Consider the following 144,179-nt stretch of genomic DNA (forward strand, 5'->3'; position numbering starts at 1 on the left):
CATTAACATCATTACTAACCCGTTGTCCCTGGCACGTGCTGGCAACTGGCAAAGCCCACGTTTCAAGACGTGCTTGATGCATTACTGCACAGCGGATCAGGAGACAGACATTTTAGCGTGCGTCAGACACCACATTTCTCCATCCTTGAAACTGATCCTGCCGGAGTGTGCTCTCTGCAGAGCCAGGACTCTAACCCGAGAGCGCAGCTGCATTTTTAAGTATCATGTTAATAGTGTCGTGGTGGGGATTTTGTTCAAGGGAGGATTGCTCTGCTCTGACCTTTGGCTCCAGAGGCACGCTTTAAAATTAAAACCTTGCTTCTTGTGTGACCCAGAACTCATTTCTCTCCATTCATACAACAGTGTGATTTTAAGAACCGCTCACATTCTCATCTGCTAGCGTGCATGGCACTCTGTACATACCAGTAGAGGCCAAGAGAAGAGCAGTACGTACTCTAGTATTTTTAACCCAAGAATTCTTTTATAGATGTGTTAACTCAGAAAACAGAGAAAGACCTTGGTATTGTCCATCTGGCCTGGTGGTGCCCCAGCTCTGAGCTTGGATTCAGAGCCACAGCTCAAGAAATTACATTAAGCCAACAGTAGAGCCAAGCCAAAAGGCTCCTTTGGGACCTGGGACTGATGAGGAGGGAGCAAGGAGGATGGTAGCCAGGAAAGGCGGGAGCAGCACCTGGAGCCCTGCTCTGCTTCCACTGCCACACGCTCCCGCTTGACTGTGGCAAGTCCTCTCCATGCCGTGAGCTCGCTTCTGCTCCTGCACTGCGCGATCCATCAGGCAGCAGATAGCCTGGAGACACTGTGTGTCCACGGGGTCTGAAGAGGTCTGACCATCTCTGCTGTGCATCCTCCAGCACAGCCAGTCCACTTCAAGAAATGAGACTTCCTTATGCTTTTAATTGTGCTACCCTCTAGTGGCCAACCCCATTCCCTTGAAGCTCAGATCGTTGCTCCTAGCAGAAGGAGAGGCATTGGACTGCAAATCTTCTAGACCTGAAACCAGCTTGGTGCTGTGCAAGAGTGATTTGCACATCTAAAAGGAGGCAGAGACCTGGCAAAGTCAAGTGCTAGCCCAGGCATGGTGTGCTCCATCACCCTGTCTTTGGGCCTCTCTCAGAGCTTTGGGCCTTAGGAACGGGAAGATCCCCCTGCTTAGGCTGAGAGGTCTTGGCAAGAGCAAGGTGAATCCAGCTCAATATCAGGTGCTTGCAACACAAAAACTAACACCAAATTCGGGCTCTTGGTAGGCTTTCCAAGAAAACACTTTCCTTCCTCCTCCCTGCTCACTTCCCCCTCTGTTATACCAGGCACTCCAGCAACTTAGATGCAGAGCAGAAACACTCATCATGTCAATAAAAATGGGTTAGAATTCAAGGAACGTCCTTGCAATTACCAGGATAATTGCTACATTTCAGAACCAAACATTACTTAATGGCACTCAATTATCTTGTGGCAGGGCCTGCAATGGCAGCAACTAATTGCTTAACTAAAGACTTTCTTCTTTCCACCCTGTGTCAACATGCACGCATGCAATTAGGCCATCAGTGCAGGGAGGAGAGGAGATACCTGTTGTGAAAAGAAGGGTTAAGTAGCAGCCACAGCCATGTTTCAAAGCTCAGGTGTCTTGCCTCAGATGTTATAAGGATGTGAAGCAGAACTGGAAAAGCCCAGGAGGGAACATGGATAGTTTTTTTGTTTCCTGTCTCTGAACAGGTAACTCAAATGACTACACAATGTGACTAGTGCCACTCTTACAACTTTATATGCCCCCCAGACTCAGCTGCAGGTCAGTAGCCTTTTTGCAGTTTATCACTCTGGAAAGTTCATGGATACTAGCCAGAAAAAAAAAAAAGCGCAACTGCCTTACTGACTTATGAGATATACAAGACTTTTCTTCTTTTCCTTTCAAGCTTGTTGAAAATCTACTTGTTCACCTCTTCACTGAATGTCTGTCTCATATGAAAGAAAAGCAAAGGGAAAACAGATGTACTTTCTTTGTTATTTGCCATTTCATCACCTGTTCACAATCCTCTTTACTATCTCAGTAACTCTCATAAGCAGTCTTTCACACTGCTTTGACACAGAACTACTCCCTGTCTTCCAAGCCCCTGTCTATTCTTCCTGGCTTTTTCAGCCTCTCTGCTATCTGAAGGGGGAAACACAAGAAGCCAGATCAGGCCATTACCCTTGTGAAAACACCAGGTCTTGGATTCTACCCCTCACTGCTCATGTTTGGTCTGTTTCTCTGACCAGAAGACCAGACAGTGCTCACCACAGAGCCGGCCCCAGGCCTTGTCTCCTGAACATCAAGTACCATGGATCCAAGGGCTGTGCCTGTTCAGCTCTGCTCATCCTTTCCAGACTCACAGTTCTCAGTCATTTATTCCCAAGGCTGTTTTGTTATTCAATTACCAGCTCAACTGCCTCCTTTTGAAACCCCTCTTTACTACTCTTAGTGACTTTTTTTTCTACAAGTCATCATAGTTTCCACAGCATTAGTAAACAAACCAGGGTTGACTGTCCAGCTCAGAAACCTCCTTGGGGACCTTCAGCTTTATGGAAAACTGTTCTCATCCTGGTTTTGAAGGTTTGACAGTTTCAAATCATAGCAATGCTTTACTCTCGTCCTTCAAGGTACTGAATGGCCCTGTAAAGATTTGAGACAAAGGCTTCAAGACCCACAAATTGTACCTTTCAAATCTCGTTTTTCCTCTTTGCTACATTAACAGCTTTCACAGACTAAAAAGCATAGTTTCCTCTCCAGTTTTCCCTCATTTCTCTCCATCATTTAAGTCCTGTGTATGTTCTTTGGACTCATATTTCAGCTACAAGTCTAGGAAGAGTACAGGAGACAGTGGGATACTAACATTTTGTGGACTCAAACTGGTCACTTAGAAGAATCATAACTCAGCAAGGGAATAGCTTACATTCCCCATAAAATTGAGGGCAGTTTTACAGCAAACACTTCAGATTGGTAGCAATGCACCCTCTCCGTTTTCACACACACGCACACAGGCTAATTGTTTCACAGTAGTAACCTCACCTGCAATTAGCTACTGTTTCAAGTCTTTGATCTTCATAACTCTTCAGAGGACAGCAAGATTCCCACATAAAAGCCTTTTATTATTTTATTCCACATGTGGGAGTGACCCTATGCTCCCACATTTATTGAAAAAAAAAGTCCTTACCTGATCCGAGATTCCCATTGAGCTGAGTGAGGCTGTGGCAAGGGGGAAATCTCCCTTTGGGGGCTGGCCCTCACGAGTGCTAAGAATAAGTGATCACACCTCAACTTGATGGCCTTCACCTGCTCCCTGAGAAGGCTGCTGCTCTGCTGGCATCTCAAGCCTCAAGCCCAACCTGGAGATGGACTTCTTGGGGATGTGCCTTGTCTTGCTGATTAATTTCCTAAGGTTATTTTTATTTGTTTGGGCTATCGTACAATTCACAGTTAAGGATCAGTACACATTGTCCCTTTCCAGGGAGCTTACCACAGCCAATGCAGCTCAAATATGTGCCGTGGAAAAGACATCTACATCTTCTCCCCTAGCACACCTAAGGCAGGAGGGTGCATGAGACTCCTGAAGAGCTGGTAGCTGAATTTTGCCTGGCTGTTTTTTCAGAGAAAGGGTTGGGGCAGAGCAGGTAGCTCAGAAGCCCAAGCCATAGGTCTGGTCCCAAAGAAAACAAAACGTCAGGGCCTCAAGGCTCTTAATTAACTCTATTAGAGTAATAATCATGGCCTGCCCAACCCCAGGGGAATGGAAAAAACCCTCCAGTGTGAGACATGCATGAAAGTACTGGACTGAAACATGAATATTTTTACCCATTGTCAGTGGTTAGAAGGCAGTGTGGGATGGGGGGAAGGGTAGAAGGAAAGATCCTCAGCTCAAGGAGCTTACGGTTTAGCACCGACACATAGGAAGTAACCTAGAAATCAGGGACTTCTGTGAAGTGCTTTTGCTTTTTGCAGGACTGCTTTCGAAACATCTGAAAATTTAGATTCTATAACCTTTACAGTTCATTAGTGCACAGTAAAATATGCCTGTACCCACTTCCTTTTTGTCTTTTTTTTAAATTATTATTAGATTTGGCTTAAAAATAAATCTCTTCTTCATTTCCTTGCAAAGAAGATGATGGGACGGTGCTTTAGGAGAGCTAGCATTGCTTCTGTGCCTCTGTGCAAGAGTTGGGCTCCAGTGATCATGCTCTTTTCATCTCACAGGGATGTGCTTCCAGAGACTGGTCCGAGGGAATGGGAGAGGTGCCTGGTTCCCACAGCTACCAGAGTCTGACCAGTCACTAGTACAGCTGCGACACCTTCCAGAAAATTCTCCTAGATATAGCCGGCTGGTGGAGCTGATTTGGCACTGGGGAAGTAAAGCCATGCTGTCCTACATTGCTTCCTGCTAAAGGAATGAGCAGATGGGTTTTGTGTGGTTCTGCATAGCAAAGAGTTTCGTGGGTCTAATAAGCCCTTCTCCTGGTGGAAGATGCAGTTCTGTCCCATGGGTATGTCCTTCTCACTCTCTGGATGTGAAGAGACTTTACAACAGCCAGGGTGAAGCCATCCCACGTGAGGAGCACTCTGGAGCCAATGTGAAAATACACAACCTCTGGTAGGTGGTAGGAGGCAGGAGCTACTCACATCACTCAAACTGTGTGAGTTTGGGGTTTCAGAGGTAGTGCTGATGAACATGCACAACTAGAGCACCCCAGAAGCTGCTTTAAATTATGAAATCAGCTTAATTTGTCTGTGGCCTCTGGAAGGAAGTGAAAACTTTCCATCACCTTTCTCTGTCTGAGTCTACAGGCAAGAAATGCTGTCCTGTGCCTTTCAGTAGGATCAGCACAGTATTTTCCCCTGCCATTTGCAATTGTATATCTCCAGCACACCCTGATAGAGGATGTTTCAGAAGACAACCTGAAATGCTGTACTGTCAGGGTACAGGGCCTGGTGGGCTCCCCTGGCTCTGCATTTGGTAACAGCTTCTCCTGCAAGCTGTCCACCAGCGCAGTGCTCTTATGTTTAAGCACGTGGCTCATGAGTGTCACCAAATTAAAAAATCCCTCACTCACTAAGCACCCAGCTCAACCCAGGGTCTCAGCCCTGAGACGTCTCTCTCATCTTCTTTGGTTGTAAAACCTACAGCATTAGCTCATAATTTATAAAATGCCTCATATCACAAAGTCTCTCTGGACTACAGTTTGCTCCAATTATAAAAAAAGTAAATCAAAGAATCACAAATGGTGTGTACTCAGAATCATCAGTCAAAGGTTTCCTTTGCTTTCTGGTTTCTTCACTTTCAGGCAACATGCTTCACCTTTTCAAATTTTCCTTCGCTAATCTGGGAACTAGAAATTCACTTTGATCTTAATGAACACCGAGATGGGGGCAGAGAAGTGCAAGACTGACTGGCCCCAGCTTAATGCATAAGCTGAACCTAGCTGAACCACAGGCTCACCACTCTCCCACCCTGACCATGACAGCTCAATTCAGCTGGTGGTGCAACTACTCTGCACCAGAGGAAGAACGTTACTCTGAGAGCCTGCACCCTCTGATGTGCTTCTGGGGCTGGCATGCTGTCAGGAGAAAAAAGGAAAGGGCAAGTAACATGAATTTCCCAATTGAAAATCACTGAACAGTGACAGTGGAACTCAAAGTCAGGCTTTATTTTAGCTTTAACCCCCAAAAGCTGCTTGGATGCAAGCTCTTCCGAGTTGTTGCTGGGGTTACTGCATCTCACAGAGGGCAGACCTTGTCAGACATTTCATCGGCTCTCTCCTTTCATCTTGAAGGCCCCTTACCTTCACACAGGACTGGAAAAAGACTGTATCAGCCAGAAATCGTGGTCTATGCTGCCCTGGTATCTGCAGGTAGCATTCAATAACAGGTGCTGCAAGCACAGGGCTGCTCTTGCCCTGACCCTCATGCCAGAAGCCTGTCATGCAGTTGCTCTGTCTAAACTGTACCCTACTTAACAGAGCACAGTGCCTGCCTTTTTTTCCTTCTCCTCCTCTGGGAGCTCATATTTCTCACCTCCCACTGTAACACTTATTGCAAAGTATATCCTTCACCTCTAGCCTCAGTGTCCCCTTCCCCAGTGTGGAAAGTCACTGATGATGGGGGTGGAGGGTGGCAGCTTGTTCTCAGCTCATCAATCTATCACAAACCTCTGCAGCAGGCTAGCTGGCTCCAACCCTCATTTATTTTCAAGTGCGGAGTATGTTTGTGTTTGATCGGATGTGCTGGATAAATGATTTCAAGCCGTGGATTTAATTTCATCACTAATCACAAACAGGAGTTGAAATCCTGTTCATGGAGTCAGGGGCTAAACTTCCATTGACCTTGCTGGCAAGGTGGGACACTGATTATCCTGAGATGAATAATAATGTAAATTAAAACAAAGGGGGCCACAGGAAGGGCATATGCAAGAAGACATCATTCCTATCATCCTTAACTTTACTCCTGGTCTGTGGAAGGGATACTTGCTTTCCTGTGGTATTAGTAGCTGTGAAACAGACACACTCATTAGGGAGTCTCACAATCCCAGCTAAGATAAATCCCAGAAGCTTCTGAAGAAACCCCAAGATGCTTTTATAACATCAGTCAGACCTTTCAGCTTAGCCAATAGCTTTTATATCCCTACGGATAAGGGATGCCTCTCCTCTGGGAGCAGAGAAGTCTCTGCCTGCATCCTGCAGAAAGCCTTCCCCTGAGGCTCCCACCATCCCGCTGGAAGTGGTGCTGCAGGGCTCAGGGCTTGTGGCACAGCTTTCTACCTTCAGCATCGTTCACTTCCCTTTTCACTCCATGCCAGCAGAGGAGTTACCTAGACTCCCTTTCCAAGGACGTGAAGGGCTTCCCCTCCAAACTGGTAAATCATTCAGGTGCTCAACATGGAGCTCCTCCCAGGAATCAGGCAAAGCAACAAAGCAATTTAATTTCTTACTCTTTTTTTCTTAAAGCTACTGATTGTGCAATAGGATCTGTATATGAATGTTTGGCTCTTTTTTCACAGAGACCCCAACCCCCAAAATTTAACCACGGAAATCAGTTATTAAAGCATCTCTCTGCACCCCTACTGTGCCCAAGTAGGCTAGACTGACAGTTGTTCAGTGTCCTGTATGAAATGAGCTGGTGAGTTCTCAGCCCAGCCCTGCAATATAGCATTCTCTTTGAACAACATCATGTATATTGATATCATGTATAACATCACAAAGGTGAGACGGAGGGGAAAAAGAAAATCATGGAATCATGAAGGTTAGAAAAGACCTTTGAGATCATGGGTGACAGGAGGAATAGAGAAGACAGCACACAAAGCAAGATCATGACCTGTGCTTGTTGCTAGTGAGGCAATACACATCTGCATTTCACAGCTTGTAGTCTGTGCCCTGGAGCTGCTTTAAAGGCCCTCTCCTGCTGCTGTGCCATGATGTGCCATGTCCTTCCCCGTGCACAATGGGGCCAGGAGGGAGCTTTTAGGGAAAAGCTGCTCAGCATTGACAATAATGCCTGTGCTCAGCAGGGCAGTGTGGGCATCACATCCCTGTCTTAATAAGAAATAGCCTCAGCATTGTAACCTCCCCAAAAATGCACTTGCCCACATCATTTCATGGCACCTCACTGGCCTCCAGAGCCTAATTCCTGAAATTAGTTACTAGGGCAGAGGTTTTTGGTTTCCAAAACAGACAATGTGCTGGAGAGTGGCCAGAGGCTGTGGGTACAGTGAGCAAGGGTGGGGTAATTTGGGGGGAAGCTTTCTGCCTTCAGGGAGAGCAGGATGCGTGAGAGCAGGTCTACAGCACTCAGCTGGAGCAAAATTGCTAGCAGATCATCAGCTTGATAGCAGGATTTAGCGCAGGGAGGGCTAGGCAAGGTGAGTCACCGCACTGCTTCTGCCAGTCACTGGCGCTGCTGATGGCTGTGATATCCCAGTAAGTGCGGAGTGGGGACCAGCAGGGAGATTGCCAGGTTAGTTATGGAGCCGGGCACTCTTGAATGTTGGCAGTTGCTGCCTGTGTCTATGCCAATTCACAGCACCAGATACTGGGTACGACAGAGCACCAGTGCCCAAGACCTGCAAGCTTTTCCCACTTGTTATTCACGTGGGCTGTGCCCTGTGCACGGCGCAGTCATTCCTCCCCCAGCAATTGGGTGAGGAAGCAGGTTTTGCTCCACCGCGAGCTCCTCCTCCGGGGTGCATATGAGGAGCCGAACTGTGCCCAACCCCAGTATGGCAACAGCTGAACTTTGCTCACTGAGCTGTGGTTGAGCACCGGGCACTCGAGCCTGTGGCCAAGCTTGGGCTTGCCCAGACCAAGAATCTAAAAGAACTAAAGCAGAGGGGGGAAAAAAGTACCCCAAAACCAGCTCAAAACAAGAAACAGTCACTCTGATCATCTTCAAGAGCACCAGGCCCTGGTGGGACAGATGGGTCTGGACTCTGCTGTCTTCAGCTCAATCACTTGCCACAGCAGATGAAAGAGCTCAGAGTATTGCTCGTTACTTCGGCATATCCAGCACACCTTGCATACCCAGCACATCTTGCATACTCAGCACCCTGCTCACCCTAGCAGGTACTGCCACATCAACTATAATTTTTATACAGCGATATCTTACCCTTTCTCTGTGCAGGTCTAAATAGCACTAGGATGGGCTCCCAAACAGTCAAGCTCAGTCTGTTAACCAGGGATCACGTCGCACCGGAGGTTGTGGAGAGGCCCTTGACACCAAAATGTTTTGACAATCAAACACACATCCCCAGGTGACTCTAGGCATAGAGCACAGCTGATGCACGGGTAACCAAAGCAGCTTTGAACTGCCTAGCCATGCAGCCACATAACAGAGAGCTCAGCAAATCCTTCCTGAGAAGCTGGGTGAGCTCTTGGGTTACTGGTACACATGAAGCCAGCTGTCCTGTCTGCACATCCAGTGCTACCTGTGCTGGCTAGTCTGGTGGTAGCTCCAGTCTGTGCGAGCTGAAACCCTGGTGACACCAGCACTTGCACCTGCATGGTTTTAAAGAATCAATCTACCCTATATAGTACAGTAAAGCATGCCCTTCCACATGGCCAGTTCTGCACCCACCAGACCTTCCCCACAGCAAAGAGAAACACAGATTGCAGATACATGCTGCTGAACAGTGTCTGCAAACGTGAGGCTCCACAGACTCACCACTGTAACCAGTAAGGGATTCTCTGGCTAACACTACTGCAACTCCTGTTTAAGAGCAGAGATAGTTACTTCCCTTGCTTTGCAATCAGGGTCTCTGCCTCATGGATGCAAACTAAGCCCAAAGACATCATCCACCTACTGCTGGGGCTCTCCCCTTTCCTTTGCTCCAGGTGGAGGTGGTGACTGGATGTGATGAGGAGCTACTTGGCCTGAAAAATCGTTAGATGTTGCAATTCGGTGCTCAGGGGCTGCAGCTGGACTAGATTAGGTTAGACTGGGATAACCAGAGGGATTTTTGCCGGCTTTCTCCAGCATCGTGTTAACCACAAATCATGAAGCAGCAAGAAGACTTAAGAAAATGTTCAAATCTGAAATGCTTTCTCACAGAGCAGGTCTGAAAAATAAAAAGTCCCATGAGGTCAAAGGAGAAATGAAAAGTAATTGTCGGGGTCTGAGGTTCTACAACGCAGAGTATTGAAATGACTCACCCTGCCATAGTTGAGCTACCAGATTTCCTGTTTACTCTGCCCCAATCTTTGGGTGCTTTTCAGCGACTGGAACTATGAATTAAACTCCTACACTAGAAAACAGCTAGTAGCAATAGAGGTGAGGTAATTTCATAAGACAACTGTGACACACCAATATGAGAAGGCTTATAATCCAGTTTTGGTTTAAATTTGGAGACTAAAATTCACCTCAGTCTTTATTTTGTCCAAATGGCTTATTCAGCTCAAGAACATCTTTCGCATCCCTGTTTCCCCTGCTGCATGATGGAATATGATGCCATGCACTCTGCTTGTCGTAGCTCAGATCCTGTCTTACATTTCTCTAATGCCTTGCATGCTGGAGAGTCTTGGCATGTTTCACAAGCTGCTGTATACGTAGCCAGAATCAGACATGTGGCTACTTCTGGGATGGAAGACGGTAATAACTGCATGTGCTGCACTAGGAGGAATAAGATTCTGTCCCGGAAGAGATACTTTTGCATAACATGCCATTAATGTCAATCTCTGAACACCCAGCAAGCTGCTAGCTACAAGTTTAGCTGCATCTGAAGGACTGGAAATATTACCGCTGGGATGTGAACCTGTAGTTCCAGGCAAGTGATTTATGTTTAACCTGCTAGGCTGTTGGTAGCTGCTTGCATCACTTAGATACACTATAGACCAGTAATAGATAAACATCAATGTAGATCACAACCTCCTATGCCTTCTGGGAGGGGCAATACCTTCTTAAAGGATGCCTTTGAGAAAGGATCCAACACCAGGTGGGAAAGCAGTCAAATTGCCAGAAAAAAGTCATCTCCCCCCCATGTCTCTCTTCTCCTCACTGCCCCAAAATGTGGGTCTGCAGCTGGCGGAAGAGGCAGCAATACAAGAAGGAGGTGAGTCCTACAGGTGGGGAGGGAAAAGGCAGAGCTGCAAGGAGGCAGGTTGTGGTCTGGGCTGTGATTCTGAAGGAGTTGCATTAGCTGTAGAGACTGACATGAGTGCATGGCATTAAGGTTGTGACACAGGCTCTGTCCTCCCAGTGCCTTCTGCAGCCCTCAGGGTCCTGCACATCCATCCCCCATTGAAAAGATAGCAGTGTGACAACTCAGTCGACTATCACAATGCAAGTTTGGTGTCTGGAGATAGCATGTCCCCATTGAACACACTCTTCAATGCAGGATCCCAATCCTACTCCTGCGCCAGATGCCAGACTCTAGGCATCCTGCAGCTTCTGTAACACCTACCTGGAGCCATTTGCCACAGCCTGCCTGCTCATCTCCATCCTCTCTCCCAAAAGCTTGAGTGCCAAAACCATGCCCTTCTGGGGGTCTGAGGCAGATGTTCCAGCAAAGCTCTTGTTGAGGTATCTGCTAGTTGCCCTGCAGCACTTGGGATGGTGCCAGTGAAAAGGAAGGTGATGCCTAGCGGACAGGAAGTTGACCAAGGGCACCTGTGACCTGGTCACAATGCTGCTACCAGATCCTTCCTCAATTGAGTTTTAGTTTCCTTGCTATTCTGTTTTTTGACAGACCTACATACTGTCTCTTCTTAGGGAAGGAGAAAGAGAGGGGAAAAAAAAAACCTTTCTCCATGCCAGCCTTACTTAATGTCATCCTGGAGCTAAACAGGGGAGAGTGATGCCCCTTTCTCCCACACCATGAGAAGGTACAGAGCAGTATTTGTGGCCCTGAGCACTGCCTGGGGCAGTGGCTGGCAGCTGAAGACGACCTGGCTTCCAGCCGCACACCAGGCTGCTGTGGTGTGCATTCCACCTCAGCCTGAATCACAGCTGCTGGCGGGAGTGAACACCCAGGTTTGCAGGGGAATGCTGCCTGCAGCTGCACCCAGCCCTTTGCGTTCAGGAAACCACAGCCCTGGTTTAGTGGTGTTGCTGTAATGTGCGTGAGCATCTTTAAGCACACTCACAGTGGGCAGACTACAGCTATTTTTTAGAAGTCATTTGCATTTTGATGAAGAAAAGGATACGAAGTGATTGCCTGAAAAACAGAGTCTAGCATACTGAAAAAAATGATTGCTGCTGACACACAGTAGCCCTGAGCCAGTAAATCAATCCCTGGATCCCAATGGCCATGTAGCCACAACAGCCTCCCAAAGCAATCAACGAAATGTTCTGCATGCAAAGCTGCAGGGTGCTGGGTACCACACAACATCTGAAGTCTGCTGGAATGTTAACTTTGATTTCTGGAGCATCTATGCAGAAAGAAAAGGCTGCTTAAAGAGAGCAGAGCCTCTGAATACCCCCTTACAGGTGAGATGGACAATTTGAACTCATTGCTCTGCATGCAGAGCAACTCTGTACCACACACCCAGAGCAGGGGAGACTAGGCATCCTGCATGCCCACCAGCATCTGTATATACATCCGTATAGCAGGGAATTTTGACCAAGTCTGTTCATCCAGCCACTGTGCAAGGCCTCCTGAAGACACAGAAAGTGTGTTGTACCAATCAACATTGGTCAGCAGCAAGCACCCATTTTACTAGGCATTGGCTACTTAAAAGCTCTTCCTATTTCTCTCCAACCCTAAATCATAGTCATACTCATTGCTCTACTTAGGTAAAGACTTTTGTCTTTACACTAGAGCAAGGTTTGCACTGACATAGGAGTGAGAGGTCCACTGGTGAGCCTATGTACCAGCCCATTTTGTAGGATGCTGTGGCTGAACAGGACTGAGACCTCACCTCCACTGAAGCTGATGTATGGATACTGAGCTTGAAATAATCAGAAAAACAGAAGAAAATCAGACCCGTTCCTGGCTCTTCCTTTCTTTGCCACCATGTGCCATCCTGGATGCTTCCTGCTCCTCAACAGTATCTTCCACTTTGTAACACTTGCAGTATTTTACTTCATCTTAAAAAGCAGTATGTGGGGCAGAGAGACAGCAAAGCTGTGGCCCGATGTCTCACAGCCGTGTCTCTGCCTTGAGTATATTGCGCAGCACCAAAAAACAACAGGGAGGGCAGCCCTGGGATAGCCCCTGTCTTCAGCCCTGCCTCTTCTCCCTGACCATGTGCAAACCAGGTGCTGATTCAGGCCAGGATGTCTGTATCACCTCCAACAATATCATTTCTTCCATCATCTGGACCTGTTGTTTTCAAACGAGCAAAGGTCCAAGGAATATATTTGGTGTGTATATTGGTTACTACCAGGACTGGCAGTTTTAAGGATTTTCCATGTATCTCGTGTCCCTCCAAGTTACAGTGTACTCACCCAGACACAACATTGACAGCTGCAGGGTAAATAAATAAAAACAGAGTATTTTGATCTTGGAGGAGGAGGTGGTTTGGAGGGGAAGGGAGGGGGAGGGGGGTGGCAGGGTGTCAGCCAGACAGAACAGGGTGGCCACAGCTGTGATGGGAACAGATGCGGCTCAGGGAGCGGGAGCAGGGAATAAAGTTCTGCAAATGTAAGCAATGCTGGAAAGTCTTGGAGAATGGCATGCATATTTGGGACAGGTGGGAAGTGTTTACATTGAAATAAGAAGGACGATGGCCTGACAGAACACTGGTCACATTACCTGTGACCCAAACTGACCGACTGCAGCTCTCATGGTCCCAGAACATCTGAGACCACCATTTCTCTGTCACAGCAGAGCCCACACTGAATGCATGTAGGGTCCTGCCCAGTGTCATGGGTGTCCAGTACTCATAGGCGTTTTATCCTTCTCACGAGCAAGCTGACATTGGCTCTAAGGCAGGCTTTATCCAGTCTAGCTTGTAGCATGTTGCTATAGTACCCTTGTGCAAACCTTGGACCTGGTGGCTACGAGGCAGTACCGAGACCAGGCTCACCTGAGCCAGCAAACCTGCCAGTGTGGTTTCCAGCACAGCTGGAGAACAGCTTGCAGTGCCCAAGGACACCCATCTGGCTGACCCCAAACAGCAGCCCTGCCGTGGCTGGATCCCAAGCAGAGTACAGTGGTTTGGTGGGTTTGGGTTTGTTTTTCAGTTTGTTTGGTTTTTTGTTTTTGTTTGGTTTGGTTTTGGTTTTTTTAAGTCTAGCAGAAGCTATTTCTCAACTGATGTTTAAATGATGAAACAGCTAAAGCTGCACACTTTTTTTAATTCTCGGAAGCCGTCCTGCTGCAGGAGGAGATCAGCAGGGCTCATGCGGGGCAGGTAACCTGCTGCTAGCTGACCAAACTGGCATTTTGGTACAAAACAGTTGTTCTGTGTTCTTTCGCTGCTGATGGTCATTAAAGGTAAGAGGTTGTGGGACTTGTTGCAGGGGATCTTTGCAATGCTTCAGTGAATTGCATCCATTCTAACTACTCATCACAACTAATGACATGAACAAAATCCTTCTTTTCTCCTGGCACATTATACCCTTTCCATAAAACATTAAGGGCTGGATTTTTAAAGAACCCTAGAGGCAGCTGTGTCCCCATTTAAAATTAATGGAGGGTTAGGAACTCATCTCCCTAAAGTGTTATTGGAATGGCAGCTAAATGAGTTGAGCTGAGCCCAGCAAATGTATACAGTGTGGGTCTGGTATAACTGCAGGATGAATGCCTGTGTCATACCTACGTTACCCAAGAGTGGTGAGGAGACTTGTCCAAGGTCTTTTCATGCAGCAGTGGTGCACTGAAGAATAGAGACTAGGGGCTCCATCTCCTAAGCCTCCGGTCTGCCTCCAAGCTTCCCTTTGGCTCCCAGCTGATGGCTGCCTCGTGTGACCCATGGGAAAAGAAACCTGTCTTAACTGCAACTGTTTCACCAGAGGATGCTCAAAGGCAGCTTGCAAGAAAGTCTGAGCATTTCTAATCATGTCGAAGGAAGGCTCACAAACACAAAGTCATGTTGAGAGACATTCTCTGCATTTATTCACACCCTAGCCCCTAGATAAAAATAGCTTTATATGTTAAGTTTAGGACCACAGAAAGCCCAGAGGATAGCAAAGGATTATCACAAAAGGGCAGTAAGACAGTCAAAAAGAGCCTGAGGGACATCTCGTACAATTTCCATGAAGGGAGTAATTAATTCAAACCATATACAGACAGCTCTGGGAGTGTCCACTCTGGAGATGTTCAAAGAGTCCTTTGCTGCTTTGGGCTCACTTTAAATCGAGTGTCCTAAAAAAACACTTCAGCTATGCATTTAATTTCAGTTATACAGGGTGTTTAAATGCCAAGGGATCAGGGAAAACTTTGTTATTAAAGAGCTGCAAGACTTTAACAAGGTACACAGTCATTAGAAAGTTGTTGAGTCATGAAAATATTCTCAATAATTTGAAATTAATGTTTAGTGTATGCCTTACCATGAAATGCTTAGATGTTGTGGCCATGGATACTAACGAAAAGCCTTAAGGCCATGACTACACGAGCAAGTTACCGCAAGGTAAGCTAGGGTGTAATTTTAGAGCACACCACTTACATTAAGGTAACTTCCCTTTTGCCAGCTCCTGTCCTAGGACCAGGGGAGGCAGCTAAGTGCTTGCTGAACATAGCACAGGCTGCCATTTGAGGGCTGCTGGCTGAGGGCATGCACGTGGCTGGGCACAGCAGAACAGATAAGGTGCAGTAAATCTGTGCAATAACTGATCTTTTAGTAACTTTGCTTTCCAGCATAGATGTGAGGATGTACGGGCTATGTGTAGCAGCCAGTACCATAGAAGTGGACACAATCAGATAATCAAGAAGATAAATTGAAAGGGCTAGAACCTAATGTGGGGATTCTGTTTTGTGATAAGAATAAATACATATGTTAATAAATGCTTGCAAATAATCAACAGGGCTTTAGCTTCCCTACACCAGTGGCTCTAGTGAAGAGGTCAGAAAAAAATGACAAACTACAAATGACAAAAGTTTCCCTGTCTCCTCTCTTTTCCAGAGAAACACAAATATTTGAATTCAGAATGCTTCTGGTGATCTGCCCTTTCTTTTCCATCTCTCGATCCCGCCAAGCAGAATTCATCAAGTTCCACTTATGACTTTAATAAAACCAGAATTTCTTGTTCTTGTGGAGTATGTTCCTTGATAAATCATTTAAAACCAGAGCAACATGGCTCCTATCCCAAATCAAGGATTCATCCCTGAGCCTGTCCAATGCTAGGTGGAAAATCCCTGTCTTTCTAACCCCAGTGGTTAGGGCATCCTGGAGCCTGGAGATTTTTCTTTTCAACCCAATAATGAACATTGCAGAACTTTTCTTTCTTTCCTCCCACTACTTATTGTAATGAAGGAAGAGCTGTAATTGTATTTCCTTTACAAATTTTGGAAACTGCTTATACTTCCTGTGGTAAAAAAGGGAATGGAGCTTCACTAAGAGAGTCCTGCTACTGCTCGGGTGAGCAGGAAGAAGCTCCCGAGTCCTCCAGAGCAATCCTCTGGGGCAGGTTAACAATGCTGATATTCAGACCATTTCTACAGTCTTTTCCACCCAGACAGATGTTATTAACTTTTGGGGAGTGAAAGAAAGAAACTACGAAGGAAACCATGATTCCAGTGAGCACAGCAATCAACTTTCATTGCCTCCCACAAGGTTAAGACTTCATCGGATGAGAGTGCACATTCCTTCGGAAAGGTGCGTTATACTCAGCAATGACACCTATTCATTTTGCACATCCCTCTTGTTTCAGGTTAAGAACTAATGATCCCAGAATCCAGGCTTGACTCCTTGTGGGCTGGCCTGTAGATCAGGGCTGTAGGACTCTCACTGGTTCATGAGCACCTTACAGAAAGCAAAACTACACATATAACCTGCTTATATCCCAAAACCCAAGACAGAACTAGAGTACCTTTGCAAAGGCTGGCCTATGCAACCTAATTTTGCAGGCGCTGCGCAACACTTTGTTCTTTCTAGATGGGGAAAGTGGGAGATGAATGAGAAAAGGAAGAAAAGTGCTTTTTTCCCCACAGAAAAAGACTGTTTTCTTTCCTCATACTCCTACAACACATTCTCCTGCCCCTCAACTTTTCTGACCAAGGGAAGAAGGATGTATCTTGGAGTTGTCACACCTTGTGCTGCAGAGGAGCATATCGTGGTGGGTGCTGCCCAGCGTTTCTCATACTCCTTGTGGAAGCAAGGGGCAGGATGTAAATCCCAGCCAGCACATAGCCTGAAATTACATAGAAATGAAGCATAAATTATGATTGTCTTGCTAGCAAAGAGTAACCCGCATTTCTACTGTTGCCCAGCTCTACAATGAAGAAATATCTTTCTGATGGAGCACAAAATACTCCAACTGTCCGTCACTGCTGTAGCTGTTTATAGGCATCTGTTTTCTTTAGGTACTCACTAGATCAGTGTCTCAAGAGTTAAACTACCTGGAAGAAGGGGATTTTAGTAGAAGATCCAGAGCGGCAAACATTACCAGCAGTGTTAATCTGTCACATCTTTCCTGGACTGTACATACCACGCTCCATCACTCTGGCATGTCATGGCCTGCATTGTTACAAGATGTACTGAAGCTGTAGCCAGCCATAGTTTGGCATCCCAGTGAACCCTCTGATCCAAGAAAATACGGGAAGGAAAAAATAATAATGACATTAAAAAAAAAACAAAAAACAAACGAAAAACAACACAACAAAAACCCTGCACAAACCAACCAACCTCTATAAAAAGTAACCAAAACTAACACCAAAACTTCTAAACAAGTACTAAAATAGAATTTTATAAAATACAACTATAGAACAAATCTGTTTGAATTAAAGGTGAGCTAGACCCTTATTCAAGCACATCACTAAGGGATGCCAGATGGCTCAAAACCTAGAGTTTTTCTTTGTCATGTTTCTCTCATATTCAGAGACATACAAAGAAAAAAAATTAAAAACGTTTGTTTTCCTGGTTCTGGCAAGAACCTATCCAGCAGCCAGGATGGCCTGAAAACATCCCGTGTTATCTGAGCTCGGAAATGCAGGAGACTCAAGCTGGACCAGTCCTTGGAGTTGACACCAGTGGAGCGCCCAGAGCCCACACCCTGGAGCAGACATTGGACTGCAGACACCAGAGGAGAGGGAAGGCTCTTGGCTCTATTGTTGTTGTTGAGCTCCTGGAAAGGAGCTAGGGAGAGGAAAAATGTTCTGGATAGGATAAAAAAGCCTCAAAGGAATGGATGATCTCACTTGTCCACACACACACACCCAGATGTACAAATATATATAATTAACTGGAAAATACTGTGTGGTACAAAGGTTTCTTCAGCTTGGGTTCATCACAGTTGGGCTAGTTGGTACAGCCATAACAAAGAGTACTTCCCACACATCTCCTGCTAAGAGCCCTTCAACCACATCATAGTGTTTTAGTATGCATTTATATCTGTTGATAAGTACCTCTATGCTTTTCACACACGGAAAACTAGACATGTGATACCATTATTAAATGTGTATGTAATAGCCTATATAGTCTTCAATAGGCTATATGGGCTTTATGTACCCACATGTTCTTGTACAGGCAGTTTGTTGAACCCTTTAAACTGTCACAAGGGTGTATAAGGGGCAGGAGATGAAAGGACTATCCCATTTAATACCATAAAGAAGACAACTCAAAAGAAAGAATAAACCCAAAAGCTACTGAAGGCAGCCTCTCCGTCTGTTTTTGCCCCTGTGCATGGCATCTGTGGGACAGGGAGAGCCATTGTAGTAGTTGGTACTATGGGATTTGGGAGTTTCTTAAGCAGCCCCATGACAACTTGGACAAAGTTGCAAGCAGCAGCCCAACTTAAAGCCACACATTACCAGTTTCAAAGCAGTCAAAACATCTTCTGTATCCCTTTCCCCATTTCCTAGATAGTGCCTCCTAAGGGACACACCAGAGAAAGTGCTCCTCAGATCACAGCTTAGACCCTTACCAGCACACTGAAGCAGCAAAATAATTTCCAGGCATTGCTGTGATGCTATATTGCATGACAAAGAAGTCCTTGCTCTATTCTGTTCCAAGAGAGATTTTATCTGGGCTTGTTTGTTTCAGATGAAGCCTCTATTTGTTTTGGGGTTTCTTTTGTTTTCTCGGGGCAGGGGGTGGGGCAGTTGGGGGGATGTTGGTTTATTTTAGGAAATGCTATTAAGCATTCCCACATACTTTCCGCTCACCCTGCTGATGACATTGTGTCCCTAAATACAGCTGGTGGTGCCCATCGTTTCCATCCTGGAGGTGCACAGGTTCCCACATGGACATCCTCAGCTCTGACCAGGGCATACTTAATCCCTAATAACTGTGGTCTGAGAGCAAACCCAAAACTTTTCCTTGCAAGAAGCCCCCACACCAGCTCCTACAATTTTGCAAGAGCAAGAACTGTCTTAATAAAACCAAGGAATGAGAAGGAGTGAGAAAGAGGATCTGTGCTACTTCTGCTTAGATACCCCCAGAAGCTACTACATGCTTGTAGCATTAAATGGAAATAGATCACTACTTCCACTGTCCCACTAGAGTACAAGCTGGTATGTTGTTTGTCTTGCACTGAAGAAGTAGGCCAGTGTTTCTCAACAGGAAGGCCTGTCTGGATTCCAGACAAAGAGGGCTCAGGAGCACCAGCCCTCAAATAACCTAACCACTCGCTCATCCCTACCCTTTACACATCAAGAAAACTCACCACCACAGCTGCAGATTTGCATCCAGCTCTCCCGCAAAACAGTTAACTTAATCCCTGAGCAGAGATACTAATGAGAGAAGCCAAAAATGGTTATTTTTTAGGTAACAAGAATGCCCCAAACTTTATTTGCCTTACATGACTTTTAGCTTCTTGTTCCAAGCTCCAAGCTACTGAAAAGCTTGTCTGTTTTTTAAGACTCCAGGTCATTCCTTTCTCTGTGTCCAGGCTGTTCTTCCAATATCTTTTTAAATCGTGTGCTTGTTTCCAGTGAGTGGACTCCAAGAGACAGGAAAAACTCTGTAAGAGAGATTGTCTTTTTGCATATAAATCTTACTTTGAAAGGAGACGGTATTTTTGGAATTCAAGGGCTGGGTTTTTTTCCCCTGAATATTTTTTGTTCTGCCACTTACTGGAACCCTGTGTCTCTAGAAGGAAGATGCTTGTTCAACTCTAACCTGAAACAAGGGACGCAATGTAAAAATCTCTGTTCCTAAACAAATTTTCTAGATGAAGGAGTTATTTTCTTTTAGTTTGTTCAGGTCTTTCTTCACTTGTCTACATCCAGGAGTGCAGGATTTCTGGTAAGGAATATGTCATCCCCCTAAATACAATACAGCACAAATTTTTATTTTTTGTCTCACTTTAAGATGCTCTGTGCCACATTTCCCCTAATCATAAATGAGGAGCAATGGTACTCACGGTACAGACAACTCAGAGATGCTTGGAGGTTCAGCTACACATTTTAAGAGCCTTGACCAAAACATTATTTATTACTGGTTACTCAACAACAGCAGCAGGAACAACAACAACAACAACACATGTAAGCTTGCAAGAATGAGTTAGGAGTGTCAAAAGAAGAAAAGTTCTGCCCCAAAGGCTTATGTTTTATACAAACATGACAGCCAGAAAGAGTACAACACAATGAAGAGAAGCCTAGAAAACGGCTTAACATTACAGGCAGCGAACAGGTTTCAGATGTGTGCAACCATACTCACCAGGGCCAGATCCTCACCGTTGATGACTTCTTGCATCTGTGCCCTGGTCTATGCACCACTGCTCTGAAGGACTGGCTGGTAGAGCCTCTGCTGAATGCTCGTGTATGTCACCGGGGTCTGGAAGCGGCACAGAGATGTAGGATAACTAGCAGGCCCCTGGCCACACACAAAAATCCCCCTCTGTGACTGAAGACTGGTACTGTGGGCTTTTCTTCACCATGGGACCCAACATCCCCCCAGCACAATATGCTGTAGCATGGTCTCATACTCGGGCAAAGGAGATACCAAGAGATTTGGGGACTTCGTGTGTAACTCTTAGTAGAGTCTGACATCCTAGAAAGAAGGAAGACGATCATTACTCAGCATTGTGCCCAGCTGGTTGCACTAACCATTAAGGCACACCTCCAGGTGTCTAGTTCGTTATAAGGCAAAGAGGGGGATATAAAAATTCAAGATGGGGCATTGGCTAATATCTGGCTGTTCCTTTCTCATTCCAGAGACAGCAGAAGACCTGGAAGACATGGACAAGGGCAGAATAAGTCAGCTTACATGGCCACAGTCAACAAGAACAAGAAGAGGGATTGAGCTTGCTTACAGCGCAGATATCTCCACCCAACCTGAGCACTCTGGGCTCATGTCATAGCTGCTGGAGAAAAATAGATATATTTTTAGGGGAGATTAGGCAGGTTTGTTTGGGCTGCCAGGTTAAGGTGACTCAGCCTCTAGACACTCCTCTTGCTCTCTGCTTGTTAGAAGTGATGTCTAGACAGCTCAGGTGTAGGTGTTGCTGTGTCCACATTCAGTGGGATGAATCCCACTTGGAGAACCACACGCTGTGCCAAGGAGGCCCTCTGACACCACCTCAGTAAACAGGGCAGAGTGCTACAAACAGGGAAGGAAGATCTATACTCCTACGGGAATTTAGTGGCCTCACTCCTGGCTGACTTGCAGAGTCATGCATGGGCTGCGTGCAAAAACCAGTACCCAAGCCCCAGCACTCCTCTGCTCCCGGTGTGTTTTGGTAACTCTGCTGCTCCCCTCTTGGAGCTCTGCAGAGACAGCAAGGAGACACACAGCAACAGGGGCAGGTGCTGATGAAGTTCCCAATTAACCTGCCTGATGGATGGGTTTCTTCAAGCAAGTCTCAGCATCTGGATGCAAACAGGCATGCCGCCCTTGCTGTCCCATGGTCTCCAGGGCAACATCCATGGGTGTGTACACAACAGGACCTTCAGGCAGCTGCTTGTGTGCCACCAAACATCATCATAACCTTTTGTTCCTGGCACAAGACACAGAGAGATGAATGAGGCTGATATGAAAAACTGCTATAATGTATCTAAATCGCCAGTGTCATTTTGAAAAGCTGACTATGTGTCTACGTACATATATACAGACACACAAACACACCTCGCTGCCCTTTGTCACAATACCACTCAGTTGTACCAGCACTGCTTGCCTTAAAAGGAGCTAAGAAAGCCCCAAATCCATATCTAACACATTCCAAGACACCATAATCTCTCTTTTAATTTTTTTTTCCCGATTTATTTTCATAATCACATCCCAGTGATGTCAATCTGTAGCAAAGGGTAGCAATCATCTTGTTTGTCTTTGGGAGTGACAAAGCTCAAATAGGTAAGTGAATAGCTTTCATAAAAATGTCTAAACACAAACAGAAATTCGGAGTCCAGTCCTGTTCCATTTGCAGTCAATTCCTTGAGCAGACAGGTCCCAGATACCTCCAGTGAGAGAACAAGTGAGGATTGGGAGATCCTGCAGGCAAGTTGCCTATCCTGAACACAAAAAAAGACTCCAGAGGGAGGATTTAATGAATGAGATTTACTGCCTCGCACAGCAGGCATTCACACAAAGAACTCTACTTTGTATGAACCAGGTACAGTGATTTCACTGAGTGCCCTGATGCTCTTGTCTGATAGCCTGTAGGTTTCCAGTTCTCCAAATCTTTGGAAGACAGCTTATTTTACTCTTGTTACGTATACCAAAGTTCAAATAGCTGCACATCTTTTGGTAACTGGGCCTGTGATGATGACTGTGAACTTAATCAAAGGACTTTTCAACCACTAGGAGCCTTCCCAGAGGCATGAAGATAGAGCAGCCCTGGAAGTCCAGGGACAATGAATGCACTGACAAGTAGGTAGACAGGGATTTGTGCAGAAATATCTGCACGTGCATGTGTGAGGGGAAGAGACAAGATGAACTAATCCCTTTCCTTAAGGCTATATCTTTACTCTTTCAGACTGGCACGTGTCTCCTTTGTTTTCAATAATAGAGGTAATTATATCTGAAATGTTAAACTGTAAATCCATCATGCAATTAAGGGAACTCAAAGAGCACAGAACTACGGGAATATTTAAGGATGGATTATCGACAGAGATTCTGAAAAGTCACACTCCGTGTTTTCCATGTCTTGACTCAAAGACTCAGGGAGTTTACTGCTCTCCCCAGGGACTGTGTGTCTTCCCACCACAAGATAAGAGAACCACACACTTATTCCAGTGAGAATCACTAGTGTACTTTGATGGAACAAAAAAGCATTCAGAGAGGGGTTTATGGTTTGGGTTTCCTTTATTTTTTTTTTGACCTTTCTTATCACTAAACAAAAGCTTGTGGTCTTTCCTAGATAATCAACAATTAAACTCTTACAAAATCGCATATTCATATAAAGCTAGTCTTATGCTACTTGGATGAAGCTTTTTTTCACACTGTAATAATTACTGAAGAAATCTATCATTATATTTTACAGGGGAGCCTAAAATGCAAAGTACATAGTTAAAAATACAGACGAACAAGTGTGTTTCCAAGTCCTCCCACCCACTACCACCTATATTTGAAAACAAGAAAAGAAAAAAAAAAAAAAAAAAGAGTACTGAAAAAGGAGACTCAGTGTTTCCTCATAGGATCGCCAGTGATACTCACCTTTCATGGGCTGTGAAGGAGGGAGTACCTGGTCTTACCTTGCAGTTTTGTCTGTGTGGAAGTCTCTCCAGTTTAATGCCACCTAATGGCACTAGTGAAAGCACTGATCCAAGGGCGGGCTTAAATACAGGGTCTGGTGTCCTTCATACCTGTCCATATTGGTGGCTGCTGGCCACGCTCAGGCCTAAGGCACTGGACCTTGTTTAGAAAGAGCAAGCTTGGACTTTCTGCTGCTAGGAAAGTGCACAGCTGTGCACAGCTGGCCTGAGCTGCCAGGCCAAATGAGGGGAAGACACCATGTCTTCCCCCTTGGGAAGGGGGCTGCTTTTTCAATGAGAAAGGAAGGAGAAGGTGATTTGAGTACAGCCTCAGATGTGGGCTTCACCAGCAAAACAAACGCAGAGATCAGGAACTAGAGATTGCTCAGATCCTACTAGGTCTACTTGGTTCTTGGTGCGCAGGTGAGATGTATCTGACATTAGAAGCAGAGAGAAGAGTCATTTGCACCTTTCTTCCTAGCAGTTCTTTCCCAATGTGAACAGAGAGTGATTTTTTGGGGTGATCTTTGGGTAAGGAATGCCATTACTTACACCATAGTCATCTGAGTTAATATTTATTACCGATAGCCTTTTGCTGGGCAAGCTCAAGCAAGAAAGATCAAATCTTTGCTTCAGGGTATCCATTGACTTATAACTGCAGAAATGCCAACAACAAAAAAAAAGTCAAATGCAAAATGGAACATGAGTGTACATGGATTGACTCAGAAACCATAAGGTTTGGTGAGGTTTTTTTGGTTTATTTTACTTTGGGGTGTACTTGGGTCACATTCCATGTAAGTGTAAGAGCTAGAAACACAGTTTGGGTTTGGTGGGGGGTTTTTTGGTTTTTTTTTGAGAACTGAATTTCTTAGATAATAACAGATTATTTTTTCCAAAAGCATCACACTGCAAAATTCGGGATAAAATTATGAGAACTGGCTACAGAGTAACCACTACTCCCACTTCTGCATGTAGCATTGCAAAAATGTTGATTAAAACCTAGACAACTTTCTTCCAGTCACCACATTTGGATTATTAAACAACCCAAATATCTTCATATTTCCAGTACCATCCAATACTACTTGAAACCTTTTGACTGGCCTGGGTTTGTTTCTTTGCTGGAATGAGTAGGACAAGTACTCCACCCCTCCTTTTAAATAGACTTGAGCTGTATCATTTAAGTTACTTGGAACAGGGTGCAGGGACCATCAGGAAAGGATTAACTGTAACAAAATCTTTGTGAGGTTAAAAAATGGACAAGCTGGCCATTTAAACTCTGCGATGGGCCATTTGCCTCTAGCAAACCAACCTTCCAAAAAACAACCTAATTACATGTGTCTGCCTTAAAAGTGACGCATGAGGGTTTCTGTTGTTACTGGAAGATGCCCCGATGGAAATGTCTCCATAAAGCTTTTAAGAAGCCACCAATGTGGACAGAACAGACAAGTGGACTATAGACTAGGATTTAATTAGTGAGAGGCGTGAAAAGCCAGCAATCCGGCCCAGCATTCCCTGGATTTCGTCTCTGGCACAGGAAGGGTTTGCATGCTTCCCGCTTGTGGTTTCTATTTTAGCTTGTATTCATTGCTGAGATGTTTTGACACAGCTGTGCTGGTTTCATTAACTGCTCAGCATGTCACTCAGACCAAGCAAATGGCTTTGGGGTAGTGTTTTCCAATGATTTGAGGGAAGGGTAGACCTCTGCAAGGAAAGGAAGGTGTTGGTTTAGGACATAATTGAGAATCTCATGAGATACATTAAAAATTAAGACCAGGGACAAAGATTCAAGCAGGAGCAAGGGAGCTTCCCACAGCAAAAAAAGGCTGAAACTCAAGTGGAGATTTCAGGAACAGTCCTCAGCCATTGAAACCCTACTGAGGCACCAGTGACCAACAAACCAAGGTGTCACTTTGTGTTATAGCTAATGTCTCTAGTAGAGAGCTCACCACTCCTGAGGCTTTCCCTGTCGTCTCAGAAGTGAACACTTTGTGGACGCTAAGCAGACACCAAGAATGAGGGAAATGGATCCATGGTATCCCCACCCTCTTCTGCTCATTGCATCCTGTTCTCAGGCGAGAGCCATTTGCAAAATTAGAGCATGCTCAAGCCTTGCCCTTGAATGCTTCAGTTAGGAAGGTGCCCTGCCCTATTCCAGAAGCTGTGTCAGAGACGTGCTGAGCCGTGCAGCTGCTAGTTGGATTCTGTTTCCAAAGAAACAGGGTCCATATTGTGCCACAGGTGACTCATGCTGAGATCATCCCACTCAGGAAGAGACAGAAGGAGTGGTTCCACCTCTTCCTCCAGGGAGGGTGCACAGCATGGAGGAGCAAAGCAGGTGCTGCAAGGAGAGGGGTTTGGGGCTTCCCACTGCCTTGCTCCTTGGATCCCTATTTTGTGCACAGGAGAGGGAGACAGGCCTTGAGGAACATGCTGACTGCCAGCCCACGCTGTGACATCCACCACAGTGACAGCCCTTGGCCACAGGCAGCCTGGGAGGGTTACTCCCAGCAGTACATGGCCCCAGCATGCTGATATGCCTCCACTCCTCTCCCCAAGCCTTGCTGTAACCTCTGCTACAACCCACCATAGCCCGGTCTCCTTGCTGCTGCCTCACCACGTACAACTCCCTGTAACTGCTCACTTCATCCTTCATGTGCATAGTCTCTGGAAAACCACTATGGACCCAGGTAGAGTAAGGGACTGTGGATACTTGGCTTTAAAGGCGGGAGATAAGGAAATCCACACGGCACCATGACAAGCATGAAGCCTCCATGATTACTGCCATGCTGGTAACTAACACTATCTCAATAATCAGCTCTGGGATCACTCATCCAAAACGTTTCCCAAAGCACATAAAACTAGTTGAGAAAACACTGGTTTTATTCTAAAAATCTGATTCAGGCTCAGGAAGCTCCGCAAGAAGTGATCCCAGCAGCCCTAGAACTGTCAGTCCAGTCCCCTATTGTGGCATAGCATTGCTCAACATGAACCATTGCCAGGTCTGTCATTTATACGCTCACATCTATATCGCTGCTTAAGGAAATAAGGGCTCTGTAGTGTTATTTCCCAATCCATCTTGGTCTGCTTGTCACTGGGTTGTTCTAGCCTTTGACCTGTGCCATTGCATTTCTTCCCAAAAGGGTTGCCCTGGTAGTCACTGCCCATTCCCATGCACTTACACATGTCTGCACCACACAAGATGCTTACGCCTGCTCTTCCAGGCAGTCATTGCTGCTCAAGTCACCATCAGAAACCCAGCTTGGCCCACAACCTGAAGAGACTGACAAAAACACATTCTGCTGCTCTTCCTGCAAAACTCTTGAACTCCTGAAAGTTGAACAGATGAAAGCAATCTGAGGTTAGCATGTAATACACAAACCACATAAAAGAGGTAATTTAGCATTAGACACATGTTACCAGAAGCAGGTTGAAACGAATACAGGTTTTGCATTCAGGTCATAAAATAAAGCACTTACATCGTCTTGTGAGGCGTCGCTACTTAGTGTGTCTTGATGGAGGAATAACTACAAGTGCTCCGATGTCAATACAAGCTGAACACAAAAAAGACCCTTCTCTTTCACCCTTTTCCCTTCCCCATGAAAGAGATGCTCACATCTACAGGACAGTCTCTGAATGGTGACAGAAAATTCAGGTGAAAGACAGGCCAAAACAAATTTATTGTTTCCTGTTCCCATTCCAAACCTACTGAAAGGCCACACCAACAAGCTGAATCCAAGCACTTTGGTCACCCTATAACACTATTTCTTAGCATTGCCATAATGTGCCTCAAAAACCTGATGCCAGTGATCCAGCTGGAGCACTAGTAGGGAGAGTACATGGTCCCTAACACTGCCCACTGACTGTGCCTTTGGTGTGGAGGGATGAGCACAGAGATCAGCCTCCAAGCAATATTAAGGAACATGTGTGAGATCTCTCTTCTGATCCTGGGGGAAGCCACGCACAAACTAACATTAGCAACTTCTGTCCATGGTTGACTCCTGTTACCACTATTTTTACAGATCCCAAAGCCCAGCCTCTCACTTTAAGACAGAAAAAACCAACACACTCAACGTATTTCAAATAAGATGGAGTTTTGAAAATAGAGCTGTATTGCACCTTTAAAAAGTGTTTTGGCAGAGAAACTGGGTTTACTTTGAAAGTTAGTTCGGTATGAAAGAGCTACACAGCAAAATGCTAAATACCTTTAGAGAACAGAATGAAATAAAAGCAGATATTTCTTTTCTTAACACCTTGTCAGCAAAATTCTCCTTCCTGGGCAATATTTTTTTTCTTTTGCAAAATTATTGTGCTAGTTTGCCAACGATGCTTTTCTAAGAACAACCACCTAAGCAATGTAGCTGCTTTCTCATCCTGCCTCTCCCAACTCTTCAACACTCCCTCCTGCAGCCTGAGCAGAAAATTCTTTGCCTTGGGGCCTGCAACGAAACTCGTACAAGTTATTGGGAGAAAATGCTGTAATGGTGTAGAACCCACTTCCCTCTTTCCTCTGTCCCCGTGTTTTTTTCTCTTAGGTTCCTGATTCTGACTTTCAACTACTGCTCCAGTTAGAGTCTGAGAAAAATTAATTTAAGGTATTTCTACTGATGTGCTTTAGACTTAACCAAATCTATCCAGGGGCATGAAATATATGAAGATTTATCAACTCAGAATTAGACTGAAAAAAATTCCAGTGCTATCAGTGGCCTAACTTCCCTTCTATTCCTAATGATGTGCTGGCAAACAAAACAATTCAACTGATTTTTGTGGTCTGCATTCAACTTGGTCTTTTAAAGAAAAGCCTGGATGGAAATGTGAATATTAAGTAAAACACACTATCAATGAGAATGTTTATAGGACCTTCCTGTAAACTGGGCTATCATCAAAGACTACAGGAGAGGAGAGTCTATGTCCTATTTTTAACTTTTTATTCACCAGCCAAGAATAGCTGAAAGAATAGCAAAGATATCACCCACTGACCTTAATTAAGAAGGTGATTCACCCTTTGCTCTCTGAACACAAACAGAACAGCCTGGAGCTGGAAGGCTTACATGCAGAGAGAGTTTGGGTGAAGAGGTAAAAATCACCATCCAGGGCCTCTTTTGAGGAAGAATACAGGGTTCCTGAAAGACAAATTATCCCAGATAACAATCACAAACATTCATCTGTTTTTTCTAGAAACCTAGAGAAATATAAGTATGGAAGACAACGGGTTTTGAAAGTCTGGAAATCCCAACTTAACACATAACTTTGCTGTGGTCCTTATAAAAACAAGGCCTTCATCAATCGAATGATACAGTATATTTATTTTACAAAAAAAAATAATAAATACAACATCCAGAAAACAGAAACAATCTTTTTTTTTATTCTTCCTCACCTCATTTTCTTGTTTCAGGTGAAATGCCTTTCCAGAATATCTCCCAAAAGAATGTTTGCCTTGTAAGATTTAGCACAATATATTTTAGTATTATTTTTGTTTTGATTGGATCCTCACAAATTTAATTTTAACAACAATCTTTTCTTGACTAAAGAGACCCAATATTGACAGTATATCAGAAAAAGGAAAATTTCTTTCCAGTTTTATCACTGAGCTGTTCCAGAGGTTTCTAACTGATCCAAACCAAAGGTACTTCTTTAAAGAACAGGAGAGATCTTAAAAGGTACAATTAATAGTATTTCTACCATTTCTCCACAAATGTATTAAAAGCAATCATTGCACAATCTATCTTGAATATCTATAAACTGTTGATACCTAAAATATTTATAATAGTTCACAGTCATGATAGTAAATGCCTTCAGATGAATTAGGGAACTACATCTCTGTCTACCACGTTCATACAGCAGCTTAGGTTAGTAAAGAGCATTCCTTATCACATTGCAAAGCTCCTGGATTTTGACTTTAAAATAGATTTCAAACCAAAAAGGGAATGGAAGAGGACATAGATAATTTAGTGTACAGCACAGCTTTTGCAATCCAAGAGCAAATGATCTTACAATGCTGTTACAGCAGTGGCATGGACGGCTGGCAGTGGGCTAGAGGACTTAGCACAAGCACAGAAAACTGCAAAACCAAGTTCACAGCTGAATCCCTCCAAAATTTTTGCACAGCACCTGCCCTGGACAGCTTCCTCATCAGTCTGGAGTACTGGTTTGGACTAATTTGTATCAAGAGAGAATGCAGCATTTACAGCTGACCAATACTTACACTCATCAGGGATGAAAATCCTATGAAAAAATGTGCTCAGAGAATGAATTCAACCCTGACCAGAGAGCCAGCAAAGACAGCTCACCACTGTTGTTGTATGGATGCTTCCCAATACAGCCACAGGCATGACATCTGTGATGAAAAGACTGTGTCCTACCTTGAAAAGGGGTGTATTCCCTTCTTAAGCATTCAGAAAAATTGTACTGTATTTGGGATTTAAAGAGAAAAAATGAACAAGAAGTATACCTTAGAAGGGGATTTCTTTGGTTCATGACACCCCAGCGACAACACCTTTCTGTAGAAGGAAACAAAGTGGCCTCTCTTTAGTAAATTCAAGGCTCAGAAATCAAAGCAACCCATTAGGGAAGTGGGGAAAGCCACAGATCTGGTTTGACTCGAAGACTTTTAAGTGATCCTAGAGAAGCATACCAGAAAGTAGTGTTTCTAAAATGGAAAGAACCCAAATCCAAGTTTCAGACATCCTCCAAACCTGAGGTTTGATCACACTCAAAGAATATTTGGATTCAATCCCAACTCAGTGAGCACCGAGATCTGCCATGTCCATTTCAGGCACTCTGCCTTCTCGCAGGGCATGCACAGTATGGACAGCAGAAAGGCAGCTTTCCTCACTGTGCCATTGCCAATGTGCTTTTTTGCTGCTCCTTAGAGATGAAAGCAGAATAATGGCCAAGGGCACAGGTCACTGCACAGACTGGCTGGAAGTTGAAACTGCAAATTCAGGCTTTGTTAGAGGGAACATCAGGTGTAGGACCTGGCACCAGACACATGTTTCTTCTCTTTCCTGCTCTCCTGGGTCCATTTCACAAATGTTGGTGGATCCTTCTGCCAGAGTATGACTTCAAGCTCTTGATAAAAGGAGCCTGACTCTTAACTGTTCATTCAAACCTTCCTGCCCTGCCCCCTGCCAAAGGCTGTGTGCTGGTATGAGAATAGGAAACATGGAGAAATGATTTCGAAATTAACATCTAGTCACTAAGGTTTTCATATGATCAAACAAAATCTAACATACAAATATTTCCACAAATTCTTGCTTTTCCTATACAGTCCTACATTGAAGCTGGAGAATGGAGTTTAGGATCCAGATTAGACAGCAGAATTTGTATCTGAAGGATGTTGTGCATCTAAATTTTGAACAATTTGGATGTAGAACTCTGATTTAAATTAACAAAGTCAGAGAACAGCCATGGTCAGCTAGGTTTAACTTCTGAAAGGATGCCAGCAACAAGGCTGCTCTGAATGAATGCCCTGAATGAACCAGTGTAACTGATGGAAAAAGCATCCAATGACAGAATAAATCACAGCTCCGGCTTTTGCTCCAAGAATGGTTTCCGCTGTTAAAAGTTGAAGACACGCACAGTATGAACTCATCCAGCTTCCGACTACCAATTCTTGTTATAAGATTGCCCAAAGGAACTTCTGTTTCTGAATTTCTCTTTCTCATATAGTATACTTGAAAAACAGACTTGAGCTTTTCTTGACTTGCTGCTTGGTAAGTTAAGGAGATGGGTTCCACTGTAAAGCATGTTTTCCAATCCTTCAGTCATTCTTGTGGCTCTTCTCTGAAACACCTCCAGTTTTTCAACATCCTTCTTTAATTGTGGGTATCACAGCTGGATGGAGTGTTCCTGAAGCAGTTGCACCAATGCCAAACACAGCAGTAAAGTGATCCCTGGGTACATAAGCAGGGAATATCAAGTAGGTGCTAGAAAGGATCCAAGGATTCGTTTAGACCCTTTGGCCACAGCACTGGAGCAAGAGATGACATTCAGCCAATTATCCATTCAAACCCTCAATCATTTTCCACATTCCTGTTTCTCAACACAGTCTGTTCCATCTGGTACATAAATCTCAGAGTTTTAATTTCCTTTACCTGTAGCATCCTGAAAAGAAAAATTATTTTCTATTTCCGTTCTATCAAGGGATCCAAACTATGCTAAACCAGCCTTTCTGTCATCTGCTAACATCAGCAGTGTGCACTTAACCTCTCCTTCCAGTCACACAATTAGGTAACTCACAGGCAACAACTGGATCCCACTAGGAACACAGATATTTGATGTGTTTATACTTCAAATCCCGTTTTGAGATCTGTAACTGAAACAGTCGGAATCCATGCACCATTTCCTATCTGATACAGTACCATTTGAGCTTATGAATGAACATGTACGGGAGCAAGTTGAAGGCTTATAGGAAGTTCTTACGTCAACATTAGCATAATAATCAACAAGGTATCTTTTTTTTTTAGTCCAACTGAAGTTAACAAAGTTATTTTCCAAAAATCAATACTAGATGCCTCTTCATTAGTTACATTGCTTTAGTATGTCAGTCATTGTATGATTATCCTTTAATTTCCTTGAATTAATTAACATTAATATTAATTATTAGTGATCATAGCAGTCTATTTAAGGTATTGATCTAAAATTAGATTTCTTCTGTCTCTAGAACTTCCCCAGTGTTGTAGGGCTTATTAGAAATCAAAATAAAAGAGGGAGGTCTTCAGATTTGTAACTCTAGGATTTGGAGTTAGAAAACCCCAGTGATTTGTGTATGTAACTTTAGAACCTAATTGTTAACATACTCCCAAGTTCCAATGAAATGAAAATTACTCCATTATCCAGAGGAAACATTCATTCTCTGTTTATCCACAAGTCACAAAGAAGGCTCTTTTTGTGCCACTACTGCCAATTCTAGTACAACCAGTCAACCCATTAAACTCCTATGGAGTATTTAGTTTAAAATTTATTAAATATTTTCTTTATTTATTTGATTTTCCAGGTGACAGTGCCCTAATCAGACTTTCTGTGGGGCATCAAAACTGAACTCTAATTGGGCATTCATGGGCAAAGGAGCAGAGGCAGTTTTCACGCTTATGAAAGCAAGGAATCCAAGCATCCTGAGAGGATCTGCACAGCATTTTTTCAGGCCACAATCCTTCTGTGCATGTTCCCATATTTCCTTACACTCTAAAAAGCTGTAGGTTACCTTCTGCGTCGCTGATGGCAGACTTGGTCCGCACTGGTTTGACTGCTGTCTCCCTGAAAACATAGACTTCAGATCAGCAGCAGCTAGCTGCCAAGGGAGATGCTGTTTCAGAATTGTTAAGTTTGCAATCTTACTGAAGGTCACTTTCTCCCCATCTGCAGGCGAGCACAGCCCAACTGGCTGGTGCATTAGAATAAACAGATGCTATCAGCACCAGCAACAAATTATCTTCTAAGGCTTTGTAATTTCTAGAGAGTAGCAGGTTGTGGCAAGTTGATTTACACTTGGGATGGAGAGGGAGTGAAACAGGTTATATCGGCATTAACAAGTAATTCAGCACGAGGGAAAGGGAACAGTAGATTAAAGCTGGACAACTACACTGTGAAAGAAGTCATTATTCTGTGCACCCATATCACTCCTAGTGAGGCACACAGCAAAGCAGATGTGGACATACTGAGGTTTCGCATCTGAAAAGAATTCATGTTTTATGCTCAAGTGGTGAAAACCCAGAGAGAACATGTGCATATGCATGTAAATGCTCAGGGAGCTGTAACCGTTCACATGAAACACTTCATTGCACCAGGACTTGGGGGTGTGCTGCAGTTGACAGCTGAAGGGGAGAACCCACTGTTTGCTTGCTGTTTCCAGTATAGCACTTTTCTGCGGCTGAGATTGCAGTCACAAAACTAGGGTGATGGCACAACTGAATTCAGGAATCCTTTCACTGCTTCTCTGCAATTGTAGGAGAGCACACCTCCCTATATATTTTCAGGTGCACAAATAGTTTAGCCTATAGTATTATGCATATGTACCTGCACATAAACTGGCAGAATCAACTGAAAGCCATGGAAGAACTTTATGGCAAAATGAGGAATGGAGCACCATGTTCCTAAAACCCAGCCTGGGGTCCCAGTGAGCAAGACTTGCTCTGCTTCCTTGACCCAGGATGTCTCTCTGCTACATTATGAGACAGTTGCACATGTGCACAGAACTGCAAAATAAGCCTTTATTTCTGGAGTTTATGTAGTATATCCAGGTAAGGTACCCATTAAAGTCTTTTAGCCATTGTATCTCTCCACCCATTTCACATTGGTACACAGAGTTTGCACTGCTTTTTCATAACATTTCCCTCAGTGCTTTAAGAAGAATTCATATTTCTGATTGGGACTATTTCAACATTCCTGTGTCAGGGTGGAAAGACAAAGCTTCCGCACATCTCCATGCAGGTGTCTGTTCCTGCCTCTGGACCCAACATGCTCTGGGGTCTACCTTCCTTCCCACATGGACTGGCAAAAATATTTATCCCAGCACCCTAGAACTTTAGTTATGTTGTTTTCTACTGCTGTCAAGAAAATATCTGCAGATATTGATGAATCTTGATGTTTCACTTGCATCAATCCAAAGCTGCCTGCATAATCTGGCACTAATTTTCATTTCCCCAGCCCAAAAAGCAAGCTCATCTTACCAGTCCTGAAAGACTTCAGTACAAATGAGTGTGGGTAAGCCCCACATGCAACTCAAAGATATAGAAATTCCTTTAACTTTTCTATAACATCAGGTATCTATTTTTATTTAGGAGGAATACACAAGAGTTAGTCATCAGCGACTTTTGCAGGCTGTGTTAGAGGCAAAATTTTTTTAAAAACCAGCCACTTGCATAGCATTTCAAATATCACTCTGTGTTCCCTGTCAGTTCTTGTCTTTTCTTGACATTACTTTTGATCATTGTCACATGACAGCAAGGTTCACAAGGAAGTTGTCTCAGTTGGTCTTTCTATCATGAAACACAAGAAATTTTACACAAGGCAGTTCAGCAATTCAGATTCAAGACAGGACCATCATCCTTTAGAGATACCTATGGGTTTCACCTGCTGTTCCAATTCATCATTTCACTTACCTGCCAGAGCATGCTGAAACTTCCCCTGCAATTATTTGCCTGATGTTCAGTGAACATCTCACAGGGGACATCTGTAGACCAACAGTGTCAATGGAGCAGGACCAAGCCTCCCTTCAAACTATTCAAGGGATTTCTCATGCCTTCTCCTTTCTCTTACTAAATAACCAATCTAGAACAAAGAAATATATTCAGTACAATGGCTCAAAACTACAAGTTCTCGACCATTTCAAGTCAGTAGCCTTTCAAACTCTAGGGCAGCTGTTCACATACAGATGAAAGCAATGGGTACAAATTGTTTGATGCTTCCTTTTCAAACTGCTGGGTGAACTGTAGTATAAGTAAAATCAGGCTGGTGATTCTATCATTTAAGAGCAACATTAGAAATCAAGGAATGCAGTCTCCTGTCTCATTTACATGCCTTTGGCCTGCTATCAAACCTGGGGTACAGCATCTCCTCTTTCTAGCATAATGTTTACAATATTCTGCTATTCCTCTCTCAAACACTACTGAGGTTCCTTGATTTTCAGTTCAGTTCAAAACAGTGACTACTTTTTCTTTCTCTGCCCTAATATCTGTTTATACTTTAGGGAAATCCAGGTGAAATGGCCTGTAATTAGCTTTCAAGCAGCAGATCTATAAATTTCACTATAGGCAAATCACTACATCGCCCAACATTTTAAATGATGCTGAAAAAAAAAAAATCTCACCAGAAGAAGTCGTCCAAATATTCTCCCAAGAAAGCTGGGCTAGCACAGTTACAGCACAAAAGTTTCCATAGCCAAAAACACTCACATCTGGATGCTTTTAACATTGTCAGCATGGCCAGACACCCACTTGTATCTGGTGTTGTGCAATTCCAGCATGAAACTCAAACTCACACCACGAATCCAGAAGAAGCAGACTAATACTCTGCCATCACACCCTTTCTTGTAAATCTTCAGTCCTAGAGAACTTCTTCCAGGTCTAGGGTTTGGAATAACTCGTCTTCAGACCAAAACTGTCTTCTCCAAACCAAGTCCTGTATCCTGGCTGAGTTAGCTGGAGTTAAATCAGCATAAAACTAAAATAGCACAATGGAAAGTCAGGCCTACTGTTAAATCATGCTTCTATTTTTATCTGGAAAAGCACTTAAACATGTGTTTGAGATCCACAGAACTTAAGCATATGCTTAAAGTTAGTCCTGTGTTTACATGCATTGTTAAGTCAAGGCTTATAAATCAACTGATTTTGTGAATCTGGCTGAAATTTTGTGAATTTTTAAAAGAAAACACACAGTGCTGATCTCCACATATGAAAGGGATCCACAGGCTCAGGATGCAGAAACTTGCTCATCAAGCAGGAAAAGCTGAGTACTTGCAATTGGTCCAAAACTCAAACAAACCTAGAGAAAGTAAAAGGACTATTTCAGAGAGAACTACGAGATGGCACAAAGCAGGAAACAAAATCTGGACTTAAGTAGGTTCAACCTCAGTAGAAAAGGGCTACAAAAATGGTGGTGCAGACAAAGCCAAGCTTTATCTAGCCCAGCAGTTTACCTATAACACTGTCCGAAAGCAGATGCTTAACAGACAGATGATGCAGGCCATGCACAGAATGGTCAGTCTTCCAGTTTCTGGCTGTCAGCAAATTAGGAACTTGAGGCAACCTCCAAACCCACACAGCCCGTTGTGTTTAGTAGACTCTGATGAATGGATCCTACAAGGTTTTGGATGATCCTATCTTAAATTTATTTCATTTTGCCATTTTCAGTAACCATCATCACTTCCACAATATAATACTAAAAAAGTACTCCTTTTATTCTATACTACTATCCTTTTAGTTTCTTTAAGACCTCTAGTTCTTGTATTACAAGGAGGAGGGAATAACCAGTTCCCGTTCACCTCTTCCATATCACTCATGATTTTATGAGCCTCTGTCCAATGCTTCTTCAGTTTTCAAGGGTGAGCAGCACTATTTATTTAGACTTCTCCATTAAAAAAGAGAGATTTCACAACTCTAGCTACTCTCACTGTTATTTGCTATGTCTTTTCTACTTCTAATACATCTTTTTTGAAATTGAGTGAGCAGTCCTGCATGCATCAGCCAAGATGCAGGAACACTACAGGAAGATCCACATCTCTGTCTCTCTCCTGTATACACTGCAGCGGCATAAGTGGTTTGCTTTGTTCTCAGTTATTCCAAATAACTTCAAAAATTTCTCTTTGTCTTTATAGGACTTCTAGTACTGGTCTGATATTTTTGGAAAATACAGCAACAATGTATTAATCACTTTCCTGAATATAGAAAACATACCTACTTAGAGGCACGAATGGTCAAAATTGTTTTCCCCTGTATTATTCATGTATATTGACATTGACTTTCATCTGCCACTGTACTGCCCAGTCTCTCAAGAGCCTTCTGCAAAGGACTAAAAAGTTTTAGTTACCACTGTCATAGTGATTTTTTGGCGTGAACAAACCTCCTCCCCTCCCTATTAATTCTTTTTTTCAGGTAGGACTGTTGAAGAACGCAGCTCCCACTGCCCCCAAAACTCTGCAAGGACTGCCCCCCAAAGCAATCACTGTAAGGAACATAAAGATTTTCTATTGTGAAAATTGGTTAACTATAGCTATCCTTTTCTTCATACCTTGGTGAGACCTCTTCAAAATCCATTCAAAACCCCAAGTACGCTATATTAAGTGTCACATGCTTCTGCAGATGCTTATTCATTCCTTCAAAGAACTCCAGGGTTTGCCATGCATGCCTTTGATTTACAAAGGCCATGTTAACACATATGTAATATATTGTATTCATGTATGCTGCCACCAGATCTGTTATAATTTCCTCTCAATTATTCCTGGTAGTTGAGTAGTCTGTAGGGTTTTTTTAATCCCTGCTGGAACCCTTTTTAAGATTTGTGTCACATTATTTACCTCCTCTGGGATCAAGTCTGACTGAACCCAAAAAATTTCGTACCAGAGTAATTTAGAACATTCGAGTGAATATAATTTGTCCTGGTGATTTGTTATTGTTAATTTCATTGATCTGTTTTGAAAACTCTTCTATTAACAATTCAACTAGAAGTCATTCCTTGGGCTCAAACCTTGGAGGACTTCCTGTTTGCTATGCAGCCAGTGACTTCTGCTATCTGCTATACAGTGGTCTTGCTGACCTTGATTGCTCCTTTCACACCTTGGTCATTTTCTGAACCCACCATTTGCAGGCAGGCTGCCAGCTCCTGTTGTATTTGGAAGACCTTTTTTTATTAGTTTTCATGTCTTCTGTGAGTCACTCTTCAATATTTTAGTTTGTGTTGTTATAGTTTTACATTTAACTGGTAAAAAATTATGTTCCTTTCTGTTGTCTTTGTTTAGGCATAATTGACACTTTTTAAAGGACACATTTATTTCTAATAGTTCCCCTTACTCCACTGTTTAATTGCAGTAACTTTTTTTGGGTTAGGTTTATTTTGGGAACTGATGAGAGATGTTTTCTCTGATTTACAGGGATGCTACTTACACTCTTAGCTCATTCACCTGCTCCTTTAATGTTATTTAAACTGCTTCTTAAAGAAAAATATTGTCATGGTCTTTGGGGTTCTCAATGTAATTATTCCTACAAAAGTATTGAATTTGACCATGTAATGGTCATTACTGTCAAGAAACTCTTCAGTGCAACAGCTGCAGTTTAAACAAGGTCTTAGTCAAGAGTGTCTTTCCCTTTCATTGGTCTGTTTAAAAATGTTGACTAAAATTTGCTTTTTATATTCTAACTAGGACAAATCTTCTCAAGTCTCTTTTCTTGTATACGATCTTTCCATTGCCTCTGATCTTTCTTAATATTTCATGGATGTTGCCAGTGTTATGATCAGCTGTTTAAAAGGGTAAGCTTATTATAATGTTTTTCTTGATTTGGCATAGCAACTTTCAATCCATAGAGAGTGGGTGGTAAATGATGATAAAGATAACTGATTTATCTTATTGGACTCTGATTTCCAACAGACTGAGTCACCTTTCCAACGGCAAAATCTATTCTTGTAATTTCTACATAATAAGTATCCTGATAGTACAGTTTTGTACTGATTAACTTCATTCAGTAAGATTTCTGGGAAGCCAGGACATTAAAACTCACCTATCTTTACTTTATATACATTTAGTATTTCTAGAAAAGCACAGATACTTTTGGTCTTGGTCTAGCTGCCTATCTGTGCCTTGTTTAACTGTGGATTTGCTTAGACTGCTCTATATTTACAACCTGAATGTTATTGGTGGCTGTCCTATCCTGCTGTGAGGGCACAGAAGTTTTCATGCTGGGGAGCTTGTCATCAAGATGAGTGTGGTCTTCTCCAGGTCCTCATGTTAAATAATTTTAAGGACTCCCCTAGTGTTTGTTTTCATTCCCAGTGTCACTAGCCCAGTTGCCCCCATTTTGGAAGAGACCATCCCTCCCACTCATTCTTAGCATCTCTCCTGTTTCTAAGAAGTCTGAATAATCCTTTCTTCCCACACCACTTCCTTAAACACACATTGCATCTCTGCTTATCTGGGACAAGCATTTCTTGAATGCTGTAACAGAGTTCCTGGTCTTTACCAACTTCTCCTATCAAAATGTTATTTTTCACCTCCTGGAGCTCTCCCTTATATTTTCTTGGTGCTCATACTAACCTGACCAGACATGATGCACGAGGAAGGTCACCGGCTCTTTTCCAGCATCCTCTCAAAGGCTGCCCAAACACCACAAGATACAATGCCTCCAGGTCTCCAGCAAACCACCACATGCTCCTCCCTGGCCTCATAATCCCAGTTATCAGTCCCACACAGCACCACAGCCTGCCTCATCCTACCCAGCAGGACTGTTGTCCTTTCATCACATGTCTTCCTTAAGCTGATACATAAAGTCACCTTCTGGCAACAGAGAGGGGTCACATGGACCATATCTTTTGCACACATATTTACTCATGCAGTCTGAAACACATTTTTATTATTTGCCTTATTGTCTCCTAATTCAAACAGCAACAGCAAATCAAGCCAATTCTCCCAACCAAATATCTTCTAAATGTTCATTGTATATTCAGCACTCAGAAAACAGAAATCTTCTTTTAGTGCACATCTAAAACCAGCACAAAAACAGGTGAACATGTGTTTTCCAGAAAGAGAATTTGGTGCTTATATTTCCTATCACCACAGTCCTCACTCTCCTGTATTTAGGAAAGTTTTCTTCTATTGAGAAGCCAATCTTTTGGGGAAAGCAATTGTGGTTTTCACATTTATTTTATTTTCTAAAGACTGATCCTGGGTTTAGTTTGCAGAGCCCATATGGTATAGAACAGATCAGGGAGTTTGGCACAGAAACAGGAGGTACCTTCACCCCTTGGACAACTAAATATGAAATGTAAAACCTGGCAAGTCTTGCATTTAATCCTCTTTGCACCCCTTAGCCCCCTGCCAAAGATAAGAAATCCTTCTCCTCTTAAAAAGAATAGAAGATTTCAGAACCCATCATCAAGTCCTCCTTTCAGCCCTCAATACTGACAGTTTTATCTCTATACAAAAAGCTTCTCCCCCTTTCTCCAGCTTGGCAACGAAACCCAAGCTCAATGAATACTTTATACGTGTGTGGTTAATGGAGCATTCTGGCTCCTGTCCATTAGGAACCTTACACAACGGTGTATTAACTGCTTCTCAATGTAACATTTTGAGCCTGTCCAAAAGGGATGTGTGTTTGCCAGTTGAGCCAACACACTATTATTATCTTGTCAGCCTAGTTCCTGTCTTTAGTTCAAGAGCACGGTCCCCTGCCACAGCAATTTGCCACCATTGTGCTCCCAGCAGCAACCCAAGATGATTAGCCCAGCTCCAAGCTCTATTCTTCCCTATATATTTTGAGGTCTGTATCTCATGTGGGGTGGGGAATGCCTGCAGTCTTTCTCCTTCAAAGACATGCATACACCCAGGGATCCCAAAGACATTCCATACACAGGGATAAGCAATAACATCACAAATTAACACAAGGGTAAATATAAAGCAGTTAAGATGAGATCTTTAATTTTGATGGAAACCAGGCCTCCATATTCTTTCATCAGCTCTGAAATTTTGGCCTTAAAATCCAACTGATCGATTGAAAAATTGATAGCAGAATGACAACATAGGACAAAGTATTTATCACCTTCTCAGTTTAAAAACTTCCTCTGTTCCTCAGGGTCATCAGGAGCAAAATACCATCTCCATCAAAACCAGCACAAAGTCATCTCAACAGACAGACTACTCCCTTACAACAAAGGATTGTATAGTTCTACCCTGCACATAGACAACATCCGTGGCAAATGGTAAAAAGAAGATAGCTGCTGGATTTCTCAGATAAAGACCCATGTGAGAGTTAGGGCTCTAGCTTCGAACGCTCACCTACGCGTCCCCAACAGTTTGAGGAGAGCACAGGAGCTTCCAAAGTGTGAATCATCCTAACCTAAGGCAGATGTCTAGAATGGGTAAGATGAATGGCATGGGCTGTTTATCACTCCTCACCAACCAAAGAGAGAGCCTAGATGACAATCTTAGACTTTATGTCTAAGTTTTAGATAACTAAAATCAGGTGAGACGATTCCCAGCCCCAAGGTTTGCAGACTTATTTCCAGACGAGCCGCAGACCCTGACAGACTTAGGGCAGAAAACAACAAGATAAAGAAAAGTGCTGATGTGGAAGGACTGATCTCATTCCTTCCCTGCCTGAAAGCAGAAAGATCCTATGTTTCAGATGGCAAAGCCCATCTTTTGCTCTCACGTCATCACTGAAGCACAGTGGAAGAAAGGGAACACTGTTGTTTCAGTTTGCAGGTCCCCATAGTGTTTTCTACAACATCTACATGTTGTAGTCACTGTCCAGGAGGTTCTTGGGTATTACAGGCCAGTAAGCAAGGCCCAGAGGCTACAAAACAGACGAGATGAAGGCTTTCGATAGGCAGAGATCACCCCTGGACAAATGGTGCCTCCTCATCCAGTCGTGGCTGCACGTCCATGACTTACTTACCCAAATGAGCAGTGGTGGCAGGACCTGGGGCTGAAGGATGTGGGGAATGGGCTCAAAGACCCATGGTTAAGGGAAGCTCTGTGCAAACTTTGAACAAGTTTCCCATTGCAAGGATTTGGAAGGGAAAGCAATAGTTTCCCCAAGAACACTGACAGGATCACCGTGTCTCATATCATGCTTGAGAAAGGGCAGGCACTCCTCAAATACAATCAAAAGCCATAAATCCAACTGACCAGAAGTTTGGCTGCTCTGAATACAGCTCTGAAGTCAGGGTTTTTCTTTCTCCTAGAGGCACATGCAGCAAATCAGTCATTCTACCAGTAGATAATCCAGTTACCAGCCCACTTTCTTCTCCCTCCCAGATCCCTCAGCTCCTCTCAACTTCCCCTCCCCCCACCCCCATTCAGAGCTATCATCAATGGAAAGTTTTGAGAATTAGTCGAAAACAACCAAAGCACTTAATTGACTGACGAAGGGAAATGGCAACTTCCATCATCTCAAAAAGCTGCACCTTTCTCCTACTCTCTCAAAGATGAATAAAGGAATTAAAAACATAGCCTGGGGCAGCCAGCAGAGATTTACAAGAAGCAGCCATTAGTTCTCACTCTAAAGGCTGGGTGTGTGCATGTAAGCCAGAAGGAGCAAACACAGAGAAAGGGAGCAGAAACATAGTCTTTGCATTTAAAGAGGAGGAAGGAGAAGGAAAAAAAAAAAAAAAATCAACAGCCTTTAAACCCTTCCTAATAAAACAAAGATCATCCTGGCAACATGAAATGCTACCCTACTTTGTTTATTTACCGACACAAAGAAAGAAGCATGTTGGCACCTCAGAGGGTATTAAATGCAGGGTTTTTTTGCTGACTGAATGACCTCAGCCGAAATATTTTCCATGACAAGAGCCCAGAAGACGCTGGCACAGTGTCAGACAATAAGATTTTCAGAGTGTATTTACATTCTATCCATGGCCCGGGGCAGTTCCAAACCCATAGGCAGGTGCTGCCTTTATCTGTTCTTTGCTCACCTGGCTCCCTAGCAAAATGTTCTGAGGCCTGTGGCTCAGCTGCCTTAACTGTTTGCTGTCTGGTGCTTAGAAAGCTTCAGAGACATCTGGAATCCTGAGAAATGGAGACGGTGACTCCGGATGACCCTCAAAGCTGACCAGTAAGTGGCACGTAAGGAGTTTTTCCAACACGTAGAGAGAAAACGGTGATGATGCAATGGTAAAAGACAACTAAAACCTAGATGAATTCATATTGAGAAAAGATACTTTTAAAAAGAGAGAGGGAGAAGGTAGTTCTTTCAGGGATGTGCTGCATTCTCCATCACTTGGGATCTTTAAGCTAGGTCTGGATATCTCTCTAAGAAGAAACACTCAAGATCCTGCAGAAGACCAGAGGAGAGTCACGATTACAACTTCTAGCCTTGAAACCTGTGCAGGAGAATATGCCACTGTCAAGCAGGGGAAGCTCCCCAACTCTCATCCCTACAGCAGTAGACAAAAGGGAGGGAGACAGGCTAAGCCACAAAGAACCATAGGGTTATGTCTTTCAGACATAACCTTTTTTTTTCAGACATAACATGTCTGGCACAAATATCTTGTATCACAGGCTTCCAGATACATATTCTCCCACAGACCAGCTCCTGACTTGGTCTTCAGCAAAACAATCTGTTCCATCCCTGCGGTGAAAATAGCCTCCTCTTTGCTCAGTTTAATTTGGCTTCTAGTGCACAACTCCTCTCTCTTGAGTAATAAGCCTCCAGGAGATGCTGCGAGAGGATACGCCCTTAATACCACGCAACCAGGAAGAATGATAATTGCACCTTTAACAGCACTATGTACAAGTCAGCCACCAAAGCAGAGGAAGCATGAATTAAAGCAGGATAAAAAGGAGGGGCTTTACCATCTACCTAATAAGGTATTATTCATGCTTTTGGAAAGCTTTCTTGCAGAGAGATAAAGAGAGACATAATGGGTAGTCAGAAGCAACTGCTTCTGGAAAAGGAAAGGCCTGCCTGCCATCTCACAGCTCCATTGTCATGCTGGACTCAGCTTCTACCTTCCCAGCCTTCAGCTCCCCTCCCTTTCCTACCTTCTTGCCATGTATCCCTGTTTAACCCATTTCATACCCAAGTCAGCTCCTCCCTGCCCACGTGCATGGCTCAGGTCTGACCCACTCACATACACCCTCACACCAGTTCCCTCTAGTCCTATTACCTTCATCCGGTGAAGGAAAATGTCTTTTTTCATTTCCTCTTCCCTTTCTCTCATTCCTGTCTTCCCTGCAAAGTTCTGCAACTCAATTTCACTCCAAGCCTCCTGTGTGCAAAGCATGTCACATTTCACATCCCTCTTCCAGCCCACACCTCTCAGCTTACTAATGCCACCCCACATCAAATAGGATGCACATATCTGACAATTGCGTTTGTAACTGTATTTATATATTTGTCTGACCTCACTTTTCACCCAGGAAAGAGAAATGTGACCTTACGCTCCAACAAATTTGTCATCATAAACTTTCACTCATGAGCCCAAAATGATGCTGAGTTTTAAACATCTTCCCAAAAGTAAATTAACCACAGCTCACTTGCATAATCTGTCACTATCCTTTCCAATCTTGCCCAATTGGTTACAATAATTTATAAGCATCTTGCAGCCTCTGCCATTTCTGAAGTTGTTTCTATGTGTGCTCGACGATGGAGCTGTGCAGGATTTGCCATGCTGGGAAGTGCTCCGGGAAGCCTTTCCTACCATGAAGAAAAATGAACAAATAAAAAAATATTTATCCACACAGATCATATTTTGTAAGGCTATTAGGTGCATGGCAGACGGACGCCTAGTGGGAATTTAAAAGAATCCTGATAAAGTTAGACAGTTCAGTCCCATCAAAATCACAGCAATTTGGTATCCAATGAGCAAAGGTGCTGTGAAAGCTCTGTATGCATCTTCAGGAACTAAAAATGCCTTGGAAATTGAACCAGGGGTTAAATGTTTAACCAGGTCTGCGGGCAGCTCTTTAGTGCCTATCCCTGGATAAGATCAGATGCATACATGTGCTAAGTAAGATCACCACAGAAGTAGAACAGAGATACATACAGAGAACACCTTTTCAAAGCTGTCCCTTCCCTGGCTCTGCACTCCCAACCTGATATCATTACAGACTGGTTTAAAACAAAACAAAACAAAACAAAACACAACACAAACAAAACCAAAAACACACAACAAAACAAACACCAACAACACACTCAATCAATCAGTAGTTCTTCTGGGATGAAATAAATATGCTATGAAGAGCTCCTCTCAGCTGAAACAGTGAGAGTAAAAATGAAAGAAAACATGCGACTAACCAAGTACTTTACACGGTATCTGCCACCTCCCACTCCCAGCAGGAACTCTGAGTAATGCCTGCACACAGTGTTGCTGCTACTGTCCAACCCAAGGACATCTTTTAAACAATGCCTCACTGATAATCCTATAAGGATTTTCAACTCTGTCCTGTATAACATTTTAATTATTTGCACTGTTTTAGGAGCTCAGTTATTTAATGGAAGGTATTTTCATCCCACTAATTGTAGGTTTCACAGAGGACTCGGTACAGTATTTCATGTCCTCAGTGCTATTAAATGCATTAGGAAAGCATCCAGACTTCCAGAAGTTAAATTTTTTGTGTGCATACGGTTCTGGGGAGGAACAGAGCAGATCAAGGAAAGGAAGATTTTTAGGCCTTAAACAAAAAAGAAATTCTGGCTGTCAACTTTCAGGAAAAAAAAAAAATAATCAAAAAGACAGTATTTCAGATAATGTTATAATGGCTTTATCTAAGTCAGCACCAGGTCTGAAATATACTGTTTCTAATGCTAATAGCATGCAGCTATACTCCCTACACTGGGAAAAGCAAATTCATTAGTTAGCAGCTAAAGGTTATATCTCTATCACTAATGGCATCCACCCTAGAGAGCGATTCCCAGGACAGGTAGTACAGAACATCTCATGCCGACACCGCCCAGGGCTAGCTTGGCTCTAGAGCAGACTGGCCATGCCCATAATGTGTGGCGCTTGGCCTTGTGGCCATAAGACATAATGGTTGCTTGTGTGTATGCTTGAAGTCAACATGCCTAAAATAATTTGAGAGTTGTGTTGCAGCCCGTGGAGGCAATGTTTTGACAGCCTGACGCTGAAGTTCTCTGTTGCATGCCCTGCAGAAGGGGGTGGTGGTGGTAGGTTACAGCCAAGAGCACAAGGTCTGAGATGGCATGGAAGAACTGCAAGGGGCAGGGGGAAGCCAAACCAGGCACAGTGCTGTGCTGCCTGCTGGGAGCAGTCCTGCAGGTCTTCTCTTGGTGGGGTCTAGCTGGTTCACCCCAACACCAGGTATAAAAATAGGCTGGAAGGCTGAGATGTCTGGCAGTGTAGGTTCATTTACTGCAGGCTGTCACCTCTCTGAGCAGGCAAACCCTTAGACAGTCAGAGACCCACAGCATCCAAATGCATTAACTGAGCCATATATTTTGAAGGAAGGAAAGAACTGAGATTTCCAAGTGTATCTGTATAGCATATCTGAAAAGCAATAATTGTGTGCTACGGCATTCCCTGGAGTGGTGGTAACATCATCCCTTCCCTCCATGCCAAGGAAATCTAGATGCAGCCCAAGGGAAAAACTGCAATTCTAGTGGAAAAAAGGCAGAGACCTGCCAAGTCCCTGGAGCTCACAGCAGTGGGAGGGGGGTGAAGATATAGCAGGTGGGGGTCTGTAGCCCAAAGGAGAGCCCCTTTTTCCAGCTCCTTCCTATTACAAAGTGCTCTAAAGTAAAGATAATGTTCAGCCTTTTTTCCCATGATTCTGTAATGGTGGAAAAGGCTCACAAGTGCTGTCCCACAGATGAAGACACTTGTACATTAGCTAAGTAATGGTGACCCTCCATATAAATGCTCCTAGTTATGTGAAAGGTAGGTTTGGCACCTTGGCTTCTAATGGGCTGTGAGCTGATCAGCAATAAATTATTAGGTAGCTGTACCTCAACTGTGACCTTGAGCCTTCAGGAAAAATACCTTCATAATTCTGATCTTTGGACTATTGTGGTGTGCAGATCCCAGGAGGCAAGTCTGCTTTACTCTGGCTTTTAGTGAATGAGAATCTGCACCACAAACCCCATTATCGCAGTTGGCATTAACCAGCAAGTATCTTGCTAATTACATCTGCAAAAATACCCGATTGAAATGGCACAGGCAAGCCAGAAGACCCCTACCTGCATGAGAAATGTCCATGCTAATGTGAATTGGCCTCTCACAACATGAGAACATGTAGCAGCTCTGCCAGTGCTTGAAGACACTTCCTCCAGCAGCTCCTTTTGTAGCTCATTTATAAATGTTTTTCGATGACAGTTAAAGGTGATGGATCTTAGCACTGCCTGGGAATTAAATTGAATGGAGCACCACTAAGCAAAAATTAAAAAAAAAAAAAAAAAAAAAAAAAAGAACGAAAATCCATTAGGAACTTCTTTGGACTTTAGGTGTGTTTCCACTCAAAAAGATGAAATGGATTGCAAGGACAGGACCACTAAACAGATTATCTGAAACAGTGACCTGTGGGTCCTGTCCTGACAGCAATTCTGAGAATTCTCTTGCACTGCCTGCAACCCAGTACCCTGGCACTCTCACCTGGCATATCTGACTGGGGTGGACCAAGAAATATTCCAAAAATGGAACTTTCACACTGCCCCACAGGAGCACAAAGCACAGAGCAAATGGCATGACTCAGATAGTGCCTGGAACATATAATGAGGATATTAAACTAGATCGTCATTTTATAGCTTACTTTATTTTTAATTGAAAAAAAAAAAAAAGAAAACACAGAAGCCAACCAACCTACATATTTGGCCTTCAGATGAATTTTTGGTTTTACGTGACAGCTTTTTCCCCTACTTAAAAATTTGCATAAATACTGTCAAGACAGGACACGTATGGTAAAGAATATGCAAAAGCCAGAGCTAAGCCCAGCTGCCTGCCTCTCCCACTGTGCTCTGCCAGGACAGCAGAGATCAGCCGGAGCTGGTACTGGGACCTGTGCCCCCCTTCTGCATGTCACTAGGTCAGGGACTTGGTCCTGCTGGCACACAGCCTTCCCTTTAGTGAGCCCTTGACAGACCCTAAATGGAGAGCCTAGTTTCAGTTCGCTCAGCCCTTTTCCTGCACAGTCACTGACAGTAGAGAGGGGTGGTTGCTTATTTTCCTGTGGGAACTGAGAAAAATAAGCTTTGATGTGACCTCCCCGCCAGGAAGCTGCTGCCATTCCCCTGCCAAGAGGGGAGAGCAGGAGAAGCGTGGCAGGGAAAGATGAGGACACTGGAAGGAAGGCGTCAGTGTGAGGTTGTGTTTACCCACACAAGGGCACTCTGTGTGATTTCCCACAGATTTAATTCAGCTGGTGTAAACTCCCATGCAGACACTTACTTGGGGTTCAGGGAGGTTTACTTCTGCTAACAGGATTAGGAAGGGTTTAAGCTAAATCAAAAGAGAAGAATGCACACAAGCACTTTCACAGCTTAGAAAATAAACAAATACAGAGCAAACCTGACTTTAGACATCGCCACAGCAAACAGAGCTCCCTTCCCAGCAGCCCTCCTCACAGGGAGCATTTTATCTAATGCCATCCTCCTTGCTGCTTTTCCTGCTGCAACCCTACCTTACCACCCACTCAGTCCAGAAAATTGCTGCACTCTACACCTACATACTGCTAAATAACCTAGATCACTCCTGAATTTGGCCCAAGTAGCCGCACTGGCATAGGAAGAAGTGTACAAAATGGCTAAACAAATGGTTTTTGTCCCTCTAAGATGTCAGTGGGCAGCAGAGTGTGCTTGTGCTGTGAAAGCATGGCAATGTGCTGCAGCAGGAAGAGCCAAAGGCAAATTGGAGGGAGGCTCTAGCCACTATGCCACATTCAGCACAAGGAGGCTGTTGCTCAAACCAGGTCTCGCCAAGGCTTCCAAAATCCCTACTGGTGGGAAAACACCTCCCATTTATACAGTCCCTTTCCAGTGAGGACACTTGCACAAGCTAATTGAAAGGGTATTTGCTGCCTGCCCTAGTAATACTGCTACCATCTGTACTGAGCTCTGCAGCGGTTCAGCTGGAAGTGCAACATGACCAAGCAGTGAAAGCAAAGTTTACTGCATCCTCCTAAAAGGGCAGGGTGGATCTCCATCTGCAGGGTGTGGTTGCCTTGAGATGGAATTTGGTTGGGACTCGGGGGATAATAGCAGGAGTCCCGTGATGTTCAGTTTTGAGAGGTGAGGATGGTGGTTTTACATTTTTTCCAAAAGGTTAGGAATTGTGGTGAGCCTAATCATTCTGGCATGTCAGCCTGTGCTATCTAGGGGGAAGAGCACCACCTTCTGAATTACCAAGTCAAATTGACTGTAGCAATCAACTTTTCCTTCTAAGTCCCCATCCAAAACCAAACAGGCCCAACCCTGCTTAACTTATGAGATCATAGCCCAAGGCACTGTAGCTCTCTGGGGCATCACCGCCTCACCCATCATCTACAAACATCAGTTGTGCAGGGATGACACGAATCTCTCCCAAATTTTACATACACAAAGATCTCTGACCAATGACATAAGCCCACTAGGAAGTGCCTGCAGCACCTCTCCAAGGTGGTAGGTAACCAGCAGAGCCATGGAAATAAGGACATAGCACTGGAGTCGTGAGGAACATGTACTGTGCAGAGCTCTAACCTCTCCTGGCTGGCTCCCAGTGAAAACCTCTTGCCCAAGCTGGTGCTTGTCATTCAAAGGCTACCTTTTGTGAACCCTGAATGCTTTGCTGCTGCTCTTCTCCACCCCAAGTAGCATATTCATCTTCCCATCATCACTCCAGAACCTATTTGCATTGTTAAATCACTAAGAGAAATTGGTTTTCCCTTGATATCTTCAAATCAAAGCTGCCTGAGCTAGAGGTCTTTCTTTTGGTAAAGCATGTTACTACCCTTAATGGGTTTCTCAAATGCATAATCCATACCTTACTCTTCAGAAGTCATAAAGTCTTATTGTCCTACAATTCAGGACTGGCCTAACACCTCCTGAAACAAGAGCAAAAAGTTCTTATTTACTTTTTCTTGGATCTGCCCTTTTCATAACATTGTCTCTCTGACTTCAATGCAGAAACCTTCACCACTGTTTAAAGAAGCAATTTTATTCATCTACACTTTACATGTGACAAAGCAGAGGTGTGACAAGTTGCAGAAGTTCATCAAAGGTCAGACTGTGACTCCAACTGAGCTGAGATCAAGAGGTCTGAACTCTGGACCCAAGATAGCTCTTCAACCACTACCTATCATTTTCCATTAGGTGCTTTGCAACACAAGGAACCATGAAACACAAAGAAAAGAAGAAAAATAGCTATTAATACTCTCCTAGCTAGGGTAAAAATGCTGCTGCCTGAAGCATGTAACTGGTACATCTGATGACCATTTCATTAGTATCATCATCTTGGGTGTTCTGCTTGACAGTCTTATGCCTGGGAATTATTTCTGTTCAACAGTTTCACCAAAAAAAAAAAAAAAATCAAATTAAATAACTGAGAATATGTAAACTATTTCTGCCGGCAACAAAGCTAGGAAGAGCTGACATTTAAACAGCAGAGGATCAGAAGTCAAAATGATCTCGATGATCTGGAAAAATTGGAGAGGGAAGATTTAATTCAGTAAAAAGCAGTGCAAGATACTATGGTTGTAGAAGCATCCTTCCCCTCACTCAACGTAAGTAAGGTCTTGACTGGTGGATTGCCTCTAGCCTTAGACTCACCCTTCAAGAAAGATGTGGACAGACCACAGAGTCCAGAGACAAGCAGAAGGCTGGGAAACACAATCTCCAGCAACAACATGAGCTTGGGTGTTTAGGGAAGGGGAGAGCTGGGTAAGAGAGAGCAAGAGGGACATCTTCAACTGTGCAGAAGGCTGTGCAAGAAACAGGCTGGACATCAGGGCTTCCAAACAGCCCTCCTTCAGTGGCTGTATGATAATTTCACTTTTGATTCCTGGTGGCATTTCTATAATAATTATATGCTTTATGGCTAAGAAAGAAGCTTGAAATATAATTTAAGGGCAATCTAAAGGTTAAAAAAGTTGAAGTTAAAAAAAAAATCTTGAAAAAAGTTTGCCTTATGTCATGATTTGGCTCCTGTTGGATGAGAAGATCCAAGATTTTTGATCACCATTTGGCAATGCTTACTTGCTTCCCTAAAGGGTTTTAAAATGGCACCAACATTATATCAACCGTATTACCTCCTCCTATTGTCTATGTTTTTACTGAAGTGGGTATCTTGAGCCTGACGCAGCTTTCCAAAGTACACAGACTGCACAGGGGCATGGAGCCCCTCTCTCTATTATATTGCAACTTAGCACCAAGTTATCCTTTATTTTTTTCAGAACTTTCTAAATCTCAATGGGATATTCTCTGCTCTGACCTATGTAGGTCTTGCAGCACTCTTCACCTTCCAAATTTCACTCTGTGTGCCCAGTAAGCATTAACATTCAGAGTAAGTTTTCCCTCCAGGTATAAGCTTGGCTTTTTTTCAGAGCAGTCTCATTTTCCTACCTTCATGCACACTTGTATTTCCTTAAAGAACTTGAACTCCCATTAACTAGGAGAGTCTAAATGACAAGAGTTAACATAATTTTTTCAACCTATTCTCATTCAGCAGGCGCCCTACTTCCCTGCAGACTGGGCACCATCTCCAGCCTACTCAAAAAGCTGTGCCCTCACCGACACCAGCATCTCATTTTTATCCTGATTTTCAGTTCCTTGTCTACAACAGAAAAAATAGCAACTTATGTGGATCACATCTAAAACCACGTGCATAAGTTCAAAGATAATTAGCCTTTTAGTTGCTAAATGCTGTGCAAAGCACACATTTAACAGCTAAAACTGATTTTAATCTTTGCTTAATTCTTTTGCCAGAGAGTCCCATTCACAGTGAGGCAGCTGTCTAAATATCTCGGCCCCTTGGGGCGAGGAGACATGGAAGCCTCTTGCAATGCTCTTGAGTGACCCCAGCTGGCTAGTCCCCCAGCAGCACCCAAGAGACGCTTCCAACTTCTTTGGGGCAGAGGATGCCAGTGGGGCTAGACCCTCAAAAAGACTATTTATCTGTGAAGTACAAAAATTCTTTCTTTCCTCAATTCAGGTATTCCTTCTTAAAATTGTGACAGAATGTTGGGTAGCAAGAGTGGTAAGATTAATGTGAAGTAATGGCCTTAGTGAGGAAGTACATGGATTTACATCCCCCAGCCTTCGCACTGGCTAGGCATGAAATCATCAGTCGCTGTATCCTTTGCACCATTTGACAATTAACAGAGTCTCCCCCTTGGGTCAAAAGGGCCCTGAACAGCCAGAGGGCAATGACAAACACTGGGACAGTCGCATGATTGTTGTACCCAGAACTACAAGACTGATATTTTTTTCTTTCATAACACTTTGTCTGAGCTTTGCCATGCTATAGCCACCTGCTTGTAATCATACTCCTTAAAAACAAGTAAATAGGGTTTTTTTTTTTTTTTTTTTAGTAATCTCAAACGGCCTTCTGCAGAATGTGATTAGACATTAGTGCTTTCTACAGCCAGGCAATGTACACACATCCACAGAAAGAGATGATGTGAGGACATAACACAAAACAACAAAAAATTAACGAATCTGCTTTCTGCAACAAGCGGTAGCCTACACCAAGGTTTATTTACATCAGTGTCTTAATATTCTCCAATATTTAGGGAACCAAGACATTACTGTGTAACCAGATGTTTACCCCTGCATTCAGGGTATGATAACGCACCAAGGAGGGAAAGAGCTGAGCTAAGGAATATGCCTATGCCTATGGTGTGATGAGTAAATAAGCTTTTCTCCTCTCAGAAAGGCTGGTACTCTCCTTAGCTGCAGACCAAGGCTGACTATCATTTTAGTATCAAAACACTCATTCCAGTTTTTTATTTTTGCTTGACTGGTTTATCTCTTATTGGCTCTTAGGTTTTAAAATATAGAGAATGGCATAAAAATTGCACTATTTTCAATACATTCCTGGCATTTAATCAGGCAAGGCTTTCAGTTACAACGACTTGCTAGTCCTTTCCTCCCTCAGACCCTAGGAGCCCAATGTCTTGTGCAAGGAACTGAGATGAGAGCCAGGAAGCAAAGCTGGGAGAGGAGAGGATACAGATTGAAAGAGTAACAACAGACAGCCACCACAAGACAACATTTTACTTTCAGGTCGATGTTCAGAGAGTTTAAATTGTCAATCAGTCATTCTGCCAAGTATTTCCTGTTAGGTGGCTCTCCGTGGCTCCCTGCTCAGCACCATCCTTTGGTCCCAGGAATGACACCTCAGAGACATGGTGCTGATCAGGAGTACAAAGGGCTTAGAAGGAGTCCAAATGCCCTCCAAATGGTAGGGAGTTTTATTTACCTACTCATTTACCTAAGCTGTACAGTTAGCTAATAGCTTGCACAGCACTTTGAAGCAAGAAACCTGGAGACAGAGGAGCGTTAGAATGAGTCACATGAAAGCTATCATGAAGAAAAGGCTTTTTTTATTTTTCACCGGGTTCCCTATAAACCAAATATCTCCAGGTCTAAGGGACTATTAGCTCACACAAGAATGATAAAAGCCTGGTCTTGAATAAAGAGCCAGCAGGGCTTAGAAATCACACCTAAGAAATGATAGAAAGTCTTGCCGAGAAACTGAGATTTAAAAAATAACAACAAATACTTTAGGATCCTTCAGACTTGCCTGTGAGCCTTGCAGTCACCTTCATAAGAGTTCTCACCCACACTACAATTATACAAGCCCTCTTCTCTTGCAAAGTCAAGCAGAAAACAGTCTACCATGAGACAGGTAATAAAAACATGAGATTGACAGTTTTACCCTCAACATTGCTACTATTCCAAATTTGAGATACCTTTTCCCAGCTTTATCATCAAGGAAATTCTACCCTTTCCTTCTTGTGTGAGGTTCATGGTTGCTGAGGGCCTCCTACAGCTCACCAATGAGCTCAGCACTTGCAGGATACAGCTTCAGATCAATGTTCTTGGATGGGTGGATAAAAATACAAATAAATCAAACCACAACCAAAAAAAGTCTCTGGCAACACAGAAGAAAGCTAATAGTCATTATATTCATCTGCAGGATGTGAACTTTCCCTGTCCTTACTGATTTCTCTTATTAAGCAATCATCAAGCACTGATAGGAATTTTTTTACAGGAAATGGGAGTACAATGTGTTCATAAGAAAAACACCAGTAGAGCAGGCAGCCAATATAAGCCACTTGACATTTCAGAAAATTAAGTTATACTCTGGTCCCAGCTTATAAATTCAGCAAGACCCACGAGGGAACTCTTTGGAGACCTGCTGTGCTTTCATTTCAAATGTGACAGCCACATGGGCTAATTGAGGGCAGTAGCCGCATGTGCTCTGTCACAGCCATCCTGCTGCCCTTACTCTCTCCTGGCAGCTCCTACACTGCTCAGAGCCTGCATGTCCCAGCGAGTTTTGTCCTTCAGATGCTGAGTGCGCTGTTCTGGGGGTGAGAAAAAAGAGGATTTAGAAGGTCAAAAAACCCCAGTGAAAACAATAATAGAGTTTCAGAGAAAGCCTCAGATATCTGTCAAAGAGAGCTGAATGTATTTTTTGGGATGCAAAGTTCAAAGCCCAAAGCATCTCACCCCTAGATGACAGATCACTTGGGGATTGCAGGTATTGCAAGTACAAGCTGGGGAGCCGGGGTCAAGCACTAAAGCTCAAAGCTGAACAGATTTATAGGCTGCTTTTGTCCACATCATTGCCAAGAGGACAGAAAAGAGGAGGTTGAGCAACAGCAGAATACGGGCCAGCTGTGTGCGAGATGGAGAGACAACCATCCTGAAATGAAGGGAGCAGCCACCAAGACTGGTGTTTGTTCAGCAATATTCCTGGGAGAGCTCCTACTGATAGACACAGGGACAGGGGACAGCAAGCCACCTCATACAGAAACGTCTTCTTCACCTGAGAAAATGTTGAAGCCAGTTGGGGAAGCTGTGAGCTGCCAACCATGGGCCTGTGTCCCAACAGGCTCTCATCTGCTAAGGTAGCAAGAGAAAGACAGCTATAGCAAAGACAACACACCCTTCCTTTGCAAGAAGGACAGAGAGGAGGGAGTTCTGGAAGCTCCCATGGACTGTGCCCAGGTATCACTTCTCCCTCAGGGGAGTCCCACATACTCTCTGCTGGTCAAAATTTCCTTTGAGAGACTAAAGGCTACACTGGTACAAACACAATTCAGGTCCCCAAGGCCCTTGGCTGCTTGACACGTTTTCCAACCTGAAATACTTGGACCACCTTGGAAAGCTTGCAGGATTGCAACCAGTACTGCTACTATTCCCAGTTTAAGCTACAGTTAAGGTATCACATAGGAAACTACTACTTCTTCCTCCTGTTAGGCTGGTGGGTGCTGAGGGTCTCCCTTTCACCCCACTGAAGTGATCAGTGCTTGCAGTATATGGCTTTGGACAGATTTTGGAGGGGTAGCTGCCCCACTCTGCTGCCTCACTATTAGCCTGTGCTCACAGCCTGACTAAGAAGGGCTTCAATACGCAGCTCAGCCTTCAATCTGCTGTGTGACATCGGGCAAGCAGACAAAATGGAGGCCTAAGAAGCTGAAAAGACCTGCTTGAGATTACCCAGCTGGCCAAGAGAGTATCAAGAAGCAATCAGTGCCACCCAGACCCCATTCTCCCAGCAGAGTCCTGCTCCTGAAAGAGGAACAGTCAGGAACAAATCAAACCCAGCAAACTCCAACAAATGAAGCATTATGTGACTGTAAAACAACGCAGCTACAGACCAGCCTAACCAAGGAACAGCCAAAGCCTTTTGGGGAAGGGGCATTGAGAATCCCATTCTCTTCTGTCCCCTGTAACATCTGCTCCATCATTTGCAATGGGCTCATACAGGGAAGTCGTGCGAAGGTAAAACACTTAATTAAAACACTAATACTGCAAACATTCACCTCCATGTAGGCGTGGAAACCTTCAAGTTTCCTTTTTATTATACGGATGGGATCCTGCTTTTCATTGGCACAATGGAAAATAGCCACAAAAATTCCACACACACAGCATCAGACCCCGCGACCAGCCTCGACATGCAGAGCGTCAGTAATAAAACACGCCCCTACAGGGATTTAGCACTTTGGCTTGTGCTCAGATGGGGGACTTGGGCAGGACTTTCGCTCTTCAGACATAAAAAAAATACATAATTATAATCAGCTCTGTCATTATTTCAACCTCTGCACCCCCCCCTTCCCTATCAGCAGAGAGGAAAGGAGCCATGTGCTGATGGGATTGTGGTTTTGCATGAATGAGATGGGGCCAGCTGTGTGTGTGTGTGTGTGTGTGTGTGTGTGTACCGCATCTGCCCTGGAAATCAAACAGCAGCTTTAGAAAGGGCATCCTGGGAAGGGGCCTCAGGTGCCAAAGAAAAAATTCAGGGAAATATTCTTTTATTAAAACAATTACAACAGCTGCTGCATGTACTTCCTTATGAACGCATGCAGGCACACCCCCCCCCTTCCTGTCCATCGCACACATCCCCTCTGCCACAGACATTCTTGCACAACCAGGTGACAAAGTAGTTTTCACCTTAATGCTGTATAGGAGCCACAGCCCTTCTCTTACCCATTCGCCATACATCCCTGGTGCATTTGCCTCCCTCACACCTACCATTCCGAATGAATGTCCTGCCCTGTCCTGTCCCACCAGAAGAAAGCGAGTCTCCAAAGTGCTCACACGGGCAAGGTTTTGTGCTAGTATTACAACAGGCACCGCAGTCAAGAGGGCAGCCTAGAGAGTGCAAAGGGTCTGAAATGGCCAGCCAAAGCAAGGACTTCCCAGGGATTCCTGAAATTGTCTCCTTTCCTATAGACTGCCTTTTCCTAACTTTTCAACTGTCTTTTCCCATGAACTGAAGTGGCGTTGTCCTGCAGCACACTCTAATCAATGTTTAAGTGAGGGGTGACACACCAAATTTTGAGACTTAGCTCCTTCCTAAACACCTCTGTGCTCATTCATACGCATGGAAAATAAATCCACAAAAACATCCAACTCCCCATAAAAATTTGCAAAGCCATTTCCACAATACCTGGAAACCTTCTCCTCTAGGGTCCTGGTTAGACTAGTAGCAAGATGCAATTCCTGATTTTCTACTACGCCCTTCCATTGCATTGTCACTTTCCCCTTTCAGCTCTAGTCCACCCCCGTGCCTGAGCTATCCTGCTTTGGTCTTTTATCTGGTATCTAGTCTTGGAGCTTAACTGGGATGGTGTCCTTGCTAGCTCTCTGTGTAACATCTACCAACACAAGGCAGCGATTCACATCTAAAGGCTTCAAGAGGGAATCTGAGAACCCATAATACCAAAGGACATGCAACTATGCTGTCTTCCATTGAAAAGCCTGCAGAGAGGCAGAAAAACACAGATGCATTGGTGTTTCTCCTTCCACTTACACATGTTCCCCTCCTCCTCAGTTTACCTGCAATGCAAACAGAGTTTGGGAAGAGTTCGGGGCTCCAGGTAGGACCACTGAGCAGGCCAGGCCATCTCTGTACATGCTGTATGATGGCATACCTCTATGCTTCCCACAGGTTGCTGCAGGGCTTAATCTGCAAATTGATCCAGGTAGACAATTACTAGGAAAAATGAGGCTCTGAACCATGATGGAGTGAGACAGGAGGGAAGACTACAGATACACAGCGCTGGAGCCTGGTAGAAAACCCATAGCCTAAGACTGCCAGCTTCATTTTCACCTTCAGTGCTGCTGCTTACACTTTCACCTTGCACCTTGCCACAGCGGAACAGGTACCAGATGCTGCTCTTCAGGTCTGTTAGCACGACGCCTTTGCTTTGTGCAGGTGTTGGCAACCACACTTGCATACAAAGCAGGGCAAAATCCAGCCTAGGATGGAGAGCACCGCTCCAAGGCAAGCACTGGAGGCTACATTTCAGCTTGCAGGCACCACCCTGCAATGGGACACCATGATGCTACAGTGTGGAAGGGAAATGCCATGTTGCTCAAGGAAGGCACTTACTTTCTTTATCCTCTGTAGCTGGTCCGTCCATGACAACAGTCTGCTACTGCTCCAGCCAACTTTTTGTTCATTTGCGGTGCACTGGGAGAAGCAAAAAGGCATGCTCCAGGCAATTGCCACTCACCTTTGGAGAGAATGCCCTCTTCACACAGACACACTCTGTCCCTTCCAAGCAGGCTCTAGTACCAGAAACAGAGGGATATTCTGACCAAGACCTAGACTGAGTAACAAGAAATTTGGAGTTTAAGCACTTTTCTACTTAGACTTGCTTGGGACAAACCACTGCAACTCACTATGCCTCAATTTCTCCATACGGAAACTGGAGCGATATAAGACTTCTGAAGTTCCAAAAAAATCTGAAAGGGACAAGAGTTAAATGGTTGCTAATTAACCCCAGTAACTCCCCACTTGCCTCACCAGCATCTCTCCGCATGCAACTGATATCCAGCTAGATTTGGTAAAAAGACGTCAACAAGCAGACAGAAAAGATTTTGACCAGCAAGACAGCCATAACTTTGCCAGGGGAGGCTTGCAAAACACCTTTAACAGCAGCATTTCAGCTCTGAGATTTGAAGAAGGGTAAGAGCATCTGCAATGGGCTTGTAGTGAGATGCATAAAGGTCTCCCAGAAACACGATACCTAGATGGGCAAAGCATTAATGTCTGTGAAATGTTTCTGTAGGGGCAGAAAATTGGCTGATGCTGTGCAAGATCTAGCTCAGCAGCTCTGTCCATTGCCCAAAATAACAAGCTGGTGGCATCTGGGATCCTCCCCCACCAAGCCCGCCAGCAAATGCCCCAGCAATCCCAGCGTGCGTTCACCCCTGTCATCACGCTTTGCTGGACATTAGTGGTAGACAGCACCCCACCCCAAGAAAACATGGGGCATTCTTGGCACTTTGCCCTGAGGGCAAGGTCATCAGACGCAACGACAAATTCTTTGCCTGCCATATCCACAGTGGTATGCAAGGGAACAAAATCCTGCCACAAGCACGAGCCAAGTTTGATTAGGGCTGATCACTCCAAGATCCTTCCTGGATGATCTTGCAGAGAGGGAGTTACTGGCCACTCGGAACGAGCCCAGAAACAAGAACATGAAGGCTTGTGGGGAGTTTGGCGAATCCTCCCAAAGATATAAAACAGAGTGGCAGAGCCCATGAGAACAGACGCTTTTTCTGGTCGGAAGTACAGTGGAAAGTGGCACTTCTCCCAATGCCCTACACCCAGCATGCACAAGTCACCGCAAATGGACACAGCAGAGCCTTCCAGGCATCTCTTCCAACTTGGCACTGACTTGGCCCTTGGAACAGTGGAACTCTGGCCTTTTCCAAAATGATCCGCCTGACACAAGACTCAAATACTTGGCTGAGCAGAGCTGGGATCCACCCTCATTCTCCTTCGGGCACCCTCTGTGAGACCTCGAATGGGTCCTATCTTCTCTACTCTGTGCTTCAGTTCTCCATTGAGGACAACGGCCCTTTCTCACCTCAACAGAGAGCTGTGTGTAAACTCATAAACAGTAAGAGGATATTCTAGCAGCATGGTGATGGCCTCACCGCACCCCAGCTGGCTCTGGAGCACACATCTTGTGAAGATTTCCCTCCTTTTGCTCTGCAGCAGCACGGCAAGCCATCACAGATGCCTCACAGATCTACTGAGCCCCATGGCTCTGGAGGATTCAGGAGGGCAGAGCCAGGCCAATGTGCAAGACCTCCATGGTGCTTCTGTACTGCTTCCTAGGGCTGGTGGAGGGAGTCCCACCTCAGCAAAGATGCCCGCAAAATGACAGCTCAAGTCCAAATTATATTTATCTTCCCTGTGTGCAAAATGCCTCTGTCTTTTGTGTTGTCTTTCTTCTCCCTGTGATGGAAACCCACCCTGCTCCAGCCAGCGAATAACAAAGGAAACTACAGAGGCAGCAAACATTAAGAAAACCCTGTCCTAAAGCCTCCCACCACCACATTTCCCCCACTGCCATCTGTTTTGCAAATGCAACAAACTAAACTAAACCAACCCCTGGTAGCTAAATTCCTTGCATCTCAGAAAGTACATGCATCTGTGTGCCAAAATAAACAAGCTCATGGCTAGTTTAAATCAAAAAAGTGCACTAATTTCATTGTAAGCAAAGGAACTACAAATTTCTTCAAAGTCTGCCACAGTACACCCTGTGGAAACATCCCCCCAGTGAAGACGGAAGTAAAATAACCATGGTAGGACCTTCAACGCACACTCAGCCTGGCACCCTTACCTTCGAAACAGTTTAGGAAGTACAAACCTAGTCTTCCTACAGCTGTCACATAGATTACATGCCAACCAGCTTCCCACTATCGCTGCAGGTTTAGTGGTGGTGCAGTGCAAAAGGTGGCAAGGATCACTCAAGGGAGAAGGGATTACATGGCCCTGTTAGGTGGCTGTGTGGGAGAGCTGCATCAGGTGCAGGAAGCCATTGCAACACCATATGCAAGCACCCATTCACAGCAACATAACGATGCAGTGATGGAGAAAAAAAGGAGGAAAAGAGCTGTGCTTTCTTCACATGGACCTTCCTTTTTCCTTGGGTTCATGTGCAAGCACTGAATTCTGGGGTATAAGCAAGTGTCCAACAACTCTACCCAAAACTGATTCTCAGACAGTACAGACCACCAGGCTGAGAGTAGAAAGGGCTGGGAAAGGGAAAGATAAGTCTCTTATTTCCACATAAGGCTGTGAGCTGGCCTGGCTTTGGCTCTGATGATTCCTGAGCTGCAGAACCATCTCCTTCGGGAAGAGTCCTAGAGCCACAGCTTCAGCTGGAGCCTCAGGTTTAGCTGGATGCAGGCTGAGGACAACCTAACTTAAACTGGGCCAGAAATCCCACCTGGAGTTTGGCTTCAGGGACTCAGGAATTTGAGGTCCACTCTTTCAGTACCTCAGCCACTAAATTCAGCTCTTTATAAGGATATGTTTCAATGTGTCCTTAGTGAATTCAGATGAAAACCCAACCTTACTGAAGGAAGCACTCAGATAGACTTTTCCACCAGTTGAGAAACAGACTCTGGAAAAATTGCACAGGTTTAACTAAAGAAGCAGCACTGTGCAGCTTGAACTCAGTAGCTCCTGCCAGAGCCAAAAGCTGGGAGATTTATGCAGGTCACTCATTAACTGGCTCTAGTACCAACTTCTTTCAAGTCATCCATGCTCATGACATATTTCGATTACCAGGACCCATAAAAAAAGGGTTTTCGATCTAGACTATAGAGAGCTGTAATCTAAATGCATGTCCCAGAGCGTTAGCTCACCCATGTCACTGCCAGGAAGAGTACAAAAGGTGCCTCCCACAGAGCAGAAGCAGGCTGCTTGGTGGCACTACCCCCATGGATCAGTATGGTGCTTTTCAAAAGCTGCTACAAAAAAACCCAAAAAACAAAAAGCAACCAAAAAAACCCACCCTCCCTATAATCACTTCAAAACACATTGATTTGGAATCAAAATGCAGAGAACAGATTATTCTCTCATGCCCCAACTCCTGTAGAGACCCATGTAAACCCACGCGGCACCCCAGGGCTCGTGCAGAGACTTGGGAAACAGCCTGAATCCCAGGGGCCTTGCTAAGTGTCACAGACAATTCTCTTTGGTACCAGTTACAGCAAAGGAATCAGGGATGATGACACACTAAAGAAGGGCAATAGAAAAAAAATAGGGTTTTTTCCTCTCATTACACACTCCTGGAGGTGGCATACTGCAGAAAGCAACTGAGTTCAGTAAATGCATTCCAATGTTTTAGACATATTGATTATCTGATGTTCTTGTGTTAAATCAGTAGCTTTAAAAGCTCTTATGTAAAGGACAGCTGAAATAGACAGAGCTCGAGTTTGGATACAGTCTATGCTGGCATAAATCAAAAACAAGTCCATGGATAAGAACGGAATTACAGTGAATACAGTGACTACACAAAAAATACTCAAAGCAGCTTACAGTTCTAATGCATTCTGCTGATAGCAGTGGTGGGGGAGGTGTTTGTTTATTTAATCCGGAGAGTTTTGGAGCACAGAAAAACAGAAGTAGGTAAGGCTAAACCTAGATCCCGCTGCAATTTGAGATGGTTTGCCTATCAATTTCTATAGCTTGCAGCACTTGCTTCTGAAGGCAAAGTTCAAATGATTATTGCCCAGGTGGCACTGCACAGTCCCCACTTTGCTAATCTTCATGCTGGAGCAGCCAATAAATTGTCAAAACTAGTTTGGAGGGCAGTCAGGGGAGGGATGGAAGCAGCACACGGTTGCCTTGGAGTTATCCAAGGTTATCTACACATCACACTCTACGCTCCCTGCTTCTCATAATTAGAGTGTCTAGACAGGAGATGATGCTGGTGAAGCAGCAAGTAAAAAGGTTTTGCAGAGTTTTTCAGAGGAGCCCAGCTAAAACAGTGATTACAACAATGACAGACACAAGACTTGCAGAACCCAGCTGAGATTAGAGCCAATTTTGACCTGAGTAAAGGCCTTTTCATAACCCTTCACATCCCAAAAAAGCTGCTGAATCAGAGCTCTGATGGCTCAAGCACTCAGGAGGGCTCAGAGCTTTTCAACCAGTCTCAGACTGGAGGTTTCTGCAAAAGTAATTGCAGCTGTGTCTTAGCTTCATCCAGATGCTGGCATTTAGCAGCCCTAACTTGTGTAAACCAGCTTCACTCTACTGAAGTCAACAACAATTGACACCAGCTGAGAATCTGGCTCTCTGTGTGGTTTAAATATAGTCTAAAGCAAGAAAACTTACAGAAGGATTGCCCAATTCCTCATGTCCATTTCTCCCTTGGGGCAGAGCTGAATAAGATGAATTTTTTTCTTTTTAATTTAGCTCCGGTTATTTTTAACAACAGCATTATGAGCTCACATTTATTACAGCACCTTACATCCTCAAGGAGCCAGGCTGCCTTTCAGGCTTCACCAGGAATCACAGAGATAGATGGGCATAGCACTCTGCACAGCACCAGTATGGAGCCGCCTCTGGATGCAACAGAGCAGATGCTTAGCACGCACAGAAGCCTGGCCACAAACACAACAAATCATCGAGGGGACTAAAGCAATTCAGCTTCAGCATGGCAAGAGCAAGCCCCAGCCACTTGCACAAGGAAGCAATCCAAGCAGCAGTTTCAAATCCTCCCTTGAGCTGGCCAGGAGATGGACATGATATTTTTACAGCCATGCATGGTGTCACAGTCACACACTGTGGCCCTACATGCACAATATGAGGCCAGATTAGCACACATACTACTGGGGAAAGGCAAACGTGAGTGACCTTTGAGAAAGGAAGAGTAGCCGGATCACTCCTACTGTGACAAACCAGGGCTCTGTTGGCAGTCCCCCATCTCTTTAGCTCCAATGTCCCTGCAAAGCCAAGGGATGTAGCTCCGAAGCCAGTTATATGGCAATCTCCATGTGCAGCATTAGCAGGTTGTGATTCTCCAAAACTTTAGCCACACTACAGTGATTGCTAACCAAGGCAGGACAGTCATGGGTGCCAGTGGCAAGACAGAGATTTACTTCAGAGAAGCTTCAGAAAGCTCAAAGGTCTGACATCCCTGTTTGGGAGCAGGTGGGATAGTTGCCAACTCTTTTTCAATATGAGAGAGAAACCGGGAAAGTAGAACAGGAAAAAATAAGTTGCCTCATGGGCTTAGATCTGTACAGCTATGCTAGAGATAGAGTGACACCAAGTTTTGCCGACAGCAGTATGGTCCCTTTTTTCTGGGCTTAGATAGGAACCTAGGGCCCACTCAGATGCTACCACATGAGAACTGCTTGGAAATGGCATCTTCTAGACAGTTCCCCTCAAGCCACCACAAAGCAATGGAAATGCAGCAAATAAAAGCTGTGGCCGCCACCCAAATGCTCCATCAAAGACATGAACTCTGGCCTCTTCAAAAAAAAAAGAAAAAAAAAAAGAAAAAAAGAAAAGAAAGAGAGGGAAAAAGAAAACCAACACAAACAAAAAAAAAAAACAGATTCAGATCCATTAATGAAAAATAAAGCACAAGGCAAGGGGTGATGAAAACAAATAAAACTAAGGCTGTAAAATGCCTGGTATGTATGTACGATGTGTTGAAACTTGCTGTTGACAGCAGTTTGAGCAGACATTCACATGCAGCCATTCATAAGATGCACAGTAATTACCTTCTTCGGGAGGCTGTATTATGATGATTTCTTTAAGCAGAGCACAATATCTCTAGCAACAGGATATAATTACAGCAAAGGATATGCCTCTTAACCTCCTTCCACACCCCTAGCTAACTTAGGGAGAGATCTGGGAGCCAGGGGCTCTGTGGGGGAGGGTGAAAGTAGTTTACCCTGTGCTACTGCACTCATTACCTAGAGCCAAGCACGCTTTTGATGGAAGATTGCGGTGGCATTGCTCTTACAGGAACCCAACTTCTCTCCCCCTCGGCTTAGGGTGGAAACACTCCCAACACTGCAGGACTTTGACAGAGCTGGCAGCTGCCACCAGGCCACCGGAGGAGTTCGGCACAGCCAGCCTGCTCTGGGACAACACATCAGTGGTAAATAAATACCAAAAATAAACAGGCAAGTGAATGACTCAGAACTGGAACATGCTGGCAGTGCTGTGAGGTGGCAGAACTTCCCACCTCCAGAGTAAGACCTTGCTGGCCCCAAATACCCTACTGCAGAGCCCCTTTGGAGAGCTATCACACTCTAGAGAAAAAGCCAAGGCTCCCAGATAAGGACAGGTATCACACCCAGCATAGGCTGTGCTGTCTCCAGGAGATGGATGCCACCTCCTGCTGATTATCTGGCCCACCTGCAGCAGCCAAAATGACAGAGCTGGTCCTCCCAACTCAGCTCCCCAAGGCTCGCTGCTCTGCTTCACTTCCACAGCCCTCCTTCAGAGAAGCACAGGAAATCCTACTGCTGCAGCTGTTGGATTAACTCATGTAGGGTCCAGAAGTAGAGAAAGATGCAGTGATACAGTCCTCACAGCTGTGTGCTCAGCCAAGGAACCCAGTCTCTCACATCACCTCCGTCCACTCCTGGTTCTCACTTCTCCAGACTTCTCTGTGACAGTGAAGTGGCCAAAGCAGTCAATGGTGGTCAGCGAGATTTCCTGCACTGGGAAGTAGCTCAGTGTGGTGAAGTTCCATTTGCAGACCAGCAGGTAGGAGGCTGTGAGCACCATGACTTGATCCTTCTAATTATTTCAGTTATCAGTTCTAGGGGGAAAAGCAAAGGGTTAACCCTTGGCCCCCTGCCTCTCCAGCCCAAACCAAAAATGCGATGCTGCATCTGACCCTAGGTTCTGTTGTTTCTAGCCCACACACTGATTATCTGAAAATCAAAATAGCAGCTCAACCTTCCTTTTCCAAAAGCATCCGGAGTAGCAGTGCTCAGTGGCTTGGGCGGTCTGTGCCAGATATTGAGAGCAGAGAATGTGGACGTTTTCAGAGCCCTTTTTCAAGATCCAGACAGGTTTACTTCCCATTCCAGGGCAGAGGATATTTTTTGTAGATGAGAGACTGGAAAGCTTCTTTCTCTAATATGAAACAACTAAAATTAAAGAATAACCAATATTTTCCTCACTGGTCTGGAAATTGCATTACAAGTGAGAGTCAGCTTGGTGCAAGTTTGCAAGCTGCGATATCAAGAGGAGAATTTCCCTTTCCATTTACAAAAGGAAATGAATTTTGCATCCACCGGATGGCAGTGTAGGGAGAGCAATCATATTAGTCGTAGTATTATTATTTTCCGTCTAAGCCTCTCAAAAGTGATTGCAGACACAGCAATTCATTCCTTATTAAGATCTCCCTGCATTGCAAACAGGGAAAAAATCTAGGTCTCATTAATAAACCATCTTCTAGGATCCCTATAAGAAGACAGTCTCTGATTAGCCAAGATCATTCAATAAATGATTTGGCTTGTCTGACAAAAAGAAATGATTGATTGGAAGGGAATGTGCCTTAAATAATTCACTCTTTATAATAAAAACAAAGTCTTTAGATAGAAATGCAACAGTAAAAAGGCAGCATTTCTACTTCAACAGAAGATAACTTCATGTACCAGGCTGGCAGGTGTTGGCAGTATACACAAAGTTCACTTCAGAATTCAGACTCTGCAGGACCGAATTATTTTAAGCCTGAAACGGCAACATCATTTTCTGCAGTTTCTGTTGTCAAAACATTTCGATGAGCAAGAAAGCCTGTTCTACTCTCAGACACGGCAGGACATTAGTTTCTCACTGCAGAGAGCAAATTTTTGCTTCCTGCATAGCATAAAGCTCTAAATAATAAAGCCGAATGTTAAAATCCGGGTAAATAATGTTACTGAAATCCATCGTATCAACAAGCGATTGCCCCAGAGTAATAAGCAGTGGAAAATTAGCAGAAAACAAAACCTGGGGACCCAAGCCACGGGCCAGCCTATTGCCACTAGAGGGCAATAGCAAACAAGCGACAAAAAACGGGAGGCGAGGAGCTGGTTGCGGGAAACTGGTAAAGAATTGTTGCGTTTCCCGAGGCAGGAGCCGCGGGTTCCCGGTGAGCGCCGGTCCCGGGCGGCGCCGCAGCTCTCCCGGGAGCAGAGGGAGCCCCCGGCGCATCCCCAGCCGCTCCGCCGGCTCGCTCGGCCCCCGGGCAGCAGGCAGGTAGCGCTTGCCATCAGCTCCGGGTTTTGGTTCGTCTGGGTTAGTCAGTGGAAAATATTCACAGATGGGTTTGGTCTAGAAAACAGCCACAAGTAAAAGAAGTACTTTTAACGGCATGTATTTAAGCATCATCAAATAGGTGGTCAGATGCAGCTCTGAAGAGATGATTGATCCAACATAACACATCATTCAGTTCCAGATGTTGCAGAGAGCGAGAAATGGAGATGGAAAGACTTCTGCAGCCTGATCTATTTGGCTTACTGGAGGGAAGGTTTGGAGGTGATTTGATCTAAATCTATTAATATTTCTCAGTGGGGGACTGAGAGAAATGCTAAAGGACTCCAAGAATCTAACAAACAAAACTATAACTAGATCCAGAAGCTCAAAGTAAAAGCTGGATAAAATCAAACTGGAAATGAGCATTTAAAAATTAAAACTTGCAATAATGCCAGTAGTTAATCACTTAAATTATGTAGGGGAGAGTTTTATTCTCCACCCTTGGAGCTCTTAAAACAAAATGTGCTGTCTTCCCAAAATATGTGCTGTAGCTTAACAGTGAATTATTAGCCTTGATGCAGACATTACGGGTACAGGTCTCATCTGAATGAGGCAGAAGGTGAGACTATATTAGCAGCATGGTCTCTTCTCGTAATTACAGTCTACAAATATCAAGGTTCTTGTTGCAGAGAATTATCTTTCAGCTATAGGGGCGGACTCCCACCTTTGCAAACTCACTTCACAGGCTGTGTTGATGCAGCAGTGACAGCAGCTTCAAGGACTCTGCCACACAAGAAGCAGAGGTGGCCTTCGGCTAATGGGGCAGCTCCTTTGCCCTGTCATTACCCATCTCTCCGAAGAAAAAGAGCATGAGCTTAAAGAAACTGTTCTCTACACCAAACTGTCCGGGCCCAACAGCCAGGTCATTCTGTGCCCTGGCTGGAGTACTGGTTCCTGAGCTGTGGTACCAGCTGAGAAGAGACTTGGGCAGGAACTGATACGCAAGAATGATGGAGAAAACGTGTGGGCCAGTTTCAATATTTTGAGCCTCCAGAGATGTTAGTCACATAGAGGTCATGCAGCCCAGAAGTTAACATCTGCAGTGCCTACCCTTTTCCTTCCCAGTCCTGGGCCACAGGGAGATCTTTAGTGAAGGAAAAGGAATTTATAGTGGATACAGCTCCTTGGGAGTTGCATGTTGCACAGACACAGGCCAGTCACTCTAGCATCCAAAAGCATCATAGCACTGACACAGCCTCAGCCCAGCTCTTGTGCACTGCAGGACAGACAAACACCAACATAAACAACAGCTCAGCCTTTCCCGCCAGAGGCACAGAGCAGTGCTAGTCCAGCTAACCAAATGTCAGTGCTTTACAAGGCTGGACAGTTATAAACCAGACAGAATGTGGTAACAGTGCATCGGCCTTTGCAATAACTCAGGGGTATTTCTCTGTGGAAGCAGCATGGAGTGGTGCAGGAATAAGGCAGGTAGAGAGCAGGTGGAGCAGAAGCACACAGCACTCAGTGCTCCTGTTCGTCTGCGGAGGAAGGGTTGCAAATGCTTCCGAGATTTTGTCAAGGCTGAAAGGTGCTGTCAGCAAGCCGAGGGAGCTTGCTGGGAAACAGCGCAAACGCAATAGACAAGGCACGCTGCACTGGGCAGGGGATGATGGCTGCCTGTGCTAAAAGGGGAGTGCTGGCCCAGGTGACTATACCCGCCAGGCCTCCAAAGGTCTGCCTGCCTGCCATAGTGAGGGGAAGCTCAGTATGCTGGGCTGATGGCTCAGTTTTCTGAACTGGAAGAAAACCCACCACCAAATTAAAGCAAGAGGGTTTGCTGTGAAATGTTGGTCTCTTCTCCCAGGTAACTAGCGATAGCACAAGAGGAAATGGCCTCAAGTTGTGCCAGGGGAGGTTTAGATTAGACATTAGGAAAACTTCTTTACTGAAAGAGTGGTCAAACATTGGAACAGGCTGCCCAGGGAAGTGGTGTAGTCACCATCCCTGGAGGTGTTCAAAAAACGTGTAGATATAGTGCTTCGGGACACGGTTTAGTGGGCATGGTGGTGTTGGGTTGGTGGATGGACTTAATCATCTTAGAAGTCTCTTCCAACCTAATGATTCTATAATCCTATGAAAGAACAGGTTTGGATATTGTACTGTTTTGTAGGACAGGATATGCCCCAGTCCAACCTCCTTCGAGCATTCTCCCCATGACTCATCTGCAGCAAGTCTCCCCCTCTTCTTCCTCCCACTAACCCCAGTCCCATGGAAGATCCTGGAGGTGTCACTCCTGCTTTCTTCAGGCTTGAACTCTCATGTGTCTGCTCACACATGATCTCTCTCTGTGTCTGCAGCCTGCCCTTGATAAAGAAACCACATCTGAGGGTGACTCCTGCTTAGCCAAAGGGATCAGCAATCAAAACCCATCTCTCAGGATCAGCCTGCAATGCCTTTCTTCTTCTGGCATGTAACTAGAACAGTTCTACATATCAACAAGTTGCACTACTTTTCTGGGCAGGTCATCTCCAAAGCAGAAGGCCTGGAGTGACAGTGGCTCTCCCCCTTTCCAGGGCCGATGGTGTACGGGGTGCATCTTTATGCACACTTACACACATGCAAAGCAAACACCATGACCTTAAAAGTAAGTGTTGGAGCCAAGACCATGCTCCTACACTCTCCCACTCAATTTGCAGAACAGAAGAGAGGAGGTTATGGGGCAGCAAGTCTCATACAGGCAGCTGTCAGACTGACACAGCACTGGTGGATGTAGGAAAGTGAAAGCATCTAGGTGGGAGTGCACAGCCAAATTAGGGGTCGAAGGGTTAAGAGAAAAGAGCCCATTATTCATCACTACCACTGTGTTCCAGGCATAAGAAACATTTGGAGCTAATTAGAGGGAGAGCAGAACAATGCACTAGAGAAAGCAACAATGCCCTGGTTCAACCCAGCAGATGAGCTCCGTGCTCAGAGCAAATTGGTCTAAAATGAGTATTGCTCCATCTCAAAACCAGAAAGGTGTGACCTACTTCTCTGACCCTGGCATCAGCTGGCAGAAAGAGAATTGACAGAATGATTCTTCGTTCCCGTCATGTGGAGACTGAGCATATTCAGTTCCATTTCAGAAATAAAAGCCAGCAGCTTTTCCATCTGATTTGGGGTAACTAATAACACAGAACTGCACTCATTAACTAAGCTGGATGTATTGTAAAGAGCTCCAAGGTAATAACTAAACAGATTTGATATAAACAGACATGATAGTGTCTATGTGACTTAGGAGCCTTAACTCATAGCCTTACATTTTAAAATGTGAAGTATACTCAAATTTAAAATTATTTCAATGGACTTTTGTGAGAATTTTGCTCCTGAATAGTGACAGCTTTCAAAACTGAGACTAGAGCTCCTGAATGCTATGCTGTATGCAAGATCTGAGAAGCACTTGGGACCCTCTCAGGTGAATAATCCCAGAGAATGGTAAATAATTAGCTGTAGTTCTGGAAGTTATTTTCTGAAGCCACTTAGAAGTTGTGCTGTCAAGCTAGCTTGATGTTATTGTGAGCCGGTTTGGGTGTCTTTTAGTGAAGCCACTCTCAGACACTCAGCATGCTGATCACAGGGTTCATGCTCTGAAGAAGAAAAGAATACTTCAAGTTTTGATGTCCGTGGAAGGAGGAAAAATGTTGAAAGCTCAAAAGAAACTCATTTACCTGTGGACTTGTGAGCTACAAGCAGGTATTTTTAGGTAGGCTGATCCCCCGGTATTTGTCAACAAAGAAATCTTGAAAGCCTCTAGGTCCCAGAGTGTCCCAGTGAAAGCTGCATGGACACTACCTGTATTTGGTAGCCACTAGACAGGCAGCTTTAAAATCTTCTGTCTACAGGCAGAAATTAAGACATCAACATTTAACAATTACTCTTCACAAGGAATGTGCACCAAACACTTTCAAACCTTACACAAATCACCACTTCAGCTGAACTGGCTTGAAAGCCACTTTGACACATCTTCACAACACGCAACAAAGCTCAGGACCTGGAGGATGGCAGCAGGCTGTCCCAGAGAAGGGGAACTGTCACGTGAGCCAGCCTGACATCCTCAGCAATTCAGCTACACTTCACATAAAAGCATCTGCCCTATGCCACCCTCCTTTGCTAGATGAGCTATTTAAAAAAACAAAGCAAATGTGCACGTTTGACATCTTTGTTGCTGTGTTACGTTTTCGTTGGCGACATGAACAGTGACATCAAGTGCACTCTCAGCAAGTTTGCTGACAACACCAAGGTGTGCGGTGCGGCCGACACTCTGGAGGGAAGGGATGCCATCCAGAGGGACCTGGACAGGCTGGAGAGGTGGGCCTGTGTGAACCTCATGGAGTTCAACAAGGCCAAGTGCAAGGTCCTGCACCTGGGTCGGGGCAATCCCAAGCACAGATACAGGCTGGGTTATGAGTGGAATGAAAGCAGCCCTACAGAGAAAGACTTGGGGGTGTTGGTGGATGGAAAACTGAACATGAGCCAGCAATGTGCTCTCGCAGCCCAGAAAGCCAGTCACATCCTGGGCTGCATCAAGAGGATTATGGCCAGCAGGTCGAGGAAGGTGATTCTGCCCCTCTACTCTGCTTTGGTGAGACCCCACCTGCAGTGCTGTGTCAAGGTCTGGGACCCCCAGTGTAAGAAAGGCATGGACCTGCTCAAGTGGGGCCAGAGGATGCCACGAAGATGATCATGGGGCTGGAGCACCTCCCCTGTGAGCACAGGCTGGGTTGGGGTTGTTCAGCCTGGAGAAGGAAGGCTCCAGGGAGACCTCATAGCAGTCTTCCAGTACTTAAAGGGGGCCAACAGGAAAGATGGGAAGCAAAGTGATAGGATGTGGGGTAACAGCTTCAAACTGAAAAACGGGAGATTTAGATTAGCTATTAGGAAGAAGTTCTTTACTGTAAGAGTGGTGAGACACTGGAACAGGTTGCCCAGAAGCTGTGGCTGCCCCCTCCCTTGGAGTGTTCAAGGCCAGGTTGGATGGGGCAACCTGGTCTGGTGGAAGATGTCCCTGCCTATGACAGGGGGGTTGGAACTGGATGATCTTTAAGGTCTCTTCCAGCACAAACCATTCTATGATTCTATGCATGACTGCCAGGACAGACAAGTGCTAACTTGAGTATCGTTGCCAAAAGGAGGTATTAACTCCAGCAGTCCAGGAAGAATGTGGATGCGCTGAGAGCATCAAGGGATTACAGGACGATTCCCTACCCACAAGGGACCTGCACTTACTGTTGTTTCCAGCTGGCGCTTAGCCTATCATTAGGCTAAGCAGCCTGCAGTATTTGCTTGTGTAATTACACTGCCATGGCAGTCTGCATCCAGCCATTACAAGACAATCTCACTGTAGTTAGCAGGATGCTAGAGGCTTCAGAATACAGATGGTAGCCCCAGGGTTTCCACTTGCCAGACCAATCGCCATTATGACAACACAGAGTTGCCACTTGACTAATTGCATCCTTAAAGAAGTTAACATCCCCCCCCCAAAAAAACAGGGGCAAGAATTGAAAGCAGGAGGCAAAACTTAGTGACAGAGATAAAATGCCAAGCAAGAGAGCAGAAAGCTAGTCTTTGTGTTTGGAGGACTCCACAGATCCGGATTCCCATCTTCTGCCAGAAATTCCCTGCATCTCAGAGCCTATCTGGTACAGTGGTATAGATGCTAGGGAGCAGGCAGTTGAAGAGATGTCTGTCCTGAGGGTACTGTATCCCCAAAAGAAGTGGAAGAAGCCTGTTGACAGTGTATCTTCTTGCTGTCAACTGATCAAATCAGTTGTTGCAGGAATCCAGATATATTCCCTATGCTGTCCACAACTGGATAACAGCAATATTTTTGAGTGCAGATTCCTTTGTGCTCACACCAGCTTAAAACTGGCTTCAGAAAAGAATCTTCTTCATCCCTGCTTTGTTTGATCTGTTCCAACCATAAATTCTTTGGAGAAGGAACTGGCTGAGGCTCAGGTCGTGTGCAAACATCATCCAGCACTAGGAAAGGCAGGATCAGATTTGGCCTCTCGTGGCAAGACCACATAAAAGGCAGACTTGGCACCTTCAACCTGGGATTTAGCAACAAGAAGGTATTTCGGTGACATTTGGGAAGAAATCTCTCCAGCCATGTAGTAAAGGCTTGGTTGGAAGATCTTAATACTGTTTTAAGCAAGACCAGTCTCTACAAGTGGGAAAGTAATTTACTCAATCTCCTCTACTCTTTTCTGCCTTCACCTGCTCCACTAAGATCAATTGATGTTTCTTGTGTGAGGTGTGACTTCCTGCAAAAGCAGAAAGAGATTTTTGGTTATGGACTTGGCCTGAGCAGCAATCAGCTGCAAAATGGGTTGGTCTTGAGTTCAGATACAACCTTGGAAAGCATTCACTGCCACAACACTGCCATGGGAATGGGTGCCTTGCAGTAATTCTGACCTAAGCTATCTCCTCCTTTTGTCTTTTCAGGCACATTGAATAACAATAATATGAGAGTGAGAGATTATATCAATGCCAGTTCTCCATCAGTGATGCTAGCTCCTCCAGAAGCTATCCATTTTCTTACTGGTATAAATGGCCACCTACCTTCCAGCCACATTAGCCTTCACTAACTCAAGATCAGCTAGGGACTTCTTTTCAGCTCCTCTTTAGGATGGCAAACAGAAACACGACAAGTTCTTCTGAAAGTATTAAGCGGGGAAGCAGTATTTAAGCCTTGGAAAAAAAAGGCCTTCTCTCAGTGGGTGGCATTTCATAGATGGTATCTTGGGCTGATGACAGGCAGCTGTTTACCACAAAATGGCTTTCCAAAGCACCTAAACCTAATGCTGCCAGTATCTACTTCTGCACTTTTCAGATGGCTTTGGGAAACCTCAGAGTTGTCGGGAATGGCAATAGATGTTATTCTTGTCTCTGCTAAATCTGGGGTGCCACCTGCAGAGATTCTTAAGTACAGAACATTTACACTCCCAGACAAGAGTGATGTGCCACCTATTAGACTGAAGAGTTGGCATGTGCCAACTGCTAGGATTTTCTTAACTAGAAATAGGTGCTGCAGAGCAGCACCAAGTTCCAGCAAAAAGAAGATCCCTGGCATCAACCTTTATTGTTTCCTTTAAAGACATTGCTATCAGAGACCTTTAGAGTGAAATCAATAATGATTCAAATTCCCATCTCTCTTTGCCTGCTTTGAGCAAATCACAGATTCACTGATGTTGACATGGCTGTTATTGTTATCATCTTGTCTAAATGAAGAAAGTAGTAATAACTTCCAAAATGCATCCAGAACTTGTAATCAGTAGGTCTCAGAGTACTTTTCAGAAAGGACACTGTAATTATCTCAGTTTTATGGGCAATTATCTATATTTTAATAGTGGAATAACTAAGGCACAGGAAGAGGAATTAAATTGGCTCAGCTAGCCAATGAAATACCAAGGAACAGAGCCAGATATCTTAAGTCCCCATCAAATGCCCTCCAGATAACACTCTTGCTAATATAATCAATTAGAAACATTACATATCACGCATCTTCAAAGAATTGCACAAACAGTGAATAGACATCATCAATGTTAAACCATGCTGCATCTCGGTATCACATTGAACCACCTGCTTTGATCATCTTTGCTCTGTGCCTATAATTCATGTAATTAATAGTTCCCATTCTAAGAAGAGTAAGACAATTGACTTATCTAGCAATCACTTCAGAAAGAATATTACGGGAAATTGGTCTGTGTTCTAAATATACACCTACCTCCAGTTGAGCTAGGCCAAATACCAGCTCCACGTGAAGTGACGCTAGCACCAAGACCAGCACAATCCAACTGCTTGGGCATTTGTCCTGTGTCCACACACCTCACATGCACCATTGTGCTGCACCCCTACCAGCCTTCCCATGTCTTCTTGCCAACAACCCATCACTCACACCATCACCGCAGCCAGACCCCACACGTACCTTCATGACCTCTCAGTCAAAATCCAGCAGCTTGAGGAGTATTCGCCATACTTTTGATGACATGGACCTTCTACAGCTTGGTCAAATACCTCAGGCTAAAATAAGGGAACATTGCAAAAGAATAGTAAAATAAACTTGCCAATAGAAGACCACAGCTAAAATATAACTACTACTACTTCATTTCCAGATCATCAGATCAATGGCAAATGTGTAGGTGATGCCTTCATAGAAAGCCATTAACATCAGTTTGCTTTATATCCTGTGTTCCATAGTAGCCAAGTCAAAATTACTCAGCAAGCCCATCACTATCCTCTATCTGGCTTAAAAAAAAAAAAAGTCAGTGTCCCAACATGTCTCATGCAGATGGCAGCAAGGCAGCCATGACATCCTCACTGACAGTCTGTCAGGATTCATTACAAAGGAAGACCTACTAGATGTGAGCAAGTGATATCTCTGTAACCAAAAACCAAACACTGAAAACTAACAAAGAGATCTCAAAGATTTTGAGCTGTTACAACAGAAACTGAGGTGGAAGCACAGGGAGCCTCATGGGTTACTACAATCATGTATTGGTTTATGCAAGTTTCCACTATGTTTAAGTGGATTCTTTGTTGCACACATATTATTTCAGCAGCTTTCTTGAAACTACTTTGAGTTTAGAACAATGTTAAACAAAGGAGAGGGAAGGAAAAAAAAAAAAAAAAAGAAAGAAAAGAAAATCTGGGTGATTACCTATGAAGCATTAGTGCATTAGTATCAACAGCTGACACAAAAGACAAAGCTGGAGAGGAAAAAGTGTGGAGCTATTGGTGGTGTCTCCTGAGACACGAGAAGGTATAAGAACTGTGTGAAGCCCCCAGACCCCACATGTTCCTCTGCAAAGCCCACAAGCTTCAATTTGAGTGGCTTTTCATGTTGGTAGCAAAATGCAGAACCAGGAGCATTTTAGACAGTTTCAGCCTCCCTAACATTCCTCCCACACAGTTCTGATTTGACTGTATTGATCACCTTCACTCAGAGGAGATAAAGCTGCTTTCTACAGAGAAATGCAGAGCAAAAGGATTAGACAGAAAGGATTGTAATTAACAAAGCCAGATATTTTTTCTACTAGCAAGTAGGTTTCAGCACTGCAAGTTATTGTCTATACCTTTAGCCCCCAAAGCACCTTTGATCTGCCTCCCAGCACTGGATTCAAAGCCAGTAAATAATGACTTTGTCACATAATCATTACACTTGGGTTTTTAACCATCCAAATATTAACCTCTAATGTGAAGGCTCAGTTATGAGTTTGCTTATATGTTTGATTTCATAGATTCATGTTATTTGATTCATACAGGCAGAGTATTATGTGGCTGAAATCTCTAGATTAGTTTTTTGGGAGTAAGTGGCAAACCTGAATTGGCAAGATCCAAACGTAAGTGCAGGGAAGTTGCCTATTAGAGTGTTGGTGCTTACAGCACAGTGCAGGCTATGGTACAGCAACAAAGAGCCATTAATTGGACAGTAACGATCCCATGGGTTCAGCTCCATTCCTCTATACATCACATGTTCTTAACTGTCAAATTCAAGGATAATTATTTCTCCCCCACACACACCCCACCCCACCCCACCCCCCCCCGCCCTTTGTCTTTTGGGTACAATAGCTCATGGACAGCCATTAATGGCAACTTATAAATATCTCTGCAGATGAGTATGGCTCTCCTGAGATGGTGTTTTGGAACTGTAGTCTCCAAGACAGACCTACATTCACAACATGTCAAGGATTAGTGTCTTTCAATGCTACTATTTTTCCTTCCAGAAAGCCTCTCTGACAATCCCTTAGATTGATACAGAAACTAGGGACACAGCCTTGCAAGGTGCCAAGCAACTTCTGTCTCAGTGAAGGCAGCAGGAGTTTAAAGTGCTTAGTTGCAATAAATGATTGACACAATAAATGACAGTGATCGACCAAGCACACCCTGATACCATCCTTGTATGTTCCCATATTACATTTACCACCATCAAACAAGGTGTTGCAGTTGGTTACTGCAAGATAATTTCAGTCTCCTCTAATGTGCTCTGCTTCCTAAACATTAGGGAATAAAGCATCACAAATACAACAAATTAGACAGCAACATACGTTAAGAATTTGCTGCAACTCCAGCCCTCAGTGACTAGCACAGCTTCAAGTGTAAACAAACAAAAGCTTCAATTTGCACCAACTGTTTACTCCGATTTTCAGTCAGGGTTAGCTTTGCCAGTACAAATTATGCCTCCCTTTGTCTTCAAGAAAGCTGGCCATAGACTAGAGGAATTGAGACAATTTTTTTGTATTAAATGAGCTGTCTGATTAGATAGATCCCTTTTCATCAGCTTTTACTTCTCCATAAATGACCATGGATTTTACAGCATTTATTAAATCCCTTGTCTTCCACTGTTACTCAAATATAGATTTAGCCTGTATCATTGCTAGAAGTTAGGGAGACTCAGATTCATCGGCTGGTGCAAATCACAGCATGAATGCCAGTGAAAGAGACCAAATTACTGGGCACTTCTTTGCCCTCTTAATGTAAGTCATGAAACTCCAATTCAAATTTGGGGTCATTAAAGCGGAGCACTTATGATTTTCTTGGCCGTATAAAAGTTGAGTATTCCAAATGAGACTCCAGGTCCCAAACTATTCCCAGCATGGATGGACTGGTGAACAGTGAAAATAGACTGTTACTGGCTTTGCTTACCCTGGTAAAACTTCTTCATGGGATGCTGCTTTGCACAAGGGCTTGCACAGAGAGTGGGTTTGGAAGTCACAAGTGAGGGCATGGGACTCCCAATCAAGTGAGAATCTGAAGCTTTCCCATTACCATCTTTGTCATGTTTCTCTAGTAGTTGCCCCATCTGGAATTCTTGCTTGTTTTTACCATCTGACATTTCAACAGCCTAAAACCAAGCAAAACAACCCCTTTAAACAAACAAAATGTTTGATCAGATCTTTTGTATAAATGAAATGGTAGCGTATGCCAGGCGTCTGAACTTGGTAAAAATAAATGAGTGCTTCAACCCACTATTGTTCTCAAGGTCTCTGACCTTCAAAACATCATTCTATTCTATTTGTAAACAACACAGACATGACAGAACATGTGAATACCACTTCACCCTTTGGTAGCAGCATCTATCCCAAGACCTCAAAGTGTTCTGCAAATATTAGCTAAGACTCTCATGCCTCTAAAGAGCTCCTACTCTTCTACAAATATTAGCTGAATCTCACCCCATGCCGCTCAGCTCATAGGAGGTTAGTGCTATTCTCCAAGTCCAGAAAGGTTGAATGCTCCAGCTGAGGTTATTCAAGAGTTCTGTAAAAGATTCAAGCAAGAGAAATACATGTTTCTAAGACTTTTATGTATGCCTGAACCTCTGGAAGCTTATCCAGGGTACCATCCAAACCTTCCACTTTTGGCAACTCTAATAACCCCAGATCCAAATCTAAACCAATCCAGATTTAATTTATACAAGAGAAAGCAACCAGGAAAGCTAAAACACTAGTTTAAACACCCATCTTCTCTCTCCCACTTTTAAAGTCTCATAGCCATTTATCTTTTTTTGCAGACAACCAGGTAAACCAAGAAATAGGAGGCCTCAACTCGCACTTAGCAAGAAATAAGAAGCAGCATGGGGTCTGAGAGCAACACACTGCACTGTCAGAGAGAACAGTGATGAGCGTTAGTTGAACTCATCCAGGTTTCAGGCAAAGAGCAGTTTAGCACAGCTATACTGGTACAGCTGGAGTAGTTGCTAGCCACTGGTGTACGGACACAAACATAAGGTCGTGGCAACTTCTACATGGTAAACAGCCTAAACTTCTTAGGAGGGCTCATTTGAGGCAATTCATTTCCAAGGCACAGAAAACGTGCTTGGCTTTTGCTCATCTCTCTCTTTTGCATCTTTTGTAAAACTGGCAATGGGCATTTATTTAATGGAAGTTTTCGACACATCTTGTCAAAGGGCACCACTTTAAGCTCTGGCCAAAACTGCAGTTTACATTGGTTTTTTATTCCCTCTGGGCTATGCTTCCATCAGAGAGTAGGAACACCTTCTTCCCAAGTGGCCCATCTGCTTCAGGATTATCACAAGAAATAAGTCTCACAAAGCTGTAAGCTCAGAGCCTGCACGTTGCAGAGTTGAAATACAAGGCAAAGTTTCCAAATAGGCTTTTCTTGCCTGTAAATGACAGTTTATTTCCATTAGGGAATCAGTTAAGAAGAATTCTTCCTAAAGTAATGATACTACTCTATATTACCATAAAATTTTACCCAGTCTAAGGTGATAAATATGATGCCCAGTCTATAATTATAGATAACGGCTTAGGGGGTGTCGTCGTCCCCCCCCAGGATTTTGTCTTCAATCTGCATTGAACCTAAAGTGAAAGAGCTGAGTGATGTTGACACATGAGAAAGTAATGTTGATAACAGTCAGTACTAGGTTAAAGATCTCCAGGTAGTTACTGCATTGTTGGATAGAAGGGGCAAGTCCACATAGGTGTCACTTCTGACCTCCTTACAACCTACTGTTGACTCCTGTAGTGCACTGTGACCATTACACAACGCTGATAATGAGTGTTCCCAGAGCCTTCCAAGGTCCGCAGGTGCAAAAAGAGAAGGTCAATGGACAACTTCATGACAGCCTACAGGTACTATCTGGTTCCCTCAGCAGGGAAAACTATTTGTTACTACAGTGTGCTTAAAGACACAGGTGAAACACACAGCAAAAAGTGAGAGCTAGGAGCCTGAGCCAGACAGCCAAATTCAGAAGGAAAACAAAACCTGCATCATTAACTTGGGTTTGAGTGGGAAGGTCCAACATAAGTGAAGCAATGGATTGTTTCCCTGAATGTCTGCAGCTCAAGACCGGGTACCTTTCTGAAGGCAGAACAGAGGTCCCAGCTTTTGGTGGAAGGGTAGCCATGCAGATTTTGATGGTATGAGTTACGGAGTTGATCAAACTAGAACTCAGCCAGTCTCAGTCTTTGATATAGTGGTTCAAAGTGGGGAAGAAAAAAAAAGACCTCAAAAGAGGGCTGAAACCCACTTTCTTCATTCTGCGACTCAAATTTCTAGAAGGAAGAGAGAGTTCTTCAATCAACAGAAGTGATTTTTCAGTCAGCAGAACTAATGGCACAGGCCAAAAGGGTTGAGAAACACTTCTGCTCTTCTCAAGAAGCCTGCAGGACTCTCCTCAGCATAGCAGGCAGATTCCCTCTTCCAAGAGGTCTGCTGGAGGTCATGCTCTCAGACTGGTGTGTCTCGCTTCCCAGGTACTTTGGCCTGGCCTCTTAGCTATTATGTGCCCTGCTCCCATCCCCTCACCACCTCTTTCTTGAACCCAGATGTGGGTTAAACACTGTGCACCCCTCAACATGGTTACCAGTCTTTCTGCTCTTCAAAGGCTTGAAATGACTCTGAGGGAATACAGTGGGGCAGAGCCTCACAATCCTGGAGAGCTCCTTTTCTCCAGAATTAGGTTAGGAAAGTGAATCTGCCTCCTTTCTTAATAGGGTCCTCCAGTTCATGATTCCCTGGCTAAAGAGCTGCTCTCACACCTCCTCTTAGCAAGTGTAATAGAAAGTCTCCAACTCGTGCTGCCCTGCTGCAGAAAGTGTAGAAAGGTGCTCCGCTGAAATTATCCTGGCATAAGGCACAGGGAGGAGGACAGACAGCTTGGTAGTTTTAACACTCTCCCTTCGCTGCAGAGAGCCCCAAGGCTCCCCGTGTGACTCCCTAAAATGAAGAGGCTCTGCAGGCTCTAGACTTGCCAGGTGAGTCCCCCCCACCCTCCAACACACACAGGTTGCATTCAGCACTGCCAAGAGGCCCCAGTACCACGTGCAGGTTCCCGTTCTGCAGGATACTGTATAAATGTAAGCTAAGACACTCCCTACCCTGAAACGTTTTATGTTTAAGCAGAAGAGAAAAACAAAAGATAACAAAATAAAGGGGTGGCCTTAACGAGTGCACACAGTTAATCCAAGAACCTGGGCTTTTGTTGCAGAGCAATGCAACGTTTACCACTGATGATGCTGTTGATATTTCTAATAGACCAGTGGAGTCACAACACACCTGGTGTGTCTGGTGCTTCCCACAGGCTGTGCGTGCATCCGGGGAGTGCTTGGAGCTAGGCGACCTTTATCTTTGATGTTGGATGTTGGGATGAACAGAGGATGAATCTGTCTTAGAAGATGTGTCTTCATACCTATCAACTTATGCCACACCACAGACTTCTTTTGAAGCAAGAGCAGTTTCACAGCATTCTCACCCCCCATCCATTTGTCCACGAGGAGGTCACATAACTTCTTTGCTTTGCAGCTTACTCCTGTTCATTTCAAAGGAGCTGCCAGTGTTGTGCCCTTTTCATAGAACCCCAGGGAACTTCTAACCTCAAAATTAAACAAAATAAAGTCCTCTGAATATTTTCCAATTAACCTGAGATTGACACTAACATTTTTCTCTCAGTGTTCCCACTATTTGAACAATTTGATTTCTCCTGCATGTCCCAGTTGCCTGTCCTTATGCAGCATCAAAGATCTAAGTAATTCCTTTCCCAAAGATCACTCTGGTTTTAAAACACAGACACCCTTTTCTGCTAAGTTCACTTCTACATTGCTCTTCTAGGTTGTGTCATTTAGCAGCAGAGATCAGAGGAGCCTTACAGCAGCACAAATCCATGGAAGATATCAAAGAAGAGACAGCATGGTAGGTTTCTCATATGCTAGCAATGAGGGCAAATTAACACTGCTGAAAGCCTTCAGGGTTGCATTCTGCTCCCAGTCTCACAGCATAAATATCCAGAGGAATGCCTTGCTGTCATGACAGAGGGTTAGTTCTGAATGTCCAGAGCCAGCAGAGAGCTTAATTGCAATGCCATAAAAAACGTCAACATTTGTAATTCATGCAAGAGGCTGGAGGTAGCAGGCGCTGTCCCAGTCTGGTGCTTGCAGAAGCGTGCCGGCCTTCAAGAGCCTGCAGGCACCATGGCCTGTTAGCCAAACTTCGTTTGAGCTGATGGCGACGCTGGAACACAGGAACCCTCTCGCTCAGCTAAAAAGGCAGTTCTGCCAGCAAAGTCACAGGCGGCTTCTGTGCAACCCGGAATGAAGGGAGGAGAAGGCTCCCAACACGTAGTGAAATAGCAGCACTCCCTGCAGATACACAGACCACACAGCACCTAGGGAGCAGCCAGCGCACTAGAGACAACGTGTTTATACCATTTATCACCCACTGTTGCTTAGGTAAGGCACATCTAAAAGCTATTGGGCAGATTGCCAGCGTGTCCCAACTGTCGAGGTGGGGAGTTTCTGAGCACTTTCTGTCCATTAGCTTGCAAATGTCCCTCTGAAGAAGGTAAAATATTGTCACCCACGCTTTATAGATAGCAAAAGTGAGGCACCGAGAGCCAAGTATCCCAGTTCTCCCTCTCTTCTTTCTAAACCATAAACAACAATAACCCTTCCCCCAGTTACTGGAGCCAAAAGGCTTTTTCACAAAAAAGGAAGATGCCCCTTGACTGCAACTAAGTAGCCAAGAGTAGCTGGAGGTAGCAGCCTGAAGCTTATGCAGTACCTGACAGGGTTATACCCTGAGATCTTTTCCTCCAGCACATCTCTGGGGTCCTTGCTTGTACTCAGGAAAACATGCTGTGCTCTGTATGCTCAAGGAGTTCAACTTCAATAAATAATCTGAACAAAGGGAGTCAGTGCTGGCACAGTTGCACGGGTTGCTGCAGGGAGAGTTTGCAGCAATGTCAAACTCACCTTTGCTAGTGGCTGCTGCCACTTGCTGGGAAGGAATCCAGCCCCCAAAGGGGAACACTTAGGCAGATCAAGAGCCAAGAGCAATTTCACCCCCATTAGTTAATATCAAATATAAAGGACATTTTCCAGCATACAGCAAGCAGTCATTGCCTCCTTGAAGACAGTTAAGAAAGATCTGAAGTTTAGGATCCTTAAATGAGAAAACAAAAATATATAGAAACCTTTTTTTTTTTTTTCAGTTTAATTGCAGGCTAATATCGCTCAGTAAGCATCAGTAGCACCCAGATTACTGACTGGAAAAGTCCTGGGTCAGAGGCATATTGCGGACCCAATACAGAGAGCAAGCAATGAGCCCTATTGGCAGTACTGTTCAGGATGTTGGGCAAAATGTCCAACAGCATCCTTTCTTGTTTTAATAAAATGAAGTGGTACTCATCCTCCCTATCCTGGGAAAACACAGAAAGCAACAGGTGACAGGTCATTTTGAAGGAAGAACAGGATCCAGGATTAAAGAATAAAGATATGTCAAAGTGCTGCTGAAACTCCCAAAAGTAGTTAAGCAGACTCACACTATGAAGCAGGACTGTGCAGCTTTCAAGTCCAGATCCCTCGGTCTCTTGGTGTTTCTTGCAGCCCAGAACAGACTTATCAGTGTTGGGTCAATGTACTATCCTGAAGCTGGTCCAGAGGATGCTGTGTAGTCTAGAAGTGTACTACAATAGGCTTCAGCAGCAAGGGTGGTCCTTCCCAACACAGAATTTAAGAGGATGAAGGAAAAGATGCATTGACCTCATGGCCCTTGAGAGATAACTGCAGCCCTACAGAAAGGTAGCAAAAGGAGCATGAAACTTAATAAGGGTAATAAACATTGGGTAGAACAGTATTCAGCTTGTCTAGGAATGCAAGTTACCAGTCTGGCTAGGCCTGAGCTGATGGCAAAGATCAGGCTCATCCTTTGACTTCCCAGGCCCTCCACGGCCAGCAGCTGTGCTGCACCACCGGAACCAGCCCTGAGACAGCAGACAGCCTGCCTTTGCTCGGGCCAGGTTGGAAGAGAAAAGTTGGTGGAGGGCACATGTGAGGATGGTGGATGTTCACAGAGCAGGGACAAGGGACCCAGAAAATTCCTGGCTGACTTCGGTTCTCCCACAGATGCTCTTCATGGCCTTTTGCTAAACATCTGTCTTCCCTTTCTTCTCCATTCTCTCCTCTGCAAAGTCCTTTGTTTCTCTACCTGGAAAAACTCAGTACTAAAAGAACTTTCCCATTTTCCGTGAGTGATAGCAAAGCATATAACAAAATTTGTTATTGCCTAGAGGAGGAGGGAGAAGCTCTCCCTTAAGCTCTTCTCCTCGTCCCAAGCCACACACCGTCCCCCCCCTGCACGCTCTTGCTACAGTTTCTAAGTGCAAGAGCTCCTGGCAAACCTGGATCAGAAACCAACTTCATTGCTAAGTAACTGCTAGTAAAAAACAGGTAAACAGCCTCACACTCCATCATACTACCTGAAAGGCTGAGTGTGCCAGTAAATGCAGCACAGACTCTCAGAGCAGTAAACAACCAAGCAGGCAAAGCAAACAAACGTTTGAAACTCCATATGGCAGAAAACCTCTCTGGAAGGAGGGGGTGAAAACAGTTTTGTGAGAAAGGAGGAAGTTTTCTCCCCTTCCCTTCTCCCCACTTCCCCAGCCCTTCCTTCTCGTTTACTTTATTTCCCTGTTTCCAACCAAGTAAGAGAAAATCTAGTATTTGTGGAACTGAGCTCTTTCTGTTTAACTCCAGCTGTGCCCACAGCCCACATACTGGCTTGGTAAAATTTGGCCAGTCTGACAAAGTGGTTTCTCAAGCTTGAAATAAAACCATAGCGATTTTTACACTACTAAAATGACCGGCCCTTGATGGGACTAGCAATTATCTACGAATTCCAAAGAAAAAGCTTGTTGCATGGCACAAGACCATGTCTGGGGACGCAAGGGCTTTCTGTGCTTGTTGCTATAGCTCTTCAGCCTCTTTTGAAATCAGGGAGATTCACAGAAAAAAAAAAAAAAAAAAAAAAAAAATCCCACAGGAAAACAGTTCAGAGGATTTTTACCTGTCAGAGGCATGGGGTTGGAGGGACATCGTTGTTAGTCTAAGGTGAAGGAAGAAGCAGCATCCAAATTCAGAGAAAAGCTCCTGCCAGGAAGGCAACCATGAGGCTCTTTGGGGGAGGCAAGCTCCTGCTGTGGTCCCCACAACAGGGTAGCTGTACCACTTTCTTTATGGGGAATACCTGCATGCATAGACTCAGAGATGAAGAGGAAGATAGTTGATTTCCTTATGTTTAAGAGTGGCTGCTTTGGGATCTAACACCCAGCTCTTATCAGAGCAGGTCTGGGGCCTGCAACTATGTTATTTGGTATCAGAAAGTCCCCTTGGGCAGGGACTGTGGGAACAGATGCTGACCTCAGCCAGGCAGCACGAAAACAAACCTCAGCACAAAAGGGCAGGATGCCGTGAAATAAGAGTCCTTGGGAAAGGAAACCAGGAGAAACCAAAGCTGAAATCTTGATGCTTCTAGGAGACATGGAGAGGGATAACTGAACAGGATGAGACATGGCCAGCACAGGGTTGCATGAGGACAGGCTGAGGGTCTGAGCAGGGCCAGCAGCCTCAGCCAGCTGGGGAGGGAAGGAGCAGCAACACCTCTGCTGCAACCAAGGGCTGCTTCCAGGGCGGCAAGCAAAACCTGTCAGTGCCAGCCATGCTGCTGCTTTGTGTTTGTCTGCTCACTGAGGTCTGGCAGACAGACTCACCCTTCGATGTCTGCTTGGTCAGTGCCCAGCATAGCACCAAGGGCCTCTTAGTCCTGCTTGAAGGGAGAGAAGAAACCCTTGCCCAGTATAAGACAGGTATGGGGAAGGTAGGTGGCAAGACTATCTTGCTTTCATGTCTTTTCAGACTGAACATTTTGGAAGAGAAGTTTGCCTCAGACTGAGCCTCTGTCTGGGATTAATTCAGCTCAAATTTGTAGTCACCGCAGGCAGCAGGGAAGCTGCAATAGCTATTAGAGAACAAGCCAAAGAAGTAAAAACAAGCAGGGACAAAGAGTAGCCCTTGCCCTCTCCTAAAAACAGAAAGGAGGCACAGGGATCCAAATTAAAAAGCAACTACTAGTCACCAGTGCTCGCAAGTCACTGTGGGCTGGCCAGCAGCGGGACAACCGCCCCAGCCAGAGCCTGTCTGCCAGCAAAAGGCTCTGGCACAGCAAGCATGGCACACCCTCTTCAGGCGTTCAAGCCCCAGCCGAGCAGCCCAGAGGTCGACCGGGAATGCCAGCGAAGCTGGGAGTGGCCGTGAACTGTGGCAAGGGGAAGAAGGAGAGGAGTCTTGGCCCCTGCTCCCCACTTCAGCCTTGCTGCAGGGGATGGAGAAAAGAGGCCAGCTTGCTTCCTCCTGCCATTGCTGCTGGCCGGGTGCCTCCAAGATGTTGGTGTTGGTCATTTGTTGGCTGGGGGATCCAAGTGGCAGATACTCAGAAAGAACAAACTGCGAAAGTAAATGAGACCGTTGCATGGTTGAGACAGGAAAAAATGCAACAAGACAGGTCGGCACCCAGCAATATCACCCAAGACGACTGACATCCTCGCTGCCCTTGCACACGTAGGTACCACAGTCAAAGCCTCAAGGAGATGGCAATTTCCTGCCTGAAGGCTGGAGGTGTTTCCCATCTGCTCATCTTGGCTCCCTTGGCTTCGTGCAGGCACCAGGCAGCACCGGGCCCCCGTGGTCCCTCCCCTCATGCCATCGCCTGCTCGGACAGGAGGTGGCAGCAGATGGCCGCCTATAGCGCCCAGCCAGGCCCGGGAGCATCTCCCGGAGACACCCTGCTACCCGTGGGAGAAACCCTCCCTGACTTGCAGGGTCGGAGCAAGGATGGCAGGAGGTGCCCCCTGAGAGCACCCATCCTACCCGGGGTGCGCCTTCTCCCCATCCCTACCCCGCTGGCTCTGCAGCCCCCATCCGATTTCACACACACCACACCCTGGAAGCACTTTGCCACAAACAGATGTTGTAAAACCAGCCTGTATCAAGTAAACAGATGGCATCAGCTAGGAAGCTCTGATTGTTATTGATTAATACAGGATTACAGATGGCAATAGGAGATATTGGGAGCAGCAGAAATTAATGCAGACATTACCAGTGGAAGGGGAAAAAAAACCATGAAGCAAAAGCACAAGGAAGGAGAGACACATGCTGCCCAGGTCTCAACAAGCTCTCAATCAGGAATCATGCTCAGATAACATCATGAATCTGTAAATGTTTGTCCCCTGCATCGTCTGTCAACTTTCACCAGAATAAATCTTTTTCTGAAGTTTAAAAAGATAAAATTAACTGGAATTATTTTCCAGCATTTTGAAATTTCCATCTGCCAGCTTAGGAAATACCAATGGGCAATCAGACCAGCCCAGCTGAAACAAGGAGTCGAAAAAATCTGTTCCCTCTGGATCCCTAGGGCTACCTTTCTCAGACCTCTAAAGCCTGAAAAACAGCTGTATTTTGGAGTTCCTACAAGTCATGTCTCCAGAGCTGCAAAGGAAATTTGAGTGTTTGATAACTGTGTACTGAAACAACGACACAAAACAGCATGGACACCAGTAGAAGGAATGGACTGGAACACCCTGTCAACCACCCCCTACCTTTCATCCCATCTCCACAGGCTGGTGTCTGGGTCACTCTAGCCTCTGTCCCCATTGAGATGCCTGTTTCACACAGACATCCTCCGGGCAGTGCAGCACTGGATTAGTTTGCTCCTCTAGCCCCAAGACAAACTTGATCTTTCATGGAAAGCAGCTGTGATGACTGAATTCACTCCTTCAGCCATCCTTTTTTATTTCCTTGTGCCGGACCTCACCTCTCCCACACAGTGTTTGAGCTTCCAACAAGAGGTCCATGCACAGCTGTCTATCAGGTCTCATTAGACAGAAAGCAGCAAGCAGCTTTAGTATCGTCTTCCCAGAAAAAAAAACAGACCTGCTTCCTAGGAGAAACCCCTAGCAAGCATAATGGATCATAGAATGCAGTACTGAATGGCAACTCAAAAAGTCACCAACACCATCCCCAGTGTCTTAAATTGCTGTCATCTCCACTTAAACAATTCCTGGTCTGAGTTTTTTGGGAGTTGGGTTTGGAGTTTTTTGGGGAGTGAATGGGAGTCTGTGTGTACGTTTTGTTTGGTTTCTTCTAATCTCCAGCAAGGCAAATTTTATAACCTTGTTCAGGAACCCATTAAAGATTAACTCCTCTTACCCTCAGAAAATACTGTCTCATACCTAGGCTTGATCACATCTTCTGTTTCAAGGTAAGTCCAAGACTTTTGGCCCTATTCACCGGCAATGTGAATGTTTTCTCTTCACAGTATCTGTTCACATGTTTGAAGATTGTTCACAGTTCCCTGTCTCTTAACCTGCAGAAGAACCCTTCATGTAGATACAACTTGATGTAATGGCAACTCACATCTGTTCCATTTATTAACTTTCTTAGAACATTTCAAATACAACAAATAAGGGGAAGCAGAGGGACAGATCTTGAACCCAGCAGCTCTTCAATAGTAATGGAAGTCACATAATCCAAAAGTGTCATTTATTTTGTTGTTTGGTTTGGGGTTTTTTTTTAGAGAAAAAAAAACAGATTTATATCTGTTTACTAAAGACTGTATCAGACTGGAAGATTTAGACTTGCCTGCTTTACAGGTTACTATGGAGACATCCTTCCCTTCATTATTCTGTAAATAGACCATGTTACACAGAAGTGAGAAGGTCTGATATTTGGACATTCAAAAATTGTTCGTGATTAGAGTGTTTCATATCCTATGAACTAGTAAACATCTCTGGTGAATTGGTTTGTTTTATCCCAAGTTTGGCCAAGGGGAAAACAACTGACTAAGAGATGAAGGTCAAAGGAACATATTCTAAAGCCTTGCAATTCTTCTTTTGAAGTCCCATCAGAGAACCAATGGCTTCACTTGCCACTAAGTTCCCAAAAACTTTGATATCTGTCCCCAAAATAACACAGGCAAATCCCGTCAAGCATGAATAATCACGCCCCCTTCTCCTCAAGCATGTTTCTAAGGAATTATTTTAAATTACTTTGCACAGCGTCAGAGTAGGAGATCTAAGAATATCAAACTGTCCACGGATTCCCAACAGCCCTCAGGCCACGACTACTACATTTTTTCTTTTAGATCATTACAAGTAAACTAACAGGCATTTTCTGTAATCAACACCATGGCAACACCATTATCTATGATCTATGGGTCTCCAAAAACATGCCTTCAACTTTCTGCTTTTTATTTCACCAGCACTCTCCAAATGCCCAAGGTGCAGCACCTGTTAATCTTGGCCCTTAATACTGCTTCCTCTGTACCAACTTTGTGACAGCTCACTACAGTTTGCAGAAACTACAAGAATTTTCTTCTATTTCCATTGCTTATACTGCAGCTTTCTTTCTGTAAAGCTTTCTCAGAAATAGGAATAGGATAGTCAAAGCTGCAGTAAGGGTTAGGATACAAACCAAATGAGAAACAGGTAGCAGAAGAAGAAGGCCTAAGTAGAAGTGGAAAACATAACCCGTCGCAAAGGTGGGTCTGTCAGGAAACTCTTACTTGAGTCAACCAAAATTGGAGTCACACACCACGTACGCAGTGTCCCCGTTGGACAATCTCCTTTCAGAGAGATGGCCGCAAACAGTGCTCTCACATAATCAGGGGACACTCATGTCAAAGGCACACTAAGCCCAAGCACTTTTGGTCATCAGCAGTGCTAAGATCACCAAGCTGACCAGCAGAGACAGGACAGAGGAGGTCTCCATGAGACACCATGAGGGCACTATACATCTGTAAAACAGACCTCTCACTTTTCAAGGCAGGGGTAGCATTTAGAGGAGGGATCTAAGTCATCTGAAACGAACTCTGCCAGACTGAATCCACAGTCATTTGAGGGCTGAGAGCTGTAGGTATTTCCCCAGTGCAGAGTGGTATCAGTGCCAACAAAACCTTATGCAGAACCTCAAAAGCCTTGTCTGTCCTTGTCATGGGGCACCAAAGCACAGGAGAAGAGAGGACTGCAGCAAAGCTTATGGTCTCTGGTGATGGAACCTGAAGACATAGGTTAAAACCAAAGGAAACACTTCCTTAAAAAAGAATCATCCCTTCTTCCCTTTCCAGAGCTTCTGCTTGGTTATTTGCTTTGCAAAACCACAGTTATTCCAATGCTTTTATATTTTTTTTTTCTTACATGGAAATATGGATGATTACCAGAAAAACAAATAATTGGGATGGAGCCCAGTTGGATATCACTGAGGCAACTAAGTGAGTATGCCTTGTGGAGGAGGAGAAGAGAGAGTTACACAGTTAGGAACTGTCTGTTGTCACATTTAGGATAAACATGACAAGCAAGAGCCGCTTGTCCTCCCGCTACTGAGGACAAACTAACCACTCACAGTTGGGAAAAAAAAATTGACATCCAGGTTTTCTCAGAAAGAGGTTTGAGAATCTGACTTAGGAAGTTACTTGGAAATACTCCCTTTTCTACGCATATTCACAGAAGCACATAAACACACATATTTACTTTTAAATTCCATCATTTTTTTCGGAATTTAAACCTGTGCTAAAACACTTTCTTCAACTGCACTTTTATCTTCCTGGATTAAATTTGAATTAGTCACCTCCTGAGGCAGATGAAATGTTTCTTGGTCTACTCAGTTTTCATGATGGAGATTACTCTCATTTTCACTAGCCACAATAAGCAAATACTGCAGTAGCCTAAAGCTCAAAAATGAGATCCTCCCAGGTCAATCCTCACATTTTCAATTGAAGTAAAGAAGACAGAAAGATGAGGTTGGGTTGAGGCTGATACGAGCACACCTATTTTCTGTCTTCATGTAAAGTACAGAGTTTTCTCCATGTGAGCACACATGAAATATTCTGGCCATCTGGAACTCAGGAAGGTGCAAAGTTTACCTGATCTGCTTTCTGATCTAAGTCTTTCTTGTATCTACAACCATTCTCTGAGAAAAAACTTCATTAGCCAACAGCCAGCTGTTCCTGGTTTTCTCACAAACCTGCCTATAGATGTCCACGTCTAAGATTGCCACAGCATTATGATTCAGGACACTAAAATATTCACAAAGTGATATTGCAGATAGGAGAGCAAATTACAGAACCAGAATCCAAGCTAGGAAATACACAGTTTCTTAGCTCTACCAAAAAGTATGGAGGAGTGTAATAAAGAAAGAAGCAGATATATCCGACAGGTACATTATCTTAAACATAATACTGCCAGGAAGCACTTTGGAATGCTACAGTCACTCATAGGTTGAAACTTCCAGGATGGAAAAGTAGCCTTTGCTCTGCTGCCACTTTCCCCTCTTACATCTCAGGACTCGAGGCTGTTGTAATCGTACTTCTGAGCTACTGATGCTACTTCTGTCTCCAGCTCTTCTCAATAGCCAGATACAGGTTTATGTCAAAATAACTTCCACTGATAAGAAATGGTCAAAGAAGTGTCTAAGAAAAAACAGTTGTTAAGATCAAACACGCTGTATAAGTCTTTCTTACTTCTGACCTTAGCCTACAACCTTAAGTCTGGGATCCTTCACACATCAAAGGCTCAGGGCACTTAACACAAATCGGTGGTTTTGCAAGTAACAAATAGGATGAGTGTGCACAAGTAGAACAGATGCTTGTGGTCCTCAGAGTGGAATTGACCAAGGAGAGCACTATGAACAAGCCAGCACTGCGAGCTTGTGACTCAGATGGCTGTGTCCCTGCCAGGCCATGGCAATAGATTTCTTGCCTCAAACCCAATTCTCTTCAGACCGGCTTGTATCTTTTTCACTAAGACCAGATCTTTGAGCGCCTCAGGGAAGAAGACTCGAGGACATCCATCAGAGCCGACAGTGAGAAAACACTCTGAATTATTCAGAACACTCAAATAGAAAAATTAAAATTAAACTACCTTACATGACAATGGAAGATATGCTAACACTGAAGAAATTCCAGGGGTACTTTTATGTGCTGTACAAGGAGCTAAAGCTGGAATGAAATACTTAATGGCTAAAAGGCTCAACTGTTTGTTTTCTCTCTGGAAGGATGTAATTCTTGTTTTGCCTACATTTATATCAACTCTTCACATAACTGTTGGCTTCATACCCGGGGCTATCTTCCTGAATCAAAATCTCTCCCATACTGGTAGCAGAATAGACTGCTTCTAGCCTTTTAACTTGTTAATAATGAACTTGCTCTTGTCTGATTCTGCTTGTCCCCTTCTCCCTGTGCAATACCTGCTTCAAGAAGTACATGGCTTTTGCATCAGTGTTCAAGTCAGTTTTCTGTACTTGCTTAGACGGCTGTCAGGACTAGTTTTTGAGGTACAGTCTCCCTCTGATAGCTCCCTAGAGAAGCTTCACTAGAGAAGAGCCAGTTCCTGAAATATATTTCTCTCACACTTGTTTTTCAGGGTTCTCCACTCTACAAGGACTGACAGTGTGGTAACGAGAGGCACTCCAGACTGGATTTAATGCTACCATATGCTAGACAGAATGAGAATCCATACTGCAGGAGAGCAGCCGGTACATTTCCACGTTAACAGAAGCCTGATTGCAAATTGCATTTAGTCTCAACATCTCAGTTCACTGCACGCAGATGCCATGGGGGACTGTAAAGTTAGCAAGATGTGGGGGAGTATGGCTGAATTTTTAAAAAAGAGCCTTGACTGATTGGATGCCACAGACATTTGGAGCTGATGCAGTGGAAGAAAGTTGCTGCTGCATTTGTTCTGCCAGAAATAAATAATAAGAATAATGTCATGAGCTGTTAGTCAAATTACAAACTCTTACTAGGCTGGTGATTGCCTGCTAATATGAACGGCAGTATCGGCACTGTCAAATGCTGCTCTTGTAACTTGACAGCCAGCACGTAAATGAAGTCAGAGAAGAGGAATTTACTCTTTCAAAATAGGTCAGCATGAGATGAGAAGGGTTTTCAGTTGGAGTGTGCCGTGTCTCCCTGGGCTGGCTGCAAAGTGCACCTCTTAGCTCTTACAACAGACTTCACGCAACCAAAGGTACAATGAGACTAAATGACTTGGGCAGGTTTTTCACTCAGGTCATGGATCTGCTCAGAGCTGGTAGAGAACAGCTCCTCTTTGCTTACTTGCACGTGATCAACCAAATCAACTCAGTGGCCTCTGTCCAGGGCCTATGCCACAAAAATACTTGGCTCAGCTCATCCCAATGGGCCTTTTGACGAGCAGGCTGAACAGGGAGGCCAAGGACTTTTCACTCCCTGGCCTCAGCCCCTGAGGCAGTGCGCCACTGATCCAGGACAATATAAAGATGCCTGGCAATGTTTCAATGGGGTGCTACACGGGGTTTCACTATCCAAAGCTCCAAGGCCAGCACCAATGCACAGATAACTTGAGCACTTTTAAATATGAAATTGAACCATGGGTGCAGAAGTACTGCATGTAATTATAGGCCTTATGCTGCAGGATAAAAGCTCTGCTCCATGTGAATCAGGCAAGATCTCCTCCCTCCTCTGCCCTACTCATCAGAAAGCATCACACAGTTCAGCTGCTTAGATCAGTGTTGGTAAATGAAGCAATCTCTCAAGGCCCCTTTTCCAGTCTGACATCTCTATGAAGCATTCCCACATTCCTGAAGAATAAGGAAGAACTTTCCCCACCCCCACTGTACAGCCAGCCTGCAAAATTCACTGTTACTGAAGGTCACCAAGTCAAACACTGCAGCTGGGTCATTTTATAGCCATTAATAATCCCTTTAGCTCACAGAATAAAGATAAAAGTGATCTAAATCCTACTCTTTAAGACATAAACTAATCTTTCCTAGGGTCAGGAAGGAATTGCTCCTACACACACATGACATAAAGGATTGCACTGTCTGCCAGGTGCATAGGGAGGGTTCATTTCTCTCCCCTCTCTCCCACCATGTGTTGCCAGAAACCACAGGGGCAAACAGCAGAGTGCTGCGTACCGTGCTTCTGTAGTTTCACAGATGAGTGACCACCAGCCAGAAGATCCAGGGCTCTAGGTTGCTCAGACATGAAAGCATTTGCATAATTTCCTAAAGCCCCATATCAGTGAAGTGGCAATAGCTCCCATGTGCTGCAAGCTGCCTCATACAGTTCCAGGAAAAGTGCTATGGCTCAGCAGTCCCCTGTGGCATTGGCTTTACATTTCTGGGCAACAACTTCACTGCTAGGAAAAATGCATTTTTCAGACTCTCCCTCTAAACATATTCCCAGGAATCAAGCATCCAAATGAAGACAGAGAAAGAGAAGAGCCAGTTTCCCAGGAGGTCTCTTAGTAAAGCCCGAACAACAACAAAAAATTATAAAGGAGTTTGGGATTTCAGACAGTAAGAAAAAGAGAAGCACTTTCCAGCTTTGCCCCCACTACAGGCAGGGCAGGCACTACAGACCTTTTGGCAGAAGGCTTTGTGTCTAGCGAGTTAGGAGGTTTTAATGAGGAGCAAGGATGGCCTATATAGGGCTACCAAACATCAGGTTTGACCAATGAAGCCTCTTTTCTTATCCACAAAGCATCTAACATGCATTAGTCACTTGTCTAGGGACATTCAAAAGACCAGGATAAAGCTCCCACCAAGAGCTCAGGTCTCAATCCCAGACCAAAATACAGCAATAGGAACTGCTGGGAGAAGATGGCCAAGTGCCCCAAGTTGCTTGAATGGTCAGCAAAAAGTTTTATATAGAAAGCAAGCCCACTTAGGTAGGTAGCTGCTGAGTTGACTGGTAGTGAGCCATGGAGCAGACTCTCTTGGGTGTCCATGCAGCTGAGCAAATCAGCTTAGACCTGCAAAGTAGACATGAAAGTGGGATCCAGCTCCCAGCTAGAGCTTGATGCTCCCACAAAACTTATTCTGTGTTTCCAGGCATCCATGCTTCATCCCATGAAGGCAGAAAATCCCCATGTTTTTATGCAGTCCTTGGCTTTCATTTTCCACTTTTTTAGTTACTTAAATTGGTGGTTTAGGGTTTCCTTCCACTGCTTGGAGTTCTTTGTGAGGCAACTGACTCCTTTTTGCACTCCAACACGGGTGGTTGTGTTGTGTTTCTGCAGCACTCCATTTTGTGTGCTGAGCGAGCCAAGGGCTAGAATGATACAAATGCTAAGGATGTGTAATACTGAGTTTAGTGGTCAACTCTCATCACCAGCTCTTTCACTCAGTCACACCTCATTGCTCAATCTTAATCACAGCTATCAGAGCTCCAACAAGGCACCCAGAAATATCACCCTGAAGAACAGCAGCCTTTCCAAAAGCAAGACCCTATCCTGAATTCCAGAGGCATGAGGGGAAGGCAAGCAGATTCCCAAAGCTCCAAGCAAGGACGTGAAGCTGCAATGAACTCTTGGAGAGAGTGCAAGATTGACTATTTTCTTATAACTGTGAGCAGAGAAAACCAGGGCTCTGCTAGCATCTACAATACAGAGACCTCCTTTAGTTTATGCATTATCAATAAATAAAGCAGCTAAGTGTAATCCTAATCCTAGTGATAGGATCCACAATTATTTCCTGCATTGAGCCATGCTTCCTCTCCCCTGCCCCATTCATCAATCTCATCTGTATTTTTATCAATCTTCCTCAGTCTTCCGCACAGGACTTTCCTTAAGACTTTCAATTGTTCCTGTAGTTTTTATAGGTTTGGTCTGAGCAGCCAAACCAGGGAGAGGAGCCAATGACCCCAGAGACTTCCCTGTTCATACCTATACCAGCAGCATAACTCTTGTTCCTGTCAGAACAGGAGCCTACAGAAGGACTTTCCTTAGACTTAGGGAAGATGTGTCTAACATGATCATATAAGGGTGGTTTTCTGGTAATGCATCTACTAGAAAGATGAGAACTGTGTAGCCCATATTCAGTTTTTCAAATCAAGATGCTAAGATATGCATTTTCCACACTTTGGAAAAAGGCTCTGAAATCTAACTCAAGTACTGTGGTTGAGAATATCTGCCAGGTCCTAGCCATGTCCATCTGATTGATGCTTCCAATTTCCTAGAACTTGGCCCTGCAATAACCCCCTTCAGCTGGGAGAAACACCAAAGACAAACCTGCTCAGCCTCATCCGTATTCCCACCCCAGCAGAGGGAATATCAGGAGCATTTGTTGGCAGACCCTGAACACACTGAAACTGCTTCCTGCCACCCTCCCGCCCCTTTTCCGTTTTTTTTTTTGAGAGAAGAGACGTATAATTTGGCAATACATGGCTTCCCATAGACATGTCATGCAAGGCACCTCCTTAAGACCATGGGGACCCCATGAACCCTTTGTCCTCTAAAGCCCAAGGTCCTGCTCTAAAACATGGAACTTGAAGAGAACAATTAAGCTTTTTTCTGTTAGGAAACAATTTCCAGTCTTGTTGTCCAAAACAGCCGAACCACTTTAACTGGAACTTTCCAAAACACAAAGAAAGAAAACAAAACCAAGACCAAAATCAAAAAGAATGACTTTTTGCACAGTAGGCCTCAGCTGAAGCAGTTAAACTCTGCAACCCATGAGTTCCTGAAAACAGTAGCTTCTGATGGAAAAGTATTAACCTTGTTGGTGTTCCTAACACCTGTACCTGTAATGCACGTGCTGCAATGACTGGCACTGGTCTCTGCTGAATCGCCTGCACAACAGGGAAGAATTACATACTCCCGCTGCATAAAGGAAAAGTCTTGAGCACACCAGCATTCAATAGTTTTCTTGGTTGAAGATAAAAGGTTTGAGTCAAACGAGAGCAATTCTGCTTCTGCCCTGGACAAGGTATTGCAGCTTTTCTGCTGCACTGTCACATCACCCCATTTCACACTGCACAGAGAAAAGTCACCGTAAAGACTACAGTATGACAGATCTGGGTGCCAGCCAAGCTTCTTCAGCAGAAGACAATTTTTTTCCAGAGTTAAATCAACAAATGGAAAACAGAAGCGCTGTGGTTGCTGCCACTGTAGAAGTCATCTCCTCATAACTCTATTACTGACCACGCAGCATACAAAAGCCATGCTTCAACTAGCTCTCCTGAGCATTTGTGTGGTCTCTTCACCTGGTCTTTAAAACTTCTTTAAATTTCTTGGATATCAAAACTTTCCCTCTGAGTTGTACTCAAGCTCTGAAGGAAAAAAAAAAAAAAAAAAAAGCATAGCAAACACTAGGCACCACCTACAAAGCTCTTACACCATCCAAAAACCAAAGGCAGTCTGCTTTGAGCTCTTGCTGTTTGATACCTATAGACAGCAGCTGTTTCTCCCTCTGCCTCCTTCCCTCCACCCCCAGACATACTGGTTGGTCACAGTTACAAAAAACAGAGCACAAATGATGAATGACAAATTGTACCTGGATAGCCAGCAGAGATCTACTCAAACTGATCTTTTCCATGACTGAAGGGTGATGTGCCTGCCATGCTTCAACAGGACAGCTCCTTGACTTCCATTCTGGGAGGTTTTTCAATACCAGGGATGCTGAAGAGAGAAAACAAATAAAAACCCCACAATGCAGAAGTCATTTCATATTGTATTGATTTAGGGACTGAACAACATAGTCCATGAGAGGTTTTAGTTCAGGCTTATCTACCACTAGTAAATCACTTGCTGTTCAACCTCCCCTTGGTGAGTGTTGTGACTTGGGACTTGTAGCTTACTGCAGGCTGAGCAGGCTACTAGGTACCAGCCTATCTTTCTGGGAGCACCAGGAACCAGTTTCCTGCAGAAAATAGATAATTCCTATTGCTCTGTGAGCGATTCCCTGGTGCAGGTTCTCCCTTGTCATTTCTCTGATGTCTTATAATGAGCAAGCGTTTCAGTCTTTTCTCTTTTTTTGGGCTACTCAGTGTTTCTTTTGTCTCTGGCAACCACTCTCTTTGAGAACTTGCAGGAATGTAATACCTCTATTGAAGATTCAAGAGTTTTGCGATATGGGACTAGGAACGTGTTCTATCCCTCCTTCCCTTCGTATCAATTACAAGTGACCCCCACAAACACATGCTTTCCAAGGTCCAGGCTGTCTGATCATGCTCCATCTCCAAAGCCCCCTGCACCTCTGTACAGAGAGTCATGTGCCATCCTAACAAAAAGCGTAGAGCTTGTATCTCTTATGTGGGCTAATCTCACCTGGGGGTGGCAGAGGACATTCATCCTGGGACAGTCTCTGGCAATACACCAAGAAGACAGACCTATGCCGGCCTTCGCTGCTCTGTGGATTCATTGCAAGCTGTAGACATAAAAGCAGCTAGCTAGAAATTCAATGAACAACTAAAGGTTAATCTGCACTTGTTTGATTGTCAAGCACCTGAGATATGACGACAACACATTGGCACACTGTAATTGCAACATATCTTTAAGTACCTTCTGTCCACAAAGGCTAAGACACTTAAAAAAAAAATAATAAAGCTAATGCACATAATAGCCTGTGTCTTGTTATTTAAGAAACCTCTTCCCGGCATCGGACGTTGACAGTACGTGCACTTTCTCCAATAACTATGCACAGTTTGTTGGAGTGCCAGAAAGCACAATGACTGTTCTATCTTAGCAATGTACAGAAGATGACATGTTCCCTTTAGAACTAATTGCTTTATTCAAAAAAAGCCATTTACTAAATCCTAGTCTGGTCTCTTCCCTTGATGAGCAATTTCAGACTCCACATCAGAGCTTTTGTTTGTTGTTAAAAGACAGGGACAGAAAAGTGTTTTGTTAAGTCATTTTAATTTTCATATTTAATGGAAAAGAGTTCAGAAGGGTATTTTTCATTATATTATTTGAACATTTGCATTATATATTCTGCTGGGCCTTCCCTTATCTGACTCAAGACTGACAAGTTCAGGCTGTCAAACACAACTCTCTGCATCAAATAAATTACCCTACACCAAGATCCAGTTATAACTATTGACACAGACCAAGCTATGCATCTGAAAGCCAGAAAATACTCTTAACCTGGTTGTTATCCTTGTTCTGCATTCTCACATGCATAACATGAAAGCACTTTCAGAACTGCTTCCAAAACTCACTGCATTCTTATTATCAGACTGCTCCCCACCCCCCTGCATTAAAAAAAAAAAAAAAAAAAGAGGAATTCCTCCTCTTGTGCCTTCAAGAAAGAAACAGCTGTAATGACTTCACAAGGCAAATCAATGCCCTTTCCAACAGAATTATTTCCTTTTTTTTCTCCCTACTTCAAAAATTAGAACAATTTCACAATGAGCCCTAGGGAAGAAGCTCATGAAAATGCACAGAGCAGCCAGCATGAGGAAAAGTCTTTGGTTACATATTTCAGGAGGCAGCAAATGGGCCTATCTGCTGCTCTGTGAGCAGTGAGAATAATTATGTATGCATTGCTGCATCCCATAATCATCATCATCATGGAGATGTCATTTCATAGCTTTAGCAGGGGGGTTGGACTAGATGATCTCCAGAGGTCCCTTCCAACCCCTACCATTCTGTGATTCTGTGATCTGCCTTTCCCAAAATTATTTTTTGTTTAGAAGGAGAAATTATTCTAAATAATGTCTGGGGAGAATAGATAGGGGAAAGTATAGATTTGAGTCAGTCACTCTAGAGTCATAATCTTATCACTAGCTTTCTAAATAGTTACATTATATCGTGAAGTTAGCTCCACATTTGTAAAATGGTCTATGGCAGAGTCTCAGGCTACCGGGACTTTCCGTGAGATATTGTAAACTGGTACATTAATGTGAACTAGACTGTGTCTGCATGGAGGAACTTCTGCGGGCCTTGCAAAACCTTGGCCAGATTTGAAGGGTGAAGGGGACTCTCTTCATTGTTTTGTCCCCATGGAAGTGCTCCAGGACCCAAGTTATTGCCTTGCCATAGAATGACAAGCACTAAGGACAGGAAGAATTGTGTTTATTAGGTGCAACCTCTGCTTTCCTCACATCAACCCAGAAGGAAAGAGCTCATCTCTTAGTTCAGTGATGAAGGACAGGGCAAGAGGAAGAAGAACCAACCTGAGGCATAGTGGGCTCAGTGAACATCCCTGCCCCAGAGCTATTTCCACCCGTTGGCTCATGGCCAGCACTGCCAGAGATGTACCAAAGCCCTGTTATCAAGATCCAAACCAAAGGGAGGACTGTCCTAGGTTACAGAGTAAGATGTGCCCAAAAAAAAAGTATTCTATTAACATTTTCAGGAGCTGTTAAGACCAGGTGGGGTGCTGCTCCCTGCCTTCCCCCCTCTGGACTATCTTCTGTTAATGGGCACGACAATGCCTTATCGCATGACCCATCGATAACTCCCTTCTGGACTATCTCCTGTTAATGGCCCATCAAGGAACTGCCTCACGACTCGCCATCCCATTGTGAGATGCTCCGCCCGGGGGGAAGGAGCCAAGCAGTCCATGCTAAATAAAAACTGAGATCTCAAACACCCTAGCAGCCTTCTTCCAATGGATTCCCAGAGGAGTTTTTTCCCCCACTGGAGTTCCAGAGGACAAGAGCTACCTACCTACCACTGGACCTTCGGAGGAAGACCAGATCCTTTTACAAGATCGCTGCTTCCACAGAACTACATCCATCACTTCAGGAGGACTGCAGCCAGCATCTTATCGGACTGCTACTGCCACCCTAACAGGGTATCACGTTGTATTTCTGACTCTGTCAGTGTAAACTAGTGGGTTGTTTGTGTTTTTTTTTTTTCCCCTGCCTTGTGTTTTATATATATATATATATATATTAGTAAAGAACTGTTATTCCTATTCCCCATATCTTTGCCTGAAGGCCCCTTAATATCAAAATTACAATAATTTGGAGGGAAGGGGGTTGCACTTTCCATTTCAAGGGAGGCTCCTGCCTTCCTCAGCAGACACCTGTCTTTCAAACCAAGACAAGGACTTACCCAGTCGCTCTGGCTGAACACACTGCTGAACACACAGCATAGAGGAAATGGCCCACGTGTCACAGAACCAGCCAGGCTCATGTACTTCTCTTCTCCAGTATCCTGGCCTACTATCAAAAGAGACCCAGACTGTCTTGCTGGTTCCACATTATGTCACGCTCAGAGCGCCACATCTCCTCGTTTTCTTACTGGGACGGTGCTGAACATAATCCTGTTCTCTACTGATCTTGGGTGGAACAAGATCAGGACACAGCTGCACCTGTAGCAGCTCCTCCACGAGATACACTGGTTATGTAGGAAGTCATGGTCACTTCTAACCATAAGGCCTTAGGTGAATTATTTCACTCATCTCCCTTTTTCTAGTGGTCTTGTAATCTGGATGTTGTCTTCAAGGGACAATAAAAATTCTTTTAAAAAAACTAATTTCCATTTCCCCAGTATGGCGAGATAGTGGGGCCCTATTTATGACACAGGCACTAGAACAGTTTAAAGAAACCCGAGTGCAAATGTGACCCTCATCTCTGGAAAAGTTGTGCTGATATATTAGGCATGAGGACCTCATTAATAGGCACACTGAGTTAACATCACAATACTTACTCCTTTGCCCAATATTCCAGTGGGACTTCAGCTTTTTGATCCACACCAGCTTTTCGCAGCCAAAAGGTTTGCACAGGCTGACTGGGCTGGTATGCAACAGCTCAGACTGAACTGGGCCTGACTGAATGCAACACTGGTTTGAAAACCGTGTTCCTTGGAAGTATGTAGTGCTTAAATCTTAATGTTGGGAACAAGTATCTGCAAAAATGTAGTCTTCAATGCAATGAAGGCTCAAGCACTAAATTAGCCATGAGCCTGCCTTCGCCTGCCTAACACACACGGATCAGCAATCTGTGCTTCTCTGCTACCTAAATATACAACAACTACTTGCAAATGCAAAGCATATTCTCCCAGTGTCCTGTACAGTACACACTGTGCAGAAAACTGCTACCAAACTTCAAGCCAGGACAAATTGCTGGCTGGACAAGAAAGCAACATTTACCCAACAACATGATGTCACTTATGCATATGTGGGAGGAGAAGAAAAAAAATCTTGATTTGTTCTGGCCATAGATGAGGACACAGCTTGAAATGAATTGATTGTGGATGCATTCAAAGTAACAACTTGATCCAGTTCCAGCAAAATCCAATGGCAAAACTCTGGAGCACAATACTAAACGTGCCAGACTTTCTTCTCAAAGACTTTAGCTCACACTTGACTGTGCAGAAGTGATCAGACCCTCTCTGTCACCTTGCTAGGGGGAAGTCTGATTAAGCATTTGGACCCAAGTTCCCTCAGGAGTGGGGATTGGGAGGGGAAAGACAGGCCGATGCGTAAATGTTTTCTTTGTTTAAAGAGTATTTAAGGTAGAGAACCAAATTAATTGGGACGAAACTTGCATGAAGATCCTTCGAACAGGAATCCAGCCCACAGCTTGTTTTTAATTTCTACCTGTATGACCTCCACTATCACAGCATCTCATCATTTTACAGTCTCACTTTCTAACTAGTCTTTGCGGCAGGAAGAAATTTGCTGTCCACTTTCAACAGACATATCTCTGCAGAATTAACCGAAGCATCCTAACAGTGGTATGCTGTAGAATAACACTTTCCTCTTGCATGTCCAGTTTTCATTTGCCGCAGCACACTTTTTCCTACTGTTTTCTCTTCCCCACCAATGCCCTTACACTCAACTTGGAGAGCGAAGCTCAGCCAACCTGCTTTACTCCCATTTATAATCAATTTAACTTCCTGGCGCTGGGGCACCTTTTGCTCTACTCGAGACCACTGCCGCACAGTTCTGTTTAAATCCAGAATAATTTGCTGACATGGAAATTAAACCATTGTTCTTCTGATGCCAATAAACCGAAGTGCTGACAATTGAAACAGTCATTCCAGCAAACCGGTAAGGAGTATCCACGTTTATCATCTCTTGACGACTCATCAAGAGTGCTCAATTCATAAAAAGCCAAAAGATGAGTTCTCTAAGTGCCAATGTCACAAAATTGGAATCTCAGTGTGTTTTCTTAGAGCTACTTATTAGAGAGAAGTGTCTTTATTTAGCACCTGTCATCTCAAGTTCCCAAAATGTTCTCTCAAAAATTAAGTTTCCTAATAAGCTTCCTAGCCAGACATCAGGCTCCAATTTACAAGGGGTAAACTTGTTTAAGGTCACCCAGCATGGGAAAGAAGAGCTGGGAAGCAGCTCCAGGAATCCAGAGGACCACACCCCTCACTAGCCACTAGACCACACAACTGTCCCCGTTTCACTCAAGTCATTATTAAGCAGGATAGAAGAACACTGTGGTTTTATTTTATGTTAGCTGAACTCTTGCATTAACATTTTACTGTCCCACTGATGTTTTGCCTAGAACATTCTGTAATCCACAAATTAATATGTAAAGAACATCCAGTGCAGTTTAGAGGAATAAAAAAATTATACAAATGGCAATGGAGTTTTGATTTCCAGCAGTTTCATAAATCAGAAGAGTTGGAGAAAGAAGGTTCCTTATTTTATCACACATAGCCTTGTGTAATGCCAGCAAAACTGCTGCCCTTCCCAAAACCAAGCAGAAACCCTATTGTTGCGGCAAACCCCATCTGGTCACATGGAGAACTTAAAACCTCATGGCATTCTGTTTCACATGGACTGAAACGGAGTTTTGCTCCAAATACACGACAAGGGCCAAAAATAAATGTGCTCTACCTATGCACAGTATCTGCAGGTTTTGTTGCCTGCTCTTATTCATTACTTCATGCACTTCTTTAGCTTCAGGGATAAGGGTTTCTCTGTCCTGAAATCCTCCCCTATTCTCAGTTTTGATAAATCACTTTGTTAAAAGAGTCTTCTAGGTGGAAGTAGATCCTCTCCTCTCAAGGACATGTCCATGCTGCACTCGATGCAGTGAAGTGCAAATCTAAGGCAAAACCCAATCCCTATTCAGAAAGTCTTTGAGCAAAGTAGTAGGAAACTTGCCCATGACGATGAGGCTTGGATCAGGCACAGGCCCTGCTTAGAATTCAGCTGGGGAGGATGCATCCGATCACAGAGCTGTGCCCCATCTGGAAAAACCATCACTATCACCAATCAAAATGCAAAACTCCAGTCTGACTTGGAAATTCAATATGAAGCTAGGCAGGGCGTAAACCCTAATCTGAATAGAATTATTTAAAATCTGTTTAAGGCAAACTAATTAGTAAACATCTCCCATCTGCCAGATAACATCGGATGTTTCACACCAGCACTGCCTGATTTGCGATCCCCACCTCGTGCTGAGCAGCACAGAGGCTGGTGAATGTCCTGCTGGAGCTCTCCCAGTGCTGAAGGGGCCTCTTTTCGCAGCCAGCCCTGCAGGCTGAAGCAGAGTACGGTTAAATATTGAGTTTGAGTGAAGCTGCAGGAAAAAATGTAGCTACAGGGCTGAAACGAGGCTTAGTCAGTAAGATCAACTGACAACAAAGGGGAAACGCCAGCAGGGAACATCTGTATTGCTGGCATGAGCTGGGTGGAGGAGAACAGGTGTGTGCCACATGTCAAGGTTTTCAGAAAAGTGCCTCATTTCTACCCCCCAGAAGCCTCTACTAAATAAGATAGTGCTTTCCCTTTGCCTCTCCTTGCAAATCTAAGAACAGCATAAAGACCCCTCACAATAAGAACAGTTTAAGAGAAACAAAACTAAGTTCTTCTGATAATTAAAGTTATTATACCGCTTTACCCAAAAGCAGGACTGTTAACCTTAGTATCCTTGGCCAGCTTCCAGCTTGGGTCATCAGAGTCTGCGCATATAAATGTGACTTCCAGCAGTAATCAGAGAGGCTGTGCTGCTTTATCCCTCACAAGTAAACATTGTTCTGTATCATAATTCCAGCTAGAGGTGGACACATGTGCCTGGACATCCAGCACTTTGGTTGTGCTTTAGGCACATCTAGAATGGAAGACGCTAAAATACAGATCAGGAGGTCAAGGAGAGGCAGTTTTAATACTCCTCTGGTAGGTATGAGCACAACAGCTGTCATGGCCTTGGCCAAGGAACAGAGAAAGGGTATGAGCCTTCTTTTTAATTCACCCAGAACGACAAAACTGAACTTTGATGTCCTAGTCTGAGACAGCAACTTCCTTAGCATGCACAAGATGAATTTTACTTGCTCTGTCAGCATAACTCCTTGATCCTTATGACCACTCACAGACTGATGTAGAAGTGATTCCCCTGACACCAGCTCTCGTTCACTGCCCTGACTGGTATCTTCCCCAGTGACATTATCTATTCTAGGTCACTTCAGGGATCCAGCAGCTGTTGTATACTCAGTGCTGGGCTGCTGCAAGTTTGGATTTTGCCAGACTGTATGCCACTCCAGAATCAGTGTGGTAAATACAGTAGCCAGTGGGCTAATGCTGGGCTTGTACCACACAAGAGTAAAACATCAGAGTAGCAGGTATTTATGTTGCTCTTTTACTGAGAAGTCTGGAAAGCAAAAATCTGTGGAAACAAGTTTTAGCACTCTTGGGCTCATAACAGTATATCTACTATAGGATCATCAGAGTGTAAACTAGTGTTATGTGAGATTACACCTGTAATCACTTCTCCAAATGGGAAATCTCATAACAAAAGCAATTTTATTACTGCAAGCACACTGCAGACATCCTCATTGCATCTATCAAAATGTACACTCAGGGAAAGCCGAGATATGACCTGCTCCACCTCTAGTTCAGGTCTCAGAACACATCGGGGGGTCTCAGAACACATGCAACTACCCAAATTATTGTGTATATTACTATTGTGCTTAGAGGCTGCACCTGAGATCTTAACTGCTCTATAATTAAACCTGCCTAATATAATCAAACCTGTCCTGTGAGTGAAAGTTTAGGGGCTATTCCCTAAGTGACAAGCCATGACTGAGCATAGCAGGAGTAATACACCTAATCCCTTTCTCCGAGGGTTTACAGTCTAGATAGGCAAGAGAGACAGAAATAAACATAGATTGCCAAAACAAGGTAGACTGGATGAACAGTTTTTAAAAAATGTAGGGTAAGTGATGGCGATAGTGCAAGCCGCTGGGGACAAGCAGTAAAGACCTATAAGGAGATACGGCGGAGGAATCAGCATCAAGAGAGGAGAGCATTACTGGTGAGTGTCACCGCAACCCATCGAGGTGACAGAGGGGATCTGGCACTGAGGTAAAACACAGTGCCAGGGAAATCTGTGCCAATGACTTTGTAAGGACACAACACATTACCTAGATGAGCCACGACTGCTTTGCTTATGACAGTGGCAAAAGGCAGCCAGCACTGGCCATGCACATTAAAAAGAAAGTGCTCAAAATACTTAAAAGATAATGTGATGCAGCCTGCCAGATCCTCTGCCTATGTCTAGGCACACAGTCCTTTCAAACAGGCAGCTGGTGGAACCAGTGCAAAGGAAGCTTCAGCAGAGGTTATGAATTTCCGCAGACTGATGACACAGTTGAAACAGGTGAATATGTTCTACTGCTTGTGTAACAGCAGTGTCCAAAGGTTTGGCCCAGAAAGGAGATTCACTGCACTACACTGCAAACATTTGACAAGGGTAGACTCTGTTCCAAAGAGCTTGAGATTCAAGTAAATAATATAAAGACAAGGTCACAGACATGTTTAATGGCTTGCCTGTGGCTATATGTGTCATTGGTAGCCTACTCAAAAATCCAGCTAATATGTCCTGAGCTCCAGTCCAGCATCCTGTCCAAACACTCTGCCTTCTCTTTAGCCAGTACTTCCTTCTCTTAAACAAAGCAGGCCACAGAGAAGGCACTTTGAACTACAGCACAGCCTTTGCACTGAAAATTAACACCTTTAAAGAGGCAAAAAACTATCTTTCTCCATCTACTGCCAACTGACTAATTTGCTAGGGTTTTTTTTGCTAGTTTTTTCCCAAATATCTCTTTTTGCAGATCAAACCTCCAAAATTACTGAGAAAAGCAGCGCCTCTTTCCGCACACCAACATGTTCCTTACCTACAGGACAAGATATGTCTCCACACATTGTTGAAAAGCTGCTTCTGTAGAAGCTCAAAATTACTGTTCTTCCTGCTCTTGTCAGTGGCAATCAGTAAGGTCACTGCAGCATGAGCTCCCATTGAATGTCTAAAGCCATTCAATTAATCTTAGTTTGCTGGGAACTCAGAGAATTTAAGTAAGGTCAAAGAGTTAAAAGAGATCAGGAGACTCTACACTCCCACTGACATGACACTTCCTGAAGAGCTGACACAGACATATAAGTTACTCCACTGACAAGAAAACAGAGCTTTCTGCAGTCAACACCCTAAGCATATGTACACTTACTTCGAAAGATTGCAAAACATCTGGACAATCCATCTCCGCTTGCTGCTTCCCTTCATTATAGTGGCAAGTCATCTTTCTGCAGGAAAAGGCTCTGTTTCTTTTTTTTTTTGTTTTACAGATCATTTGTTCTGTAGTTATCATAGGGTTACCCAGACATGCTTATCTGCTTCAAGTGACAACTGCACAGCCACAGGTCAGCTGCTCTAGTCCTGGGGACATCATCAGCCCAAAATGCCTCCTTTTTATCTGCTAGATGTGAGGTAGAGCTCTTGAAAAGCTGTGCACTGTTCTCACACATCAGAAAGCAATAGATGAAGACAGAAATAGTAGGAAGGGTGCAGATCATAATGCTGAAGAAAAGGGGAAGTCATGTAAAGAGCTCTAAGCCCACAGAAACAGCCATGAAAAGTGGACACAGACATCCCACAGGTGCCGCACAACTGAATTCTGTCCAGGCACATTAGAAGACAAGAGGCCTAAAACATTTTCCCCTTTATCCAGCCTCTGGTCCTCAGGAAAGCCCATCACCCTTATCATGGAATCATTTCAGTTGGAAGAGACCTTCAAGATCGAGTTCAACCTTTGTCCTAGCTCTATCAACACCGCTAAACCATGTCCCTAAGTACAACATCTACCCATCTCTTAAACACCTCCAGGGATGGTGAGTCTACCACCTCCCTGGGCAGGCTGTTCCAGTGCCTGACAACCCTTTCAGCAAAGAAATTCTTCCTAATATCCAGCCTGAACCTCCCCTGGTGCAGCTTAAGGCCATTTCCCCTTGTTCCATCGCTTGTTACTAGGGAGAACAGACCGACTCCCGCCTTGCTACAGCTTCCTTTCAGGTAGGTGTAGAGAGTGATAAAATGCAAGGGAGAGACCACAGAGCTAAGGAGCTGAAAAGAGCAGCACAGAAACCAGGGAACCAGCAGCAGGACAAGGATCCCCACGGGGAACGGCAAGTGGGAAATAGTAAGTGCCACTTTGTGAAAGAGCTACAGAAGTCATGGATTGTGTCCAGACACGGGCAAACCAAACCCAGGTGCCCCAAGAGACTCAACCACATTTGGCTTGTTGAGACAAACAGTTCTCATGCATGAATCCCTGAACATCCACGTGCTCAAACTAAGTTCAAAGCTAGTGGCTCTCACCCCGGTACTAGAGACATTTGGGACTTGTGCTGAAGATACTAGCTTTTATGGTCAGCATCACACTGAAGGAAGCAGCACTGGAACAGCCCAGCCAAGCATGACTGTCAGCTAGCCCAGGCAGGGCTCGTAATGGTGCATGCAGGGATTTGCAGTCCCCACCCAGGTCAAACCTCAGTGTCTAAGAGCTAAGCAGGACAACATTCAGCCCAACTTAAATCACCAGGCTCTAGCTAAAAGGATCTTGACAGCCTTCTGTTGGGCTAGCTTTCATTATCACTGCTTGGACTGTCTCCATCATTTGCTAATGCAGAACAGATTAGAAAGTCTATCTATATATTATGAGATTCTTCCTGCTGCTGCAGGAATGCATTTCAGTAGTTGTAGCAAGTGGCAGCCACAGAAACCCAGCTTTTCTGATCATCTTACAATTGTATCCTTGTAAACAAGGAGACAGATGTTGCTCTGATCGTCAGCAATGGGAAAACAGTTTCTAAATGCCATGTTGAACATAAAGCTGTGCTTGTATCACCGCCGCAGTTGCATACGTAGCAGGGGACTCCTGGCAGCTTCCCTAACAGAAAGAACAAGCCAGGGCAAGGAAGAAAAGTGTCAAGAGTGTAATTTTGCCAGCAGTGTTAAGCCAGAGCAGCCTCCAGGCAGCTCTAGGATGAGCTAGGGTGGGGAAGCAAGGAGTCATGATTCATAGTGAATCCTTGCTCCGACTTCTGATTCTTCTCTGTTCAGCTGTGCAAAACAGCTGGGTGAAGACAAGATAGTCCTGTTCCTGGGGACAAAGCAGGAAGACATCTGGGGAGGTAGTGCCTCTATCTCTTCTACAGAGTGACATGAAGAGCTGTTAATCTTCAAAAATAAGCGTACAGGGCATGTTTATAACTGATTGCTACAAACAACATCCTCTCCCCTCTCTTGCTCTAAAAAAAGACTATGCAGATGGAAAGGATGGAAGGTGATGGTAGGTAAAATGGTCCTGGGAAAACAGCCCACAGAAAATATTTACAAGGGAAAACATGCATAACTTTGGAAGCAGCCAGGGCTGCCAGCAGACCAACCAGAATGAATCCTTGCCATCAAGATGACTGCTAGGGTTTATAAGCCCTTTACCAGGAGATGCCAGCATCCATAATATATGGATTCACACAAGTTCCCTCTTACAAGTACTGAGCACCATGAACACCATCCCCATGTACCTGTCTGCCCTTCTGGGACAGCTACACTTCCTTACTCTCCAGCATCATTAGCCAGGCCCTGTTCCTCCACTTGCCAACGCATAGCCTGGTAGGAAACAAGGACAGCTTTATTCAGGAAAAAAGCGCAAAAATGAAACACCATTTGGGAAAGACAAGGCAATAATTTATCTGCTTAAATGATAAATAAAATACTTTCCCATATAACCTTGGCAGTCACTCAGCAGCAGCATTCCATGACCAATAGTGGTCCAATGGGCAAACATCCCTCCTCCACATTACCTCCCTCTCCCATCCACTAAACCCTACTCATGGTTTGGCATCAGTGGGTAGCAATGACCTAGCATAGCAAGGTCACTCAGGGAACGGCTGTGTATGGCATTGTGCAAAGTATTTCTTGATATGTTGTGAGAATTCACCACTAATCCCAACTTCATGCCACAGTGTTGGGAAGGGACTCATTGGAAATAACTGCTCATTCTTCTGCAATCTTACCCAAAATTTCTGTTCAGAGAGCTGCCTCTGCTGCTTCAGCTTTTGTTGAAGACTGCCATCAAATGCAAAGTCTTAAAAGGAAAAGTCAGTATTACACAAGAATAGAGCAAAGACCTTGCTACAAAGAATTTGTATTCTACTAGAAACTAAAAGCCACTTCCCCACTCTGTAATTTAGCTCCCACCACTCAAACGTTTTTAAGGCTGTGTCATGCTGCCTACGGTGACACCCAAGGCATTACTGGAAGATTTGTGAGTACCCTGTCTGTATTTCCTTACCTCCCAGAGTTTGTCTTTACAGTGTTGTGTATGAAAAACTTCTGTGGAAGAAGCAATTATGTGCTCATCCTTCTTGCTGTTCAACAGCACACAAGCAGAAAATTCAATGCCGCCTTCTGTACCATCAGACTGCATGGCTACACCATCTTATGAAGGGTTAAAGACTAAATACAAGTGTGCTCATTGACCTTTGTATCACTCTTTCTAACACCCCACATTTTTTCAAATATTTTATCAGTTTTCTCAAACTGAAAAATCCCTTTCATTACCTAGAAAGCCAATATTTCTGATCTGCATCTTACAGGCAGAGAAACTAAGTCATCAGTTGTTTAAGCAACTTCCACTTCCACAAAGGAGGAACTGGCACTTAGAGGACCCTCCTCTCAAAACCACTCAAACACATAAAGTTGACAGACTCAGCCCTGGTATTGCTAGAGTAAAGCCTCCAAGAAGGGAAAGCACTTCCCTTATGCCAACACTGTGCAATGTCAACACTAAAGGTGCCTGTGTCCATGGGTGCTTCTTGGGGTACTGCAAGGAAGAAATACCTTGCAGATGCAAGGGCTGCAGTTCAAGCATGAGATTGATTTCAAGGGTGACCTTAATGCCTATTTAACAAGAAAGTTCCTGTCTGACAACCTGCTCGGAGAGGAAGGGCAGGTGTGTGGCAGCAGATTATGCAGCTCCCACTTTGTCTATTCTGCTCTAACCAGACTACCTCCTTAAAGACAAGGAGAAAAGCAGCACCTCCCACCCCAGGCATAGCCAGTGGGCTCCTACACAACATACCCTGACCTCCAGCTTCCTTCTGCTGCATTGCCAAGAGGCACGTGCAGGGCCTCAGCAGTACCCTGGGTGGCAGAAACACAGGTCCAGACCCTTGATGCCTTCTACAGCATTCCAGCTTGACACCAAATCTCCTCCTCCCCCATTCACATGCCTTTTTATTTTGGGTTTTTTTAGGTTTTGGTTTGTTTGTTTTTTGGTTTTTTTTTTTTTTTTTTTTTTGGTTGGTTGGTTCGTTCGGGGTTTTGTTAGGGTTTTTTTTGGCTGTTGGTTTTTTGGGGGGTTTTTTTGGTTTGGTGTTTTGTTTGTTTGATTTTTTTTTTTTTTTTTTTTATAGCTCACCTCACTTCACACCTGTCTTTTCAGCCTGAGGGCTGGGACCAAGTTGGCAAAAGCTGAAGAAGTTCAGAAGAGAACATACCTGACAAACAGGCCTTCCTTCTCTCACCAAACAAACTAAACTTAAGGCAATTCCCACCTCACAGGCATCACACCCAAAGGACAACACAAACAGAAACAGCCTTGCAAGCAACAGCAAACATCCAAGATTGAAAGGAGTGTGACTTGGCTTTCTTCAGTAGGAGAAGTGTTAACCTCCCCAAGGTCAGATCCCACATGAACATGGGCTTATTATCAAGGAACTGAAAGAGGCATTGAGGAGGCACAAACACCTGACAAAAAGGTCTCATAGCACAAACCGCATTTACACTTGGCTCTGTGTATCCACTTGTCCCTAGCTGTCTTCCCAGTCCCAACATTCCTATATGTCTAAAAGCACCACCAGCCTCCTGCCAGGCAGCTAACCCTTCTACATTACAGGTGCTCTTTGTTTCAGGAAATAAGCAGTGAGTTATTTACTCTATTGATTCATTAATTTCTGCCTGATGGTTTTGGAAATAGCAGGCTTAGTTTGGCTTCTAGCAAGTCCCACAAAAAACAAACCATGACACTAAGAAGGATGCTTGTACTTACTACACAAATTCAGAATTTTGCTCGTGAGCTGTTGATACAACAGCTATGGGTGTCATACAACATTAGCACCAAGCTACATATAATTTGCTTCCAGAATTTTATTCTAATTCTTGTCTGAAGTTCTCCCCAGATCCCATGGTGTGTAAGTTAACATCACAGTAAGGCTTCCAGCAGGGAGAAATTGAATGGTACTGTTTTATACAGCACATCTCATTAATAATAAGTAATGCATTGGACAATTAGAAGAAAAATATCTACCATGTGTATACTGAGCTAACAAGGTCACACATTCAGATGTTAATATTGGTATGGTGTCATGCTGAGCTAGAAAACCTCCTGGAGCTTATTCTATCTCTGCATTACACAGATGTGTAAGAAAGACAGCCAAAAGTTGAAGGACTGTAGAAATTGATTAGACCCAAACCAGAGCTCAAGGAAGCTCTGAGAAGCTAGGATAAAAACAAGATAGCCAAAACCACAGGAAGAAGTTAAACACCCAGAAGCACTGGATCTGCAAACCCAGGAAATGACAGAAAAGACTCTCTGGCAAGATCCATGGCTTTGCCTTTCCTGAAGTGGAACACCAGAATAAATCAGGTTAGATAATTTTTCTGCTTTTTAGAGTCCCTTCAGATCCATTTACATTTTAACCCCAGTCACGTGCAAAATAGACCCCACCATCAGCCTAAATTATGACCTCTGATTTTGAGCAACTGATTCCACAGTACTTGGAGTGTTACAACAATCTTTTTTGATACATGTATCTTGACCCTTGTTTAAATGTCTTCAGAGTTGGAGTAGTTTGGGTGCACACTTGCAAGTCAAGGCAAGCCTGCTAGTCCTGCTCCTTAGTGGCAATCTGGAAAGGACATACTAATGGCAAAGTAAGTGGTGTTGCTTGGTTGGCCATGCCAATAATCAAAACAATGCACTTCAGAATGTTGTATTCTACACAACAACGATAAGGAACAAAAAACCCCAACCCAACCAATTCTAAGCTATTTTCTGAAAAACATTAAAAATGGAGCCAGATCATACTAGACTGCACGCCTACCATGCCATTTGGAAAAATGCTCTTGGAGCAGGGGTCTGGGTAAGTTTCTGAGAAGATACCGCTATAGGTAATGCAAAAGACCAGGTATTACTACCTTCTGAGCAAAGAGGATTTTGAGACCTACTTCAGGCCAGTATGCAAGAAAAGGCACCATTCTCATTACACTGCTGCCTCTTCTATGGCTGAGTGATGGAAGTAGCCCCCTATAGAGCCGTTACAGATGTCACACTGCCTTCTAAAAGCAAAACAGCTGGGATCCAGCTGAGATATAAGCACTTTGCCAGAGCACCTGAGACTAATTGCTGGCCTACAGTTTTGTTACAGACTTTAACTACTAACTTCCAAACACAGATATTTATGTGCTTAAATCTACAGCTTTAGCATTGCCATTGCTAAATTGCATGCACAGTATATCAGAACCACTGGCTTGAAACTAGGGAGTGGGAGTAGAACTAGATCCTACACCCCTTCAGACCCTCCAGTCAGAGTATCTCAGCACTTCTTGCTCTTCCCAACGGTAGATCTCAAAATAAAATCAACACAAGCATACAATAAATCAGTGACAAAATAGGAAACTGAACCCAGTTCAGATGCCCTAACTGTATGGAACATGTTGTCTCCAAAGTGTACAGAACCCTACATTTTCCAGCACTTTGTCCAATTCACTTCCAAATATGTCCCAGAGGGAAAAATAATTCATGGTCTAATAAGCATCAGTGTTGGGAAAACCAGCTAACATTTCCCTCTGGGGTTAATATGGACTAAATACCATGAGAATTACATTTTGACTAAGAAACTCAGCTTCCTCTTATGCAATTTCAAAGCACTCATCTCAGCTGAGGTCTCAGGTATCAGCTCCTCAGGCATCTTCACCTGGTTTACTGTCTCTCTGTGGTATCTGCCAACACAATCCTAAATTTGCTGAGGTCAATAGAGGAGGTAGCTTAGCTTAAAATAAAGCATTTTTCTCTATTCTAAGGCTCAAAGTTTGCAAAGAAATTTTGGATAAGTTTCCCAACACTCAAAAAGTTTGAAGGATGCATTAGACAGTTGTTAGAAAGTGTCCTAAGCAAATACTGGTCAATTCCGGTACCTGAGCATGAGGTATGTTATTTTTCACGTTTGACTATCCTAGTTTTAAAAACCTCTACTGACCAGGAACCTCATAACATTCCCAGATACTTCAAACTACTGCATCAATATCTTCACCACTAGAAAACTTTCCTAAGTGTCCAGCCTGGATCTTTCTTGTTACAATTTAAGCGCATTATTTCCCATCCTGTGGAGAACAGTGTCTTTCCCCCCTCTCTGCACTATTCTTTCTATATATGTTGAAAATTCCATTGTACTTGCTTTATTTTAATTCCAGTTTAGTCAGCGTTTTTTCCCCTTCCTTATTTTGAGGTTATGCTTTCAAGATCTACAATTGTTCTCCCTGTTCTCCTTTGGCATCTCCCCATTGTCCACATCTTCCCTGAAATGTACCCAGCAAATTGTACACAATGCTCCAGCTGTTTCCCCAGGACTGTGTGAAGATTTATAGCTGACTCTCCTGACACTACATGAGTGCTCATGGTTCTTCATAAATCTTAGATTTGTTCATTCTCCTGCAGCCACATAGCAACTCCAGATACTATCTTCTGTCCTTCGAGATCTAGAGCAAGCAGGCAAAGCTCTTTAAAACTACAGTAAGGGATGTTAAAAAGAATTCCCATTTAAAAGAAGGTTTCATTAGAAGTCTTCATTATCCTTTGTTTAATAGGAAAAAAAGTCTCTTCATCCCTTCATTAACTTATCTGTACTCTCTGTGCCAGGTCTGGTTTTGAGCACACTGAAGCCTGACAATACCATTGGAAGAGGAAAAGAAATGAGCTATTCTCTGGAGGCGTTATTATTAATAGCATGTGTTCCTGGCTGTTTCCTCTGGGCCTATTTTATGAATCAGTCCCAAAAAGCAAACAACTCATTCAACAGTCTCACCATAAGGTCACTCATGAGCTCAGGTTTTTATTTTAGCAGGACAGTAACTAACCTAAAAGTTCTAGGTAGGCTACTCAAAATTTCAGCCTGATGCTGCTGAACCAGCGTTAAGATCTCTTCCACACTAAAGAGACAGCAGCGTTGCTCTCTAGTTTGTGCTGGGGTTGTTGACAGAGGAGCCATCTCTCAGGAGGGTGAACACCAAACCCAGAGTCCTTGCAGATATTAAGCAGCCTTTTGTTCTTTCCACATCAGCATAGAAGTATTGGCCTCAGAGTCATCCCAACACTGAAGAAGTACTACACAGAATCTGCATCCCTTCTGCAGGACAAAGTAATGTTTAAGCTGCTGTCTAGAGAAAAAAAAAAAAAAGGGCACAAAACCATTGCCATGCACTTCACAACAGGTAATCAAAACAATCCAATGTGGGTTAAAATACAAAAGCCAGAGAACAAGGCAAAAATTTTAAAAAAAGGTTGTTCACAGGTTTCTTGAGTTTGCCACCTTCCTCTTTGGTTCTGCAAGATGTGCTGTTCCCTCACAGGCTGTCACGGTCTTTCTTTATAGGCTTTATTGGCCTTTGAGGTGGCTCATAATAGATTTTGAACAGGAAAGGCTAGTACTTGACTATTGTTATTCAATAGAACTAGAAGATAATGGCAAATGAACTTCATGTTCTTTGGGTGCAACACCCAGAATTATGATCTAGATTCATCTAGTTGTACTTGGTTCCAGAGAATTAGTTCCACCCATTGTGATAAATGGATCCAACTGCAAAATTTGGATGTAGGTCAATATTTAGTATCCCGTCCAACAGTTGATGGCAGGCTTTGTTGCAACTCCTAACATTTAAAGAGTAAGAGAAGAAAGAAATTAATGCAGAGGGCTGATTTGGCACAAGAGCCCTCTGAAATGCTGAAACCCTGAATATCAAGATACACCCTGATCACCAGGAACAGGAGATTAGAAATAAAAAATGGCATCAGCCAGTCTTTTAAGCATATTTTATTAATAGTTGAAGGTACTAGGATGAACATTAAAACATAATTCTTAGTTCTGGGTGAACCCCTTTCAGTATCCTGAATGGATTTATAACCTTGGAAATAATTAGGGACAGCCTAATATAAGACCTAAAGACCTTTGGGGAAGCAAAATGAACACCACCTGTGCTTTGATATAATTTTGTCTACTGCTCCTTCCAAAAGGCTCTTTTCACCCCACTCACTACCTCAAACACCACCATTCCCATATCCCAGTCTCACAAGGGCTGGAACAGCCACATAACCATACTACGCTTCCAAATACTGCAAGATGAAAGTTGGGACGTTCTGCTTCCAAAATTCACAAGTTCTGGAAACTCTAGCCAAGATAAACAGAAAATGGACTTTGTTGAAATGCACTTCATTTCAAACTATTTTCTGAGCTCACACCTAGTGGGTAAGAGAAGGAGCAGTAGCCTCCATAGGTGAGCACCATGTGCTAACTCAGTTTCCTCTAACAAATCAGGCTGGTAACTCAAGGACAAGCAGTCTCCTTCAAATTTGAAGAGGACCCTCATTTCCAGGCTTTGACAGTTTGAGCCTTTCTCAATCCAGGCTCACTTCCTCCCAGTGTTCTCCTACCCCATTTCTGCAGTTGGGAGTTTCGAACAGGTGAAGAGGCAAGTGGTTATATCCCTGCTGCATGTGCTTTGAAGGACTGGGAGCCCTGCAGCATGTGTTGACCCAGAACAAATTCAAAGTGAATTTGTTGAATGACAATAGCAATGCCATAAACAGGCTGGTGAAAATTAAGAACAATCACTATGCCTACAGGAATACAGCAAGAAGATTAGCACCCCAAACTCTCTTAGGAGGCATTTCTTTGAAACTCTTTTGTCTTTTGAGGTTGCCTCCTGCCCTTTTTTTTTTTTTTATCTTTGGTTTAAATAGGTTGAAATTCTAAATTAGGCAAGCAGCAGAGATCACCATCCACAACAAATTGCAAACAGTACCCCAAATTAAGGGGTGTTTACAGGGATAAGTCACATCTCCAGACTGGAATCTCTCTCCTTAAACACTATGGTGGCTTGAAATTCTGCCTCAGAGATAAGGCCAGGCTTGAGTCCATCTTCCACACAGATTTATTCCAAGCCCAGTGAGTAATACTGAGTGAGAGTCAAGAGAGCTGGAGGGCACAAACCCCCCTCCTTTTTCATATGTTAATTCTGCAAAAAAAAATAAAACACAAAAGAAATAAACCAGGGGACTCATAAATCTAAAAAATTCAGGGGGTAAAAAGAAATAAAATTATTCACGACCAAGGATTTTTGGACTGCTGAGAGTGATTTTCCATGCGCGTCTCATACTTTCCGCATCGGCTATTTGGGCTGTACTGGGGGGCGGGGGGGAGGGTGGAAGAAAACCGTGAACAAACCACCACCGTCGCTTGCAAGGGCAAGGAAAGCTTTTCCAAAGGAGGGGAAGCGGTACGGCTCACCTGTGCCAGGAGAGGGCGCACGGACGGGCGGCCGCCGCCGCAGGAGCCGGCCGCTCCGCTCGCCCACCGCCGCCCGGGCAGCGCCGCCGCCGCGCCGGGAGCCGCCACCTGCCGCCGCCGCGCTCCGGCGCTTCCCAGAGCGCTCCCTCATCGGTTCCTTCATCCCCGCTTATCCCGCACAGCTGGTCATTCATCTTCCCCAATCCGACAGTTTTTTTGCTCCGCTTGCCTGGCTCCACGTTAACACTCAGCTGCCTTACATGACACCATGACCTACTTTTTTCTTTTTTCCTTTTTTTTTTTTTTTTTTCCTCTTGGAGAATAGCAAAGCACTGCTTCAGTGTGGCTTGCAAGGAGGAAAGGCAAAATTAAGGAGCGCTGGCAGAGCAAGCCAGGGCCCTTTTCAAAAATTCGTGGCTGTTTGCGAGAGGTTAGGCAAGGAGAGGCGAGGCCAGCTCAGGCTCTCCAAACTGCGCAGCTGAAAATGAGGCGATAACAGGAAAAATAAGAGAAGGGTCTTGTGTTTTGAGTCCGAAAAGAGGCCTGTAATAACTACCAAAATCAGAGCATTTTCCCACCTGGCTTCCATAGAGCTTAACTCAGCTGATTCAGAGGCAAGGGTAAGAAACACCATCATGGGCAGCAGCAGTGACTCAGGCGAGGGAAGACTGTGGCTCAGGAGACACCAGCTTATTTCCATCCTTCCCTACAGACATGATCTAAGGAAAATGCTTAGACCCAGAGCCTCCAAGATAATCAATTACATGCCTATATACCAGAAAAGTCAATCAGCTTAACCCTAGGGAAATCCTGCTATCTCCACCAGTTTCCAGTGCAAATTACAAATCTACATTCCTTTGAGGATGTGGATTTTAGTCTCCCTACGTTTCACCTCCCTGGTGTTTCAGAAGAGATAAAATTTCCCTAGTTCTGCAAGCTATTCTGGGCGGTAGACTGTCAAGCATGCCTAATAACTCAGTGAAGGTGTACCTAAAAGAATAAAGTGGAAAGACTTAACTCCTGAAGTAACTAGAATTTGTTTTGTTCTGTGAGGCCAAATAGTCCTTCAAGGATTTTTGATTCTCTTATCCATCCAGACCTCTTTAATTCTCGAGCTTTCAAAAGCTCGTCTAGCATGATTTCAAAGGTACATTGCTCTGGCTTAGCATGACTTTCTTGAAATACATGGATGGTTGTCCTCGGTAGCAAGCTCAGAGCACAACTGCAGCAAGGCAAGCAGTATTAGTCTGCACTCTAGCAAGACTGAACAGTCAAGACAAGCTATTTCCAGGCTGAGATTTGCTTTCTTCATTGCTGGAGAGCTTGCAGGACAAACAGAACGTATTCTCATGCTTGTAGGTCAGGTCCAAAAGGGCTCTCATGATTTTTGCTCATTTAATTTCAGGACCTGGTTTGCAATGGAGCCAATACAGACATGGTTTGGCAAGAATGGCATGAACCCTGGCAGCAACTGGATAGCACTAATGTGCCTTGGGACAATGCTCACTGGCAGAAGTGGAACCCTGCACCAGTTTGTAAATGGCTGACCTGAGGAATAGCTCCAATCACCTGCAGCAGCTGCAGGCTTTTATATCTTCACTCTCAGAGCTTTAATCATTACAGTGGCTGCTGCCAGGGAGCAGCAGAAGAGCTCTAAGGTGTAGCACTAAGTTTTGAGATCTTCTTATAGCCAAGTTTAGGAGCTGGCCCACTGGCCCAGCTGGATATCTGCTGCAAGCCACTGCCACTGTACTTACTACCCACTGATGCAGAAGGGCTGGGCTACATTGCTGCTGTTAAGGAAAAAGCATCTTGTTTCACTCACCTCTGAGTATCCCCTTAGTGGCCATTCTTGCTGAACATGTCAGTAGCTCAGGCAGGAGGTGTTGACTGTCCAACCTGTCACACCTCACCTAAGTACAGCACAACAGCAAGGCCCCATCCATGTCTGTGTCCCTGACACACCACTTACCCTGTGCTGTGTTCAGCCATGCTGGCCTACAGTGCTGGAGCAGGAGATGCCACAGCTGGGAATGTTCCAAGCACCCAAACCCTGCTGGAGAGCCAGCTGCAGCTGGATGATATGCTCCTATCACATATCATCCATGTCTCCTTCATATATGACCGTGAATGGATCTCATATGTTAGGAGGAAAAAAAAGAGAAAAAAAAAAAAAAAAAAAAGAGTGCTGATAAACTGGTCTGCACTACAGGATGCATTTGTGAATAGAAAACAGGCTCCAGGGCTCACAATCTCACTGCTGCACCCAGCAGGTCCTAAAAAGGCATCTCCAAAAAAACACACCTGGAAACTGTCCCTGAGTGCAGAAGACACTGTTCCCTTCTGAGCACCTTTTTTTCCCAGAGCCCTCCTGGAACCTAGCTGCTCTGCTAAATCCCTATTCAGGGACAGTACACAGCAGCCCAGCACAAGCTGCCCTCAGTTTTCCACTGCAATTGGCATAGGTGTTGTTTATCTTATTTTAGAGTGACCTGGCTCCTCCGGGGAAAGCCCTTGTTTCCAATTCACTCAGAAAGACACAGCAGTTGCTTCTCTGTTCTCGCATGAAGTGACCTTGCGAATGCTTGGTATGGACAAGTATAGGGTAAATAAGTCACAGCCACCTCGGTACTGAGGATGCACAGGCTCACCGCTAAAGAGCTGGAACCCTCCCGCAGAGTCCACATATAGGTCTCACTGGCTACGCCAAAGGCTTAGGGAGATGATTTCCAAAAGCCACATATTCCCCAGATTCCCCACAGGTTGCCCACAACTTGTAGGTGAAGAGTAAAACAATCTTCTCTCAACTGAACTACATGCAAAGAATAAATACACAAGAGACAATTGGTAGGATCAAGGCACTGTGTACCCTCTCAGCCCAAACATATGTTCTTGGGCTTTACTGGTGTGCAGCCGGCACAGTAACTCCAGGAGTTACTTCCATCTTCAGACGTATGTTATCATGCCTAGAGCATATCTACACAAACATCTAAATTCAGATAAACAGGGTGCTTTAGAAGAAGATCTCCCAATTGTCCCCACTTACTGCACTTTGGTTCACATCACAGGGTGATCTTGGAGGATGTAACCTGGACTCCTTTCAGATGAAGCTAGACTGGGAGATACATGCCAAAGCACACCAAATGCACTCCAACCACCAACATCCAATCCTAAGACTGGTCCTCCAAAACAGATCTAATCCAAAGTAAAACACCCCTGGAAATGCAGATGGCACTGATGTTATGTTCTCACCCCCATCTGATTTACTCTGCAGAGCCACTCATGCTGCTCAGTGATACCCTCAGAGCTACTCCAGCCACACTTTGCTCCCACCCATCTGACAGCTTTCACCTGCTTCTTTTGCCTGATGCTTAGATGATCAGTCCTCGGAGACAATCCCTCAGCTTTTATTGCATGCAATTGCAACAGCTATTCAAACAGGGCCCTTAGCTCTCCCTGCCTGAGATATCTGAATAATATGACGTTAATTCATTGCAGTTTTTACTGCTTCCAAACTTGCTTTCTACAGATGTTTCCCCCCATTTCACCAGGAACCATTATACTTCAGTTTCAGAAACCATTAACCCATTATGAATGGTCAATATTGGCCTGTTCTGAAGAGCTGGTTCTAGTTCCTCTGCCATAATAAACAATAGCAGCAAAGCTGATTGGCACTAGCTGCCTTCTGAGAGGCTAGTCATATTCTGGTGTTTGTGCACACTGCATGGTTTACGGCAGGGATTTAGCATTGTTTGTTTTCTGTTCCTCTGCAGACAGTGGCATTGTTAAACAGCATGTGTCTGAGAGAATCCACCCTCTCCATGGGATCTCCTCCCAGCTATTACAGCACTTCCCAGAAACCTACTGAGCTCTGGAATAAACAAGTCTCAATGGGGGGACTGAGCCCACACCCGAGAAGTAGAGTGCCATGAAGCCTCCATAGCAATGAAAGTAACTTGGCCTTGCATGAAACCTTACTTTTGCCTAATGAAAACCCTGTGTTGTCACCCTTCCTAATGATGCTCTCTTGTCCCTTGCAGGCAAAAGACAGAATAATGGACTTTTCTCTGATTTGCTCCAACTGTGGTATGGACCACGAGAGGATGTTTTTCTCCTTCTGACACACGAGCTTGGGCACCCAAAGCATTCACCTTGGACAGAAATAGGAGAGATCAAAATTTGGTGCAGATGAATGGCAGGGGAGGGGACAGAGGGGGTTGGGGTGTGGTGCTAGGATTCTTCCCAGCACTGAGAAGCCTCCCACATACTCAGTTGGTTTGTTTTCCCTCACCCATGCAAAGTTAGACCGATTGCCAGATTTTGGGACAGGAAGGAATCTCCTCCAAGTCAGATTGCAGCGACCATTATGTAAATAACTTTTGTTTGTCTTTCCCCCACCCCCTGCAGTTTGAGGCCTGGTACATCCTCACTGTCATCTAGCCATTCTCTCCTGGCAAACACCCTCACAGCAGCACTGGGAAGCCTTTGCTGGCATTCTGCCTTGCATACATACACTCATCTTTTGTCATGGGATACAGAGAGATGCTCTGCAACATGTTATATTAGCAAAGGTCAGGAAGACCCTGCTGGTCTAAACATCCCATATGCAGTAAATTAAGATTGTGGCAACTTTGATTCATTGATTCAGGCAGTGCATTTCATACTCACATTCCTAGGTTGTTTTTTTTCTGGCTGGCAACAGATGTCCAACATTTCTGCTGCACAAGCGAATCGCTAGCAGCTAACACATGGGCTCGTTGTAGGATCTGTAGCTAGCAACCTACCTCTCTTCTGGGCCAGAATAGGCCTAGGCTGACAAGCAGTATCAATGATTGCTCTCCCTATGGCATGACAGGCAAATGTTCTCAAATCTTCCCATGAACAGGAGAAGAAACAACCAGTCCTGTATTTCAAAGATTTTGTCATCTGACCTTAGATTTGCTCTTTTTAGTGTTGGCTTTGAACAGCAATTACCCATCTATCTGGGTCTTTCAACATTGCCACGTTTTCAAGACATGCTCATTTTGCTCCTCTTCAGAATTCATTTCCACTATAGTCTAGCTCACACACAATTGAAGCAGAAGCCCTTCAGAAGCACTAAACCCAGTGCTAGGTTGCATAAAATTGATAGTTCCCATATGTCCTTATAAACACCATGCCAAACTGTATTTGTACTGTATTTACATTGTGTTAACATCTACCAAATTACTGAGCCAGCAGGAGAACATACACTCATTCACATTTCTAAACAAGGCTTATAGTCTGGGTGAGCATTAACTTTTTTCTTAAAAAAAAAAAAAAAAGAAAAAAAAAGAGAGAGAGAGCAACGTGTATGAAAAGAGAAAATTTTAGCATAATCTTGGCCTGCAGTTTCATGTTACTTGCCAGAACTAAAACATCTGCATCCTGTGGTATCAGACTACTTGGGGACTTTGTTAATTCAGAGGCAGCTAAAGTCTCGGATGGGATTACCCCCGGGAGAGCTTCCTGTTCTCCTGACATTTCACATGGTTCAAAAGAAGAGAATTTAAGCTACCATGACTAAATTCTTTCTCTCCTTTACACTTGAGTTTATCTTCAAGTGTACAGTTCTCCAAAACATGGAACCAGGTCTATTAATACAAGCTGAGGATCTGAAACTACACTCTGGAAAGTTCCTTTTGTATCCAGGGATATTTCCTGGCTAGCAGCCTTCCAATTTTCCTTGGCCTGGGCTTTCTTTATAGTTAGCTGATCAATCTCAGAGCTTGTAAGAATAGACTCCTACTGTAGCTTTTCAACTGAGGACCAAACCTGAAGTTCACTCTCTGGGGAGACACAGGAAGTCAGAAATGCCAAACAGATCAGAGCAATGGTCTGTTAAACCTGTCCCTAAGTAACAGCAGCAGCAGAGGGACAACCTAAGTTCTAGACCTCCTGCCCTGGCTCATGAAATCTTTTCCTGGCCTGATGAACTTGGTAGTAGATCGTATTTTTAGGCAAAGGGCTGGGATCTCTCCTTTTAACCTGTACAGTTAGAGGCAATACCTCTTATTACTTATAGCTATATACAGTAATCGATAAGATTCATCCTAACACCTCTGTGAGATATCTCCAGTAGTACAGCAAACCAAATCACCTAGTCCAGATTTGAAGCAGAGGCTGAAGTCAGGATACAGTAAAAGTTATCTGTCCTTTGGAGGTAGATCTCACAGCTTGACTGTGCTGTAGGTTCTGACTGTGCTGTAGGTTCAGGGAAATTATGGTTGACTTTTCCATTATAAAAAAATGTTCCGTAGGATTTGAGCAGCAAAGTGCATCAGTGCCCAGACCAGTCAGAGCTGAAAACTGGAGACCATAATGAGGAGCAAACCCAAACCAGATCAGAGGCTGGGGCCAAACAGCTCAGTGGGTCACACTAGACCCTGTTGAACAGACAAGTTGCACGAGCTCAGAGCACTGGTATACAAGAGGGTTCCACCATGGGACCACTCAGGCAGGCTTTGATCATAGACTACTTTTCTTGCGGTTTACTCATGAGTCATCACACTGTCCAGCTTCCCTTGCGCAGCTCACTGGACAGTGGCAGCTTTCAGTCTGCTGTCTTGGGCTTGATCTGAATGGGCAGGCAGAAGAGATAAACGACCTTCCAAAATGTTTCTCAACTGTCCATTAAACCTGTAACAACAGAGTGGAGGAGTGGCCATAGGCCTTGATTCTTCATGCACTGACTTTATGTACCATTGTGGACGTATGAAAGTGCAAATTCAAATTAATTTGTCATAGTCCAAGTACTAGTTTATAGCTACTATATTGGTGGCAGAAGGCAAAACAATGACATCTGGAATTCATCATGCACGCCTTATTAGAACTTTCTGCTTACTCTTCATGTTTGAGACACTGGTCAGATCTAGAACAAAAGGAACACAGATCCCTACTTTCAGGCCAAGAAAATTAGAGGAGGTGATTTTCAGATACTGAAATTTTGAACTTCACATGCATTTGGTAGACAATGCAAGTCAAAAACTTTGTAGTGAGAATCTTGGGCATAAAGCCCAAGGGAGTTCCTGGGTGGTCATGCCCAACTCTCCAGGCAGCCATATTTTACACAGCATTTTGGATCATCTCTGCAGGCGAGTTCATGTTCAGCTCTTGGATTTCAACGAGGATTTTGTCCTGGTTTTGTATTTGCGGTGGTGATGCCAATACACTCTCACTTTGCTCTTGTAGCAGCATACATTAACAGGGTGAGCAGAGGCAAGGTAAAGCTCAAGAAAGGATCTCATGCATGAAGAAGGATTCAAGCATATCTATCAGTGTTAAAAAAAGAGATCACTCATTTTGTCAGGAAACCTAATCTGCATCAAAACTTGTGGTTGTTTCATGCTACTTCAGTGTTGAACTGAAAATCCATATGGGAAGATTCTCTTCACTTATGCCAGCACCCTTCCTCCTGTCCCTTGTTTCTCTGAGGAACTCAGAATCTGATAAAAAAGGATTGCTACAGGACCAGGTAGGACATACACATCCTGACAGCCCCTGGCATGCAGGATGGACCAGCTGCATTTCTAAGAAGCAATTCACCCATTCTGCAAGGGAGGAAGCAAGGCATAAGAATTTGCCTGTGGTCACCAACTCATTTATAGCCACAACTACAGTTAGAGATCAGGTCTTTCTGGCCACTAAGAAGGCACAGTCTGAGCTGCAGCATTGAGGCAACCTCAATCTCTGCCAGCTCCTAAACTTTAAAGAAAATAGGGTTGTTCTTTCTTCTTCCCTTAAAGCTCCTCCTGAGCCTAGATTTAAGTGCCTGGCAGTAATATTTCCAAAATGCCTCAGTGATTTGGGAGCACGAGTCACAGTAATTTCATGCAGACATTGTGGTGAAGATTGACCACTGACCAACTCCTAGTATGGAAAAATTTTGGCCACCATCATTCTGAAAGATGGTAAGGAAAGGGGCAACTTCCAGGGAACCTCAGTGCAGCCTTTGAAAAACATCTTAGTAATACTTTGTCATGCACAGCGTCAGTGCTGGAGTTGCTAGAATTCATTCCTCTGGGATAGAAATTCTTTTCCCAAAAGTGATACTTAAACTATATAGTCATTGTTTTTGAGCACAGTTCAAGACATTCCTTTCCCCTTAATATATATGCTTGTTTGACCTAAAATTAAGAGTTGTGAGAACTATGAAGTACTTTTGGTAAGTGAGCCAAACTGTATGTGAAGGAACATAACATTTAATCTTGCAGTCAGGGAATGTTCACTACCTAAACTGTAGATTTCAGTTAGTGTAACAGAACATCTTAGAAATGTCCAAATCTAGCCTGGAATTTACCTGTCTTTTGTGATGAACATATTTCTTAATAACAGAGCGAGTCCAGTTTTCTTAACATCTACTCTGTTGCCCTGAAGTGGTCCTTCCTACATCATTTGCAGAAAACCCCAACGCTGTCTTCCCAGAGCACTGATGGGATCTTTCAGCTGAAAGGGCCAATCAAGGGGTCAATCAAGCTGACATTTAATTTCAGTGTAGAAGAGAAATCCCATCCCTCCTCCTTCCACAAAAGCTTTGGGAAATGCTTCAAGACCAATATTTGCTGCTAGCAGAAGCCTTATTCCACATAACCTCCCAAGGGAAGTCTCACAAGAGGAAAGGCTCTCCAAGACACAGATCTCTTCCAACCAGCTGGAAAGCAACATGCCTTCATTAATCTACTCAAGATACTGGGAATTTTTCAGAGCTATGCTACAGATTCGTGCAATATCTGTTATTATAGACCTCTGTTCTCTAAAGACAATGTGAAAGAAGGGATGGGTGGGAGAAGCAGCCTATGATGAAGGCTTCTGATTTTTGGTCTTGCCTCTGGCACCCTTTTTAGAGTGTCACAGGGGAAAGAGGGACTCCAGCATTGTATACCTGCGGTATCCAGGGATGAGTGAGCACCCAGCTGCTTGGGTTTGCCGCTGTCCATACACACCTCCCCCATTCAGAGAGGTGCAGGTAAAAGCTCCTGTTACTCCCTCACTGTTCATCACAGGCAGCATTTGTCAGCCCTAATTAGTCACTTTCAAGCACACAGAGGCACCCCTGCTCAAAGCAGCTCACAATTCCAATGACAGAGAAAGATAACACAAGTTGCCCAATGCCACACACTAATTCAAAGCCAAGAACAGAGCCCAGGAGCCCTGGTTTGCAGCCAAAGCCCTTATCTCCTTCACCTGCGTGCTTGCTATCATCAGCTGATGGCACATGCAGATCTGTGGGTGAAAACAGATTTGCACCTGAGTGTGTTTGCACATCAAAACAGTTAACTTTTTCCTCCTTAGCACAAGTCTAACCTAGGTCACTACTGAACAGAACAAACTCAATGATCTCCAAGGACCACAGAAAGAAGAAGCTCTGTTAATGAACCGTCTCATCAGCAAAGAAAAGGCCTTAGCACCTCTGGTATGAAAGTAAAAAAAAAAATTAAAAATATGGAGCATAAAAATAAATGGTTGCAGAAGACTGGCTTGGCAAGGACTCCACACCAGCTGAGCAGCTCTAACATCTGGGAGCCGTGAGTGCCTCACATCACAGGCTCTCAAACATGCGCTCAACGCCACAAACACAGCCTTACAATGCAAAGGGTAAGGTGGAGGCAAGGCTGGATTTACTTATTGGCAGCATCCAAATGTGTTGACAGAGGGCGCCAAGACAGTCAGAGAGGACAGCCGGTTATCACCCAGTGGGCAGGTAGGGAGCTATCTCACAGCACGTCATCCACTTCCATCAGGGCCTCAGTTACTCCATTAGCACAGGCAGGCTTGCTGCAAGGAGTCGGTAGCGACCATCAGTTAACTACACCAAAGCTGCTCTCCTCAACCTACCAAACCACAGTCCTCCCTCAGAGCTAGGAGCACTACAGCATAACTTCCCTCCATCACCTTGAAAAAGTAGGAAGAGGTGCCATTGTCATTATTTCCTTTGTTGCTGAGCTGGACTTTCCATTGCCTGTTCCTTGCTCCTCACCGAGAACATCCTAGAAACAGCCAACACGGAAAAGACAGAGCCAGCACCAGACATAAGAGAGGGGCTAGCACAGACGTGGGCCCTCTTAAAAGACAAGGTGCAATCATCAGAAGTAGAAACTACAGGTATTTTACTTTCCACATGCACAAACACCACGTTATGAAACTATCTGGAAAACAAAACAAAAAAAAAAAAAAAAAGAAAAAGAAAAACCCTCAACTTTTTCTGCTCCTTAAAAACTGCCAACACTTCCCAGACAGGGAAAGGTGAGTGGAGGGTCAGTCAAACACCAAAAATCCCAAATAACTTGAATGACAGATATACATTTTGGCACTCAAATTACTTCTCCAAGCAGCTTCTGCAGGACCTAAGCAGCTTAACAAGCATGTGAAGACCAAGAAAGTTTCAAGTAGCAATAAACTACACTGCTCTGAATTAGGTCAAGCTTTCTTAGTCTGGCTACCTCCATTATCCCTGACTTCTGCTTTGCTGCAGCCCATCACTGAAATCTTCCATCACGCTACTTGTTTACCTGCAGGGAAATGGCTTTATGATCAGATGTTAGCTTAGGCTTCAGACAGGCTAGGGTCAGCCCCCATCCCAGTCCACCACTTCCTTTCCATGGTTGTCCCACACCTCCACTCGTACAGGCAGGCAGTAAACACATTAGCAATCTATGCCATTCTGGTCCAGTCATGACAAGGGCCAGAAAAAAAGCTACGAATGCATTGGAGTCCGCAAACCTCCCCCTCCCCCTTCTGCCCTAGCCTTGTGTTTTGTTTTAGTTTTTCCCCCCTCTTTCCTGGGAAATGTGAAGGAGGGTGGAGTGGCTCGGGCTATGTACAAATATTCAGACAGTCTCTTAGCAATAAATGGATCTCAGTCAGTTCTATTATCTGTCTGGTTGTGGCTCCTATTATCTGCTGTGAATTGTAGCAGTGATCTCTGGAACAGCATTCAGGCACCATCATTACTAACTTCCACACCCTCCAAAGACCACACTGTAACAAGGCATGCTGGATAATACTTGCCATTAGAAGAGGGAACATAAAGGATTCAAGCTATGACTAACACAGTAAAAGGCTCTGCATGGGGCTTTACATTCATTGACCCTGGTTTGTTATTAAAGACAATTCCAAGTTCAAAACCTAGACCTTCATTTTATACAGTGCATCAGCTGATATACACAAAAAGCTGTTTTCATCCTGTTCTTCTTCACTTGCCCCTCCACTACCCCCCTTCCTAAATCTTCACGGAAGACCAGAGCTGGAGAGCAAGGAAGGCACAGCACAAGCCTGCCTGGAACTTACGGTCCCCAAATGGGGGACCACAAGCCCAAAACAAGCTTTTCGTGCAGAACAAAGCATCTGGGAACCCACAATGCACTGCAAACTGGGACACCACAGGGAACGTCTAGCAATTCGGGGCTGAAAGCTTCCAAAGCGTCACTCAGATGGCTCCTTGTTAGGAACGGGAATTTTGGGATCCAAACCCACATCTGACTTCCTTGTGTTTTTCACAAGCCCTCCAGCTCATTTGGGGCCTGTCTGCAAAGCCTAGATTGAAATCTAATATCCTTCCCCAGGGTAGGTTGAGGGTTTTAAGAGAGAACTGCTTAGGTCTCTCTCCCATAGCCAGCAAGGCAAGGCCGCAAACATTAACTTCACCAAAGCTCATTTTCTTATGGGTTTCTACCTGGCAGTGGATTGGTTTCAGCCTCCAAGGGGTAGATGCTCTGAACGGAGGCTTTCTTGAAACTGGGATATTTCAAAAGCCTCCCTCTCCTATAGAGCTTCCCTGATGCTTTTCTCACTTGGACACCTATTTCATAGCAGGGCTTAATATCTGACTATTACCCTTAATTCAGCATGGCTGAAAAATTAGTCATCAACCCAAAAAGTTATTAGGAAACACTTGATACTATGATTGCTTTCTTGTGGAATGAAGGAAAGGGACAAAGTGGGGGAGGGAAGGCGGGTGAACCCTTGCACATTCAGTCAGGAAGGCCTTTCCAACAAAGGCGCAGCTCACCTGGGGAACATCAGCCCACCAGAGAGTAGCCAGGATCCCAGCTCAGAACAACTGCTCTCCTTGCTGATAGCCCAGAGGCAGCTGGCAGAGAATGCCTGAAATAGAGCTTTTGCTCCCTGCAGCCATCTCTCCAGGCAGCACCACCCATGGCTAATGCAGTCCAGCTGAAAGTCATTTATCATCCAGCAATTGCTCACAGGCCTCAGCTGGGAAACGCAGCCGGGTGCTTCTCTCTGGTCTGCCCATGGGCATTTGGGTGCAGGAGCAGGGCTGGCTGCTGTCCCATCCATGCGCAGAGCAGCATGGGGATGGGGTGAGCGACTGGATCTGAAGCATCACGCCACAGGCTGTGAAGCCCAGGGAAGGGCTGGGTGTGAGGGAAGGCACACAAGGGACGAGCTCCATAGCGTCTGCTCAGGTTGGGGACTTGCATCTCTTACTACATTGTCCCCATGAGGAGTCACTTAGGCAAAGTGGCCCAGTGCTGTTGTCCTGCTCCCTCACATGGCTTCTGGCCACTCCAAACTGCTGTCACAGACCACCCTCTGTTCTTTGCACTGCTCCTATCCAGCATCCTGGGAGCTCCTCCAGCTCTGCAGACAGTGTGACGTGCAAAACTGGGCTGGAGACAACGAATGGTGCTGGAAGAAAGGAAGAGTTACAGTGGGGTGATACGGGGAAAAGTAGGAGCCCTGAAAGAGGTTGCATGGGATTGACCACAGTCACCAAAAGCATGGAACGACAGAGTATTACACCTCTTCGAGGCCATTTTCACACAATGCACAACCTACCTCAAGTCATCTCAAAAGCCAAGGTGGAAGGAGAAGTAACCTTCTGATGAAGACCAAGAACCACCAGCTTGGAAAAACATGGCATCTCCTTAGGCAAGTTTTTTTGCAAGGAGAAGCACAGTCATCTACCCACTCAACCCCACTGCCCTACAGCTGAAAAGTCCTTTGCTGGGAAGGGGCTGCTGCTGGCTAATGGCCCTCATGCCCACAGCAGGGCTGGCTAGAGATGGCAGTCTAAAAGCTGCATTTTAAGTGGTTTTCTGGCAGGCAGTGCCAAACATTTGCAGAAGATGTTTTGAGAAGGGGAAAAAAAAACCAAAAAAGACTCCCCTTCATTTTTATGGTAATAAAAACATATTTGATTTGTATACAGTTTATATGCTTCATAAAAATGCTAATTACTCTCCCGAACAGAGGAGAAACAGAGCAATTTTTTGCATCCCACCCTTCCCCCTGCACTACCCTTTATACTTTTATGACGCAGCATTTATTTAAGTCGGAATTGTGCCCAGCTCATTATGCCTTTCGCACGGCGCATCCTCCCCTCTCTTCCCACTCGTAAAAAAAAAATAATAATAACTTGCAAGTTTATTTCAGTGGAAATTTGGAAAAACATTATGAGGAAAAAAAAGCCTCCAAACATAATGCACACAAGGACTCCAACACTGCCCCCCCCCACCCCCTCCACAACTTTTTCCTTTGGTGCATACATTTTTCCAAGGTCATCTCAGAGGCTTTTCCTAGTTGGCTATTAAAACAAAAAAAAAAAAAAATGCCTGCCCCAAGAAGCACATGAAGCCATCGCTGTGGCTTGGACTGTTTCCCTGTGTACGGATGCCACGGGAGAAGAAGCAGGGCGGGGGGGGAGCTGATATTTTTCCAAGACTTTTTCTCTCACCAGAGGAGGAGGATGAAGATGGAGTGATGAGTGAGGTTCCGTTTGTCCGGCAGCATGAGTCACTCAGCAGCAGTTTCCGATACACTTTTTTTTTTCTTTTTTCTTTCCATTACAGAATTTGGTGTCATTTATTCCTTCCTCCTCCTCAAAAAAAGAAAAAAAAAATCCTGCTACCGTTATGTCTAATTTATTCTGGGAACTTGTTTGAGGACCCACCAAATATGGTGGGGGAAGGGTGATTTCAAACACAATCCAAAATATAATCGGCTCTGGAAGCTTTTAAAGAGACTCCTTTAAGGCTGTGCCAAACCTTAAAGAAGGAAAATACTTCCACTAAATCCCTCCCACCATGAATGGGATCCTGTATGTCTGAGGCTTTTTATTGGCTGGGTGGTTTTGGGTTGTTGAGGGTTTTTTTATATCAAAGATGTTACTCTTTCAAATAGGGTCTGAGCTGTGCGGCTTTTCTGCAGGCAGCGAATTCTTGCTCCTCAGGCGTGCAGTGATCTGACACAGCCCTCCCCCATGTTGGGTCGGGTTCTCATGCTAAGATCTGGCTCCTGGAGCTTGAGCTGTTTTTTTCTGGAAGCTGTTTTTTCCCCTCTTCACCTTTTAAAAGCAAAGCTAAACAGAACTAAGCCCTTAAAAAGAAAAAAAAGAAAGAAAAAAAAAAGGGGGAAAAAAAAGGCCAAGATTCACAGGGCCCAGAAACCAAGCCTGGCCTCCCTGCTCCTGAAATATCCCCTTCATCTGTGGGCAAGGGGTGGTGCTGCCCTCACAACCTCTACCAGCTCCTCTGCAGCCAGCCAGCCAGCACCGGGAGGTGAGGCAGGAGAAGGCCCCATCTGCGGGCAAAGGATGTGCACAGGACATCACTGTGGTAGTCAAGACCACCCAATCAACAGTTTTATGAGCAACATGTGGAAATACGTGGCCGTGTGGCTCTTATCTCCCCCCAAAGTAACCCCGTTCTGTTTTGCTCCAGATCTCAAGCTGAGCAAACCCGAGTTGTCCCTCTGCTGTGACTCCCCTGTGTACCTTCTGACAGAGCTAGACCAGGCTTTGAATGGTGACATCACGTATCCCAGTGCTAAACCAGTCTCCTGCATTGGCAGAGAGCAAGGATAATTGCAAGGTTCATCTTTTTTTTTTTTTTTTTTTTTTGATGGAAGAGTATTTCAGGGAGCACTGCAAGCACTGTTATATTTCATCTAGAGCAGGAGGTCCTGCTGCCCCGTAGCTCTTTCCTTCCATCTACACTTACATCTAGGTCGGGAAACACATACCACTATCATTTCTTTCTTGCAACGAAAGGCATTAATTCAGCCCCACAGCCTGTGTAGTATTTAATCCTGATTGTTTATTCTTTCAGATGCCACATTTAGCTTCTGCTCCTCTGTCCAAGTCCTAGCCTCAGCTCCACCAGTCCACTCTCTGCAGAGAGAGTAAACAGGAAAACTCAGCAGCAGGGGAAGGCAGCACTCTAGGAGCACCAGTCTCCTCTCTGAGTTCAAAAGGCATGGGGAAAAAGCTGCAAAGAAAGTGACTGGAAGTTTGATTGGAGGGAACCCCATTTTGTCTGAATCCAGACATATACTGCAGCCAAAAAAGGGAGCTTTCTCCATTGACTAGGAGGTCAGGAACCTCAAGGCATCCTGCCCACATCAGCCTCATTCTTCACATGCCACAAGCAGCTTCTCTTCTGCATTTCATCTTCTTCTCTAGTGCAATGTCACCCAAAATTGCTAAGGCCCATCCTTGTACCGGTGACTCTTCTTCTAATACAGACTGGAAAGCCAGACAGGAACGTTGGAACACTAAGAGTGTTTCCTATTTAATTAATATGCTTCTCATAAGGGACATCTGCAGTTCAAATATTTTATCGCTGTTTCTCCTTCCCCAGGAGGAGTATGTGCTCTTGGACTGCACCGGCAGCTACGTGCAAGCGGCTGCAGCAGAAGGAAGATGGCTGCAGCCATACTTTTCCTATCTGGGCACTGGGTGACCCCAGAGAGCATGGTGTTTCGCCTGCCCAGCTCACGGAGTGGCTCAGGTCGCTGTGTGTCCTTGACCAGGCTTTGTGCCATGTGCCACGCTGGCCACTGACTTGCTGTTTTCTGCTTGGCCGCTATTAGAACAGTTGGTCATTTGGGCCCCAAAGCAAGCTCAGAGACCCCACGAGAAATACTCCCCCTCAGTTCTGATTTCCTGTTTACAATGACATTTTGGGATGTGCTTCCAAGCCAGCGTTTAATCCTTTTACTCTGCCACATTGATTTTGAATCATTCTAGTTTAAGTGTTATGAGTACCAAGACAAATATTTTTCATGAGTCTCAAACCACAAGTATCTTTATTGACCTTATTTTTAATTTCAACACAAATAATCCCAAGTTTAACTTGACAGGATCCATCTTTCATATGGTACCAGAGGCCTTCTGATTAAGTACCAGCCTCATGAAAGCAGCTATTTAATGGGATTTCAAGGCTGCTCTGAAAGGAATAGGTTCAGACCTCCTCCCCCACAGTAAAAAAGGTGTATAATCCCTTCCAGGAATATAACATAAACTGTTCTGAAAGAAAACTGTGCTCATCCCGCTTTACATTTCTTATGCATTATGTTTCAGTAGCTGCCAAAACATGACTGACATTTCCCAAACACACACAAACATTATTTATTAAAGGAAATTGGAGTCCCCTCCCTGAGCAGCCAGTGGGTCCTCAGTCTAAATAGAACACAACCTGAGTGAAATACAGAGCATGTAAGTACTGCGGACTCCAAGTGCTGCCACATCCAGCTACAGGTTTGTGGCTATTTGCGGCTCAAGTCAAGCTCAATGCAAACTGAATGGCCAATTCTCTACAAACAGAAATACCGTGGGATTTTCTGCAAAGGCAAGTTTCAGCAGAAAGCTTGATGTATTTTTCTTCCCAATTTGACAAAAGTTGTGATTCAAAGCTCCAGCGTGACCCAGCAGAATGTGTTTTTTGAATTTGTGGAGGAACCCAATTTAAACATCGTGAGTTAAAGGGAAGAAAAAGAAGCCAAGCTCACATCAAGTTTTGTGTGCCAAACCTCACCATATAGACATGTGCAATTATGGAACTTCCTGAAATATAGTTTTGCTAGAAAGAGAAATGGATAAAGGTTACATGGGACTCCAAAGAGCCTCATGACAGGATGCAGGATGATAACCAAATGACCCAATGAGTGGGGAAAGAAAACCACAATGCCCAGTTTCAGGTGGCAATCAAAGTCCAAGCTCTCAAATATGTATGATAAAGGAGGTTTCCACACATAATTCGTGCCAGCATGGGAGTTTTTTTAAGCACTAATTATACCTGAAGGCAGCAGGCCCTGTGCGCCTTGCTGTAGATTTCATGTTACTGGCATGAACCCGCTCATTCATTCCCAGGAAAAAATACATTTTTTTACAGCAGTGTGTTCTAATCTAAACTACTCCGGCCTCTTCCTAAAATGTCAGCACTTCTGGTCAACTGCTCAGTATCACCAAGAGAGAGCTGGAACCTCTCCCAGTGCAAGCGCCCACATCTCACTCCCTGCAGGGCCCTGAGACAGGCAGCGTTTCTTCAGCCTTCATTGCGTTCCGATGTGCTCACTCATAGTTGTTTGTGACCTTTTTTAAGGGCGGGGTTTTTTCTTTTTTTTTTTTTTTCTTCTCTTTTTTTCCTGATCCTCATGAACCCTAATTATGAATCCAAGGTCATTATCAGGGATGTCAATTACACAATGGCTGAACAGCTGCTCCCCCTGTTGCTGGCCTAATAGTGCCATGTTGAAGTAGACAGCAGAATTTCTTGTGCCATTTAAAATTTGCAATATCATGAGTTCCCTTTCAATTGCAAAAACAGAAAAACAGCTTGAGTACTTTTCCTCCTACATCTTTACTTCAAGCTGCTTTTACAGTCCTCAGTACATCCTTCAGCATCTCCTGCCTTAAATACATATCCCAAGGGGAATAAAAGGGAATTTAACAAAGAACAATTTTTCCCAGATGGTACCCAAAGTCATCTACAAACACAAAGATAGGAACTGCTTTAAAATAAACTCCATCGGAGATTTTTGGCTGTGGGAGTGTAGGACATGTGGCCATTCACATGTTCCGAAGTGCTGTACTCAGTACTAAAATACGAATACTTCAGGGTGAGAACTCAGAGTCAGCTTACTAGTACAGAGCAGCAACAGATAATGTTTGAGTACAGGAAGCAGAGCAGTATTTAGCGTGTAACTGAAATGAAAGGGGGCCTTTCTTCACCTTGATATATGTTAAAACAGTTTAGATAACTAGAGGGAGGTAGCCCCAACAGCAAACTATCACAGTTATCAGTGATTTCCTCTTCTATGCGCAGGGTGAGGAGTGTGGTGTGCCACATCCCACCATGTAGGAAGTGTTAACAAGCACCGGCTTTTTCATGGCAGCCATATAGCTAGCAAATATCAAAAGAGACCTAACTCTTCCCCTTTCACATCTTTCACTTATTTTTTCCTTCTTCATCTCGAAAGATGAAAGAAAGCTGAATTCATATGGGGTGACCTCCTCTGTAACTTGCCTTGCAAGGTGGCAAACACCAGCACCACTGGGAAACACCCGTTTGCCAAATCAAAAGTTGTGGAAGAATCTGCTTTGGTGCCTCTTTTACATAAAACAATGTTAACATAGTGTTGTACAGAGGAACACGGTTGACTTCTAGTCTGCACATCAAATGTTCATAAATAGGTATCTCTTTTACTGAAGAGCTACTGGCCTCCTCTTCCCCCCAGCCTCCTTACTTCCCATTCCTAGTTTCTACCTTGCAAAACTCCTAATGGGGTCTGAGGCTAAGGTTGGACTCTTCCTTACTATTATCCCCATCAAGGAGAACCAATGGGCCGATTTATCATCTTGTTGATGCTTGCACATTCCTATCTCTGTCCCCGTCTTTGCTGTGCCCCCTCTTACTGTACTAGTGAGGACAGAAAGCAAATTTAAAAACCTTGCCATTGTCAATGCAGCCAGAAGCTATGACTCAGAACACACAGAGGCTGTAGATCTGGTGAGTAAGATGGAGCTTTTTTCTCCCTGCACCCCAACCCCCCTTTTCTTTTTCTTTTTCTTTTTCATTTTCTGTAGTCACATTAGAGAATAGAAAAGCTTCAAAGAATTTTGACTCTTTCTCAAAATTACTGTATGATTAAGGATTTCTGCTCTAGCCACCTTTTCAGCTAACTCCAGTGATAGGTGAGATTCTCCATACTGCCAGTTTTTCATGATCTAAGCAGCTCCAAAAGCTTAAACACCTCCCCAAAGCCCTTAGGGTTTGCACATCTGGGCTTTAACCATGCAAGACCCAGAACTCTTGATGTCTTCAGACTTTGAGAACTTCCTGCTTAGGCCAGGGGGATGCTGTCAAAATAGACTTCTTTACTAAGTGACTCAGTGATGCTTTCAGTCCTTGCCAGAAGCCAAGTACAGAGGCATGAGCAAAACAAACCAAAGTTACTGAAGCATTTCAGAGTTTTCAGAAAAGTTTGGTTCAGCTTTAATTCCAGTAAAGCTCAGAGAAGGATGAAGCAGAAAAACATTTCCTAACCAAATTCCCCATGCAAAGACTCTTAGTAGACAAGCATGTGTAAATTTTACAACAGTTTTGCATTCCTGGTCAGGACCTGTGAGGTTCCACATCCAGGTGATAGGAAGGATGATGCACATACAGAACACATGGCAAAATGCCCTGTAGATATCAGCTCAAGTTTTGCCCTCAACTCTACTCCCACAGCTAACAGACTTCCCTGGAATTGCATAAGCGTTTCAGAGCAGAATTCAGCCTTTGTTGTTGTTGTTGTTGTTGTTGTTTTTGAAGCCCTATAATCACTTTCTGGGAGAGCCTGGCAGACACCAAAGGCTGCATGCACACAAGCATGCTTGCTGGGAACTCTCCCCCAGGAATGCTCAGCTTGGATCTGGCCAGCATTTCATATAATTCAAACAGCAGAATACTAATTTTGAGAACAAAGTAGTCCAAATATATTTAAGTGTGAAAAACAAAGCTAAATGTGCCTAAAATTAGAGGGAAAAAAGTTAAACCCCAGACATGCCCACAAAATACTTCCATGCCAAAGCCTATATTGGATCTGTATTCATGCACTTCTTCACAGGTTGGTGGTGATTAGCATCCATTTGACACTGGGGAAAGGGAACCATCAGATATATCATGAGCTTCTTCCCTCCTGCCTCTCCCCAGAAAAAGTACCATAGCTCAAAGCAGGACAGTAAAGCAATAACATAGTCACCTCCCAAGCTTGTGGTAATGCCACAACGGAAAACAGTACGACAAAAATGTTGATATGCCACGTAAAAAAGTATTTTAACACAGTCTGGGCCAAAAACCACTGAACTATCTTCTTCACGACAACAGTTATTTCGTAACATCACTGAACAGCAGAGGGAAGTTCAAGTCCCTGAGAGTACTGCTACAATGATATTATTTTAACGATAACATTTTAAAATGTCTTTTAAATATGACTGCGTACCTCATGGGGCTTATGATGCTGTGATTTAGAATAATTCAGACAGCCTACTGTTTACTTTTAAACCATGCATTTCATATACATGTGTACACACAAACTCAAATCCATCTTAAGGAGAATTCCCTAGTCTTTAAAGTTACCAGGAAAGCTACACAGCCGTATATGGAGCTCTAGCCTACAAACCCAGCAAGAACACAGGCTCTGCAGCTGGATGCAGCTACAGCACCTATAGCCACAGCCAGTTCAGGATCCGGGCACAGGCTCAGCCCACCTCCTCCCATCAAGTCACTAACACCATAACATCACTCGGCACACACAGCTGCAGAGAAGGGTGGTCACTGCCCCTCCACGGATTTGTCTTGATCAATAGGCTATCTGCAGGCTGGTTAATCCTTACAGAAGGTTACCAGTGATAACGTACCTTAATTGCAAGCTGATGTCTTTAAACACAGCTGTGCACAGGGCCTCTGAATTTCAGCAGTACAGCAAATCTCATATGGTGTTTTGATTCATCTTTACAGCTATGCAGAGCAGAAGAAACATTTATTTTCATAATTTACCATTATTCAGACTAGTTAATGGAGCAACTTGTAAGTTCTCTGAAAAATCCACGACATGCAAAGTCCAAGGGTCACAAATCTAAGGAAATCATTAGCTTATCTTCCTTATTCAGGGACAAGAGGAGTTAACTCTGGCTTTTTACACAAAATAGAGCCTCTGATTCATCATTGCACCGACTAGCACAGTAAGACCAATTTAGGCAGCTTCTAACAGACTACAGAACCCAAACCAAACAGTCAACAAAACCAGACCAAAAACCTGTGCTGCAGGGGGGGATTCTGACCTGGCCATAAAACAGCAACTTCAAGTTTTCAAGTCGGTGTTTGTAAGAGCACACTCCCCTCATCAAACTCACTGGAGATCCAGAAGACAACTTCAATGCATTTTCCCAATTAAATAGCTCATTTGGATCTAATAGGACATTTATTGACTCCTGGGCCTGTATTGATTCTGAATAGGCTACAGCTAAGGTTTAGTAAATGCCTTGGAGATAAATCAGCATGCAGGTAATAAACTGCAGATCACATAAGCAAACATTACTTAATTATATTCCTATTCATATATTGAGTCTGTAATGAATTTTTGAGGCATTTAATTATCAATTTGACAAGATAATCTAGGGGTAGTTAATGACGAACCAGTAAATTGTTAAAAAAATACAGACACTTAATAAGTCTCCTAACTGACACTGAATTAACTTGCTTTAGCTGTCTGGTTAAATAGACAGCAGTTAATTACAGAGTGCTTAAACAGTCTCACAATTTTAATATATGACCCTCTTTGCTGTGTGGTAACCATGCAGCAGGAGACACAGGGTTTTCTCCATGTATTTCCTTCAGATGACTGAGTTACTTGTTAATGCAACCACCTTGTCAGTAAGATTCAGCAGTTAGGCCTTTATTATTTACGAATGCGATGGACCACTCCCTCTCTTTGGTGACCAGAAATCTTTGTGTGTTTTAGTCCTGCAGGATTAACAATAAAAGGAGAATTTTTCACTCATAGGAGGGGTAAAGTTTTGGAAATGGAAGCAGTCCCATGAAGCTCCAAGTGGTCCCTGGACAGGCAGAGATGCCCACTAGCCACACTGGCTAGCCATGGATGTCTGGATATTCCTGTCTAGATATTCACATATATCAAGAAACGCTTTACCCAGTGCTGAAGTGCAGCTCCTTCTTTGGCTAAAATCTGACTCTTTGTTGCAACAACTGTTCAGCACTGACTCATCACTTGCTGTAGTGTTTTGGGAGAAAAAAAAAAAAAAGGCAAATGAACCAGCGAAGGCAGCACCAGAGACAAGCATTCACAGTTCATCCCAGAGGTTAACGAATAAGGGTAACAAATATTAATAGCTGTGACACCTTCTCTAGGAATAGCCTCAAGCTGCACTGAGGAAGTGCAGGTTCCTCGAGCTGGGGAAGTCTTGGCAATAGTTGGTTTGAAATGTAAAACACTGCTGATAATCCCAGGTTGTGCATGAATAAAATATTGTAGATTCTTAATCAGCTGGAGAAAACACATGCAGGTCCTTTAAGAAAAAGACGTTTCAGGAAGTAGAAGTAACGTTGTTTGACTCTAGGAGTTCAGAGGCCCCTAGTAATCAGTCTCTCCTATCATTAGCCTAAAGAGAAATTTTCAAGTGCTGGTTCTTTTAATTTATTTACTTTGGGGAGCCTTTAAGGATCATGCTTTTTCTTCCTCAGTAATTATGCAGCCTAAAAGCCCTTTCTCCAAAAATAAATAAAAACATTCATGCAAAAGCACAAATCCAGGAAGAAGGGCTTTAAAAAGCCACCAAATGTTACGAGTCTGAAAAACTTAAGTGGAAATCCCAGGGTACCTTACTCAGCCAGACATTTGCGTGACAGTGCAACAACGCCAGCAACATCATTCTGCTCTTAAAGTCATTACCAGCTGTGGCAGTGTCAAGTAGCAGGGTTAGTGGGCAGAGTCCTTCCATCACAGCCTCCTTAAGGTACAAATTCAGAGGAGACAATACCTCAGTCTGGGAATGAAGAAGCCATCATGAAATCTGTGTCTCTAGCTGCTTTATTTAAGTCATGTCATGTTCTTCAGAGCTAGGCCAAGAAAGATTGAACAGGGTTGTTGCAAGGCACAGTCCACAAGGCATCATTCTCCAGCTTCATCCAAGCAAGTGGAAAAGATTTCCGCCATCTCTGGTTTGCCAGCTGGGCTGAGGGCAGCTTGAACATCTGAGGAGGCTCTGTTAGCTGCTGAGGACAATCCCTCCCCCCCCTGTTTTCAGCTCAACTCTTCTTGCAGACCTGTTCTCCCCAAGGAACACATGAGAAGCTGTAAGGAATCCTTGTCACCTCCAAAGTATTGCTTACTATGTGTTTAGCAGTGACACAGGGAGGGAAAGGACCACCATGTCTTCAAACCAGTGTGTTCTCAGGTCTTGCCCTCTCTCCCAGCTCCCCCAGACTCAGCACTGATTTCTCATCCACTGAGCAGTGACCTCCCTTCAAGAGGTACCTGGTCGTTCTAGTGCAAATCATGGTAAAACCAGCATCTACACTGGTGTCTCCTCAGAGAGAGAGCAGTAGTCGAGGCTGGAAAGCATGCACAGCCCTTCAGCTTGTGATGGAGGTGGGACCTGGCTGATTTGGAGACCGTTCCCTCCACATGGCAAAGAGGGGGAGCAGAGCTGAGTTTAACCCCTTGCTTGCTGAAAGAGAAGGCAATACTTTCCCATACTGACACCAAGCTAGCCGAGGTCACTGGCAGGGCTGTGCTCTGCAGGGTACTTGCTCATGCCCAGTTGTTTCAGGCATGCCATTAGAGAAAGCATTTTGCCAGAGATGTTCTCGGATTTACCACTAGCTCCACATGTGGAACTCAGCACATGCATCACCAATGTGCTGCGGTGTTTTCAAAAGCCACTTTTGGTCCCCGCACCCCTTGGGATGTCTAGAAACAGGCTCTCACTGCATGCCAAGAAGCACAAGCATGGCCCATGGTGTTTCTGGTCTGGCTGGTGATGGAGTCATGGCATGCAGCCATGCTGTGGCCTGGGAGATCATCTCACGGCCATGGCCCACTTAGGATCCTTGGGCAGTGCTGCTGTGGTCCAGGGCCAACAGAAAGCCATTATCCTGCTCTCCAAGACCTCTGCTTCCTCTGACCTATCCCCATAGGATATGTGTTTTCTGCTCAGAGCAGGCAAGGCACTCCTGTTGCCCCAGGGCAGGCAGCTATCCTGCCCTGCTAGGGATGCAAAGGTGGGCTGTGGGTGCCACCAAGCCTTCATGTCTCCTTCACAGCATGGATGAGCACTCCAGCCTCTGCACATCCCTCCTCCTCTTGCCACAGATGGTTGCCGGGGTTTCTCTTTGGCTGCTGCTTTTGGGCCCAGCTGCAGGAGGGCTCTGCTCCAACACAGGCTCAGCTGGGCTAGCACAATGGGAAAACAAAGGCCCGCTCGCTGGGGATCTAAGCCTTTTCAGCCCCGTTTCCTTTTCCGATGCTTTCATTTCCTCCGAGTGAAATGCTGCTGAAAGGAGGACAGTGTCGCTGTGGCTGCTGCCATAGGCATGGGGGCTTTGGATGTCACTAGCTGCTGCTTCATCTGGGTCAGTTATTTCAAAGGAGCCTTCACTCAGCTCCTCCCTTAGAGATAATATTTCTTCTAAAAAGGCTTACACAGGCAATTGCTAGGGACCTGCAATACTCTACCTTAGAAGCAGCCGGCTTTGTCTCGCCTGTGTTCCTACGGCAGATCTCAGCAGAGGTGCTGGACATCCCGGAGCGAGTGCAGGCAAGACAGAGCCTAGCAGAGGCTTCTTGATTTTTGACATTTTTACTCTGCAGTCTTCAAGTCTTCCTTCTCTGCAAATCTAAGGAAGCATTTGGGGAAGTCAGGAGGAACCGGGGTAGTTCGTGCTTTGGCAATTACGGCATGAGGTGGGAAAGGGGAGGAGGGAACGAATGTGGCTTGATTTATAGCATGGCTTTACTGCCACTGCCTTTGACATTGAGGGACTAGGGGAGCTTTCTGTGTCGGAGAAGGGGAGGCTGCACTGATTTAAAAGATTTTTTGGCAGGTGATGAAGTTATCCTTGCTGGGTGAGGGAGAAGGTGTTAATCTGCGCGTTTGCTAAGGAAGAAATTAATATTCCCTGACCTTACAAGAACTTTCAAGTTAAAACAAACCAAACTGAACCACGTACAGAGGATTTCCTAAAGGTGGGGTTCCTCCCTGGCCGATACCTCCCCGGTCAGCGGTAGACAGGCCGGTACGTGGCTCCATCATGCCCTCAGGAGAGCTGTAATCCCTCAAAACGCTGCCGGCACCCCCTCACGACCCCGACTCCAACCTACGCGTGCTCCCTCCCGCCCCCCTTCCCGTCTCCGCAGAGGCTTTCCATCACTCCCCACCCCGTTTTCGGCTCCCCAGCCCCGCCGCCCCCACCCACGCAGGTAAATGGCCGCAGCCACCTGCGCGGCCGCCCCCGCCCCTCCCGGCTGCTCTGCCCGCCGGCAGCGCCGGGGCCCGCTCCCCTCCGCCGCCCCCGCCTCCCCGAGCCCCCCGGCCTGCGCCAGCCCGGGCTCGTCAGCAGAGGGCACTCGGGGAGAAGGATTGCCGTGGGGCCGGCGGGGAAGGGGCGGCCTGGCCCCGGGCCGGGGGAAGGGCAAAGGCCCGGCGGGGAGGCGGGGGGGGGGGGGGGGGGGCATGGCGGCGGGAAGGCGTCCTGCAGGGGTGGTAGTGTGGGTCCCGGGGCCGGGCAGGGGTCCAGGCAGCTGAGCTGCCCGATCTGTGTTGAGACGGGCCCGAAAGGCGCGGGGGGTGGGGAGAAGGCAGGTTGGGGTTTCTGAGGCGCAGGTAGGCGCAGGGTGCTGCCATCAGCCGGGGAGGGGCTGCCGGAGCCCGCCATCCCGTTGGGGTCACCCCGGTATCTCTCCAGGCTCCCTTTCCCGGCGTATCGCCACCAGGACTTGGTGTCACATCCATTGGCTGTGATAGAGGAGGGAATTGCACCGAATGTCCTAGACGCCAGGTCAGGGTACTGTCCTTCGGCCTCGTCTGCTGCAGGACCTGACACGCTCCTGGGATGCGGCTCACTTCCACCTCGCCCAGCCTGGCTCACCTGGAGAGACCCACCGTCCGAAGGCAGCGCTTTCCCCTGTTCCTCCCTATCCCAGAAGTGCCACGGCTTCTTTTAAAATGGGAAATGGATGAAGAGCAAAGGAAATGTGTGTTTGGGTGGAAAAAAAACTCATGGGGGTCCTAACATAAAGGCACCAAGCACAGAACTAAGCAGTGGGGTCCTTGGCCAGCCCAGACAAATGACTCCTAAGGATGGATTTTCTTCTCCAGCGAAGGAGAGGGGTGGAAACACAGCTCCTCTGAGGAAGGAGTCTGGCGATGTGACATCTTTCTTCCCTTCTCTCATACACCCCACTCCTGTGATCTTGCTGAACAGACACCAAGGGTTGTGGGAGATGCGGATTTTTGGAGATGCAGTGCCCTCCCTCTGCCCCCTGGCTGCCTCTGGCCAGGACCCCTGTTTCTGGGGAACACACCCGCCCCCCAGCCTGCAGAGCCCTTATTACCGTTGGCAAACAGGTTTGCTTTATTTCAAGTTCACCAAGTGACAAGGGCTGTGTTGTTTGAGCTCAGGACCCTCCTTGGCGCGTTGGCTGCCGATTTGGAGCTCTTCACCCCTTTCCATGGAGGGGAACCAGCCAGATCTGCCTGGCCCCAGTGCCTCCAACGTAGGAAGGCGACTCATGGCGATGGGGTGGACAGAAACATCGTATACAGCTGTGCTGGGGATGGCGAAGCGGGGTACATAAGTCCATGGGGTGACAGCAGCACCCGGTTCCAACTTGCACAAGGGTTGCAGCCCCCTGCAACCCAGCAAAAAGGCCGTTCTTTTAGCCCTCTAACCACGAACGGCAGGAGCAGCACGCCACTGGAAGTGACTGGTTTGCTCCAGTAGCCTCTTTACAAGCACCGAGGGACAGCTGCTCAGGGACCGCTGGGTTGTTAAAGGGCCACTTATAAGCTTTAATACTGCGCTGGGGGAGAGAGTAAGGAGAAGGGGGGTCAGAGAGGGGTGGTTGCATTGACTGCTTAGGACTTAGAGCTGTAAACCTCTTCTTCACTCGCTCATTGCTGGGACATTTTTATTGGCGAGATGAAGGGAGACAGAGCACAGCTCCACAACTTGCTCTTCTTCTAGAGGTTAATGACCCAGTTAGCAGCTCTTGGCTGCATTTCCCGACATTTTGCAGACATCAAGACCCGTCTCCCTGCCAAGTACATTCTGTTCCCTGGAGCTCAGCCAATGCATCTCAGATTACTATGTAATGCGACAAAGAGGGAGAGCTGGAGGTGAGGGTGGGGGCTGGAGGGGAGATACAGGAGCCGTTGGGAAGGGGGCAGGGAAAGGGTGGGAGAAGGGGAAGCACCACTTCTAAATTTAACATCTGAGATGGAAATGAAGCTCCCAAGGTGCTTATTTGCTGCATAAAAACGTGAATCCCAGGATAAATTGGAGTGATGCTTCTGGGAAACAGATGCAATCAGCAAATAATTCCCCCCTAGGGACCACGCAGGCCTGTGCTTCCCGGATCCGCTGACAGTCAAGCTCCTGCTTCTGATGCCCTTGTGCCCAGGACAAACACTGCGAGGGAACTGGGACTGCTTTCCTGAATGAGAGTCCAAACCCCAAGAGGAACAGGGGCTTAGCCAGGAAAATTGGGAGTGAGGAGAGAAGATGAAGTTCCCACGTGGTCTTTTATTTATCTTTTTGCACCCAGGGTGAAAGATGCTTCTCAGATGTGCTGAGCTTGGCTGCTTCAGTCACTTGCAGAGTAAGGGGAGGAAAGTCAGAACATAGGGAAGGTTCTGTTGGCAGGGGTTGAATGTGCAGCTCGCAAGTGGCTGAGCTACCAAACCTATTAGTAGCAGGTGTCTGCCATTGCTAGA

This window comes from Leptosomus discolor, chromosome 7 (genome assembly GCF_034619465.1).
Source record: "Leptosomus discolor isolate bLepDis1 chromosome 7, bLepDis1.hap2, whole genome shotgun sequence".
In the NCBI taxonomy this organism is placed as follows: domain Eukaryota; kingdom Metazoa; phylum Chordata; class Aves; order Leptosomiformes; family Leptosomidae; genus Leptosomus; species Leptosomus discolor.